Here is a 143593-nt window from a genome sequence, read left to right as displayed (position 1 = left end):
ATCAAGGGCAAAGAGGAGCGGAGAGATAAATGAACCCAAGGGTTTTCAGTATAAATGTGGTGGATATTTAACAGTGGTGTTTGCCCTGCAATCCCTGGGTGCATCAGTACAGTATGACCCAGGAATGGCCCAGTGTGGGATCTTTGTGAAGATCTACAGTGCAGACCCACCTGCTACAGCAGTTCTGAACCAGCAGGACTTGGTTAGGCAGCACACAAACACTTGTTTAACTGGCATTCTTACCTCTGCCGCCAAGTAGTTTCCAGTTGCCAAATGCTTAAATCTAAACAAGCTATTCCACTGTCCTGCCCCTCCCCGGCAAGGGTCATGGTGGACAACCTAAAAGAAGAATTTAGATTTTAATCATGCTCCTCAAGATCATACTTTAGATCACTGACATTTCCTGCAGCTCACTCCTAATAAAAATACACAAACTACATCATTACAGCCTACCAAAGAGAGGAATTCTGTTCTTACATGAAGCTCACCATAGATAACCACTACTTACATTTACTTTTTGCCAAGTGCCAGGAAATACTCTTTCTATTACTTTCCATGCTTTCATTAATCTATTTCCTGCAAACATGGTGAGTCATGTTTTTTTGCTTTTAAGTGACATGGTGTGAATCTGCAGCTCAAGAAAGTAAGGAGAGATGTTCTACACTACTAGGCACTACTTAAAAGCAAAATTCAAACCATCTTATTATTTTACCAATTATACCAGCTCTATGATATAGATTCTAGCCCAATTCTAAGGGCTTCTGAAAAATTTTCATTCAAGTGATATATCCTCTTATTATCTGAAATATCCCAGGTTATTTATTTTATTCCCTGACTGAGCTGTAGGTCATTTGCTTTCTTCAAATCTAGCAGTGTCTGTCTCCTTTAAGGAGAAATCTCCAGTAAGTACAAGTGCAATACACTCTACTCCAGACAATACTTACCCAGACAAAAATCAACCATTTTTCTGAAGACACTGTTTTAAATGCAGTTTGTTCATCACACAAGAACTTTTGGGTATAGGAATTACATTACTGAAGTAGCAAGGATTTGAGACCTACCAATTTGCAGTGTTTCTTAGTTGAACAAAAATGTTTGCTTGTTACCTTCTCAAAATCACCCCCATTCACAACACCACCTTTCTTCAGGTTAACTTTAAACAAGTGTTGATGTGTTGTGTAATGTTTGGAAAATTTCCTGTCAGCCATGGATTCCCATTTTTTTATACTGCACATGAAGTTAAACGTAAACACTCAAAACTCAGGAGAGGTGAGTGTGCTTTGATTGGCTTTGATAAAATCACACCATTTACGTCAAGTCTGAATTTGAAATTTGACTCTTCCTCATTTTAGTGCAGGTAAATATAGTAAGAAAGCCTCCTATCTCCACATACACAGAGCAATAAAGCAGCTCTCCAGGGTTCATCCTACACAAACTGCTTCATGAAATAATAATAGTTACAGGGAGGTGTGTGATGATATCAGGAGCCTATGAATGACTCATGTTGTGGTGAAGTTTTCTTACCGAACCCTGGCCTTCAGGTCCTAAAATATTTGTAAAAAGGAGAAAAAATACCTCTATTTCCCACAGTGCTTTAGAACTTGTTGCAGACGTGGCTGACTGACGTAATGTAGTGCGGAGGAAAATGTGTTGTTTCTTCTCATATTCATCACAGGTCAGAAACTTCTCTTGCTCTGCATGAAACAACCTCACAACATCTCCCTAAAGAAATATAAAAAGGAAGCACTGTTAGGTGGTAGGCAAAGCCACCAGACTAATTTTCTATTTGTAACAGCTCCAGTGAAGCCAGCAGAGCTGATAGGAAAAAAATACTTCTGAGTTTCCTATTGCTGGAGCAGGTACCAAGTGAAGAGCATTCAATCTTAGCACCAAGTCTGGAAATCAGATGGGATAATACAGTCCTGCAGGAGACCCATGGCCTTTTGGGAAAGCACCACAATGAATAGCAGGCAAAAATTTACCTAAAGGTGATTTTTAATTCTAGCTAACTTTACTAAACTGTTTTTTTCATTTCTAATCTCTCTTACTATTTAAGGGAAGTAAAGAGATTTTTCTAACATTGTATTATCTTATCTCTTCTACTCAGCAATCAACACCAATGTCCCCTCTCTACTTCTGCTAGAATCATTTCTGTCTCCTCCTGCATCTCCCCAAGACTTGAAACACTATCCTTAAATGGGTCAACACAAATATACAATGTTCCTTTTCAAATTCTTCCTCAAAAACTGCTTTGACACCGACTGAAAAATAGCCAGTTGATAATGATTTATTAAGGTAAAAATAAAATGTATAGAGGACAAATTAAACTTATTTTTTAAATGAAAATATAAATTATCTCAGAGATTTATCTACAGGCATGAAAATGTTCAATACCTCACCATGTAAAGCTACATTGTTTTATTACAGCTATTGTCAACTAAAAGCCTGTAACATCACTTTGAAAATCTCCATAAAGCCCTTATTTCTTCTTTTATTCACCAGATAATATTTGTCTACTGTCAAATACAGTAAGACTTTTTGAAGTCAAAAAGCAATTTAAAAATCATACTTACTCCTTTCAGTACATCATCTCGGTAACTACTGAATTTCATGAACAAAGTTATTTTCCAGCTTGTGTTACAGTTGACAGCATTTACCTTTAGGAAAAAATAAAAAAATAAAAAAAGAACTAAATTATAGTATTAGGGGATGCTCATTTCTTTTTTAGACATTCTATTCTTCTGAAAAACCACACCACATCTAGGATGGCAGGGGACATGGCTAAGCTACCTATCTGTACAGTTCCTAACACTGGTTCTGAAGTTCTCAAGTGTTACGGATTGTAATGTTGCAGAAGACTGGGTGGGCAAATGTTGCTCTGTTTGCTGACAGCCTACCAAGAACACCCCAAAGAAATGCTGAATGAGGATTTACTCTCACATCAGTCAGAGTTTGAGATACTCAAGGAAAACTCACAGAGTTTTCAGTGCCTGGGCATCACTTCAGCAAGGATATTTTGTCTTGGGTTTTTGAGGCTAAGCTGGCACCAGTTTTTAATGCTGGCTTTGAGCCCATGGTGGGTTCTGGTTACCTGTAAAGAACAACATATCATTCTTTACATACCTGTAAATCACAGAATAGCCTGGGTTGGAAGGGATGTAAAGATCGTCCAGTTCCAACCCCCTGCCATGGGCAAGGACACCTTCCACTATCCCAGCTTGCTCAGAGCCACATCCAACCACAGCTTCTCTGGGCAACCTGTGCCAGGGCCTCACCACCTTCACAGGGAACAATTTCTTCCTCATACCCAATCTAAACCTCCTCTCTGTCAGTGTGAAGCCATTGCCCCTTGTCCTGTCACTCCAGGCCCTTGTCAAGAGTCTCTCTCCATCTTTCCTGTGGGTTCCCTTCAGGTACTGCAAGGCCACAATGAGGTCACCCCAAAGCCTTCTCTTCCCCAGGCTGAACAATCCCAATTCTATCAGTCTTTCTAAAACCATCTCAGGGCAGCAGTTACCCCTCCTGCCCCCCGAACCCACCTCTTTGCATCCAGGATTATCTAGAAGCTCAATGCTGCTGGCGTGCAGAGGCTGTCCTGCATTGACTGGCATGAGAACAACTTTATCTCCCACCACAACCTGGAAGTCAGAAATAAAGCGCAGTTTAGATCTATGTAGTCATCCAATAAAATGAAGTAATGTAGCATATTTAGAAAATGATTCAAATGCATGCTCTAGGAATGGCACTCGGTGAATTTATTTGCAGACAACTCACATGGCAGGTCTGTTCATCCATGATCTGCAATCACTTGGGTTCGAGATTTCCCACTAAGGAACCCTCATGTTCCCAATAAGTATGTCCCTTGGCTCAGCAGAAACTCCAGACCGTGAAATAGATATGAATCTACGAATTCCAGGAGCAGCTCAGTTCAACCAAAAGTTACATTAAGTTCTCTTTATCCCAGAGAAAGCTTACAAAGTAATCATGAGCCCCCAGCTCTGTGGACCATCTGCTGGCAAATGTCCTGACAGACTCAGGAGTTCTGTGATTCAGACTGACTGACTGCAACCTAGAAAGGCACAGAAGTCACTGGAAATTTAGAAAGAGGTGAACACACTCCATCCCTTCTGCTGTGGCTCCCTAAATGGTGTTTCAGCTCAGCACAGGCAGCAGGTACAACAGCTGTGAGGCCTTCTCTCTACAAGAGAAATTCCTGGCTGGCTCCCTGCAAGCAAATTCCCATGCCCTTGCAATTCCTTTTGATACACAAAACGATATACAAAAATTTCTTTAACGTAAAAGCTGCTTGAGACATGCATATGGTGAATTCAATTCATGCCCGGAAGGGAAAAACAAATAATAATAAAAAAATATCAATCCACATAGATTGGTTGGCACTACGTCCTGTTTTGCTTATGTTGTTCACAGCAATTTTGAGCACACACAGACATGAAGACAAGTGGCTACAAGTGATTTTTTACTACATGAAATGCTGCACAAGCCATGCTTTATTTTGGAAGACAAATAAACAAAAACACTTTCTGGATTGATCAGCACTTCTCCTATGAAAAAGCTGAGCCCAGTTCAACCCTGTGCAACTTCAGTGCAGGTGAATTTGGCCCACCCATTGCAGAGGTGAAAAGGAAGGTTTGCCTGTCCTTTACCAACACAGCTAAAATAAACAGTAGCATAGGACAGTGCCACCATGATCAGATCACACACAGAAATCCTACTTGATCCAAGTCATGGGAACAAGTTCAGTAACAGAACCAAAATAATGACAAGATGCCTGTAACACACGTTTCTTATGCAATACATTCCTTCATGCCATGCGTCACAAAGACATTACTTACAGCCTGTTTTAAGAAGTTATGACCAGATAATTCATTAACCAAAATATCACCAGGTTTGCATCCTGCAAAGTGGAATCAGGACTTCAAAATGGTTGCATGTATACCAGGACTATCACAACTAAATCATTAAGAGAGCACATCATTAAGCATCTTATTAAAAAAAAAAAAAAAAAAAGAAAAAGAACAAGAACCACCACACCAAAAAGGCAGATAACTGCAGTGCAATCCACACAGCACCAATCCTGCTATCAGGGCACATTTTGCTATTCAGTCCATCTGGAACCAGCTCTACCCTTAATCGTTCCTATCTTCCATTGAAGAGCAGCTTCAAAAATGATGAAGACTTGATAAAAGTCTGCAGAAAATACTCTAGTTATGCCAATTACTGTAAACTTTCAGTCATATTCTTTCATTAACTTGCAAAATTAATCAGTTGCTAGTGAAACTAAGCTAACCCTCTCTCAGAAAACTAAGTTCTAAAATATGTCACAAGGCTAAAAAACTGTGATCGCTTACCAGAGGAGTCACACACCTGTATTAGATTCACAGATTCCTTTTCTTTTATGACATATGGCATATTTAGCCCTACCTTGCCTGCATTACCTGACACGGTAGCAGCCATCCAAGCACTAATTCAATACTCACTTCTATTGCTTAAAAGACTTTCTAAAACATGTTTTCTTAGGGAATTTCCTCATTATAGCACAGAAATATAGTTCAAAAAGAACCAGCAAAATTTCTAAGCAAAGTAAGATAATACCAAGATAACTCCATGAATTGAAAGGTTTCCATGTCCGGGAGTTGCTAAAAAGGAAGGAGTGGCTACAAGGCTGGAGCCTCCCTCCATCTGTGGGAGGAAAATGAGGATTTTCCCCATCACTTTCTACTCCTGTCCTCTGTGAAACAGCTGCCTGGTTTGTGTATCTGTTGAAGAGGCTGAAATGTACAAAAGCACTCAGGAGAGAGCTTCCAGAGGACTAATGTTTATCACTGGAAACTTGCAAAGAAAATAGTCAAATCCGTTTGGGCCTGGTAGAAACAAGAAACAACTTCCCTTTGTAAATTCCCTCTGTCAATTACAATGGCAAGTTGCCAGCTCTGAAAGGCAACCTGGAAACAGAAAATAAGCAGAAAATAGAACTGAGTGCATTGAGTTAGGAATAAACCTTGTCCAGTTTGCCACACGGCCCTCACAGCTCAGAGCCTACCAAGTAAATTCCCACAGGGAACAGACTAGGAAAGGGCTTTGTGGAATGGGATGCTCCTGCCATTGCTGCATTGATCTGCAATCTCTGTACATCAGGAAGTCCGCTTCCAAACCCTTGTGTGTACACAGCAATGGAGAATGGAATGAAAATCTCTGTAGTAGTGAGGATGACTTTGAAGGGTTAGGATGATCCTGCTGCTCTTGGCAGTAAGGGCTCACAGTGGCTTTTGCAGACGACAGGTGGGAATCCCAGGTCCTCCCTTGGGAGAGCATGACATACATATTTATTTTCCAGGCATGAGAAATTAAAAGATGCTGAACAGATGTTATTCTAAGGAATTAAGCCAAAACAATAAGCCACCCTTTTTTCCCTCTAGAGAAGGAAAATAAATACCAAGCTAATGTTTGAGCCACATTTGTTTTCCCCAGCTGAAAAGCCATTCAGAGGCCCACCTGAGAGCTATATTTGCTGTATTTCTCCACATTGGGCTTTGGGAAAAAGGAGGATTTTCACATACCCTTTGGATCACTATGTGGAGCAGGGAAAGACTCTGACTTTGGGGATATTTGACCAGGAGCTGGGAACACAACCCTTCTCCTCTCCACAACAGATTGCAAAAGGAGTTGCAAGCAACCACATTCATCATCCTGGAGAGCATCCCAAGGGCTGGGTAACCACAAAATTAATGAGAGAAAATATATGAACAAAGAGGCATTCCCTCCTACAATCCTAAGAAGGTTTTCACAGATTATGCATGAGGGAAAGCAGCCAAACATTCCCAGCCAGGTCTACAATATAAAACCCCACAAGTTCATCATTGTGTGGCCTTCCCAGAGGCAGATCTGAATTCCCCACATCAGGCATTTAACCAAGCCACAGAATGAAGAAGGGAGTTGTGATGTCATGGCACAGCTCTCAGGTTTGCAGCAAACAGCTCTCCTGTGCATTCTTCCTCTATCCAACTATCCAACCCAGTTCCAGAAGGGAATACAGATTTAAAGAAAGCTGATGTATTTCCTAGAGACATTCTCTATCGACCTTTTGAAAAAAATGTTGCCCAAAAAATTAAAAAAAACCAAAATCTTTAAAAAAATAGACTCTAGCATAAACTATGATTTCTTGTCTGCTTTGAAAATCTGCACACAGATTGTCTAAAGTAGAGTAAGTCTAAGGTAGACTTAGCTAAGATGCCCTAACAGAGAGGCTTGGTTGAATGTGGCAACACATTATATTCCAGACCATATAATTTAGTAACACTTTCCAGTTACACATGAAAGGTAACAGTGCCAATCACTCTTCTAATTTCATCTTTCCTGAACTGAATCCATTATGAAATAGGTCTGCATCAAAGAAATTGTATCTCCTGGAATTCTTCTCCCTTTTCCTTCTTAACACATTCAGTATTGCCACTTACATTGTCACCTTCACTCCTCAGTTTCCAGAATGGCTGGATATAAAACCAGGAGCCCTCATTCCCTGCAGCATCCAGGGACACCCGCATAGCATTCTTCTCTAGTAGAGCTGGCAATCTCTTGTTGACTGTGAGGTACTTGTTGCTTTTTATGTGCAGTAGCTGGGAATAAAGAATAATTAAAAAAAACAATTAGTGCAGCTTTTATTTGTTTTTTCTCCCTCCAGTCGAAAGAGGAGGCACAGGCTTTCACGCTACAGAGATTTTCTATAATAAATAGAAATACAAAATAAAACTAGAAGGCATTTATCAAAGTATACTACACTTCAGGAAAACAGATGATCTATTTCAGATTGAGAGAAATGTGTCAGGAATCAATTCTACAGCAGGGCAAGGGTCCATTGCAGTGTTCCCTTCAGGAATTACATCCATTACAGAAAAGTTGTACTGCACTTAAGAACTTAGCTCTTGTCTCATTTTTATGTCATGAAATACAGATTACTTCAATGATTTAAAAGGAGCTGCACAGCACCCCTATAGCATGACTTTGAAATAAGTCTTGAAAATAAAAGACACGTATTTACACTCAGATTCTAAACTGCAGCACCAAGAAATACACATAGAATTTTTATTATGACATATTATTTAAACAGGAATTTGCAGCACTCCTGGTAGGCTTTGAAACAGGCAGAAAAGCACAATATTGTAAACTTCACCAAGTTCTGTTTACCTGACCCTAGCCAACCCACGTTACAGCAGGTAGCTAGTTTCATTTTCATTGCAACCTTGAAATGAAACAACTGTTTCCTTTCCAACACTGAGAAGACAGAGGGATTTCAATAGGTTTACCTGGATGACGTTGCTGTATTTCACAATTTCACCCAACAGCTTCCTGTTCTCGCTTTCATTCTGCTTTTGTTCCAGTTCTGCTGCATGCTGCAAGAGAATGATTATTTCTTTAGACTCTACAAAGGAAGAACCTGAAACACACCGTGCAAAAAGGAAATGGCATCATATTTAAATCTTGCAACCTATTAGCATTACTGCACTGGAAATATTAGCACCCAAATCCTGACATTGATTCTGATATTTTCATTATCCAAAATAGGGTCTCTGTCACAATTTATGGGTCACACCTGAGATGCATGCTATTTTAAAAATTTTCAAGTCCAAAAAGTAATTCCAGGTGCTTTATTTAATCCTGTAGAGCATAAGAAAGGGCCAATGATTAGCTTCTGTCACCACTCCTTTTACTTGTTGAGGTTTAATTGTACATAAACACATGAACTCCAAAACAAAAACAATAGGTCACAATTGGCAATATTAAAATTAAACACAATAGACGGGGTCAAACACAGTCACAGAGCAAACTCTCAGCTCCCAGCACTAATTACTGTGTAACTCTGGCCACACACCACATGCCTTCCTTGCTGTTTTTAACTGGAAGCACTGGCAACCTCTCCACTGCCCACAAAACTGTCATCCAGGTTTGACAGGACCTTGTTTTCACTTAATCTTATGCATTCAGTTACAGCATCAGGCCAGCTGTTTTTCAGAGACAGAGGAGTTGCTCCATCCACGCCATATATGAGGCAAAATAGAATCTGCAAAAGGGTTCACAAAAGAATAGCCCAGACTGAAGGCAAGGACAAACACAATTCTGAGGATTTTCCTCACTAAAGCATTGAGGACATCTCTTTGTCCACTCTTCTGCCTAATTCCTGGTAAGGATTTCCAGCATTATTTAAACCAGGGCTCTGTCCTGATTTTAACTCCATTTTTACTTTATAAAACTTCTGAAAGCACTACCTTGCTTACAGAAAAGGGGCAAAACCCCCAGCCCAAAGTAAGATAAACACCACAACAGGAGCTACAAATGCCAGTCAGGAGGTAGGAGAGCTAATATAGAGTTGCTATGGTGGCATAATAATACCCATCACAGTGGTTCCCAAGGCACTTGGTTATTATTCTTTCTGGTGCTATTGTAATTCTACAGCCTGCAGATTGAGATAAGATTACAAATACAGATGTCTCTTACTTGAAGTTTCTTCAGCAGTGCTGCTTCTGTATGGTTTCCTTGTTTGGCTTGCTTGGCTTTCCAGTACTGCTTCTGGGCTGAGTATCTGTTCATAGGACACACCTTGAAAAGGCAGTCTGGGGAAAGATTGAAAGAAATACTCCCAAGTCAAGTTGAAAGACATTTCCTTCATTTGTAAGTATGCTTTGGTTAGGTTTTTTTGTCCAGAAATGTCCAGATACTGGTGTTTAAACACAGCCACCAAGTCAGCTTGGTGGCAATGATACCATAAACAGGCTGGCATAACATTAGAGTTGAACCTTAAGTCTTTTAAAGCCCCGCATGTTCTCACTTTGTGCAATTTCTGTAAGAGCCCTAGGTTGTGATCCTGCCATATCTGTCTGATGCTTTATTAGCATCACAGATGCACTGTTTGAAGGGACGTGAAACTTTGGAAGAATGGTCCTGCTGTGTGCATGTCACACACCTGGCTTTCCCAGCTCCTCCTGGCACTGCTGAATCCAAGGACGGCAGGGGAATTCTGCTACCAGCCACCAAGCAGGTTCACACAGAGTCTGGGTCTTCACATGCCTTCACTGAGTTGCTTTTACTGTTAGGCTTTTTTAATCAAAGTAACACAAGCTGAACATCACTACAGCCCAACAGACAGGGAAAAAAGCAGGTGAGGAGAGAGGAGCCACCTGAGCAGGGTGGCTGTGTAAACGAGAGAAGAGGATGAGGAGGAGAAGAAGGAGGAGATTGAAGCCAATGCTGAGATGCTGAGTAAGAAATGTGGAGCAGCAAAGGAAAGAGAATCTCAACATACCAACCCTCATCCCATCCCCACCAGCTCCCCACGTGGAGTGATGGGGCTGCAGATCAAGAAAGGGGAGAGACATCTAGAATTAAGCCAATTCTTCCCTAAATGCTTGTTAATCATTCATCTTTATTTCTCAACACTGTAATTAGTAACTGAAAGTTAATGTTAATCGGTAAGAAACTGAATTTTGTGAAATTCTCTGACTCAAGAGGTTTTGGGGTTTTTTTGTCCAGTGGCAGTCCTATAAACTGTAAATAGAGGCTCATGATTCATCCAAAGTAATTACTTTTAGAATGATAAACAATATCTAGTCTTGCACTGTCACAATTGTCAACTGCTCTAAAAGCGGCAAGAATTGACAGACATTTCACATAGCAAACGTTGGTAATTGTCCTTTCACATGCCACATGTATTAATAGGCAAGAAGAGGGAAGACTTCTGCTGTGGGAGTAGTAAGGACACCCAGGACTGCCTGAGTGTTGTAGGGTGAAGCTCTTCCCCAGCATGAGCTGCAGTCTGTGGATGTCAAAGAAAGGTCTGTCCCCAACTATGAGCCCTCCATATTTCACTGGCACAGGTGGCCAAACACTGAGGACTGACCCAGCCCCTATTCAAGCAGCAAAGCTTGTCCACACAAAATTACCCCCAGTGGCAGAACTTTCCTTGGCACTGACCCAAAGTGCTCATGGATTTCCTCCCCCCCCTGCCCCTTGCAGCCCTGAGTTTCTGTTCCAAAGCCCTTATCAAAGCAAATCCAGCCATTCTGCAAAGGTGTTTGCTTTCATTTCACATTTACATGGGAATTATATCACACAACCTACAGTACACAACTCCTAGGTAATTTTTACAATATTCTGGAAATCAAGAAGGTGAAAAAAAACCCAAAGTGCTATGTACCATTAAATTGTACTATATATTATAGGATATTTTACCTGAAGTATCAGGATTTCAGCTCATAAGACAAAAGCCTGCTATTATTTTCTGTCACAATCTATAATTAACATGCCTTCGCAGAAGGCTGTATGAAACATTTATTTCTCTGAAGTAACAATACCTTCTTTTTATAGGACCAGTCTTCATTTCTCAGTTACTCCCCACACATCCTGCTACTTAGAGTAAACACAGCCCTTCTCATCCTCCTGCAGAGTCTCAGAGCACAGTGCTATCACCCTGCAGGGGGCCTTTTTTAAATCAGTGTTACTTCAATTGTATTTCCCTCAATTTATAGATTAAAAAAAATCATATTATTTGTTCCCAAATAAGCTTTTTCCTATTTTATTTTACTTTTTAGGATTCTAGATGTCTTGAAACAAGGTCAGCTCATCGTTTTTCTCTGGGGGTTTATTTCCATTTTTTTTATTAGAGTAACAAAACTATGTAAATTCAAGCTTCATGATCCTAAACATTCTGAGGGGGTGGAACACTGCCTGCCCTAGAGATGCTACAGTTCAAAGAAACACGAAAAAAAGAGAAACTGAGGTGTAAGATTATAAAGCAACTTTCCACCACACAGCAGATCAAAAAGCCATTCCCTCCCGGAGGTCAGTCTAGCAACCCACTCATGAGACAAAATGTCTCTTCTGACTTCTCCAGACATTCCCAGATTGTCCTAGTTCCCAATCCACTACTTCATGGAGTTTGACATAAATGCTTCTCTTCCTGAGGACTAATTTAGGAGGTAATATCAAAGGTAAGCAAATAGCGCCTTCACTCAGGAAGTCTGAAAAGGAAAATAACTCCTATTATGCCCTTTAATTGTTTCTTGATATTGGATAAAGATGGTTTAGAACAGTATTTGTGAGATGCTTTCTCTCCCTGTCCTCTCTTGGGAATTTTTTTAAGTGTAAGAAATTCAACGCTTGCCCACCATGAAAGATTTCTTTGGTTTGCAGAGCTAGAGAAATTATCACATGACTTTACTAAAACCAGATAAATGGGTAAGAGGAACTGACAGGGCTATAAAATCACAGTGCATACAAATCTACTAGTTTTGGGGAAAAAAATAAACAGAAAGGTAAAAAGGATCTAATTTGAAAATGGAAAGGAAAAAATGTGGAGGAGAAAGGAGTGGGGCAATGAAGAGTCCTAGGCAGAACAACAAAAGAGCTATCAGGAGTCTGAGAAGGAAATTAAAGCAATTATGGAACTGGGAGAAATAAGAAGAAAATAAAAGAATAAATCAAAATTAAGTAGAGGGCAAATAAAAAGAAAAACGGCAGATGGAAGAGGAAAGGGCAGAAAGAAGAAAAGAGAGAGTGCAGAGAAAGGAAGGACGAGAAGACAAAATAATAATGTCTGAAAAACCTTAGATCAAACTAAAAACCTGAAAGGCAAAGGAGGGTATTTAGGAACCCAAGCATCACTTTCACTGCAGAAGCCTCAAGAAAAGAAAGGAATACAAGTTACAAGCAAGGAAGTTTAGACCAGTGTACAAACTTAGGTCATTTTACATTTAAAATAGGAGAGAGACTCATGCTTCTTTTCCAGAGCTGCTAAATCTGACCAACAAGCAGGTCTTAACTGTGCTATTTTACACCTTGGAAGCTGAAAGTGTTTCCCACTGGAGAAAGGAGCATCAAGCTGAAGTGTGTTTAGGGTCCCAGACTAAGGAAACCTGCAGTTGTGTGGCTCACAATATGAATTTTCTTCAGAGGTACACAACTCCTGGCACACACTGTTCCTCCCAATCTCTGTGAGCCCAGCCCTGCAGCACAGTAAGCATTTCCATCACCACACTCAGTGCCCTGGATCCCACCAGCTTCAGCTGGAATTAACACATGAAGCACCTGGTATGATCAGTCCCTTCAATTCCACTGCAATACAATAAATGTTTTGTGGGGTTTTTTCACCTGGCTTCAGGAAACACGTGTGGGACCAAATTTCACCCTCCTTTGAACTGATGCAAATCTGGATATGCACCCTGGTGCACACAGAGCCACTCCAGGTTCATCCCAGTGTGACTGGGGGGGAATGGGGAGCACAGCTTCTTCATGTGGACACAAAATGAGAAGCAATCACATCTTTCCTTAGCTTAACAACACTCCATGCTGCAGAATATTCTTAAACAACCAGAATAGCAACCACCCACTCAAAAAAAAAAAAAAAAAAAAAAAAGTAAACACATAAAAATGAAACTGCTATTTTGAGACACCTTTTTACATAGGCTTTCAGTTCAGGCCAACAGCACAGTACCTTGATTTGATCTCTGAGTGAATCCTTTAGGGGAGATACAAGCAGTTCAAAACCACAATCTATCTTTTTTGTCCCTCCCACTGGGGAAAGGGTTGATAAAATATTACCAAAAAAGAGAAAACACAGACTTCTCTGATATTAATTTTCAGAGTCAGTCCTTGAAATCTAAACATCTTGTTAGAAACATGTTTTTCTCATACTTCTTTGGCTCCCAGGTCGTGCTCTAACCTCAAATCAACGCCAGTTCAGCTATCAGTGATAAAAACATTGTAAACCATGTAGACAGCACTTCCTATTAGTGAAGAGGCCCTACTCATCCTGCTCTTAGATGCTATTTTCAGTTGCTTATGTCTAATCATTCAATTAATCATTCATGCCTAAGTCTTCCTTTCATGTCAAGAACCTACTTAAAGCAGTTTCTGTTTGGTTTGTTAACTTTGCTGCTGTAATTGAAAGCTATTTCCCAGAAGACTCTTGGGGAGAAAAATATGGATTTTGCTTAGATTCTTGGTTATAAGAACAATATTTAGCAACTCCTTTGCCTCAGGGCTCTGAGCACAGCAAAGAAATTTAGCAAAGCATGGCAGAGATGTGCTTTTGGTTGCTCTCATGGTAGAGACACCTTCATGGTTCAAGGCACAAAATCTCAATTAGACAGCAAGTTTTCTGGGCTCTCAGCAAAGCTCCTGCTATTCTCACACTTAGAATTTGACTTCAAGGATGAAGGAGAAAACATCCAAATGATAGATTCATCTTTCCTGCAGCCATCCTCCTGAACACACATTGATTATGTATACTTGAAGCAGCAGAAAAATGATATTCGATGTCCCTAACACAATAGCCCTGCTGTTATAGAAGGGTGGGTTGCATAAATTAATGTGACAAATACTTTTTCACTAATTAGTTTCTCCTACAGGTGTTAGAGACTTTATAGCACCTTTCACTACCTTTAGGAGACTTACAAGAAAGCTGGATGGAGAAGGACTTTTTAAAAGGGCATGGAGCGACACGAGAAGGGGGAACGGTTTCAGGCTGAAAAAGGATAGATTCAGATTGGATATGAGGAAGAAATTGTTCCCTGTGAGGGTGCTGAGGCCCTGGCACAGATTTCCCAGAGCAGCTGTGGCTGCCCCATCCCTGGCAGTGTCCAAGGCCAGGCTGGATGGGCTCTGAGCAAGCTGGGATAGTTGGAAGGTGCCCATGCCCATGGCACGGGTTGGAATGAGATGGGCTTTAAGGTCCCTTCCAACCCAAATCACTTTGTTACAGCTCATCCAAATTTGCATGCTACCACCATGCCAGCAGTCCCAAAATTAAGCTATGGTATGGTACTATAAAATAGAGAGAGATAAGGAGTGACTGGAAGCAAGAATTCAAAGGGAAAAAAAAGAATGCTTAGCAGCAGCAGGAAGGAGGAGAGTAGCTACTAAAAAGTTTTGGGGCAGGGAGGAAGATGGAGAAGAGGGAATCCCCAAAAAGAGGAAGATCTAAGTTAGAGGAAAGATTTGATGCTGTGGAGAAGAGGTAGCAGAGGCAACTGGAGACAAAGGGATGTGTTATGCAAGCAACAGACAGAGGCTACAATAAGGGACAGAGCCAAAACCGTCCACAACTAATGGAAACCACTCCCCTGCAGAAGCTGGGATGTAACTCAGGAGACAGTCCTTGGTTTCCTCAGCAGCAGAAAACAGCTGTGCATTTGTCAGTGTCCCATCTCCCTGTGACATCTGCTCCACATGTGCTACCACAACTGGTGGAAAATCATTAGTGCTGGGAGTTCAATCAGCTTCCACCCTGCATCAAAGTGCCCAAATCATTAACACAGAAACATATAAACTTTTTCTTTCTTTGCCTTTTGAAGTTAGAAATGAACAACACAGAGCTGCAAGAAAAGAACTCTTTATAACTGAAGTTATATTATCAAGCCCTCAAACACTAGACAGTGAAAAAGTTATGGCTGTCTTTTTAAGCTCTGTTGAGATCCTTAGTTGTAGGCATTTGGGTGTATTCAATCGTCCTATCACAAATCTTTCCCTGTGACCTTGGTCTCATCTGAATAAGTTCAACTTTAGAAACAGTCCAGTGAGAAAAATATCGTTCCAAGGATCCCCACATGATATTTTGCACAACCTGGAAAATGTGAGTTACATATGTACTTGCAGACAAGTGAGAGGGTAAAATCACAGTTAAGTAGCCTGAAAGCCACACTGGATGCTATCCCCCAGCTCTGCTTTAAAGTTATCCAGTCACACAAGTGACTGAAATTTATTACTGTTAGTTTCTAAGTATGTATCCTCACTTTCTCAGTTTCCAATATCTGCCAGTGCGCTGAATGCTCACAGCTGGAACTGCAACCAACTGCTGATGTTTCCTGAATATATAATGGGAAAAAAGTCTTGAACTCTCTGGGAAAGCAGAACTTCACTCTCCCAATGTTTAAAATGCTTTATTTTTTGCAGTAGAACTGCAAATAAAATACTAAGGTTAAGCATGTCAGTGCAACCCCTGAAAATCATAGAATGGTTGGTGTTGGAAGGGACCATAAAGATCATTGAAAATAAATACAGTCATGAAACATATTTCCCTTGCTCTAAATCAGGCAAGGGATTCTCTTTATCTCAGAACCAGTGTGAATCCAAGCTCTTTTAAGCCAACAAGAGGCCTGGATCCGGCTAGTAAGGCTCTGATTTGGCACAGTTAAGAGTACTTTTTTAGCAGTCAAGAAGTAAAAACTACATGTTGTCAGTGCACTGGTATTTTTTTCCAATAAGCAAAACAACAGAATTATCCAAATCTACAAAGTCAAGTTGAAAAAAAACAGATACAGTTTTAAACAAAGGCAAAACAAAAAGCTGACAAAATATTTGGGAGTACTCCTTAAAACGGTATCTTATCCTGAAAAAAAACAACAATCCATCAGCTCAAGTAGCTTTGGACCTCAAGTTTCTTTCTCATTTACAGTGAAACAGCAGGGCTTGAGCAAAGAGTTTGTCACAGAGCAGGGGATCAGTGTTCAATGTACAGAACAGAGCAAACAGCTCTTGGACTACAGGAAAATTCAGCCCCTTTCCCCATATTTTCCACCTGCCTCTCCTTCCTTTACAAATTTTGTATTTTGCTCTCAAAATCTGCCATTCATGTTGCAGTTTGAAACTTTGTCCCTGTGTCCACAAACCCTCTGGGAAGCTACATGACAGAAGTGCCCAAGGAGTCAGAACTGCATCAGTTGGTCATTAAAGAGAAATGATCCCTGGTTACTGACCTCGGAACTTCTTTGGAGGATTAGCAAGGTCACCTGCCTCTGGCTGGACCACACACCGGTCATCCACTAACCTAGAAAAACAAAAGTTATCACACTCACTAAAACATGCCATCAATGTTTATAAATGCACAGACACGCCTGCCACACCATAGATCCAAAAGCTACCACATTTCTCCAGTGTAATACAAAAAATACCTTAGAAACTCTGTTATTCAGTTACTAAGCATAACCAAGAAAGTCTACATTTTCCTTCCAGAGAGAGGATTTCTTCTAATGGTCTGTGTTTCAGATCATTTAAATCCAGTTAAAATCCCTTTTGTCACACCACATACATTGATGTTCCATGTAAAATTTATGTTTTCCTTCATCAGAGCCATTACCCCTCAATTAGAAACAGTTTGCTTCTCTGCAGCTGTCAGATTTTCTCCTTCACCATTTCCCATCTTTTTCCTCTGAGGAGGCATATGGAATTAAGGTTCAGCTCTGATCAAAACTCCCAAGACCACACTTTCCTGTGCTAAAATGAATAAGCATTTCTTTAATCCAAAACAGAAAACCTAGATGACAAATCTAATATATTTCTTGCAATATTTTAGAAGTTAAATAAACCATAAAATTTAAAATACGAATTGTTAAACTTATCTCAGAACTTCCTGGACATAAATTCAGCTTCCTTTCGGGAAGTATCCTGTAAACAATTTGCCCATTTCAAACAATTATTCAGGAAAATCGTGTTTAAGGACACACTACTGCCCTGCCACTTTACAGCAACTTTCTTAGCAGCATTTTTGTTGGAAATTGCCAGAAAAAGCACAAATTTGCTTCAGCCAAGTTACACAATAGCTGCATTCAGCTTTCACTCAAGTTGGCTTTGCCTCCAGCCACAAGCACAGCAAGGCCGATCCCCCAGCACGCCCAAGAATTTTCTACCTCTAGCAAGATGACAAACTGTAGCTGCAGCTCCCAGAAGCAAAAATTACAAAGAATTTTGGAAGTCAGCAGTTCCAATCTCAAAACAGACCTAGATGCAAACATGAGGTGTCAGTAAGGAAGGGGAATTGAAGAAACAGCTTCAGCAGCGAGCAGGGGGCCTTAGGGAGCTGTGCTCTTCACAGCCTAGGTTAGGGCAGGTTTAACAAGAACAGAGTGAGGTTCAGAAAGCAGGACTCAGGAAAAGTCTTGCAGGCATCCTGTGCTCTGTCCATGTTCCAATAGGCCAAAGCTTCCAATAAATAGCACCTAAATCCTGGAGTCACAGAGAGCTGACAGGAAAGAACTACCTTAACAGAAGCTTTGCCAAAGGATTTAAATGCCAAGTACTTCTCACTCTCAATAAAATCCCTCAAAGGTTTTTAAGGGGGAACCCATAAGGTTCGACCTTAAGCACATTCAGGATGGAGGCATATTGAAAAGCTAACCATAACACACAAGGAACCTCCTGTGTTCCTTGGTGACAACTTGTGACAACCACAGCTGTGGGTGAAATGCAAAACTTTCACCATGGCATGTCACTGTAGCAAAAGTCAGATAGAAAACAAGGTGGTGGTGCTGAGCAAAACAAATGAGATCCTGCACACTCTCTGAGCCAGCCAGCTGCAGTGCTCAAACACACTGGCCTTGCAGAGAGCAGACATTAACAACTAATATTAATCACTTGCCACTGAGCATTCTCTAAAGGCACAAGTGTAAGGACCATAAATGAGTTTGGCAGCATTCAGGAACCAAAGACATCAGAGAACACAAAGGAAAACGAACTGGTGCCACTTCCATCCTATGGACACAAAATCAGAGCAGAGAAAGGTTGACTGGCATGTGGCAGTGGCATGACAGAGCAGGAACATCATCTCCTGAGCCCTTGCTCAGCATCTCAGCTTCTCACACCTTTGTTTCTTATAGCACAGGACAAAAATCTGAGGAAAGTATTGCTTTGTTTATTTAGCAGTTATTATATTAACAATTTAATCCCCAGCATTTCCACATAATGCCATTCAGCCCATATTCCAGCTGCATGACCTTCAGGGAGTCTAACAGCTCCTTGTTTACTCTGGAGGTGCTCGTTACCGTACCATAAGGAGTGCTGAGCTGAACACTGCACATGATGCAAGACTTCAGCACGCTCTGTGGAGGGGAACAGAAGAGGCTCTTCAAACACAGACCACTTCCTCTGACACACAATTCAAAATATTCAAATCCCACTTTTATAGCGAGCCAAAAGCAGCTGCTGGTTTGTTACTGACACCTGTGAGGTGGCTGTGTTAAACAAGCAGCAATTCAAGACCTTTGTAACCTGCTAACAAATCCATTTGAGATGTGTGAAACCAAACAACAGGCTTGGCTGCAAAAGATCCTGGACTCCTGTATAACCTGCAGTTACTGTCACACCACACCACAGCAGGTTTTAAGATCACTTGCTTGTAGGTTTGAATAGGAGGCCAAAGTGCACCAGACCAGGCTTTTCAGATAAAGGCAGAATTTATTGTATTATATTTATTGCATTATACCATAAAATGTGCAAGCTATGTAAACACTGATCCAAATTATGGTGCCAATATTCAAGCCACTTAAGCATGGTACTATCAGAGAAGCTTTAACAAAGGGGTTTAATTCCTCAGCTGGACTGCAGACAATACTGCTTTGTGCTCTCTGCTGTCATTCAGCATCTGGCACATACGACACAATTGCATTTCAGCTTTCCATACATTGGCAGCACATAAATGACAAAGGAGATCCCTGCACATATATGAAATGATCTCTAGCTGAGCTAGTTCTTCCCTGAACACAATAAATACCTGGGGTTTGCACAATCCCTCCAAGTAACTGCTGTAATTAAGCTGTACAGTTCATTGGTAGTGCCTAAGATAAATCATCAGGAAAGTCAAAATAGTAATTACACCCCTGGACTTTACGTATGACCCTTTGTATTCAGTAATTGCAGAATTAGAGGCTGAAAGCAACAATGCTCATGGGATTGCTTGTCACAGATGCCCAGTCATTCTCCCACTGAAGCCACTGGAAGTTTTTCCACTCGCTGCAGGGCAAGCAAGGGCAGTTCCTCATCGTAGTGCCACAGGCAGCCAACCTCACAGACCAGCAGGTGTTTAAACCATTAAGGCCTCACAGTGTACAGAAGTGTACACAGCTACAGCCTACAAAGGCTCATTAAACAAGAATTTGAGCTACCTAAAGCATTGCCTAGGATATAAGGTGTGCTTCTCCACAGAGGCAGGGGGGGAAAGTAAAGGCAGTTTCAACTCTCCACTGTCGTCACAGAATCCCAGGATGGTTGAGGGTGGAAGGAGCCACAGTGGGGCAGCTGGCCCCACCTCCCTGCTCCAGCAGGGCCATCCCAGAGCACAGGACACAGGATTGTGCCCAGACAACTCTGGAGTATCTCCAATGAGGACACTCCACATTCTCTCTGGGCAATCTGTTCAGTGCTCAGTCACTACACAGGAAAAAAGTTCTGCCTCATGTCAAGTGGTCAAAGTATGAACCTGTAGAGTTCTGCACCTCTCTTCCTCTCATTCTCCCCCATCATCTGGTGGAGTTGAAGCCATCCCTTCTCTGGTGAAATGGGAGGAAGGACACAGGGGTGGGAGGAACAGGACTGAGAAGCAGCAGAGGTATAACTGATAAACAAGGTATGTTGGCAGAAAAGTCTAATGGTGCCTGGGTTCATAGATAGGAATCATATATGCTCCATAAGTCTTTATGTCCTGCAAGCTCCCCTGATTATGTAACACAGACTAAAGGTAAATACACCAAAGGTTTCTAGGAACTTTCAGAGGTAGTGCAAGAGTCAAGGAATAGTTGTACAGCTGTAATCCTAGAAGGACTGTTCCCAGTGATGAGTTATTTTAGATTTACTACTGAGATACAGGTGCGTTCTGAAAAAACAAAAACCAATGTAAGAAAATAATAGGAAGGTAATTACGGTTGGTTTCATGAATTTTAGGTCTCTTTCATAACATGAGATGCTTTTTAGATTGTTAAAGAAAGCAGCCACATAATATCATTTATCTTAGCTTTGTGCATTGAGTTTCAAAAATACCATCTGAAATATATTTTGCCTCTTCCTACCAACAGAGCTTTCCACCCAATAATCATAGACAATATTATTAAGTACAACAATACCTGAATAAACACATGAGCACACGGACTCTCCCATACATGGAACTGCACGTGTGTGTGTGTGTGTGTGTGACTTGTTAAAAAATACAAGACCCAACTGTTGATGTCTATCACACACTCGGTATTATTTATATATCTATGGAGTATTTTATTCCTCAAAAAGCTGAATAAACTAAGCTAGAGGCGATGTCTTCAATCTAAGACACTCAAGCTGCTCAGCTTTTACTCTCTTAATGGTATCATAATTTCACTGCCTTTTTGAGCAGCACACAGGGCCTGGGCAGCAGCAGGAAGAGAGGCAAAGTTGGGGACAGGCATCATCAAGAGAAGCTGGATACTTTAACTGCCAGTGGAGCCCAGCAATATATTTGTTTACAAAGAATGCTGAGGTTCCATTCCAAAACCACATAACCTTGACATCCCTTGTGAACAAAGGAGCTGCTCCCAATGCCTCCCTCACTTTGCTCCTCAGATGTCCCTTCACACAACCTCCTCCAAAGAAATGTTCCTCCAGAGCACCTGCCACCCAGGACACTTCTTTCCTCCCCAGCTGCAGCACAAAGCCTCTCCCGTGCTCCACACATCCCAGCAACCACTCGGAAAGAGAGGTGCAAGTCATACCACCAAGAAACCAACCAATAATGAACAATAGGTGATTAAAATTTTGCTGCCCTGGAAATCAAACATCAAATACCTAAGTGCCAAAACAATCAGATCCACCCAGTTCTTCTCCAAGTCCACCCACTTTTCATTTCATTGAGCCTCTTATCAGGCATCTAGGTCAGCCCACTTCTTGTGTGCTTCAAACGGTCTCCTGCCAAAAATCTACAGTCATCCTACCTCACCCTTCCCAAAATGTGAGTTCATACTCTTTTCTGACTACCAGTCCTGCTTCAAATGATTTACAACTCTATGATTTAGCTACTCTGTATGAAATGTGTCATTTTTCTTGTCTCTTTCCAAAGCCAAATTTTTCACCATCATCTTTTCACATCTTTTAGGGTCGCCTACATTAATCCCAGCCGGCACAGAAAATAAAAAGGCTCTTCCTTGCACTTATAGCAGGACTATTAAACCACTGTACCATTTAGGAAGATTCCATGCTAAAGAGCCCCTTTCATAAATGGGAGGACAGCAGAACACAATATTTAAAGAACTTCATATCAATGAGGTACAGCAGCTAGGAGACAAGAAAATCTGGCTCCTGCCTGCCTCAAACATTAGGAACTTTATAGTTTCCTTTCTGAACAAATTTTAATTGCCACAAACACGAAGCATAAAACAGGTTGAAATGAGCTATTTAATGGTTTAATAGGGTATTCCCTTACACTAGGAAAGCAAAATTCTATGCATGTAAAACATTCCAAACTCCTCAAGGTGTCTAAAACAGCAGACAAATTTCACCATGAACAACCTTCAGTGTGAAACAAGGATGTGGGTGCATTTTATCTCTACACAGAACAGGAACTCAGCCATTCCCACCATCCCAAAAAATGCTCACATGGGTCACTTTGAACTGTATTATCAAATGCTGTGGAGACACAAGGGCAGAAAGTACAACCCCAAGCACATACTGAGAAACAAAAACACCACCATACAAACAGGCAGCTCCACATTTGCACTAATACCTGCACAAATAATTAGCCCTAAAGTTTTTCCCTTATCTGATAGTACATTCATATATTCTTGTAACTGTACCTGCAGGCTTGCATGTCAAGGGGGAGAGGGGGGAGTAAAAGCAGAAGTTTTTCTGCTCAATTAAGCAATCCAGCTATAAATCCTGAATGTCATTTTGTTATTCTATTGTATTGTGTTATACTCAATCATGCTTTTAGCTTGCAAAAGGTCCTGTTCAGTAGAACTTGTTTATCCCTTTTTATAGCTATATTTACATTTTAAACATTATGCAATCTCAATTAAATTATAAGAACAGAGCTAAAATAAATTATTACAAAGGAAGAAAATGTTATTTGGAGGTTACAGAGGAAATGAGAACGCACGGTTCTTAGATTTTAGTCTCAGTTTTGCAATTTTCTTGGATGCATAATAGGTAAGCCATTAAGGCACCAAGAAAATGGTACCGAGCTTTGTTTGGACATAGTAATTTTTGCCAAGTAAATGAACACTTGCACAGTGTTTCAAAATACTCACATCAATATAACATACATCAAGGCATTTTCAGTGGTGCCAAGCCCACCAATTTTCTGCTGTGAAAAGGGGATTGGGAATTGGTCACAGTCCCAAGGCTGACAGAGCTCAAGGAGTGTTTGGATAATGCTCTCAGGCACAGGGTATGATTCTTGAGGTTGTGCTGTGCAAGGCCAGGAGTTGGACTCAGTGATCCTTGTGGGTCCTTCCAGCTCAGGCTACTCTGTGATTCCAGAGGAATTGGCAATGGGAGGAGGTGTGCCAGCCTATCCCACCCAGCTCCCTCCCCAGGCACACTCAGTCCTGCTGTACCTCTGTACAACACTGGTGCTCTGCTCCCAGGCAGGGTTTGGTTTCAGCCTGTCTCAGTGCCTTTAATAAACAAATTACATTCCCATAAACCCAAGAAAATGGTTGATTTCTTCCTTTGTTTCTTTTCTGTTTTTTTGTTGTGTTTTTTTTTTTTAATATAAAAAGTAAGAATCTATCATACAAGGATATTGCAACAGCCCAAAGGCATTTAATTGGACAACACTTCCACAGGCAAACCCTCTTTTACAATACATTTTTATTAAAGCTAAAAAAATTGAAAATTAGTATTAGGAAAGCTTTCTGAAGGCTTTCTTTAGTGGTTTGCAGAACATAGACCCACTAATAATGCATATCACCTGGAGGACTGGACAATTTTTCCATTACTAAAATTTTCCTTTTAGGTGAAATCTTAGCTGTCTTTGAATGGATAAAATTTCCACCGATGTCTCTGAGGCCAGGATTTCACCCCTATCATCCCAGCTTCCCAAAAGTGCCCTGAGGGATGAAGCTTAAAGAAGCAGCAGTGTCAGCACCTCACACTGAGGGTCATTCATCAAAGATTTAATTACAATCTAACCTCTGCAGCATTTCCACTTAATCCAGCTAACTACATATTGAATGTAAACAAGTCCAGGATTTGGCTCAAACTTAGAAGTAAATCAGAAAATCAAGATTACACACATGACTTTAACCCCACTGGCTCACACCTGACAACCACCTGTAACAGGTCTGCAACACAGCTCTCTCAATGCAAGAAAGCACAGATGAAGTAGAATTATTAGGTATATCAACCTAACACACGTTAGAAATGCTGACACTGGGACCACTGTAAACTAAAAATGAGGGTGTCGGAGGCAACCCTGCATCTTTATGTGAATTTTAGGCATGTAGCTCACTAACCAGGCCCTATCAGACTGAGCAGTTTAAATTTCCATGGTACACAGTGACTTCAGAAAAATTCTAGTAGCAGTGTCGCTGCTCCCAAAACTGAGAACTCTTTGCAGAGTTACCTATTCAGCCAGAGACAGCAAAAGTAAGCCAGCAGCATAGGGAAAATAATCCAAATCAAAAGAAATTCTATGTGTAGTTTACAACAGAAGAATTTGAGGGGTTTTTCTCAGCTTTGCACATATTTGTGAATGGCCACTTGAAAGGAGACTCTTATCAGTTCTTAAAGTTCTTTGAAGAACTATGTGCTAATAAAAGGAGTCAGAAAGGCTGGATCATTCACTGTGAACATCGTTTAATGAAAATGAAGAGATTTACCCAGAAAAATACTGTTGAGAAATGCCAATATCTGTCCAGGAATCAAAAGTGACCTCATCACCATAATGAAGGCAGTCACACCTACTCATCAAAATGGCAACACTTACTGTAGAAAGGAAGCATAAGCAAAGGAAGAAAATTAGGAAACTTTGCTGAAATAGCACAATGTAAAAATACTGTTGTTTAAGCAGACAAACTGTAAGGCCTATAATGAATCTCAGCATCTGGAATGACAACGTATATATAAGCAAACACATGCATACAAAAATATATACATACACAAATATACATGAAAAAATTACCAATCCTGCAAACATAGGTTTGAATGTAAATCCTGGAAAATGATCTAAGGGCTTTCTCCATTTTGTATCACAAACAGCAATAATCCATCAGACCAACCATGTCACACTATGTAAAAATGTGGGTGGGAAACACTGCTCAACCAAAATGCTGACACTTTACGCATTCTGCAGTGCGTTTCACGCAGGAGATGTAAATTTCACATGCCTAAGTTTTTGCTTAAACCCCAGTTTTTCAGACAATACAGATAACAAGACCTCGATGTTACAAACTCTGTTATATGTCAGGATACCAAATGAAGAAAAGAACTCACCTCATTTCAGAGGCAAACAACGGGGACAAGCCCAAGTTAGCGTGAACACAGGTAATTCCACTGAAATTAGTCAAGCAGCCCTTTCCTGCAGCAACTCAGCACCTGACCCAGCACTTTTCATATCCTTCCTTTAGGGCACCTTCCTTCAGCAGCCCCAGGAGCCGTCTACAAGGCCAAGCACACTCACACAACACATCCTGAGCTCCCCCAGCCACAGCCCCTTTCCATGAGATGTGCAAAATCCTGGCACTGGGTGCAAGCCTGGGCTTTACAGGAGAAACATGAACCTTCCTGACCACCTCCTTGCCAAGGAATTACAGGTGCTGCCTGGTTTTGCCTTCAGATAAATACAGCATAACCACCAACAAGCTTGTAGCCAGCATGCAGCCCAGATCCCAAAATTCTGCTGCTGGTTTCAGCCTTTACTTCTGGCCCTGGGGACAATGACTTGGGTTGGCAGGGATTCCCTGAATGAGGTCTGATCACCCTTTGATGTGTTCAGCTCTCACTGGTGGCAGTGAGAATTGTGCAGGGAGATACCTCCACATCAACACATGCTCCAATTCTCTCAACAAATGATTGTATTATTTTTATTTTCATTTTGCAACAATAAATGTTTACAAATCTTTGCAGCTGGGACAGGTATTTTTGCATATTCTCTTTGCTCTTCTCTTTCTTCAGCAGCAAGTTAAAAAAAAACCTTCCAGATAAAAACCAGCTGAGAAATCACAGTGACTTTATTTACTTGTTTTAAAACCTAGAAGAGCCAGTTTCCTGCAGGGAGAGATCATTTTGGGAGCTGCTCCAGATTGTCTCAGAGCTGCTTTCCCAGTTGCTGGGAGCAGCTCTAGGAGTCCTTTGCCACACCTACCCCCGACCTGTACACACTCGCTTGAGAGAGTCCCACGCAGCAGCACAGAGCAGAAACCTGAAGAGGAAATGCTTGGGAATGCTCCGGCCACAGCAGAAGGAGCTGGGAAGTACGAGAGTCACAAAACAGCAGCCACAAGCAGGGTGGCAAAACAGTCACTTCTGTGCAAGTGGACAGGTGCAAAGTCAAAGGTGGAAAAGGACCCTATTCTACTTTTGGGAACCTTCCATAATCATAAAGCAGGAAAATGACATAGCAGGTTCACACCCCAAAACTTTCTCAAACCAACCACCAGGCAGGCTGGCATCTCCCACAAGGAGGCTACACTCAACAACAGCCAATCTCACATGCCCAAGGACTCTCCCAGGCTCTGAGGCACAGAAAACCCCACATGTGCTCAGCAGAGCTCAGCATTCTAACCAGTGTGGCTGTGCACTCCAGGAGGAGCTTCCAGGACCCTTCCATCCCCATCCCTGCACAAGGTCTGAGAACAGTGCAAAAATCACTCCAGGAAACACAGCAGTACAGGCTATTGCATCCAGCACCCCAGAGCACACAAGAGCAGGTGTCTATTTGTTACCACAGATTTTTTTGGTCCACCTGAGCTCTCAGCAATGACTCTGCTGAGCACCAAGAAGCTCTGTCTCTCTGGCTGTGCTGTCAGCTGTCAGTCAGACCACCTTCTAAGGTGTGTCTTAACAACAAGCTCTGTTACAAAGAAATGAGTTTGGCCCTGTACCTTCAGGCCCTCCAGTTCGGCAGCATTCTTTTCAGCTGAAGGAAATGCTTCCAGGTCTCCTCGCACAGCTTATCCTGACACCTTAACGGAGGAAAAACACCTGCAAACAATCACTTTCTACTGGGAAAGCTGGAGTCTTTTATCACTTACATACATTTACTGGAAATTAACTGGCAGAGAAACAAGGAAATCAAGTTTTCTAGAAAAGCCTGAACTTGGTGATATGGTAAGTAGAACAATGATATCCACTTCATTTTTCCTTTGTAATTGCAATCCTACTGTACACACATACACTTATCAACACTCATGCTACAAATCCCACAGAATCCATGGGTTTTAAAGATGCATACTGTTTGACCTGGGAAAAAGGGAGCATGGTTCCTCCTTCTGTATCAGTATCAAACACAGTCTGGGCACACAGAGCGCACCTTCTCCCTCCTGTGCCAAAGTATATACCTCAGAAAGCAAAGGCAAGCCTGCTCCAGGGTTACACCTAACTCCTGTTGCAAAAGCTCTTCAAGCAATCCACTTGAGAAGAACTGTGATGCTATCACAAATTTTATTCCAAACCATGCAATCTTTGGTATCTTTTCAATTGGTCTCCTTCCTGATGCTGCATTGAGAGATACTAAAAACCCCTCTACTTTCACTTGGAAAGGAAAAGGGTGTATGTTCCTTGCTATCACCACTGCCGAGAAAAATGTGAAAAATGGCCTCTAGCTCTGAGATCTCAAAAACCAGGAGACCAAGAGAACAGATGCACACATGACTATTTTTTTTTTTAAATCTCACCATTTTTCAAACCCCTCTCTTTTGTTTCTGGGGGATCTGACTCATAATTTTCAGAAGCAAACAGGAAGCACTGCAGACATCTCCAAGTATTTCCTCTCTCCACCCTTCCACCCACCCCTCTTGTCTTTTACATAATTTCTGGAGACTTTATTATTCCTTTTGCTGTGTTAACAATGAAATAGCACTTTCCTACACCAGCTCCAGTGCACCAAGGTGCAAGAGACCCTCCTTTGCCCAGTTCAAAGGGAGAGACGTCCTTCATCCCCTTTGACAGGACAAAGCAGGGCTTTCTGTGCCTGAGGAAGGCAGGCCTTGGGAGCTGGCAGGAGCCAGCTGTTGGGAATTCAGTCCCGCTCCCCACAGCAGAACAGGACCTGGAGCAGAGAAACAGGATGAAGAAGTGTTAGAAGGTAATGTGCTGGGAAAGCCTTTTTACCTCACTCCATTTATTACAAGCGCTTCCTTTCATTGTATACATGGGAAAAAAATAACATTTCCCCTTCTGCACTCACCGGCAGGACCTGTCAGAGCGCTGGGCAAGCAGCTGCTTGGCGAGCTGGGCAGGAGGCGTAGCAGAGGGACAGCCTTGTGATCAGCTCCTCTGCACGCAGAGAAGAGCCCTGGCTGCAGCATACAGGGTTTTACTTTGTCCTACAAGAAGTTCTGGATGCCCTCACGCAACAGGGGAAGGGCAAAATCCAAGGTGTGGGAAATGGCGATGGGATGGCATAGGGTGCCAAGGCATGAGTGAGTGGGACAGAAACAACATGAGGGATGACAGGAGAAAAGAAATTACCTGGTTTGAAAAAGAGCATGCAGCTCCCACAAGGAGCTGGAGCAAGGTCAGAATGTGGTGGACTAAGTAGCCATCATTCCTTATTCCTGCATGACCAACTCTCAACCAGGATGATGGGGACAAGGCAGAAATGCAATGGAAAGCCACCTGTTTCCCTTTCTAGAGATACCAGCTCTCTATGGCCAGAGTAAACAAAGTAAATTGGATACATTTTAGCAGCTCTTCTCAGGAAGGAGGCATTCTGCTTTTCAGGGTGCTGTGTGTATTCCACCCCTTTGTGTCAGTGCAAGGTCTTAAATGCAACCACAGGCAAGCCTGAGATCCTGAGGTTTATTTTCAGGACACCCTTGTTCCCACTGAGACTTTGTAGCAGCAACCACTACTGCACACTCTCCCTGCAAAGGGAACCTGGACACAAAAACAAGTGTACCAAAGCTCACACCTACTTTCAAGTTAAACTAATTGGTACAAGCAGCCCCCATTTAAAAAGTTCTAATCTAACACGGTGCAACAATATTTAGCACAGTAAAACTATTCTAGCCTTTTTCTTATCACTCCACAAAGCTCTCGGACACATTATCACAAGAGCTTAACCCACTGCCTGGCACATGAAGATTAAAAACCTGCCCACTGCCTCAGCTACTATTCCCTATTCACTTGTGCATAGTAAATAATACTCCACAGCTATAAGCTGATCTGAAAAGATAGCAGAGCACCCCACCCAAAAATCAGCTCCATTTTTATCACCTCCCCAGATTTTATGACCTAATCAAAAAGCCAGTTGTCTATCGCTGTGGTGCAGCTTTGCATACGGTTACACAGTTCCTTCTCCAAGTCAAACAGCACCACATTGTCTGGGATAATCTCATCCACTCACATAAACAATTAGTCTGCTATATTTTGATTAACACTTCCGTTTAAGAGGACATTGAGATGCTTCAGCCTGAGTGGCAGAAGGTCTGGCCTCCTGTTAAAACAGACATGCTCTTCCCAAGCTTCCTCCCTGACTGGAAATCCCAGCTGCCAGCCTTGCCCCAAGCACCTCTCTGGAGCAGAACTCTCCACTATTTTCTGATTTGACAGATGGAAATAAAACAGCATACCTGACACTCCTTTGAGTTACAGGACCCACAGATCACAACATTCAATAAAAGAACTAAGTTGACCCAAACCCAGGCAAGGGCAAAAATAAACATTAATCTGGGTCATTCATTTCACATTACAGCCTTTCAGAGCCTGAGGGTCTCTAAGCAACAGTCAACCCCGTTAGCACAAATCATCTACTAAATTGCTTAAGTATATGAGCTCATATTGCTTAGAGAGGGCTGAGAGACACTCACATAAACTGTTTTGATGGGGAGTAGTAATGTGAAGCCACTGATGAAAAACAGCTTTCAGAGTAAGTGTACATCCACAGCCTCGGTGGTTTGAAAAACTATTCACCAAGGCAAAAGACACAACCAGCTCTGATACCACAGTTTACTCACATATAAATTCTTCCATCAGTACAGTGCCCTAAATAAGACATCAGAAGTTAACTGCTCTCTTTTCATCCATTAAGATAGAACCTAAATATTATCATATTTCTTAAAAAAACTGAAGCAGAGACAAGGATTTATTCCACTGCATGTATATGCTACTTGCTACTCTGGTTACTTAAAAGGACTACAAATTATTCCTGTACCTCACAATGTGCTGTTCATCTGGCTGGACTGCAACTTTGTGTCAGCAATTATGTGAGTTGGAAGTGATCTTGAGCCTTTGTTCTTTATTTTTTCTAACCTTTAATCTGAGAAGGTTTTAGAACATGTTTTTGTTTATTTTTACCTTTTAAGTTTAATTTTTGTCATAGGAAAAGAGCACCAAAAATAACTATTTGTTTGTGTTTAAAGCTCTGTGTTTACACAACAGAAAAGCTTGTCTCTAACTTGTCATCCTGAAATTAGAAAAAAGTATCACAGCACTTAACACACCAAAGTTCTGCTAAGTTCCTGCCAACTAACTTTGAAGAGATCCTGTCATAGCTGTAGAGCAGACTTTCAATGGCATTTAAATTAAATATTCTGCTGACTTACTCTGGCAACACAGTGCCCAGAAAACAGCTGACCAGCGAGTGCTTAGTTCTCTATCTGCAAGGGATGGCACAAATATCCAACTTCCCCTCCTCTCAGCACACTGTAGCTAAGGTGGAAGAAGTAAAATGAGACCTCACAGCACTCCCTGTAATCCCCTCTAGGCAAGACCCATTTGAAAGCAGCTGCTGCCACATTAGGGCTAATATGAATCAGAAATCCAGACACACAGAACTTCATCTGGATACCCAGGTGCCAGATTAAGGTGGGAACAGCAGCCTCCAAAGAGAAAATCCCTCAACCCCAGACTAGGACCAAGCCACATGGAAAGACCAATATTCACAATGCACAGGAAAATCCTCCTCCCTCTCCTCTTCAACTAGATTAAATAACCCACACCTCATTGCATTCACAATAATTCAGTCCCATTTTACATGGAGAAGGACTGAGAACTCACAGAAGGTGTTTAAGGTCCACCCTACAAAACAGATCTGTATTTCTTTTGGCTGCAAAAATCAGAAAAATCTTGCATCAATTTTTTAACAGAAACAATAGTACCTTCAACAATTCTTAGAAAACAAGTATTCAGATTTGATCCCTCAAGCTACCAGTACGTAAAAACAACCAAAACCCAGCCAAAACACAGAAATTCCAAAGCTCCTTCAATGGGCAACATCATCCACCAACACACATACCCACAGCCAAGATGTAGAGACCATTCTGTCAACATTCAGGTACTTAAAGGCATTTCATCACTCAGGCAAGCCTGTGAATACAATATCTTCCTTATCCTCAGAGGACTGAAGTGATTGAAAAGAAGAGCTGACAAGATATTTTCAGTTCTTTCAGGCTAAAGGGGTAAAATTCCTTTAGTTCTTCTATGACCTCTGCTAAACTGAGACAATAAATGAAAAGCAGCTACTGAAAAAAAAAGCTTTCTTTCACCTCAGCTTGTTGGAAATCTTTATTCTTGATCTGGACGTGAACTTGGTCTTCTTAGTCTATGCACTTGTCACATACTCTAACAGGGTAGACTATTTTAACACATATTTCAAGTACATAGTTAAAGGAAGCATAAAGGGCAATTGGGACTGAATTCTGCTTGATTCATTATGTCTCACTCAAATCCAGTCAATCCCTGGACTTCATAAGCTCTCCTGTAAAATTCCATCCAAGAGATGTTCATGTTACCCAACAGGCTGGAACAAGCTTTTCCAGCCTAGTGTTTGATCTTCTACACAGTCCACATCACCCCAAAAGTTCTTCATAATGTAGAGATTTGCTTTATATTGAAACAAAATAACTTCTGGAGTATAATTCATATTCTCATCCACTCCTGTTTTAAATTCCTCAAAAGCTGGGACACAGTGCCCTCATTTCCTTGAATCTATAAAATAAGAGAGTTGAAGATAGAAGTCCATAATGATCCTTTCTACCCACACCCATCAGCCTCTGGGTAGACTGGGTGTCTTTTCTGGAATCCTGCAGTCTCAAAGACTTAGCAAAATACTTGGAATTCCAAGTTCTCCTTTGATCCACAGATAGTTTACTCTTGTTTATACATCTACAAAAGTCATTCAGCCAAGTTTCTCCTGTTTGCAGTGCCCTTTGGTGCCTGACTTCACAAGCACCAGGTGATTTTGTTAAATAAATCATGACAGTGACAGTGGACAGTCATAACTACCAATTCTCTAGCAGAAAAAACCCTCAGCTCCTCAGCCATACAATCCAGAGATGCCTCCACAAGACACTGTTGAGCTGGACTCTCTTTTATCTGTCTTGCCAACATCACATTTCCTGCACCGTTTTCCACTTCCTGCTTACACCAAATCATACATTCTGCAAATCAGCCATGACTCTTCCAGCACCACCAGTTTCAGCAGTTTCAAAGCCATGATACAATTTCTGAATTAATATAGTCACCTGTGTGCTACCTCATTGCTAAATTCCAAACTTGTCTGATGAGATCAAGAAACCTTGATCTTGCCACTTTGAGAAGATGCTATGCTTTCAGATGATAGCAAGAGCCCAGATGGTCTCCTGTGAAAGTTTTTGGCTGATCAGATATCTGTTCCTGGAGCAATACATACGTCAGGTGAGTGATTCAGGAGGTTTTGCACCTTATTCAGAAAGTTTTGCAAGTTATGAGAAGGAAAGAAAAAGTGATGCTTTTTTTCATCAGTCGTTCCTTGAAACAGTCCATTGATCTTCTGCCTAAGGCAATATCTAAGGCAAAGAGTTAATTTGGGTGAGGCATCAATTACTCCCAGACCTGTGAGCACCCCTGAGAGCACAGCTCTATTAATTCCTACAGCAAAATGTGTCAGCTGCTCTCAAGATGCCCCAGCATAGTACTGACCACGTACTTCTTCCTCAGATAAATTACAATGAAAACATCTGAAATTTTAAGCACCAAGAGGAGTTCTCCCCAAAGAGTTTTAAAAATTCTGTCCAACTTTGTCACCTTCTAAGCTACCCCTTGCCTTCTCATACCTGTGCTTCCACAGCTGTGTAACTGATATGCAAGGCCATTCCTAAAGTCTCTGCTGAGGCTCAAACACAAAGCAATCCAAAGCTCCCTTCACCTATATTTTGTGGGAAAATAGATCAGAACCACTGCAAATATATTTCTGACCAACAGGGTGACCCCACCCTGCTCTTTGAAAGTGATTTTATTTGCCACTCATTTCCCTAACTTGCCTGGACAGGTTTTAATTGTTGCCCATAAAAAGTCTCACTTTCATCTGCAAATCATCACTCAAAGTGTCACTAGGAAACCTCTTTGCTTTGACTCCTACTGATGCACCCAGCTCTTTTTCCAGATGGCATTTTTATTATTGCTTTAATTCTACCCCCAAGGCTTCCTGTTCTTGTATTAGAAATAATATCAATTCTCTCTGGTCTCTTTTCTTTTCTGTGATTGATTCTTGCACTATGGATCTACATGAACAACAGTCAAAAATTTACACTTTGGAAGCTGGACCTATCCCATGATACCAGATTATTCTTAGTCAGAAGCAATTATGTCAATTCTGGAGACTTAAGGGCTGTTTCTGCCATAAAGAAAAGTTTGAGATGGTGATTTTTTTTATGCAGTCATTTGGAAATAGCTTTATAGAATCATTTAGGTTGAAAAATACCTCTAAGACTGTGTAGTCCAGTGAGTCCAAGAACTTGTGAATTCTTATTTTCCTGAAGCCAGGACATATCAAGCAGCAGGAGTTTTTTTGATGGCAGTTTTCAGAGAGAAGAGTGCTCAGTGGCACACTCATTTTATTGCTCTTGGGTCAGCAGATTTTCTTGTCTATGACTGATGTTTTTCTCTTGTGTTCATATTCAAGCCTGTACACCTTGCTCAGATGATGCTGAATATCTTTCTAAGAAGTTTCTTGGGTAACACAGTCCAGTTTTTATGCAGCTTTACCAAGTGTAAGGGCTTTGGGTGGTGACTTCTATTCCTCCAGTTATCAGGTTGCAGAAAGGAAGCAGGATTTTCTCCCTCACCTCCATTACAAATGAAGAACATTAATTATACTTATCAGTCAACAAGGTTCCCCCCAATGGGTGAGCATAACAATAATGCCAGCAAGTGTAAGACTCTCTTCAGCACAGTTTTCTCAAAGTGATAAATTCTATGTCTTTAGACACGTACTTAAAATAAAACAACACAACATTTGACACATAGGAACCTTAATGAACTAACTAGCTTTGTCACTACTGGTGTAAGCCCAGTTACTGGGAGATAAACAAATATAAAACAATTTATGCATTGAACAGCTCGCTAGATCAATGCTTATAAAAGAGTACTGGCCCAGAACCTGGAGTCTTGTATTCCACAATTTGTCAACAGCCTCACGCAAGTGGCTCCTCTGCTCGTGTCCCACCCCTTAATCCACTGTTTCCCTTCAAGCATACTTGAATCCATGCTTGAAAACTCAAACCAGCACCATCCCACTTACAGCTCTGCTCAAGGAAAACAGTTCCATTAAGAGCAGCCTAATCACAGGGACAGTTTAATCCTGCACAGAAAGGAAATGGATCAGATGAAATGGAGAGTTTGACTCCAGCAGCCCCATGCACAGCACGGCCTCAAATGAGCTGTTATAGCCATGGTTTTACTGTATCCTAGATATTACAGGGGGAGGGGGTGTGGGACATTCATTGGTCCTTGCCTTCAGTGACAGAAAAACCTGTTCAACTACAAAAGTTAATACAGACAAGACTTAATTGCCTGCCAGGTCCTGACCTTGTTTTGTTTCTGCAAGAGAAGCCACTGCTAACACAAACTGAGCAAGCCTGTGAGCCAGACCCTGCAGCTGCCCAGGGACCATAGCAGTGCCCTTTCTGAGCAGCCAGGTGTCTGCCTCTGAGGGCTTTCTTGATCAAATTCTAATTTACCTTTTAATACTCCTGAGGATCTAGCCAGGGAAGTAAAAAAAATCTGAATTTGTATCCTATTCAACAGGTTCTTTTAAAAAATTGTCTCATGACATCTTTGGAGTTTAAGTCCACAAATTTATGTGCATAGGACCTACATCTTAAAACATTTATACAAGAAATAATGTTATGAAGTTTTACAACGATTTTGTGAGGAAAAGAATATATAATATCATAGAATGGCCTGGACTGGAAAGGTCCTTAAAAATCATTTCATTCCAACCACCTACCATGGGCAGGGGCACCTTCCACTATCCCAGCTTGCTCAGAGCCACATCCAACCTGGCCTTGGACACTTCCAGGGATGGGGTATCCACAGCTCCCCTGGGCAACCTGTGCCAGGGCCTCACCACCCTCACAGGGAACAATTTCTTCCTGATATCCAATCTAAACCTCCTCTCTGTTGCTGTGAAACCATTCCCATTGTCCTGTCACTCCAGGCCCTTGTCAAGAGTCTCTCTCTATCCTTCCTGTGGGTTCCCTTCAGGCTGAACAATCCTAGTTCTCTCAGCCTTTCCTCACAGGGGAGGTGCTCCATTGCCTTAATCAGCTTGACCAGCCTGACACAAATAAATTGTTACCTCCTCACCACCAAAATTAAAAATTCATTAATTTTTCTGTATGCTATTTTGTACTTTTATTATTTAAAGGCAAGGTTATTCTTTATAAATAATATACTACAGTAATACATATGGATATCTACAAAGATACCTGAAAATCTTATTTGAAACTTGGACCTCCTATATATAGTGAAGTGATCAGCTTTACAGTTCTCATAGCAACACTAAAATCTAAAATACTTATACATTGGTTCAGGACTTAGAAAACTTGTTTGACAGTAAAGTTTGACTTGCTAAGTTCTGTCTTCAACCTGGGAAGCATTATAGATGTTGCCCTACCTGATCTTTATATTGGCAAGCCTGATGGAAGACCTCAGTTTACTCCACTGAAACTCCACAAAACTCTCCACTACACTCTGACTTTTCTGCTCTCTGTAAAAGCCAAGCTCATTGAGCCCTGTCAAATTTGGAACAGGAGCTTAGAGATTGGCACCCTCACAAGTGCCCGACAGCAAAGCAAGGACAGTGCATCCAGCTGAAACTGAGACCACCTTAGCAAAAACTGATAACCTAAAAAAATTGTCCAAAACATCACTAACAGGCAGCTAATCTTTTTCACTCCACAGTTTGTTATTTTTGGTTGTTTTTTTTTTTTTTTAATAAAGGATTTTTTAAAACCCCAACTTTCTAGGAAGGCTTTAAACTTTTATTCTTTGATCAGAGGAGTGAAACTTGCTTAGTAATGCATATGAACCTTTTTCAGCATTCACAACTGAACAAAGATATGCTCTTAGTGCTTTCAAAAGTGATGTCCAGTCTTTCCTAAGACACTGGTTTTGCTTCCTCTCTTTTTTTATTGTTTCTGAACAGTAAAAAAATATTAGCCAGACTGAATAGCAATATTCAGTATATATATTATATTATAAATATATATATACATATATATATACATATATATATATACACATATATATATATACATATATATATATATACATATATATATATAGATATATATATATAGATATATATATATATACATATATATATATATATATATATATATATATAGCAATGAATAGCAGTAAAAAAAATATTAGCCAGAATATTTTAGCAAAGCACATGAGGGAGAAGCTGGGGATATCCAAAAGCAAGAGAGCTTAGGAGCTGAGATTTTACAAATCAAGTCAGGTACTGCGAGATCCAGGACAAAACTATACTGCTCACATCCAACTTTGCTGCCCTCTAAAGCTGCCAAGTTAAATTTTCCACATCACAGTGCTCAACGTGACACAACTACCCAAAATTTACTCTTAAGAACTGGATTACTTTCTTCTAACCATGAGAAGCAGGTATAAGAAATCTGGGGCTTACTAAGGGTTTAAGCAGTTGTTTCCATATTTCTTTGTGCTTTCAACTGCCCCTGCAGCACTGATTAACTTGTGTGTGGCAAGTGCAGGGAATAAAAAAGCTGTTTGAAATTCAAACAAACCTCTAAGAAAATCAAGATAAGAAGCCCAAGCATTGAATCACAAGAAGTTTCTGTATTTTGAGTTTCATATAAAGAGCCTAATTTCAGGGTTTGTTTGTTGATTTTCCTTTTAAATGACATTGATTTTTATCTGTCAGAGGTCAAAGAACAAAAACTTGAATACTGTTTTAATATCATGCAGAAAAGAGCTGGAGAAAGCTTAACTTGGTGTCAAATCACAGAATCACAGAGCAAGCTGAGTTGGAAGGGACCCACAGTGATAACCACCACATTTGGATATGCTCTTCCAGCCTCCTGCCAAATATTTTCATATAAATTTCAACCCAGTACTTTCAGTCATGCAGTAACAATGACCTAAAGGGACATTTCAAATGAATTGCCCAAACTTTATTATATAAGAAGATTACCAAGTACCACAATTCGTTATATCTAACTTTTGTTGTTACAAAAAGTATCACAGGCAATCTTAAAACTGCAATTTTTTTCTGAGGAACTGGCATTTTACCACAGATATTCTCTTGGAGAAAATGATATAATTCATTTTCCTGGACAAAGTCAAAAACCTTTGGAACAACAAACAAATATTCAGGTATTTGAAACCTCAGCAGCCTTAGTAAAGGCCTCAAACATTTGAAATAGCAAAGTAAACAGTGGCAATGGCAAGCTGACTTCTTCCCTTTGAAAAGAATGAAGTTTGTCAGTAGCTTTCAGGGCTATTTTCTCTCAGCAGGGGCTGCAGATCTCTTGGTAACTGCAGCTCCTGATCCTCTTCAGCCCCACTTCCCTTCTAACGCTTGCTCTGCTCATTTCTCATCCTAAATCCATCAACACACCTCTCTTCCTTCTCTTCATCATCCAGTGAGGGAGCACTGGAAGGACAGGGGAGGCCACTTTCCTCACATTCTTTTCTGCAGCCTATAGCCCACTCTTCAGGGTCCTCTTTCCTTTGTTACTAAGCAATGATTAAGAACTGGTTTTAAATCACATGCTTTGGACAACAATTTGTTTCTACTCAACAGCAATCAAAACATGCAAACAAATGAGGATAAGAGGTAGACAGAAACTGAGGCATCCAGAGTCACAAAACCAGCAAAAAGAGCAACAAGACCATTCCTGACACAACCTTTTGGCTACCACAGCCCAAACAGTCCCTCAAAACTTGAAGCAGTACTTAACAGCAGACATGAACAAGTACGTTTTAACCCCTTGCTTTTCTTGTTTAACTCTGTTTCCAAAGCTTTACTTTGCAAGAATGCCATTTCTCAGTTTGTTTTGTATTTGAAGTGAACTGAGGCACTAAAACCAGAAATTATTTTTACTTCTCCCAGAGATAGGGAACACAAAGCAGTTGGACAACTGAAGCTCTCCTGTGACCCCCCCCAGGAAAGGAATCTGGAAATCCTGGGAACTGGGATTCACCTCCCATACAGGTGAAGGTCAAGTTGAGGGCTCTTGGTGCCCAGTGTCAGCAGACAGAAGTTGAAACCAGGTAAAACTGCTGCAGGTATCATGACAGCCCACAAAGTCTTAGGGTAAAATCCTTCTTCTACTTATATCTGCTAAACCCAGGCAAAACTTAACAGGGGCAGAGAAGCACAAGCCCTCCATGCTGGAGAGAGCCCTGCAGCTCAGGAAGGCTCTTGACACACATCTACAAGACTCTTGGATTTTTTTTAAATGGGGGTAACATGCTTTTTTGGTTTGGTTTGGTGGTTTTAGCTTTTTGGCTAATCCTGTTCTCCTGTTCAGAAAGGCTATTTTACTTGAAACTTTCCATAGCAAAACATTCAACTCCAGGCATCTACCCTGGGTCCCAAACATCAAGGTTTAGCACCATCAAACAGCTGAAATCAGGACCTGTGTCAAGAAGTGCCTACACATCTACATAGTGGTAGAATTGCTGGTTCAAGTAATTAGATGGAATCAGATTTACAAATAACAAATGAAGGCTTAAAGGAATCAGTCATAAGGGAGATTATGTCCTTAATGGAATTAAAATATGCATCTCTGGTCAAGTGACAAAACACAGCACAGACAAGGTGAAAACCTTCAACTACTGCTGATTTTATTTTCTCCATTTTGATATCAAGTGTATCAAAGTGATGGAGCTTCACCTGCATTCCTTTTCTGCTACAAGAAGTAGACCTTTCAAAGCAAGCAGAAACCAGACTTTCAAGTGCAGAGGACATGCCTTTGAGCTGTTTCCCAACAAACAGGCTCAGGCTCCAGACGAGCAGCACTGGCAGTGGAGGGTTCCAAAGACCTTGCCCTGCTGTGAAACACCTGGCTGAGCCAAGGTCCATGTGCCCCTTGGGAAACAATCTTCCAGGCTGGGCAAGTCAAAGATTGACTCACTTCTTTCTCTGCAGTATTTTTAAAATGCAGGGTAACTGTGGGTTCTAGTGACACCAAGAACCACGCAAAGGTGGTCTAGTTTAATCCCCTCACTATGTAAAAGCAAGCTAAAAAAGACTTCAGGTCACACAGGTCAAACAATCTCCCCTCTCTTTCCTGACTACTCCCCACATCGCACACAGCCCAGCTGAGAACTACAGAAGTTGTATGACCTGTCTCAGTCCAAAATACAAGTCCTCTCTTATTTCCAGTTACCAGCACACAGCTTACAGGTAAGCTCAGTTCCACATCAGTCAGTTCTTTCCCTAACCCCCATTTTCTCTCCAGTTCTCTCTGAGAATGAGCCCTTTGAACCAAGGATATTACATTTAAGCATACAGCCTCATAAATCATACTGCTGTAATTAAGTCGAATGTTATGTTCCCTTTCACTGAGGCTATGCTCGGTGAACAAGTAAAACTTCTGAAACAAACCTACTTCCCCTGGGGCTCAACTTCCCTGCTGCATTCCCCTGAGGCTGCTTTGTGGAAAGCTTTGTCTCATTGTTTATTTAAAGATGGCACTGCTGTTAGAGTATTTGAAACAAGCATCAAAATAAGGTTGTTATAAAAGCTGGAGCACTGCCTAATTGCTGGTGAGAGTGGATAATTACAGAGGATATGAGCTTTGATATATGGATTGAATAGCAAGGTATGCAAGATACAGAGGTGTATTTATATGCCTACATCTCCACTTACATGGCATTTATTGTAAGATCAATGAAAGTAGTTAATAATGCATCTAACAGAGCTTATTAGTTATCACAGAAAATAAATACATTGTGCAGCTGAAAAGGGTACATCACCATATATTTAAAGCAGCTGCAGAATTCAGACCAGGGCTGCTGCATTAGAAAGACAACCAAGAGAACATATTCCTGAAAATGCCAATCCCACAGAATATTTAAGAAAAAAATCAGAATCATACAATCAAAACTGTCAAATTTCAATGGTTCTAACAGTCTAAAGTACCTAGGAAACAAAACATGCAAGTGCTTTTTCCCACAGAAAACCTGAAATTCATACTTCCGTCTCTCTTTTAGATATTATTTGATTCTTTATGTGTCAGAATCAAATTATGATTAATTCTAGTTATGCCACTCTCACTTTCTTCGGGCTTTTTATTCTTTCCCAACTAATTACCTTTTTCCAGCTGGCACATGAAAGAAAAATTTGCTATTAATTAAGGGAGGGATACTCTGTTCCTAAACCATAGCTTACACATACAGGCAGCAGGAGAGAAAGGTTGAAAGAATGAGTGCACTGATGAAAACACTACATTGGTGTCCCAGAAGCATCATCAGTCACTACATCTTTTCCCTTAGCACCATTTCTGAAGCCACCAAGATGACATGTTTTAGCCTTTGCTACACTTGCAACATTTTCATTTATGCTGCTTCTAAAGCACTTTTTACTTAATCTTGTCTCTTCACAGAGTATGATTGACTCAACCCCTCTGTGAAGCCCAAGTTCAACAAAACAACTAATTCACAAAAACCCAGTGAAGGAGCCTAAATAAATCCAGGATGTTTCGAGTAAGAAAGTTCCAGCAAGCACTTCTACGACTTAAGAGAAGTTGTTCAAGAAAAATCAACATTACATGTAAGGAAATGAGTCCAAAATATTTTACAGCACAATTTTTGCTGCTAATTAGAAGTAAGTCTCAGCACCCCTCGTCATCCAGGGCCATCTATCACAGAGCAGGTGGGTCCTGCTGCATGCTCCATTAATTATGTTCCAGGAGATCTCTCACTGCACATTTATGGAGGTGAGACAGGAATGCAGCTCCCCATGGTGACTAACAGGCCCGTCGTCAAACTGATCCTCATCATTGTCATTACTTTTTTTTTCCCACCTCTCCAGGCAAGAATATTTTCTTCCCCTCATTGAACTGATAGGTGATTAATGCATTTTTAATTGCCTCCATGCATCATTGATAGCATTCACAGCCAAAATACTGGGAAAGGTGGTCTCAACATCAGCCTAGGATAATGTGAGATCACTGAACTCATTGCCTGGCCCTGCCACACATCTCCTGTGGGACATAAGGCCTCCAGAAGCCAAAACACACTAAAAGCTAAAGAAATAAGGGAAAACCCTACAGAGTAAGCACAGCTTAATGATCCACTATGAAACCAATGACAGAATGCTACCAATGGATGTAAATTGCTTTTCCCAAACATTGCCTCAACTATAAGCTCATACATCCAAAAGCATTTTCATTTCTTAAAAGGAAGGAGGGCAGGTGAGGAAACCCAGAGTGCCTTGAGGTTGGAAAAGGCAGACTACACATCATCAGCACCTCAAAGCAGCATCTAAACCCAGAGAAAGCCCAAAGCCAAGCAGAAAAAAAAAGAGCAGGAAATTTCTTGGGCTCTCAGTACCTCAAGAATCCAAAGGTCTGCAGTAGCCAACAGGGAATGCTGAGGCCTGAAACCCTCTCCTTTACCATGATCCAGAGATGCTCCTCTCCTTGCAGGATCCACAGCCTGGAACATCCTCCTGGAGACAGATGGTTACACCTCTTCTTCCAAAACTGAGCAAAACTGCTCTCTCTTAATGTATAGACCAAGGAGCAAAAATTGGAGCAGCAGTGCCCAACTTCCCTGCTCCCATTCCACCCTACGGCACTAAGCCCAGATGCAGAAGAGAGGTTCAGTTTCCTCTTCTGATTAAGAGGGTTCAAAGCTGAAAGCAGAGCCTTCATGCTCACATCCAATAGCTGTTTATAACACTGAAACCATTCAGAGACAAGGAGGGCGAGGGCAAGGACACAGGCTCCTTCCACCTCCAAGAAGTGTTCCAAGCCTTTGAGACCCACTTACAGAATGTAGTTCCAGCAATTCTCAAACCCTTTTTGTAGGGGCAGGTGTGGAAAGGCACTCCTGCTCTCATCTAGCACCACTCAGCATGCTCACATGGACACAGGGCCACAGATCTCTATCTCCTAAAAAGAGGTCATTTATACCTCCTAAACTACACCAGAGCAAGATTTCCACACTCAGGTTATAGTATATATTAACCTGGTCCAACACATGATCTGGACAGCTCAGCTACACCTTCCTCTTGGCTTTTAGTTTCCTGGGAACACTACGTAAAAATGTTGGCAAGTGAGGGAAAAATACTCCAAAATTCAAAAAACAGCCTATGCTTCAAAATCTCCTTCAAAACTCATGTGTTGAGCTGGATCAAGCTTTCAAGGAATGATGTCTGCTGACATGAAGGACTTGCTTTGCTTGGAGAAGTGCCTTTTTTACCTTCTTTATAGAATGGCCTTGCTCATGCTTTGTTTAAGAAAAAATTAGCCTTTGACAGCTTCAAATAAACAGGACTCACTCTCTGCTAAACAGTCACTAGCCCTGAGCTGGATTTCAAGTTTTTGAAACAGCATGAGACTCCCCAGTGGGCTCAGTAGTTTAAGAGGGGTGCTGGGTAAGCTTTCAGAACAGCACTGAGCAGTCCGAGCAAGAGTAATCAAACAAGGATTCACGTCAGTCAAATGAAGCAAGTAATCATTCCCAATCCTACCCCACTTCATCCTTACCAACTAGAGGCACCTTTGGAAGGTGAGGCCTCCTCTTTCCAGAGATTTGCAGAGAACCTGCAGGTATGCAGAAGATGCAGGTGTTCAGCAATGGTTGCACACCAAAAGTGCAGCTGGCCAAGCTTTTTCCCTGAACATAAGAGGTTTTTCTGCCTCCTGTGTTGCTGCAACCAGACAAAAGGCAGAAATTGCAATGGCTGGCACAGATAATGTCACTTGGCATCATCATTTTAAATTTCAGACCACCAGCATAGGGGTCAGCATTCCCATTGAGTAGCCATGGGAGTTTTCCACTAGAGACTTCAAGCTTCCCAGAGCTCCTCCACTTCAGCCTCTTGGTTCTGCAGCTGCCTTTACCGTGCCAGGGAACAGGGCACAAAAAAGCTGTACTGAAAAGCTGACTGAGGTACATCAGCATTCTTGAACTCCTGTCTCATCCCAGATAGTTTTCTTGAGCTGGGTATTCTGGCTAAAAGTGAACCTGGATAGAAAATGTTGGCACAAGCTCATTTGTTTCTTCTAGTAAAGAGCTCCCATGCGCCCTAGGCAAGCCTGGATCTTGGCTTCTCCTCTATAAAACTGGGAGTAAATGTCCTTCCTTAACTCTGAGGGATCAGAGGAGGATCAGCAGTCTGAATCCTGTGATGGGGCAAAGCCAACATGTATTCAAGTGACATTTGTACAAGCACCAGTCACAGCCGGGACATCCATGACATGAGCAGGTGTTCTCAGAAAGGAGGAACACAATGAAAAGCAAAAGCACAGCACACTCCACTTCCTCTGGATAGCAGAGCCCAGCAATGAGACACAACACCACCACCAACCAACAACAGACCATGCCAGCAAAAAAGGAAGTGCTGGGGAGAACAAGAATAAGAAACAATATCTAGCAATTAACAGCTGCAGAAAGCAAAATTTTCACATAGAATTTAAAGTTGTAAGAGTCAGCAAAACAAAAGATGTGAGACAGCATGGGGACTCACGGAGAGACAAGACGCCAAATTAACAAATAGAGGATCCACCACGGAAAAACACTTGTCAAGAGATCAAAAGAGTGAGCAGCAAGGATTGGATGCAATAATAAGATTTCAAAAAATATAAAAGGACCTTGAACACCAGCTCTTTTCCAGCAACAGCAGCACACCAAGTTAACCTAGACATTCATTGTTTGCATTTTCACACCAACAATCCTCCCATGGCAGGGATCTCAGAACACAGGGAGACTAACACAAACACAGGAGCGATACCCAGGCTGTGATTAACTTGCCTTAGCAAGTTTCACTGCTACTCCGAGGGTACCACTAATGTTTAAGAAGATATTTACTAGAGTTTGACCTGCCTTGCCAATCGCGTCACTTACAACCATGCAGCACAGGAGCTGTTTCCACTGGCAAAGGTTTCAGGACATGCCACAAAGTCACTGAAGCTTCTGCAGTTCTCCTACAAACATCAGAGGGAACAAATGCACCCTCGGGACAGGTCACCGCAACCGAACTACAGGATGGTTTTAAATAATGTATCAACGTAAAGAAATGTATCAATATATCTCCGTCATTCTGCGCTGAGGCTTTCCCTCCCAAAGGGAATTCCAAAGGGGTCATTTTAAGCCGTCGCGGTTAATAAAAACCTGAAACAAGCAGCAGTTCAGTGAAGTAGCCACGGCTAAAATACATCTTTTCACTTCGCAAAGAGAAAGAGCTCACGGGAAAAGAATCCCCATGAAGCTAAACATCTGATTATAAATATCTCATCACTGACAACCAGATTGTGCTGGACACAAACCTGAAATGAAGGGATGCACATTTAACGAGCTGGTAACGACGATGAGCAAGAAAGCAAATGTTTTGCCTTTTTATGTCTTTGTCAAAAATTCTCGGGTGGGCAATTAAACTTAATTAATTAATTACTTAAAAGGTCGGCTATACGTAAAGACCGCAGGAAGGCTTTTGGGCAGGGCAGAGAGCGAGCTCTGGTGCTGCGCTCGGGGGCGCAGCCCCGGCAGGAGCCGAGCGGGGATCCCGGCACCGCCGCCGGCACCGCGGCCGCCCGGGCCCCGCTCGGGAACTTCTCTCATCTCCTGCCGCTCCCCATCACTTCCTACTTTCCCCGCTCCGCCGAGCAGCGCTGCCGCCCCTTCCTGTGCCGCTGCCGCCGGCGCTGCCCGCGGGCCGGCTCCGCGCAGCGCGCACGGCTCCGCCGCCCGGCCCCACTCACCCCAGCGTGCTGATGAACCCATTGACGGAGCCCTCCGCGTACAGGGACACGATGTCCCCGATGTATAGAAAGCTGGACATTTTCTCAGACATTCTGGTTCATTTTTCAGCTGGGTTCCGCGCTCCTCCCCTTCGAGGTGAAAAAAATAAAATAAAATAAAATAAAATATTGAAATAAAATCAAAGCAAATGACAGCGATCCGTAGGAAGGCCGGGGGCTGGGGCGAGCGGGTGGAGGGGCTGAGCGCGGCCCCTGAGGTGCCGAGAGGGCTGACAGGAGCGCGGTGCGCCGCTCGGCACGGCCCGGCCCCTGCCCGCCCCCCGCGCCTCCGCCCACCCCCGCCCCGCCCCGCGGGCAGGGAACCGGGCCCCGGGCAGCCTGGGAGAAGGGCTGCCGAGACCCCCGGTCAGTGGTTTCCCGGGCGGCTCCCCGGGCTGGAACCCTCGGCTGGAACCCTCTCAGCAGAGGCTGAGGGGCGCAGAGCCGAAACCGGGGCCGTGAGGGGATTGCGACTCTTCCCCACAGCCGCCCTCTCTGCCGAGAGAGTGGGCTTGGTGTGGTCGCCAAAAGTGTCACCCTCTCTTTCATGGCTTGCAAACTTCAGGAACCACAGCTCCTTTAGTTAATGTTTTTAATGAGAAGCAGACCATGCTGCCGTGCTGTGCAGGAGTTCACAGAGTCACAGAATCACAGAATGGGTCAGGCTGGAAGGGGCCACAGTGGGTCAGCTGGTGCCATCTCCATCTCCTGCTCCAGCAGGGTACAAGATTGTGTCCAGACAATTCTGGAATATCCCCACTGAGGAGACTCCCCACCCTCTCTGGACAATCTGTTCAGGGCTCAGTCACTGCCCAGGACAGAAGTTCTGCCTCATCTCCAGGTGGAATTTCCTGGGATCAGTCCCTGCCCGTTCCTCTGGTGCCATTGCTGGGCCCCCCGGAGCAGAGCCTGGGCCCTGCTCTGAGCCCTCCCTGCTCACAGGGACACCCAGGGCTGAGGGCCCCTCTCAGCTGCGGCTCCTCTCACCCCCAACAGCATACATTCCCATAAGAAAATTACCACCAATTTAACAATACAAAACCCCACCCTCAATGTAGAGAGCACTCTGGAAGCCCTTTCTGCCCAGGCCACTGCAGCCTCCCCATGCTCACCAGAGTGGGGCTGCCAGGGCTGCCCAACACACCCAGCTGGAAGAGGGCACAGTTGCCAGAGAGGCTGCAGCCCACGCCTTGGTGGCCAAAGGGGGCTGCACAAACCCCCTCTGCTTCAGTTCACTCCAAAACCAAGCCCATCAAACCACCATTCCAGTACTGGATGGAAGTGAACTCTTATTCTTAAAAATATTGTGCATTCTCTAAAGAAAAATGTGATTTTCACTAACAGTTCTAAGAATCAAGCTATTTCTACTTGTTATGATTTTTCAGGTGTAATTTACCAAACTGAGACAGCTCTCCTAATTACAAGGAAACTCAGTATTGTTAACCACTGTATTTTAAAAAAATACTGTTTGGGATAAAAAGTGAAAAAAAAAAAATAGCTCAGGTCTAAGTGCCTGATCAAGTACTAATTCTGAAATTTTAAGAGTATTAATCTAGTTGCAGGAGTGTGCAGACTGCTGGTAGCGAGTAACAAGCTGAGGGTTTCACACTTAGATTTAATCTCTCAGATCTATAACTTCCAACTTTATTGCACTTCTGAGCATAAATTGTTGAGATCAGAAATGATGCATCTCCAAATTTAAAAAAAAAGGGTCTTACCATCTAGATGTATGTTATGCCATTCTAGAGGTTCCTCTTTTGCTCTTTTATGATGAATATATTGGGTTTGCCACTTTCTTTTGTACCTGCTGGGATACAAAACACCAGCAAAGACCCCTCCTATGGAGACATGCTGAGAGAGTGGGATTTGTTGAGCCAGTGAAGGCTCTGGAGAAACCTTACAGCACCTCCCAGTACCAAAAGGTGGCTTATAAGAAAGCTGGAGAGTGACTTTTTACAAGGGCATGGAGTTATAGGAGAAGGGAGAAAGGCTTTAAACTGAAAAAGCGTGGGTTTAGATTGGAGAAGAAATTGTTCCCTGTGAGGGTGGTGAGGCCCTAGCACAGGGTGCCCAGAGAAGCTGTGGCTGCCCCATCCCTGGCAGTGTCCCAGGCCAGGCTGGATGGGGCTCTGAGCAAGTGGGATAGCGGCAGGTGGCCCTGCCGATGTCAGGGAGTTGGAACTGGATGATCTTTAAGATCCCTTCCAGCCCAACCCATCCTGTGACTCTGTGTACACACATATACAGACCCGAGATCTGACACTGATCTATTTTGATTTGACTTCCCCAAATTCTTCCAGCTCAGTCTCCTGGAGTCACCACAGTTGTTAAATCCTTCTTGGAAAAGCCATATGAAGACAACAGGTGCCAGAGCCCTCATTCAGGAACCAGCCCTTGCACAGGAAAACAAAATATGAGGCCCTTCAAACTGCCCCAAACACACACAGCAAACCCCAAAGCTGGGCTAATTTAAAACACACCAGAATTAGAAACTGAAAGTCCAAGCAGCACAAGGCACCAGAAGGCAGAGAAGCTCTGGCTGCCTGCCCACGTGCTGACTACGTGAAATGCATTGACCCAGGGGCCCCCAGGAGCCACCACACAGAGGCCTCAGGTGTTTTATTTCATGGAAATGTGGTTCTGGACAGCTTGAGCTGAGCAGCAAAGGCTTTACAATGCATTGACAATATCCTTTGCCCTCCTGACCCTGTTTATCTCAGCCATTTTATACCAGGCTCTAATGGCCTAATTAAGATACTTTAGCCGGGGCAGTTTCACATTTCCCAGCAGTAAATGAAATCCTGGCATGCCTTAAATCAGTGGGAGTATTCCTGAGAATGAACTTCAGAACTTGGCCAAGCAGCAGGATTGTCTGTCCTTGGTGTGCCTGGGAGCAAAGCCCCACTTGGGACCATTCTTTCAGGAGGGGACAGCTCTGTTGCCTAAACACAGGTTACTGGGGCTGTTTGAAATGCCCTTTGGTACCTGAGACGTCCCTGTGCATTGCCAGGAGCGAGGCAGGACTGCTGTGTCCTTGACAGCTCTGCCTGCATGGGGAGAAAGGGGCCCACAGGTTTTGCCATTACAAGAAGGTTAATTCAGGTCACTTTAGAAAATATTTGGCATATGCTTGCCGTGGCAAAGCTGGAAACTGATAGGAGTCCTACACTTGCTTCTTCCCTCCCCCCCAACCCTGCCACCTCCCCCCAAGGAAATCAAGGCACAAGCTGCTCTCTCCCTCACTTCTAGGCTTGTTCATCTTGGCTCAGGCTGGATGGTGCCAGCAGCTGAACGCAGTTGCCACCTCGCACCTCTCAGTGATACACATGGAATGAACTGGAAATCTCAACCCAAGCAGAGAAAGCTGTTGACTAAAAATGAGTCCTGTGAAATCAGCAGTTTTGCAGAAAAGGTCACATCCCGAAGGCAGTTGAGTATTTAAGCATCATTTTAAACATGTGCCATTGAAACACTCTGATAATCTCATTGAAGTTACCAGGTGATTTGTATGCTCAAAATAAACCAGCACTTACCCACTTTTGTAGACCAGGTCTTAAACTGGTAGAAAGATTACCCTGGAAAAGCAGACCTGAGGAACCCTAGCTCTTCTTCTCATTGCATACAGGAAACATAAGTAGTGACAATCCTCCAGCATTTTTCACAAGCATTAACTCTCTTCTATTAAATATAATGATTATGCCTCTCTAGTTTTATGAAGATGGTATCTGGAAAAATTTAATTAAAATGAAAGAGATTTTGTCATAACAAGTCTACATAGGAAAAGATAAAACAGGGTCAGAGATTAAAATGGAACATTGCTTCATTTATCTAGAGCAGAAATACACCAAGTGGGTTATTTGGATAAATATGGATATTTTTACTACAGTTTTAACCTTGTAATTACCTGCAGGGTGAAGGTGAGGCTACTTAGTCAATAACTAACTGGGATATGTTTTCCATCAGTTACCTCTGGTAATCTTTTGTTCCAAAGCTGGGAATGCAAGTTTTGCTGTGGAACAGGACCCAGATGCAGGCATCATCAGCTAGTTGACATCTAGCTGACAGATGCCCTGGTGCACATATTCCTCTGTACATTGTAAAAGTGAGGAAGTCTTCTTTTCTCAGCTCTCATTTCTAGTATATTACTTATTTTCAGAGAAGAAAATATTCAACCAATTTCTGCAGTGGTACTTTGACATTAAGTCTCTTTATAGAAGCATTTGACTGTGTTTTAATGCAGGGAAATTTTACCTGATGTCTAGGTCCTAGATTTTGATGTTCATTCCAGTGCTGAGACACAGAGGAGAAGCAGCTTATCCACAGAGCGGTCAACACAAAAACCCCATTCCAGCACTGAGCACCCACCTTAGATGTGAAAATACACAATATTAGAAGGTCTTCAGACTCCAAAAACTCACTGAGTTAAACAGGCTGATGTCATCCTATTCCTGCTCTTTTTCCACCCCTCACATCTTAGGAAGATGTCTTAATTTCCTGCTCGCCTTGCCTAAACAGGGGAGGCTCCTGACAGAAACTGAGCTTTTTATGCATTTGAAAATTGTCTGATTGGAGAGGTTTTAATCTCACACCTACACAGCCTCCCTGTTGGATGAAGTTACAGATACATGGGCCACTCCAGGGAAGCAAACTGAACCAACCAGAGGCTTATACAACAGGCAGCATTGATGTTTGTTTTCTCAAGAGCAGAGGATAGTTCTTTCCAGCTGCAGGGGTAAAGGGGGAAGAGAAGAATGCCTCTAACTGTTTTAATACAATAGATGGAGATGGGAGCAAGCCAAAATCCAAGCAGGCACCTCAGAGCATTAGCATGAAGCTATATGAAAGTTTGGACTCAAAGCCTTGGGTTTGTTTCTTATCTTTCTTATACACAAGTAAAAAAATAACAATAGAAAAAGAAAAAAGAAAGAAAATAAATTCCCTACATTTCAGTATTTAAAATCCAACTCTGATTTTAAGGCACATCTGTAGCTGGAGTATTTTTAATAAACTTGTCACAAGCAATGCACAATTAACAGCTTACTTGAGGAAGGCCTGTTTTTTCAAGGCACCCAATGAAGTTTCCCACAGCAGCTGAAGACACCCAGTACTTTGCAGATGTTCATATATGAGCCAGCCAAGCTCTTTCCTGAGCACAGTGGCATTTGAAAACTCTGGGATGTATAAAATCAGTGTGACTTGGCCCACAGGTTGGATCACAGAGCTCCAGAACAGCTCATTTTGACAGTACCCGCACACAGGAATTGATTTACTGCTGGTAGAGCTTTGCTTTACTTTACCTATAGCAAATGTCAGAGCAGGAGCTGATTTCTTGAGAGATAGCCAGCTGTGGGGACTCATTTTGCCCTTTTTCTCCTTGTGAGACTGCTCTTTCTGATGCTGTTTCAAACAATATGTTGGTATTGGAGCCATACAAAATACCAAATATCTGGTTAAAAAAAAATTACACCAACAGAATACCCCTGGGGAAAAAGAGGCCTGATGGAGATAAATTTGATTTAGTAACATAATAAAGCAGTGAATCATGCAAAATAAGCATCATTACTTTGTTGAGAATAATGAGAAAACCAGAATATGGAGCTTTCAGTGCTGGTTTACCTACTTCATTCAACCTGGCTTAGGCAGGAACAGGAAATTCCAGCTCAATTCCTAACACCTTGTCTTGTAAAGGATTTTCCCTTGGAGGGAAACACTTTTTTTTTAATGTTAGAAAATGAACACCTCTTGCAGGCGACCTCTTGGGGGTTTCACTAGGAAATGGGTGTGAGATTTGTATCCTCACTGCCCAGGCACACTGGGTCACATCTTGGTGTGAATGAACAGACAGGAGCTGTCTGATTTGCTCTTTGCTACACCTGAATTTACAAGAGCTAATGTACATATTAATTCAAGTATTTAAATAATCACTGCCAAAGAAACAAACCTAGAAATGAAGAAAAATACCTTAAGTAAAAGAGTATAGATTAAAGAGGAAGCTTGGCCACCCTTGTAGTTGTGGCACAACACAGCAGCTATGTAAATAAACTCCTGAGAGCAGCTCCAAGCCATTCCAGTGAAGATATTTCCCCTTGCCATACATTTGAGCCTCTCTGAAATCAGTTTCCAACTGTTCCACCACCAAAGCTGTCCATTCAAAGAGCCAAACATGAAAATCCAACCAAAGCAGAAAGCACAATGTGCCTTTCTCTGAAAAAAGAAAAAAAAACCAGCCCAAACCAACCCCTGCAGAAAGGATGCTTTATTTAGAGGGTTCAGGAAGTTGAAGCGTTGCCTTCTATCAGCTCCCGACCGCAGAGCGAGCATCAGGAAGCACACGAAAATGAACTCACTATTCCTGCAGGGAGCAAGAGCCAGCGGCTACACCGGGTTTGCTTCCAGCCTTGCAGCCCTCACTGCCAGCCCCCACAGGCTTGTTAATCAGCCACTGTCTCCTGGGGCTGCTGTGCTGCTTGGCTGCTTCAAAATGAAGCCTTTCCCTAACAAATAGAGGAAGGGGCACATCCCTTGTTTGAATTTTCTCTTTTGCCAGCTGTCCTGAGACTTCAGAAATCTGAAAATGCAAGGGGAAAAGTGAATCATCATCAGAAAAGGGGGGAAAAAAGCCTTCTATAGAGGACAGTGACTGTAAAAAGCAATTGTGTTTTGAGTGCTGTCAATAATACTGGCTGGCCCAATGGCAGCAGTTACAGTGTGAATACAGCATCAGCAATATACAGCACTTATTTAAAATAAATATATTTTAAACCATGCAAGCAATATTCCACGTGAAGTCAATGTTGCCATTTTTTTTCAACTACAAAAATGAGAAAATTTTGCAAAAACTTCCACAGTAGAGTCTAAGAAAAGCAACAGTTCTAGTAAGAGGTCGAAAAAAATGCAGCTGTATTTCCAAGCTGGATAAAGTAGCAATTGTTTAGCAGCTAACTAAAAAAGTGAAAAATATCTGTAATTGCTGTATGATTGCAGTTTAATTGCAGCCATGGAGCTTGGAAAGCATACCTGAGGAAAACCGCCCTACCTTTCCTAATTTTATCATGCAGAGACACAGGAAAGATGCTTCAAACCTGTGGAAGCTTTTTACTTCAGGACTGCTTAAAAAGCCTTGTGCTTTTGATGTTTTTTTCTGATCAGCAATTTTCTATTTCCTTTCTGAAAAACTTTTGCAAAATAAACAGAGCTCTATTTTTTTGCCAGAGTTGTCTCCTTTCACCAGCATGCTGGCCATGTTTGGAGTGATTAAAGAGGGCTGTGGACAGCTTTTTTCTTTTTTGGGGCACATTAAAAATTACTGGGGGGGGCGGAAATTGTGATCAGTTTTGGTCAAGCAGCTGCCACCAGGCCCATCCTTCATGGGCCACACTGGTATTTCTACTTTCTGGTCCAGGTTCAGGCAAGGAAACATCAGGAAAAACAGCTTTTTTTCAGGAGAACCAGTCTTCCCTTATAAGAGCAGGGGCCACATATCTTCACCTTAAGCCCATTTTAGCTTTCAGATGGGTAAAATAAACACAATTTTAGGGAGTCAAACACAAGTCAACAGGCTTTGGGTAATTGGCACTGCATTTCCAGAGAAGTTGTTTAGGGAGTTGTGGAGTCATTAAAACCCATTTAAAGCCATTGCTCCTCTCCCTCTCCCCAAAAATTAGTGTTTCTCAGAAATGTGTTGGGAAGGGAAAATTAGAGATCAGGAATTCTATTGGTCACTGTGTCTTGAGATTTTTTTGGATGGGGAGGTCTAAGAAATCCTCTCTGACAGTCTCAAGCCTCCCATGCCCTCACCTCTGATCGGTGTTGGCTCTTTCCAAGGTCATTTCTACTTTTACCTCTCCCAAATGCAGATTACTTTCCAGGACACTGGAATTATTTAATTAGCACAGCCAAATGACTGGGCTGTGATTCCAAGTAGACAGAAAATATATTTTATGGGAAATATGGACCAAGATTTGTGGTTCACACCACCATTATTTCAAACTGATTTTATGCTGAGATGAAGGAAGTACCCTATATGGGAGATGTTCTCAAAGGATTTCTGTCATCTCAGCCCATCTGTGCCCAGGAAATGAGAGCCTGACTAAGAATAAGAAAGAAGAAACAATTTTGTTGGCTTTTTTATAAATTAACATTATATATTACAAATAATTAATTATGGACATCATCAAAACATTACAGCACATTTGGATTCCCCAGACTGGAGTGTCTCTCTTCCTACCAGTCCAGAATGCAGTGGGCTGAAACAAAAATCTTATCTAAAAGTATGTTGAATGCTGAACTGCTAAATTTATCTGGAATTTAAAAAAAATCAAAACAAACAACAAAAAAACCCCTGCATACTAATTCCATGGAAATACTTGATTTGCTTTTTCATTTAGGAATGCCTTGTGCATTTTCCTCTGTCTCCTACCAGTATTTAACATTGTATTAAAGGTGTAAGACATGAGTCAGAAAAAAACTGCTTTATGTTCATGTCTTGTCCCTGAGAACTGGCGGGGTTTTGTTTGCATTTATTTTGTGAGTAGTTTTTAAATATGTTCCTCGTTTGGGTGTCTTCCTTAGCCACAACAAAAGTTAGCAGAACAGCTGAATTCTGAAAAGCTGAGACATGCAATTTCATATCCTCTGGCATCATAAGATTTAAATAGATCCATGATGTGGATACTTGATGAAATAAATCCCTGTTTCAGTGGATTTCACCTAAATCGGTGAAATAACCTCCTGTTTGATGTTTTGCATCTCTGCAGCAGTGGAAGTTAGAAATATAAAATGTGTTTAGGAGATTGGATTTTAACTAATCCATAGGCAACCACAAACGAAGTTCACTAAAAAAGCAGAACCATCACCCACCAATTCTATTTTGTCAACCCAAAAAAGGAAAAGTTAGCAGTAGATTAATTATTTTACCAGTGAAACTTGTTTTTGCTTAAAAAATACAGGAGAAATGCATATTGTTACCATGTCACAGGCAAAGAAACTGCTGGAGATGGCTAATAAACCCCAACATTTAAAACGCACATGGATACATTTCACATTGCACTTGATATTATCTCCTCAGTGATCTGCAGAGATATTAAAGTGCTGGTTGAAAACAGATGCATGACATAAAAGTGAAGCCTGCCCTCTGACATCAGCACAATTAGCACCTCTGTTTCACAACCAGGCTGGGAACTGTCACTTCTTCAGTGGCAGGGACATAAAAACAGCGACAGGAGACGTCCCACCTGGTGCACACACATTATTCAACAGCTGCAAGCACCAAGAATGGGCTCACGATGTGTTGGACTGGATCACATCAGGGCACACTGGATGGGCATTCACCCACAAGTTTATTAGAGAGATTATTAATGTGAAAATGAGGGTGTAAAGGCAAAAGGGGGAAAACATGCCAATTTCTATTAATTTTCTCTTAAGGTACAGTTTGCTATCTGACATCTAGGAGAAAAACATACTTCCCGTGGCAACTAGAGGCTGTAGAAATCCCCTGGCAGCTGGCTGGTAGAGCAAAAGAGGAACAGGCAAATGCTTCCACGAGGACACTGCTGAACCGCTCTCCAGGACAGGGAAGGGAGCAGAGGGTGTGGTTGGTCCTTGGTGCCATTTCGGCGACAGTGAAAAGCCCCAGGAAGGCACCATTCCTGCAGCATTCCCACGCTGGGATGTGCCCACTCCTGTTCCCAGAACATGCTGCCAAGCTGTCATTTAATCATGCTCAGCTCTTCCTCCCCATCACTCCTGTATCTCCTGTTTTCAGTCTCTGCAACAGCCACAAGGCCACCCCATCCTTCCCTGGCAGGGACAGGTCATGTCTGGCTGCTGCTGCTTCCTGATGTCTTCATTCCTCCTTTCCAGCCCCTGGATCATGCACATGAGCTATGAATAGTGAGAACAGGGGATTTTGGAGGCCATGGAGAAAAGCAGCCTTCCCCCAGCACCAAGAATCTTTCAGTGTATTTTGAGAGATAAAAGTTCCCTCTTGGCCAACTCAAACTGGTTTATCCCCCATTCCCACCATAGGCAATTAATAAAACCACATTAATGAACATATCTTGACAACCCCCATGTGAGAAAGCAAACTATTGATCTGAGTAGAGTACAGCGCAGGTGAGGAATGGAAGAACAGAGTGACCTTGGAAGATATTTATGAATGAAGCCACTGAGAAGCAGGCATATAGGAAGATCTATTTATTTTGTGACCCAGCTGAAGCAATTGCAGAGATCAATGAGATACTGGCTCTTAAATTGCCTTTCTGCCTTTGAAAAATCTGAGAGGCTCCTCTCTGAATCTTAAATCTGAGAAGCTCCTCTCTGAATCTCAACTATTTGTGTAAAGAGACTTACATGATGAATCCAAAGGCACAGTGGTGCTATCTTCAAGTCCCAAGCTAGTGCTTGAACCACGAGGCAATCCTGGCACTAGGAAATCTGATGGATTCCATACTTTAAATCCCAAGGATACAACAGGACAGGGACAGGATGTTTGTTTTAAACCCATCCCATAGAAAATGAGGATGCAGGCTTGACTGACAGGTGTAGTCCTCTACAGACAAATTTGAATAAACAGAGTTCTTACCACAGATGTTCCCCATCCAGCTGCCATTATCTGCTCATCAAAACAACTGCTCAGAAACTCCACAGAACTGGAGGCAGAGAGCCCAGAGGGAGCAAACTGGGACAGGTCAGACACAGAATATTCCTCCATGGTGAATACTCCTCCAGCAAGTTCTGCACATGGTGCAGAACCCCAGGAGGGACTGCTATGGTTTATTTTGTGTTACAAGTTTTCATTTCTATTTTCACAGCTAGCATGGAAGCATGATTCCTTTATTGATGCTTAAGTTGAGAGGGTTTATATTGCAAGGTGACAACCCCTACTGAAAGGTGTCATACACATGGCAGAGAGGGAACTCCTTCACATGGGAGGTGCAGAACTTTGGGAAGGGCAGTGTTTGCTGCTTATTGGCAGGTATCCATCCCTCATCTCCCTCTAAAAGGTAACCACACATTACTCTGCAGAGAAAGGAGGCTTGATGCTTTCCTTCAGATGCCAAACTAGTAATTGGCATTTGTTCTTCATAGTGAATATTAATTCTTCTGCCACAGAGCCCTTGCCAGTCATTAGGACCTCAGCATGATGCATATCATGCACACCTCAGGCAGTAATTTCATCTTTACATGTGACCTCAGCTGAGGGCTGTGACAGAATAAGGAAAAATCAGCACACATATTGTTCAGCCCCTGAGGTGCAGAAAAATGTTTACCATTTTCAGTGGGCTTTTATTTAAGTTTCTCACCTGGATGTGGTGTCCACTGTTCTATCCCAGACTCCCACGTCTGCACACACAGCCTCAGCTGCTGACAAACTCCACATCATCACACAACAGTTCACTGCTGCAACAAGGATGATCTGTATTCCCTGAACAAAATCTATGAACTTACTGCAAAATTCTTACAACCCGTTTCCTGAAAAGTACCCATGTACCACACAACACACAACAATGTTAACAGCAAAGAGATATCCACAAAAAATGAAAAGCAGGATTCAAATTAAAGGGAACACCCAGCAAACAAAAGAGGCAGCTTATGTGTTTCTAAGAAAGTTTAAGATAAATAGGCATAAACAGAGAACACAGGGAGCCATGCATGGCTTGTTTGTGTGTGGAATTAACTGACTGTGTATTGCATAAATCTCAGAGTAAATGAGATACACCAGGGAGATCTTTCACGCTCTTTACTAGTAGTAAATCAGCCACTTTTCATTATTTCCATATATGCTGTTACTGGAAGTGTATTCAGCTAATTTTTAAACAAAGTACTTTCTGTACCCAAATGGCAAACAAATACCTGATTAAATGGAGAGATAGCATACCCAGAAGATTTGCATCTATCTAACATCACCTCAAGTCATATAATTATGCTTTGTAACACCACTGTGAAGGGCTTGAACTAAAATTTCCTAAAGACAGAGATAGTAATTGCCCCAACATGAGGTTCCTAATCTATTTTTAAGTATCACACACAATCCTCCCCTAGGGGTGTTGTGATGCCTGAAGGTCCCCCCAGTCTCCAAAACAGGAGTAAGTCTAACTTTAGCCTTTTGCACAGTATTTTGTGTTTACTGATATGAAAGTGTTTTGTTCAGGGTTTTTTTGCTCTTCCCTCCCAAATCTGTGTGCATGAAGCCAAGGGCAGAACCAGAGGCCACAAGTCATCATTGCTTCACCTTCACAGTGAGATGCAGCAAACCCACAGAAAAACTGACAATCACACGCCTGGCACCCACTTTCCAATCACAGCCACCAGCTCCACAGCACAGCTTCTGGACCTTCAGAACCATGAAAATTCCACATCCACAAAGGACCCACTTCTGTGCTTCCTCTCAGGAGCACTGGGGGTAAGACAACAGCTCCAAACCTGCAGGAAGATGATACCAGGCAGGATAGGTAAGCTGTTCTGCAACTAGCTTAAACATTACACTTATGTGACAGCTGTTTGGGAGAGGGAAGCATTACTAATCATGTCTTGGATTAGAGGAAGGAAAAAATGGAAGTAAATATGATGTGGAGTGGAAAATAATTTGGTTTGTGGCACTTATTTTACAACATTTATTGATGATGGTTTAAAAAACATTTGCTTCTAACACCTGCACATCCTCTAAGATATGGCCTGTTAAGATGACAAATAAGCCCTGTGGTAATTAAGTCTCCCCTGCTCCACCAAACACCTTGGGCACTATGTTTGAGGAGTTAGCTTCCAGCCTCTGCCTCAAATCTGCTGCCTCATCCATCCAAAACCACCTGGCCTCAAGCATGGGAGAAGAAGAGAACGAAATCTTGAACTCCCAGCTGGAGAATATTCCTAATGTAGACAAAGTCCAAATAATTGCATTCCTCATGCTCAACTACATTTATTTGCTACCTGCTCAACAGATGAGAATCCTACATACATAGACATACATAGTTTCCTATGATCCAAGGACTGTCTCAAAATAAAGCTCCCTCCTCCTTCCCAGCTCCCATTAACTGCTCTGTCTCTGACCAACCCAAAATTACATTGGCTGAGGTGTCTAGAAAGAGGAACCCTCTCCAAATCATGTTTGTCTTGGGGGGATGAGACAGATGATGTTTCTTCCAGCCTTTCCTCAAATCGCTCCTGCCAGGGACCTCTCCGGGGCTGCAGCCAGCTAAATCCTTGGAAGAGGGAGAATGTCCTTTCCAGACTCCCTAACAGGATAGTCCCAGCGCTCAGCAACAAAGTGGTGCAGGGGCTGTTAAGGGTTAGCACTTTTCTCCTATCAGAAGGAAAATAAGGAGCGAATCAGACGAAGGCTCTATTCCACCACATGAAACTGAAGTTGGTCCAGAGCTCATGATAAAACCAACTTCCATCAAAAAACAAAACAAGCAAGCAAACAAAAATACCTACACAACAATAAAATCTACAATATTAATTGCACAAACGTTCTCCAGCAGTCTGCCATGCCAGGATTGGCATGTGGATGCTGATGCTTGTACATCTCTGATAATGCAGCTCAGAGGTGCAGAGTGAAGGCACAGAGAGGAACCACTCAGAGAAAAAACCAAAGGCATGACAGGCAGCAAATCCACATGGCTCCTTCCCCCAAGAAACGGCCAAAGCTTATAAAACATCATGGGGAGAGCAGAGACGCCTTATCCAGCTCATGGATTCCCTAGATTGTCTGGAGGATTTGTCACTGCACACGTACCTGGTTCTCGTCTCTCCTCAAACACCCATCCCTCGCCACTGCTGGGGGAGAGGATTCTGAGCCAGGTGAATCACCAGGTGTCCTCATTCTTGCATTCCTGTCACTACGGAAGAAAATGGCTCAACTTTAGCTGGTTTTAATAATTCTGATCTTAGTTCCACTTAACTTGTTTAGAAAGTCTAAGTTTATAAGGCAAGCTACAACAGCTTCAGCATGCAACATGCAAAGTGAGGATCACCACTACCATCACCTTACCTAAGGAAAAGCCAATCGAATTGAAACACACACACATTAGATAGATAGATAGATAGATAGATAGATAGATAGATAGATAGATAGATAGATAGATAGATAGATAGATGTACACATGCATGGAGGGAGAGTCTTGCTGCTACTAATGGACAGAATTCTCTTTAGGATTTGTCCTCAGTTGCAGCTGAAGCCTAGGACGAAGCAGAGAAGCTCTGCAGTACTGTTGAACACTTTCACACAGCGGAATTCGGACTGGTTTGTAACCTGCATACCAAATTCCATTCTCCTTAATATCATGTCATCCTCTTGGTTTTCAGCTGGGTTATCTCTTTGCTTAAAACTAAAATTGAGAAAATAAAAGAGCAGAGTCTTCTCTGGGGCTTATTAAAGGTGGTGTCTTATTCCAAGGGTTGGACCTGAGCAAACACTGGAGCATCTCATAATTTTCTGTTACACCACAAGGGAGAACTGAAGTGATGCCAAGGGCTGTGGTCTGCCAGCTCCTGAAGCAAAGCTGCAGCCTGGGGGGAACCACCTGATGAATTTAGGCCATGTGTACTAAATGAATCTCTGAAAGCACAGCAATCCCCATCACCACTCCCAGCAAATGTGTCAGACAAAACTTCCCTTCATGTTTGAGCTGGAATTTAGCTGGAGCAAAGAATGAATGAATATCATTTCTTGTTGTTTGAGTAGAGAAAGATGTCGCCCTGAAAACTCAGCTTCTGAGCTTGCTGACATAGTTTTCTAAGACTTTCCCAGGACAGTAACTGTAAACATAGAGATAGGTATACATTCCTTCTGTTACATGTCTTGTGATGGACATCTCTCATGGCCAGTGGAGTGGGAAAGTGTTATCCTGACCATCCAATCCCTGGACATGGTCAGAAACCTATAAATCCTGGGAGGAAAAATAAACTTTCTCTTCCTTTCATCACACCTTGAGCTGTGTCCATGTGATCTATTCGTATCCAGCAGCAACAGAAAGACACTGGTGATACCTGGCAGGTCAAGTATGCCTGTCCTGCCTGCTCCTGTGTCCCTGGTACAGGAACCAGCTGTAGAGACAAGATGTTTTGCTCAGATCATTCTCAGTAATTACCAAGACTCTCCTGTTTACCCTGTTGGAAACACCGGTATGTGGAGCGTGCACCTCTGTTTTACCCGCACTGGCAAAAACACACAGCGGAGATCAAGAGATAAAAGAGAAAGCTTTTTCAGCATTCTGGCTAGCTGCTCTGGAAACCCTAGGAATTCGGGAGCAAGGATGTGCATAGACAGGCCTGGAGCACTTCAAGCAGCTGTTGGCTTTGCCAGATCACCTCCTTCTTTCAGCTTCCTACTTCCACCAAGCCAAGAGTGAGGACAAGACATCATCAGACTCCTTTAAAAAAGAAGAGATGAAATTAAAAACAGTGTGGTTATCCCACCACAGAGCAGCCCCTCAACAAGTACAGCTCTTGAAAGCCAGTGCTGCAAATGGGAGATTGAGGGAATGGGGGTTTCTGACTTGAGTTAGGAGAGGCCTTTCCCTCACCCACCAGCAGGTTCTCTTCAAAGCTGTGAGCTGACACATCATTTTCAGCATAATTTCGTCCTGTGAGCTGTGCCTGGGTCAGCCTTACCAGACTTCCCACATAGTCGTTTGCAGACCTGCTCTACCTCCAGTTATCCACAGGGGATCACAGAGCCCCTGGTTTTGGGGTAGCACAGGTTTACAGTCCCCAGTACCCACCCAGCAGCAGTGGGTCTAGTGGAATTATTTAGGATTTATATAGAATCATAGAATAATTTACATTGGAAGGGATTTTAAAGATCATCCAGTTCCAACCCCCTTCCATGGGCAGGGACACCTTCCACTATCCCAGCTTGTTCAGAGCCACATCCAACCTTGAACACTGCCAGGGATCCAGGGACAGCCAGAGCTTCTCTGGGCAACCTGTGCCAGGGCCTCACCATCCTCACAGGGAACAATTTCTTTTATGCCTGGATTCAAGGTGGAGATTCCTCTTGATTTTTCACATGCCTGTTGTGTGCTGGTGAGGCAGAGCTGCTGTGCTCACCCAGACTGTTGTGGGGCCAACAGTAATGCATATCAAGGAGACACAGATAGATTTATATAGACTCTTTCATTCAAAAATGCAGTCAACCAAACAAGCAAGACTCCAGCCCTTCTTCACCTGCCTGTACACAGGTGGGGGAAGGAAAGGGGATCACAGGAACTCTTGTAAAAGCACAAAGGGAATTCTTACAAGATGATTTCTGAACCTCAAAAACTAGCTTGATCTTACAAGGTGTTTTCCTCCCCGGTATTATGGAAATCTCTGTATAGTTACAAAGAAAACACTCTTTTCTAGCTGAAGCCCAAGCTGCCTCTGGATAGAAGTCACAGAAGTACAGATGAGGACATGGCCTCTCCTGGACCACTGCAATGTTTAATTCTTCCAAACTGTCCATTTCTCATGCACTTTCTGACTGTGTTTTCCATGGTCTCATCATTTGCCTGTTTTTCATCCTCTGTGACCACTGCAGTTTTCTTTCTCCACTCTCTGCTCCTGGGCTTGTTTCTGCACAGGCAAAACCAGCAGCCAGGCTGTGGCAGATCAAAAGGTCTGAGCTGTCAGTATTTAAACCAGCTGCACAGCAGATAAAAGCAGTTTGCCCATGCTCTGCTGACTGCTCAGGCAAGGAAAGGCCATTTTCCCATGTAGCACTTCATTGCAAGAGCCCCTGACAACATGAACACCCCAGAAGAAAAATCTGACCCCTCTTACTATGCCAGCTTCACTCTCTTTCGCCCTTCTCTAGTAAACCCCAGTTTGAAGACTCCAGTGCAATAAAAATTGCTGGAGAAAAGAAGTCTTCAAGCATAAATCCAGCACAAAGCCTACAGCAGCATCTTAAGCTCTCAAAACAAAGGGTTTTTAGCTTACAAGTGTCAAATTCCCAAGGACAAATATTCATCTCACTTTAATTTTCTGAGATGTAATTTATCTACTGAAAACAGAGCTGGTTAATCCCTGTGTGTATCAGCTCTTAAAAAAAATTTAAAAAATTGTTTTCCTCCTCCTTTTTATGAGAACAACCAAGGATTTCAGGTTCTGTTTTTTCACCCATGGTAAAAAACAAAACCTCAGATCTAAAGACCGTGAAGCTTTAAGGAAAGGTATTTGGTTTCAAACATTGCATCTAAGGCAACTCTTAAAATCTTTCTGAGGGAAAACACCCAACACCAGTATTTTCCTTTCTTTGACACAGATAATCCCATGGAACCAGAAATAAATACTTATTTTTCCCCTCTTTTCAAGAGAGATGCCTCACACAGGAATTTTTTACTCAAACTGAGGGGAGAAGGGGGTTTAAGCATATTCTCCTGAGTTGATACTACCTTGGTGACCCCAGGACTCGAGCCCCTTGCTGCTCCTGGCAAAACGAGCAGTTTGCAATAACTCTTCCTTGCTTGAGGCCAAACTGGGCTGGGTTTTAGGGCTTGACCATCTCAGAAGAAAAATAAATTTTTATGTTGCTCTGGTCATCAAGTAAAATACTAAGGAGGTGTAGATTGAAAAAATAATCATACTTTCAACAGAAATAAACCTTATCCACATGACACACTCATGAAATATTCGTAACCACCCACCTCCAAGGCCTCTCCACGGCCACTTAGGGCTTGCTGTGAAAATGTTCTGAGGGAGAGGACAAAAAAAAAGAAGTTATCGGCAGGAATTCTGTTAATTGTCACCAAAAGGCTTTCGCTAGATCATTTCCTGTGCCCTGGATCCAGCTGGAAGCGCTCTCCTTTGGGAAGGCCGGCACACAATCGCCCGGCCCTGCTGCTCACTGCCAGACAAATGGAGGAAACTGCAGCCTATCATAAATCTGTCAGTCATGAACCAAATGGGCATCATGAGGGCTGGGCTCCTCTTCCCCCCAATTATCACTTGGCAGGCACACAGAAACAGAGCTGGGAGATAAATGGCTTTTTTCAGGGGCCTGGTCCCACAGACTCGGCCTGGAACCACAGAACAGCCTAGGTTGGGAGGGACCTTAAAATCATCCAGTTCCACCCCCCTGCAATGGTCAGTGACACCTTTCACTATCCCAGCTTGCTCAGAACCCCATCCAGCCTGGCCTTGGACACTGCAGGGATCCAGGGGAAGCCACAGCTTCTCTGGGCAACCTGTGCCAGGGCCTCAGCATCCTCACAGGGAACAATTTCTTTCTTCCATCTGGCCCAACTTTCACCTCTTGCATTTGTACCCATTACTCCTTGTCCTGTCATTCCAGCTCTTGATGCAGAGTCCCTCTCCATCCTCCTTGTGGGCCACTTCAGGTCCTGGAAGGTGCTGTGAGGTCTCCACACAACCTGAACAGCCCCAACTTCTCTCAGACCCAGAGCTGGAGCAGTGAAAGAAGCTGATCCATCGAGGTGTGGGATCAGAGGAACCTCAGGAGACCTGCCCACAGTCCTGCTCTGCCACTGGTCTACAGGTGAGCTTAAAACATTTCTCCTTTAAAAAACAGCAATCAATCAACCAACCACCAAAAAAACCACCCCAACCAAAACCCAAAAAACAAACAAAAGAAAATGCAAATCTTAGCAAAACCAAGACCAACCCTTCTCTTTAGGTGTTTTCAGTGGATGAGCTAAAGATAATGATGTCAAGTACTATTATTAAGCTAATTTATTTAATGCAAGTTGATCATCACTGTTTTGACATGTCCAGGCAGATTTAAAAAATAGGAAAGTAGGTAGAAACAAAGAAAACATTTGTGACTTTCAGTAACAGAAGAACCGTTCTGAGATTCCTTTCTCCAAGCAGCTGGTCCTACAAAATATCAACATTTTCCCAACGGCTTGGTGGCAATTACAGATCAACAGAGGTAAAGCCACAGTGACAGCCAGTCCTGAAGTCAGCAGGGCAAACCTGGGGTCAGAAGGGAAATGGAGACACCAAGAGGCAAATGGCAGGAGCTACAGAGGAATCTGGGAGAAGCAGGGAGGCCTGAAGCCCCTCTGGGATGTGGGCAAGGGGAGTCGGGGTCAGGGGTGAGCAGCGAGACGTGAGGAAAGCCCTTGGATGTGGGAAGAGTCCTTTAAGTAAATGTTGTGGATGCCAGAGGTTGCTAGGCAGGGACTCAGTGGCTGCCCAACAGCAGGCACACAAACAAATTAATAAAGAAATAAAAGCACTGAAGTGCTTTGCTGGTTCCTGACAAGGGCACCTTGGACAAAGGCAGATACCAGCATCCAGAGTGGAGCTCAGTTCTGCTGGCTCCCGGTCCAGCACCCAGCCAGGAGGTCGAGGTGCCACTCACCCTGCTTTCAAAAGGAAACAACAGACAAAGCTGTTACCCTGGAAACTTCCAGAGCAGGGGCTGTTGCAAGAACAGACATTACATATGCAAATAAAAGCATCCAGGCACAACAGCCTAGGGAAGGAAAAAATAAAGTGCAAATAGCCAGACTAACATTTGCAGAAATAAGTGTCTGAAGTAAGGCTTCTCAATCCAGAGCTAGGACTTCAAATAGATAATTTAGTTTGCAGAAGCTCTGAAAGACTGGAAGCAAAGAGCTTGAACTTTTCATAAAAACTTAGCTAGTTTACAAAATGCCTTATTATGGCATCAAAACCTGCTGTTGAGACCTGGCGTAAAAACACAGCCCCACAAAAACCTCTGCTGTCTTTTATAAGAGCGGCTCCAAAGCTCAGCTTAAGACTTTTTGCATTATTTCATGCATAAATTCATTTCAGGCACATGGCATCTATACAAACTAAATGGGTTTGGTTTTCTCTGTCCCCCGAACTCAACACAGTTTATAGCTCCCTCACTTTCCCTCTGTTAAATTTAGTCAAAATCTCAAGAGCTGCCTTTCCACCCCTCTTTTTTTCTCTCTATTATACTGATAAGCCTCCATAAGAACCCTGGAGCGCCTCAACATGAGTCATTCACATACTTACCAGAGCCTTGGAGCAAGTCTCAACCCACTCTAAAATGTGACAAATTGGCTGTCTTTAATGCTCACATATTAAATATTTAGGGATTACTTTCAATCCCCTATCAAAGATCTGGCCTCATCTCTGATAAGTCATATAATTCCTGAAAGAGATGGAAGCAGTCACAGCTGCCTCTCTGTAGAGGCCTCAATCATTACTTTCACAACACTTTCCCTGAGCTGTGGTTTTCTAGGCAACACTTCACCTACAAAAGGACAACTGGCATAAACTGAAAAATAATAGAGGCAGAAACTGAATCCCACCCATAACTCTGGGAAACCAAAAGAAGCTGTAAACATTGTCAAGAGTGAACATAAACACTACTTTCTGTAACTATCATAGAAACCCCTTTGTTTTAAATTGATACCATGCTTTCTTCCCTTCTTTTTTGTTACTCCTTTGCAACTGAGGCAGCCCAGCCTCAAGTGCTTTGCTGAGGATATGGATTTTTATTCTGCTCAAGTGCTTTTAGCAACAGCAGGAGCAGCTTGCCCAGACAGCTCCAAGGGATGCAGAAAACAAATGGCCTTTTTCAAAACAGGCTTCCACTGACTGACTTCCACCTCGGTGTCATGAGGAAACAAAGCTTGTGCAATTGCAGAATTGCAGCCTGTCCCCTCCAAGAACGCAGTCCTCTCCCCAGCCAGAAAAGCCTGATCCCATTATTAGCCAGTTTAGAGCATTGGGAGCAGGAGGCATCTTATTGATGCCTTGGAAATTATGTTATTTCAAGATTTATTTGAGAACTAGAAGCTGGCTAAAGGACAGAAATTCAAAACCATGTCCCCACTGAGGGAGGGAAAAGCCAAAAGCAGCCCGGCTCAGCTCCTGGCTGCCCTTCCCCGTGGAAAATAGAGCAGAGGACAAAGCTGAGATCATTAAATCAGAAGGAAGGGAACTGCAGAAAAACCTGAAGGAAACCAGACTCCATCAGCTGCACCACTCAGACAGCAATTTGTTTAGTCAATTGCCAAAGTAAAACAAACATCGAAAGAAAAACATCTGGGAGGAGAAATTGGTGAGAGGGTTCTGGCTGTAAATTTCCTTCCTTTCCCCCATCAGTTAACAGCCTCTCAGCTCCTGCCACCCAGAAAGGCACGGGGGCTCAGCTGTTATTTACTTTTTGGAGAGAGCTTTAGGACTGGCTTTACAAAATAAGCAGAGGTGAAGGAGGGATAACAGCTCAGCTGCCCGGTTTTCAGCACTTCTGGAAGCGCCTAAGGGGTTAAGAGGTGCTCTGCACACCCGGAGCCAGCCAGCTTCTCACCCACTGGGCACCACTGCCATCCCTCTGCAGCTTCCCCATCACTTCCAGGCACGACTGACTTTGCTCTCCTTATGACAAGATCCACATCTGATCACATGGAAATGTGACCTTTTTTCCCTTCTTTCCAGCAGAGAAGAGAGAAAATGGTCTCATACAAAGACCGAGCAATGTCAGCAGCACCTGTGCTGGTGGAGTCCTGCACTGGGTTTAGCAGAGAGCTGTGAGCCACACTTGGGACTGGTGCCAGGGGCAGGGAGATCTGTCCCAAACTGTCACATCAGCTGAGAGCCAGGTAAAACCGAGCCCATTGAGTGAAGCACAAACCATTTCAGGGTTCTTGTAGCAGCTGGTCTGAGAGCCTGCTCTGGGAAGGCAGCAATGCCGGCTGAATGCAAAGGCTGGGCCCAGGAGCAGCAGCAGGCACCATAAATAAGGCCCTGTCAGCCTGGCCATTATAAGCCCTGTACTCCCTGTATCCCATCCCCTTTTGAAAAACCGCACATGGTTGGAACACCAGCCTCTGTCCTTCCCTGGGGTTTGTGGAAACCTCAGCTCTGTTCAGACTCCTCTATTTGACCAAAAAAAAGGCAAAAAAACCAAAACAACAGCAAAGACTTTGCCAGAAGCAAATATTCAGCCAATAGCTCTTTTTGCCATGCAGCACAGCTCAGAGTAGTCTCAGTTGACAGGATTTCTAAAATCCCTTTTGAAGTGACAGCCTGTGTTGGTATTAACAGCTGGAGAGAGATGCAGTTTTAATGGGGTTTTAAAGGTTTGAAGGTCTCACAATGAATTTAACAGGTGTAAAGGCAAAAGCCTCCTTTATGAGCAGCTCTAGCACCTTCTCCCATCTCCCTTCCCACAGAGCAGTGCTACAGACAAAACCTTCCTACAACAGAGCATCTTTATTCAGGCCAACCTAGTGATCTTTCCCTTAAAGGAATTATTAAATAACTAATAACTTTGAAAAGGCCAAAATTTAATATTACTTCAAAGTTTATGAAAATATGGTCTTTCATGTAAAAATAAATTTGAATTTAACTCATTTCCCTCATTTTCAAAGAAGCTGAAATGGAAGACAAAAAGATGGCACTTTAGAAAGTGAAATCATTGAAGTAAATTCTTTCTCCTCATTTTTTAGTTCTCCCAAGGGAAAAAAATCCAACAAACAGCTAAGATGAAATAGTGAGGGCTTGTCTGAGCAGGAAAGCTTTATCTGCTAGATATGTAGCTGTAACTCTGTAAGTGCTTGAGTCCTTTTAGTACAATCTTTTCCAGTTCAGTTTAATCAATTTGCAGTGTCATAAACTGAGCTTTAAAGAGAAAAAGAAAACCATAGTTTGGGAGGGGAAAAAAAGCTTATAGCAAAACAACAGTGTTCACATGGGTAGGTAAAACAAAATTTAACCTTGGTATAAAATCATCCCTTGACTTTCATGTTTAAACTTTCCCACATACACAATTTCTCAGAGGAAACATAAAGGTTTGGGAGGGAAGTGGGGTGGGAAGTGAAAATACTTTCCCACTGCTAAGCAGAATGAGAAACAGCAGCAAGTAAAGACAAGGTTTAAGAAGCAGCTTTCCCTCAGATGTTGTTCATTCTTCCTTTCCACTCTTTCTCCCATTTGTTTTAAAATAAGAGCAAAAGAAATAAAACCCAAGGCAGACACTTAAAACACCAGCATGATTAAAATTAATAAAATTGGGGATGGGGAGGGGCTGCATTATTATTTTGAAGAAAAGGCATGAAAAGAAACCAAACACTTATTCTGACACTTATCCCAGATACCAAACCTTAACTTTCTAATTAATTCATATTCGGCAACACAGGAGTGCCATGGTTGTGACACACAGGTAGTAACATACAGGCTCCTTTCTCCCACCAGATTAATTTCCGTCTTTCCCAACACCCAGTTTCCAGGATTCTGCCTTCCAGAAACAGGCAATGTGTTAATTGCCACATTCCAAGCAAAAACATCTCCCACATCTTGCACGAGACTCAGTGCACCAACAGCCAATTTTCAGGCATATCTCCACAGGTTTCTAGGCAACCCCAACACAGGAGGCTCTTCCTGGAATTTTATGGAAGTCAAAGGTGGACAACACATACTGGACAATTCAGCAGAACATGTGCTACTAGCAGGCTTCCCATTATGTCCACACAAACGATTCTGGCACTGCACTGTCTGGCAAGTTATCAACATATGGATTCCAGGACTGCCAGCACTGCCAGCTTCAGACATTGCAAAAATAATGAATCAGGCCACCAAAGCACTGTTCTGAAGTCACCTCCTGCTTGCTGAGTTGGCTGGAGCTACTGGGAAAAGATCTAGGTTTCCTTTGCAGCAGAGAAGGGGGCTGGAATATCAAAGACACTTGAAAGGAAGTTAAAATTGCCAAGCAATTACTTGATTCCAGGTGCTGGGAATTTAACAGATACAAAAAACAACCTAATCAAAAAAACATTACCTTTGTGTTGCAGGCTGTAAAGCCATTCTAGGCTATTTGGAATGTTGCAGGAGACCCTAAACCCTGCCAAGCAGGTTTGCTAAACATGGACAGAGAAGTACTGGACATTTGTTCCCCATTTCCTCTAAGAAGGAGTGACAAGAGAGTGCCTTAGGCAGGAGCAGCACAGGGAAACAAGACAGTCACAATTTCCATTTTACAAGATCATCTGAAAAGAAAACAGAAGATAGTGTATCCTTCAGCTGTTTCCTTTGGTGTTTTAGATAAGGATTAAGGGGTATTTCTTCCCCCAGTTTCAGAATCACATTTGTATAAATGCTGCACACATCTGTAGGAAAAAGTGTCTAAAGCTAGAAGTGAAGCAAAATAAGTAAGTTATTCTTGTCTTTACAAGTACTTACAGGTACCCCAAAAGATCCTGTTTGATTCGGTTGCCCACCTTTATCTCTGCACCCTGGTCATGAAATCACATGAGAATGAAGTTATTCCATAAAACTTTTGATATTTCTTGGTTCAGTGTGGGAAAGATTAGCTACATTTGTTCCCAAGTTTGCCTGCATTTAGACAGAGAGTAACATTTGAGTTTCAGAGAATCATAAAGGGACCTTAAAGATCATCCAGTTCCAACCCCCACCATGGGCAGGAACACCTTCCACTATCCCAGCTTGCTCAGAGCCACATCCAGCCTGGCTCTGGACACTGACAGGGATCCGGGGGCAGCCACAGCTTCTCTGGGCAACCTGGGCCAGGGCCTCAGCACCCTCACAGGGAACAATTTCTTCCTCATATCCAATCTAAACCCACCCTCTTGCAGTTTGAAGCCGTTCCCCCGGTCCTGTTACTACGTGCTCTTGTATGAAGTCTCTCTCCCACTCTCATTTTTGTTTTCATCAAAAGCCATTTACCCAACAGACTGCCACGTGCCTCTGTTGCAATTTAGCAAGAACAATTCATTATGAGCTCAGTAATTATACAACTGTGAAGATTACAGGGAGGCTCCAGGGAAATTTTAAGAATCTGATTATTTTAAGCCATTGCACATTTATGTGAGGTTTCAGTAAGTTTGTACCCATAACATCACAACAGTAAGCAGTGTGAAAATATTCTGCCTCACCTGACACTACAGAGTAAATACATGACATCTGCTGCTGTCAAAGCCAGGAGGACAAATGTTACTAAGGAGAGACAGGACCCAAACAGGTGGAACAGTCACTGACATTCCTTCACCTGAAGCAAAGGTGTGTCCATAGGCTTTGGATCCCTGAACTGGACAGATGTTGCCCTTCCAGGGGTGGTTTGGAGTACTGTCAGCTCACAGCAACCAACTATTCCCATCATTTCAGAGCATGCTGATGATTCATGCATGGTTACATGGCAATATTTACTCAGCTCTCAGGAGGCAAATTCATTAAGAGGGATTAGTCAGCTGTCAAGCACCCATTCCCTTGCATAAGAATGGCATTCCCTAAATAAAAGTCCTCATCTCCAACCTGAACTTTTGCCTCACCACCTATTCCCTCTTTTCATAAGGGGTGAATGAGGACTTGTCATTGTTTTCAGGGATTGCAGGAGAAAGAAACATGGGAGATGCTGACCATGAAAAATGGAAAGGTGAATGTAATAACTTGTTTCTCAGAGCAGCTGAGCATAATCAAAGAAACACAAACCTTTGATTTATTCAGAGCTAATCACGGTTGCAAGGGAAACAGACTTTGCTGGATAAAGATTCATCTTTGGCCAGATGCAGACAATGACATCAAGCACTGCACACCTATCAGTAGGGCAAGTGGGTTTCTGTTTTTTCTAGAGTATAGGAACACACTGCAGGCTCTAGCAAATCATTGTCTTTTGGCAGATACCACACTATTTTTGTCTTTATGTAAAATTTGCATCAGCACTTCTTGCTCTATCCAAAGCATGCTCCACGTGTGGCTAAAATGGAAAGGATCTGTGCAACAGAGCACAACAGAAAGCTTGGTGACTACTACAAACATATCCACAAACAGAAGGAAGAAAATACATGTTAAAAACCAGCAGAGCAGAACTTGATTCCTTGATAAACAGCCACTGAGTTTGTAGGGCCAAAGCAAAGCAGGCTGTGGTTTTCAAGCCATCCTGCTGTCAGACCTGTACCAAGAAAGGAGCACTCCCTGCCCTGCTGCCGCAGTCGTCTGGCTCCAAAATATCATCCATGCTTTCTCAGTTGTATCATTTGGGCTAGTAAATGTTATTTTCTTCTTGTATGCTTTTAAATAAAGCTGTCCTAAGCAGGACAGACCAAGCATTTTGTATGCACTGCCCATCTAAAAGCTGGAAGCCACTCAGCTTTGTGAGAGCCTTTATTTCTGCTTTTATCCTCTCTTGAAGAAGCAGCATCAAACGTAGCAAATCGAATTCCAGCCCTTGATGCTTCAGAGCAAAGGATAATGAGTCTCAGCCTGCCTTTGTCCCCGTGATCAATGCCATTTGCCATGCTCACCTTTCCCTTGGTTATCACTACACCACAAAATCCTGGTGGGTCAGGTTACTGCGCTGCTCACCTGGCTCTGCCCTATGCCATATGTTAGAGGCCCCCCTGATGAGGCCCTGGTGTAGCATTTCTCCTCTGAGTGGGCATTTATCACAACAGAGACAGAGATGGGAGCAGCATCGAGACTGAAGGCAGCTGGGTTAAAAAGCATCATGAAGCAGCTTTGTGCTATGTTTTGTTTGCCCATGGAAATCCTTCAGCCAAACAGAGCAGCGATGGTGAGTACTGGGACCTCTTAAAGCCCAGAGCCCGCCCCAAATGTCACTGTGACCCAAAGAGACCAGCTTTAACCCATGCAATGAGAAGCCTCAGACATTTGGCAGTGTTCTGCTTGCTGGTCTGAGGAGCACATGCCCATGGGTTTGGGTTTTCTCTTTACCCTGCAGCTCCAGTAGCAGCACCCGGCTGCCGGCAGTGCTGCAGGAGGATGGAAGATGCTTGCAGGGACCCAGGGCATGCTCAGCACAGCTCTCCTGCCTCAGGGTCCCCTGTGCTCCCAGGGCTGGGGATCTTGACCCTGCTCCCTCTTCTCTTTGCGCCGCTGTCTGTCTGTGTGAGCTCCCCTGCTGAGGTTGCCAAGGCATTGAATAACAGATGGGAAGAAACAAAGAGCCCGCAAGGAATAATTCCAGATGCAACTGTCCTCATGGGAAAAATATTCTATTATCCAGTGCCAGCATTTGCCTTTCAGGGAAGGATAACTCAGTACAAGGTAATGCTATTCAATACATTTCCTGGTACAATCCTGCAGCAAAGACATTCACTTTAGGTTTAAAGGGAACTCACTAAAAATCTCTTTCTAGAAAGTGCCTCAGACGTATTAGAAACAGGTAGAACTGATAGCAAAAAACTCACCATCATTCACTGCCAATGAAGCAGTTCCCTAGAAATAAACAACCTACATACATGTTTTATCTACCAGCTGTGTAAAGAATGCAGGGTCTTGAAAATGGACAGGAAGTGTTGCCACTATGCTAAAAAACACACAAAACAAGTACTACATGAAAAGCCAAGGCTCTGTGGTTTCTAGGATTTTCAAAAGGAGCAGTTGTGGCCATTTCTGAACTTTTGTCCAGCTAGAGCTTACAGTATGTAAAACTGCAGTAGTAACACCATTTCTTATCACAAATTCTGTTTCTCTGCCATCCTCTATCGGAGCAGGTCACTTTAGCCAGTGGTGCAGATTTGCCAAAATGGTTGGAATTCAACCCCAAAACAAACATGCTGCAAGGGCTGCCAATGGCAGGGGAGGGAGGAGCGTACCTGCTCAACCTTGCTGCCTCTGGAGGGGACCCTGACCAGGAAACACTGAGGGCTGCTGGAAATTTCACCATCCACGTGAAGGACAGCAGTTTATCCTTGGAAATGCAGAACTTGAAACACATGCCGAACAGCTACAGGTGAGTACTGCTGGCCTCCATGGCTTCTGCTTTAATCAGTGAGGGGAGAAAAAAATGGTATTTTTCAGAAAAAAAGATGGGGTGCTCCCTAATTGCCACAGGGCGGGTTTCTTCCTGCTGTGGAAATGTGACATCAGGGGAACAAAACCAAAACAAAACCCCACAGAATACTGAACAAATGCATGTTGAATATAAAAGCAGGGGGCTTGGTTGTCCCAGAGCAACAGTGCACAGCAAACGTGGGCATTAAGACTGCAAGTCCTGCAGCATAGGGACAGTGATTCTCCATTGTACAGGTGGCATCCAGCCTCCCTGCTCCAGTTCCTAACTCTTCTGTGAGCAGGGAGAGAGGCAGGTGCCCAGTGAGGCTCCAATGCCTCCACAAGACACTGTAACCCCTGATGGTGCTTTCTTAGTGTAAGTACCTACATTTGATGTCTAACAGACTGGGAATATCTCTGAAGTGAATTACTTCCACAATGAGGACAGCATTTGGAAAATTCAGCCCATGCTGCTGCGTTCTGCACAAGCAGTGGGACCAAACTTAGCAATCAGTGAAGTTAGTGGAATTGGGAACATTCATATATTCAAGGAGAAGGAAGTTTTGGATTAAGAGGTAAAATTTTGAGCAATGATTGACTAAATTCAAACAAGGATCTTCACAAAAAACAGGGAGGGGTAAAAAGAATTACTCTTAACCACTCTAATTCTGGACTTTCAATGTCAGATGTGGGAAGGAAGCTCCCATCACTTGTGCTGAAATCATTCTCTCTGCTGGTGCAGCAGCCCTAGAAGTTCGGGAGCGCCTGTCTGTGGTGTGCAGGATGGCAGAGTACCTGCACCTGGACAGTTCCCTGCTGACCCTGCTGCAGCACCCAGGCCCAGCAGCCAGGGGCTCACATATCCTGGCTGAGGACACCGGGCACATCAACCTCACCACCAACCACTACATGGGGCTCTCCTGGCCCGTCACGTGTGGGGGCTTTGCCCTGCTCCATGAATTCATCCAGGTCTTGCAGCACAACATGAACTCACATCACCTCTCACGGCTGCTAGGGTATGAAATTGCAGGCTGGAGAATACTCAGAAGAGGGGAGTATGAAAGAAAGTCTCCAAGACTACACCGCAGGCAATTAATGATCACACCAACACCTGCATTAAAACCAACTAGAATTACCCAGAGACCAGCTGCAGGAGAGGCTTCCAGACCTTTGTTCTTTCCTGTACCAAGCCAATTACTCACATCACTTGTGCTGTCACCTACTCAGAGCTTATCAACTTTCTGTGCAGAAAGTATAACCATGGCAAGTTACAAGATGCAGAATGATATCCACCTTGTAAGTCTGGAAAGCTTGGTCACCTTAGAAAAGGACTCAGCATGGGACATGCCAACTAACCCCACAGTATCCATTATGTTTGCAGACTCTCATTTCCCAGATCTTTCACCTTCACTGATGACTGAAACGAGGCTTCTCTTCTCTGAACTGGAAGTGATGCCTGCTAGAGCTTCTGGTACATCCTTGATGTTAGAGCAGCCAGAGTCTCACATGCCTGAGGTAGACTCCTATTTCCTTTCCAGTGAATCAGAGATATCCACATACCGTCTTGTAGAGGACATCACTTCAGGCACAGAGCAGCTTTCCAGGCCATGGGTGATAAATACTATTCAGGAGTGGCCTCACAGCTCAGCAGTGGAATTTTCTCCCAAGACAGAATTACACCCATTTTTGCCAGGATCAGTGTCAGTATCAGAAGTGCCAGATTACAGCAATGAGGCAGAAAGCCACTTTTCAGAACTTGAAAAGTTTTCTGATGCAACCCTCTGTCCAGAAGCACTCCCTTCACTATTCCAAGAAACTTCAGGAAGGGCCACAATTTTGTCTGGCTTCACATCTCCCATCAAGGACACATTCCCAGCTGTCCCAGCAAGCAGCAGTCTGAGCCAAGAGTTCACTAATGGCTGTGAACCTCAACCTAAACCTTCTATGACTATCCCACAGCCCAGTGGCTTTTCATTTGATGGAGGGAAAAACACAGCTTCTTCTGTGGCCCAGAGAGAAGCACAGACCCTCTATTCCAAATCAATTTTCAGTGCTGAAGCCTCAGCTAGCTTTCCTCACACATTAACCAGCACTGTCCCTGGTAAAACTCAAGCACCTCATGAACCAAGTCTGATCACTCTGTCCCACGCTGACACCACTCCAGTCCTTACTGTGCCAGAAGACTTTTCTGCCTTTCACATGTCCAGGCTATCCAGACCAGCAAATACGTTTCCTCCTTACAGCAGCAGCAGGCTCAGAACAGAGGCACAACCCACAAGGATTCTACCCAGTGGCACAGAGGAATTGCTTTCAGACAAAGATTTGGACACAAGTGGGCTTTTGCCAAATGTCACTGAACCTACCTTGGAGTCACACAGCATTTCAGGCATCAAGTCAGATGCTGTAGAAGCACCTCTGGTGACTTTATTTAATGCCACCTCTCACCTGCCCAGCAGCATACCAAGTATGTTTAAGATTTGACTTTATTTCTATCTCTTTCCTGCCCCAAGTCCTGTCAGAATAGTTCAATACAGTTTCTAGTGCAAAAGCACAACTTCCCTGCACTAGGCATGTGCCAGCAGCAGTCTTCCCAATGAGGAAATGCAATTTTTTTTGCTTAGCTAGGACCAGATAACAGCTCAGCTGAATGATCAGGCCCAGCTTTGACCATACTATCTAAGGAAAGGTATGACTCCTTAAAAAAGCTCCAAAGGAACAGAAGGATGGTCAGAGGTCTAGAAAACATGTCAAACTGAAATAATTTATCTAGAAGACAGAAAATACATGGGTTTGTAAAATATTTTGATTAAAAGATGAGAGCTGCTTTCTCAGAATCCCCTGGGAGCTAACACAGCACTAATGATGTCCAAGTGCAGTTAAGATGATTTAAGTTAGACATTAGATAAACTTTCTCGCAGCAAGGAAGATAAAACATTAGAAAAGATGCTTGAAGAACATTGAGGAGGGTTTTTAAGGACTGAACAATAAATATTTATTAAAAATGACACTGAAATAGTAGAGTATCCTTTGGAGTAACACATTAGGCCAGATGCACTTTTTAGTGTGCCTTCTCCAACTGCATGAATCTGTGACTCTGGCTCAAGTGTGTAGTAGACAAATAGAGATGGTTTGTTTGTAGTGCCAGTTGGGTACATTTGTGGGATTATGCCTAAATCACCTTACCTTAAATCTGTAAAAATGTACACATGGTAGATTTTAAACAGTTATGAAGTGCAGAATTCAGAGCCCTTCAGAGCCATCTTATTTGTAAACCTTTTTTAGGCCTGCTATAAGTCTGTACCCAAAGCCTAAGTCTGCAGACAGGTATTTAAGTTTGCAATCAGGTATCCCAGCAAGCATCATGTGGAGAGAGACTATTTTACAAGAGCATATGGGGTGTAACAGGACAAGGGAATGGCTTCAAACTGACGGAGAGAAGTTTTAGATTGGCTATGAGGAAGAAATGTTTTCCTGTGAGAGTGGTGAGGCCCTGGCACAGGTTGCCCAGGGAAGCTGTGGCTACCCCTGGGTCTCTGGCAGTGTCCAAGGCCAGGCTGGATGAGGCTCTGAGCAAGCTGGGATAGTGGAAGGTGTCCCTGCCCATGGCAGGGGGTTGGAACTGGATGGTCTTTAGGTCCTTTCCAACCCAGGCCATTCTGGGCCTCTGTCAAAGCTCACAGATGGACAATACAGCCCTAACACATAATTGTTATTAGCACTCTTGCAAGTACAGGCCATGTAGAAACATTAAAAAGAAATAATAATAATCTTTCCTGTCCAGAGATAAAAGCCACTTGCATTCCCTCGTTTTTTAAAGGGGAGGCTGAACTCCCGCCTGCTTCCCATGGTCCTTCCTGTGTTGGCAGAAACTGACATAGGTCTTCAATCTCATACCATAAAAGCTTTCAAACTGCATTCCCAACCCTGTAACACATTATTGACATAAGATTCCTTTTACATAGATCTAAATGATCTTTCATCTTAAACTGTATTGATCTCACTTTCACAGAGGTGGGTGAGACACTGCTGCCATCACACCTGGATCCAAGCACCTGGCTGTTTCCCTCATCTGAAAGACTACACTTTGTGGAGAGTGCGTGGATTCTTCCTCCATTTTCTGCTTCACAAGAGCTGCAGACAGTAACCCAAGGTAAAAACAAGTTTACTTTTCTGTAACACAACTTCTGAACACAGCTGCCATCAACCTTTTCATCCACCCTGCAAGGTGTCTCTGTTTCTTAGGTTTCCTACACCAGAACCCATGCAGTCCTCAGATTATCATGACCAAAATATTTGTGTCCTGAATTCATCCCTCCCTAATATTTATATTAGGTAATATACAAGGAGAGGAAAATACAGGATGATTTTACTAGTCCTTACCATAAAGCATAGAAAGCACAAGTACACAAGATCCAGAATCGGCAGGAAGAGAGCTTGTGATCACTTTTGTCACAAGCTGCAGGAACTCCATGTTCTGATCCTTCGCTCCTTGAGCCTGGCAGCAAACTTCACCTGACAGTCACAGGGAGATTTCCTTCCAAAGTTGTCCCCACACTTTATCATCCTCCAGCTTACCTGGTGTCTGCTCCCAAATTCTCTGGAACTCTTCAAACCAGGCAGATGTGAAGCACTCACGGGAATCCTATCCCAAGCATCCATACTCATAAAAATCCCCCCAAAAAAAATCCATGGTTAATGTTGGAAATAGAAGATGAAACAATACATGTTGTGGTATTTTTGTGTAAACATTGCTAGAATTAGATGTTACTGTTTGGGAAGGAACTATACAAGACCTGACTGATATTTTGAACTAGACAAAACAGCATTGAGCATATTTATAACTCTTTAAATAAACAGGTATTAAATATGTTTAACAAATGAGGTTAAGATGTGATCAAGGATAAGACTTTACTGATAAAAGTTTAAGTTTCAGTTTCAGTACACTCCACAACCCTGAGGCTGACAAGATTTCTCTGCCATCACTCAGCAAGAGATAGCAGTATTTTCCTCCTAATTCTTTCCCTCCCTTTTCTCCCTCCTCTCTAAAGGGCAAGCAAACACTTCCCCAAAGGTTGCTCATTCCATTAAATTCCTAACAGCAACCATCGGATGCCTGTTCTTTTTCCCTATACCTGCCAACACATTTTATGACAAGGAAGATGGCAACTCCACTCAGTTATCCCTACAAATCCTCCCAGCTGATGGCTCTCTGTCGGGATCCATGATCTGGCTGCAGTTTAACGCCTCCCAGCAGGCCATGCACGGCTATCCCCTAGAGATGGACTTCCAGTATTCCCCTCAGGAGTTTGTGCTGTCTGCCACAGATTCCGGAGGTCTGACAGCCTGGCAATCCTTCACCATCGAGCTCCTGAAGCCTTCAGAGCTACCGTGCCACCTCTTCACTGTGCGGACCAAGAACAGCTACTCCTCTTTCCTGAGGGAGAGGAAAAGGGTGGGATTGTTCCTGGAGAAGCTCTCTCTCTTCCTGAACTCCAGGAGCCCCAAGGACATCGTGCTGACAGCTCTCCAGCCTGGCTCCACGCTCATCTCCTGGTTCAACAGCTCGCTGTGTGCAAGTGCCAACAGATCTTCCAGCTGGTGTGGGAAAGATGAAATCCAGCAGGCACTGGAGAAACTGAGAGTGCCAGCTGGGTCTGTGAGCCCACAGTTTGTCCAAGCAATGCTGCCAGAGTACAGAATGGATGTGACTTTTGGCATTTCCTACACTGAGGACTGCCCAGCCAGCACAAAGCCATTCCCCAGGCCTTGCAGCAGCACTGGGCCGACACTCCAAGACAAGAACGACTCCAAGATGCGGAGCCCCCGTGCCTTACTGAGCAGTGTTTTTGCCACTGCTGGCGTGGTGCTGGCAATAGTGGTCTGCTGGCTTTACAGGTGCCCCAGGAGGATTCCTGGAGCACAGCCTGTGATGCCTCAGACAAATTCCCAGCTAAGCCACACTAATGTGGAACTGGATGCCCTAAGACCTCGCAAAGTCCCTGTCCACGAGTGCAGGGCTTCACTTTCACCTCCGTTATGGATCCCACCTTCAGAGATCCCACTTCCCTCCCACGAGCAGCGTCCCAGGACAATCTCTCACATCACACCACCTTTCCAGCCACCAAAATACCGACTCCCTCCCCACTACCCAGAAGCTCTGACCACCCACCACAACCAGGGCAACATCCAGAGGCTAAAGTCTTAAATTAAATGGTATTAAGAGCAAATCTACAAAAAGACAAATTGCATTACAAGGTGCTATCCTTAACACTCAAAAAAACAACATAAACAGGCAGTTAGTGATTTTTCCTATGTTTTGATTTACAATAGGATTTATTTGACCCACCCCTGACAAAGAGGCAGTGGCAAACGCAGTACCCAAGTGAAGCAGGTAAAAGCACCTCCCACTGAAAGGGTAGAATTACAACCCTGTGAAAGTCAGAAAAAGAAAATACACATCAAGCTGATGCTGGTGGGAACAAGGGGCCACAGTCAGTGCTGAGCAAATCTCACTGCATTATGTCTCCATGACTCAAACATACATTTTACACAGAAGAGGCAGAACTGTCACAGAAGGATCACCACAAAACATGATGGTTCCATCGAAATTCAGAGGTGCCACAACCTCAGTGTCTCTAGGGCATCTTGGACTTTTAGAATTTTTTAAAAATGCCTGACATTGTCTGTCCTTTCAGTCTTTCAAAACTTATAAAGTGTTTCTATAAATACATCATACCTAGCATTTCTAGAGGCAATAGTAGCTACTGAACTCTTCCTGCTAGGTAATTTGGCACAATGTACCTTTAAAGATACATTTTAAAGCTCCAGGCTTGCCTTCTTTCCAGTAAAACTGTCTCTTGTCTCCTTCCACCTGGGACAGTTCTAGGACAGCAGAGAATTCCTGAAGTTATGTGAAAGAATTTCTGAGGACTTTTTAAACACTTTGAAATCCTTCCAGTTTAATAGATTATCATATACAAAATGCAATCCATAATTTAATTATGAACTGCATTTTGCAATCACGTATACTTAAGCGCTTTTTAGAACTGACAAAACCTTCCCTAAACTTGAAAGTTGAGTGTGAAACAGGAGCCAAGCAGCACCAGTGCCACTATGCAGGACAGCAGAGTATGGAATACTGTTTCCAGAACTGCAAAGATCAACCCTTGCAGTCTCTTGTGTCCCTGTGAGACTCTTAAAGCACGTGAAATACAGACCCACAGTCACCAGACCCTACTCATCACCAACCAGTCTGACCTGGCAGATGTTCCAAATGTGGAGAACGGAGTTAGTAAACAAACTAAACAAACACATTTTAATAGCAGGTGCTATTAAATTTCTCTTCTGCTAATGAAGTATTTAATTCCTGTGCAGATTTTCAAGGAGTGCAGCTGAATATTAATGGCACATGAGGAGATGTAACACACAATCCAAGGCACAGGATGAGCTTTTCAGCTCTAACTCTCCAGCCTAGCAAACTGCAGAGCTGACATTTACGTGCTCCCCAGCTTCTAGACTTAAAAGTTCCTCTAGTAAACAAAAGAAACATCCAGAGTGCTGTGCAGTAAAATCTCATTAAAACAACCTAGAAAGTTATGAGAAGCAGTAATTTTGTGGCCTTTTTCTCCATCAAAACATTTCAGCTAGGATATCCAGAGATGTGGTGATGCAGGACATTCTTTTTTCAATGAAGTAGTAAAAATATAAGCAATAAAAGTCTTCAGACTAGGATCTGCAAGCTACACATTGCTTCTGTGAAAGCTAAAAATATTTTACAATATGATAGAAAATACTACCATGCAAGTACTATTTAATCACTCAGTAAAAATGGTTCTAAAATCATTTTACAGAAAACACACCTGCATCAGAGTGGCTCAATAATCACCTTGAAATCATTCCTGGTACTTTAGCAGAGCTGAATAAAGGACTCAGTCACAAATGTTAAGTGAAGAATATTTGTGTTCAGATCTATACATCATGAACTATGGTATTGAAAGTTGCAGGTGAATATATTGATTTAGTTTTAGAAAATTTCAAAGATGTGTCTCAAATCAACTTTAAGATATCCAATCTGTGAGCCCTTCAGTTGCTTACAGAAGCCAGATGCAGATCAGAGGAAGGCTGACACACTTGGGAGAGCTCAGGAATTCATCTTTCCTTAGCTCATGTGGAAGACAACTCAAAATCTGACAAGGGCTCAGATCACAGACATTGGACGAGTTTTCCCAGCTGAGAATTCTACTCCCCAGTGAAAGAGGCTCTACTCAAAGAAACTGAAGACAGATTACCTACTTTTTCATTCACAGTCATTCATACTCAGTCTCTCAGACGTGTAACCACAAGTATTTTACAGAACACACTTCATCAAAAAATAATTATTAGCAAAAAACTTTATTGTACTTTTGCTTACAAAGCTCAACTCCAACACAACAACCTGAAAGGTTTTGCTTTCTAAAGACCATTTCCGTTCCATTTTTTGAAAGTCCTTAAACCAACAATTTTTATCTGTAAAACCCCTCACCCTCCCACCCCTCAGATGAAAACCAAGACTGGCACTCTCTCTCAGCTCAGTGTCTGGGTACTCAGTGTGCGGTCTTTTCCATAATTCTGAGCTCCTGAGGAATCCTCATATAAATAAAAGGTACCCATGAAACAATTAATGATGTTATCAGCTTATTATAAATCACTTGAATTTAAAATTATTTTTTTTTAGACAGTCATCATTGATTTTGAAACAGTATCCAATACTTCTGGGCAAGGACTTGAAGCTGACTAACATTTTTGATTACTTGATTTACTCCATGACAGCAGAGGTTGTCTTCATCTGAAAGCATGACTGGAAAACGCTTCAGGACAGCTCCTATTTGCACACAGCTGGTTTAACGTGATATACAGATTTCATACTTCATAGCAAAAATAGGACTAGAAAAATGTAAAAACCAATCAAACCAGAGCTATACAGTTGTATTGAAACAGTACCAAACGCAATTCCAGCATTAAATATTTTTGCAGTTTGGCCAAGTTTTGTCCCAAGAAACAGAATTAATCCTCACTGTCGGCCTGCTTTTCCATTTTCTGTTGCTTCCATTCTGAAAGGCAAGACAACAATTAGTAAGGCTATTACTGTAAGAACAATCAACAGTTTAAAAAAAATCAGATTTAAATGACTTAATATTTTTTACTTCACTAACTGTCTTGTCTCTCCCTACCCTAATGTAAGCAATCTCCTCTTAATACTTCTTTAAGCAGCAGTCCGTATGTGAAGGAAATGTTTCTGCAGAGATGCTGTGAAAAACCATCTATTATCAATTTCACCAAAATACAAAATGTTCATGTGACTGGAGAATCCATTTTGAAAACTTAAGCTTTGGCCATTTGTTCCAAGGGCTTCATTTGCACCCCTCTTACACTGATCATTGTTTACCACCATCTGATTTCCTTCAGAGGAGGCTGGTTTAGTTTTCCAGTACTTTTTGTAGAACACAGACTACTGTCAATTTCCATTACAGCACAGCCTAAGACTCAATCATTTATTACCAACAATATTTCTGTATCAGCCATTCCTTTGGAAGCTACAGCAAGCAGAAAATGTCAGCTACTGTTTAACTCCCTGAGATTTAATAAGAGTTTTGCTGTAGGGGCAATCCCTGAAGCCCAGGGAAGCCCAGCTGTCAGCAGTCAGGCTCGCTCAGCACAGATGAAAAACAGAAAATCAAACACTGCTGTGGTTCTCTATCAATGTTGAAAAGCAAAGGAATGTATTTAGGTATTTTAATCATCAAAAGAACAGTATCTAATGCTGTAAGCTCCACACTGACTACTGCCAAGATATGGGTAGTGATGCATTTCCTGATACACACCCATTTTCTTCTTTCAGATGTTGATACAGCTCTGCTTTGTTGTTGACAGAGTTCAACCGACCAATAAATTCCTGGTGTTTCCTAGAGTTGGCAGTATTAATTCTGTTGCTCCATAAAGACAGCAAGGACATTGGCCCTGAAATTGTAAGTAAAAAGAGTCTAAGTGATGAAATTTTTGAATTAACATTACACCATTTTAATATCTTAAAGGAATTACAGATTATGGTAATACAACACATTAAAACCACTAACATTAAACAAACTTAAATTAGGGGCAAAATAAATAGAAAATATGCAAAGTGATAATGGCTAAGGAGTTGCTGCACATGATATGGACTCTGCTTTAAATGCAGAATCTCAGCATCAGTTCGGCCACTGTGACAGAAAATTACTCACACCAAGGAAGAGAGGTCAGTGAGAACTGCCCATTCTGACACCTGCACTGCTTAGGCAAGTTGATTAACTATTAGCAGGAGACAGTGATTTCTGATACCTGCCCTCAAACAGCATTTCTCACATAGACCAGCTCAAAAAGCACCAGCAGGAACTTGGCCTACCCCCTGTCAACCCAAGAGCTGATCAGCAGACCCACACAGTGTCTTGGTATCTCCCTTTCTTCATAGACCTGGTGAGGTTAACATGTTTTCCAAGAATTTCTAAACAGCTAAACATGATCTTCACTGACTTAGCTTTAATTCTAAAATGATTCACATCATTACTTTAGAAAACACAGACTGATACAACAGCATCTGCCTTTAAAGGAAATAATCTGTTGCAATTGTTCTAGTTTACCTTTTGCCTTTTCAACTGTGGGCATTTCATCCATTGTAATGAGAGGCTTTTTGTTGGGGGGCTCAGGAGAATCAGGGGAGTCTTTGATAACTTCAGCTTCTGCCAGTTCTTCTTTCTCCCGATCCAAAAGACCTTTTAACCTTTGTCAGAGGGAAGGAAAAGGATGAGGGAAAATATGCTTGAGTGGAACATAATTCTTGATAGCTTTATGTACTCCTCAAAACTATACAGGACCATACCACAAGAAAATTTCTTCTGGCTCCTTGGAGTGGGTGACAAACAATAGGGCATTCTAGCCAAATAATACTCTGTATAAAGCATTACATAAAGGAAAGGCTCTTAATACAGTTTAACTTCAGTTGTTGAGACAATTGATGTCTGAATTTTGAAGGAAAGACTAAATAAAAAAAAAATATAAAAATATCATACAATTTCCTATTCTATTTTCTAGATGAATTCAGCTCCATTCACACCAAATCCCTTTTATCTGAGCCCCCATTTCTGTTCCACATGGGAAAGCAAAGCTGTAGGAATGACCTTTCACAGGAAGGCATGGAATGTCATCAGCATGGTGACAGCAGCATATATGAAAAGGCCCTCCTATCCTAAATGAGCCCAGCATGCACAAAACACATGCAAATTAAGCTTATTACCATGAGTTTTTTGGATCTCCGTAAAAAGCAGTTTGAAAGAAGGAATACAGAACAGACTGACAGGGGCTTGCCACTTAAGGCAAGCTACAATAACAACATGAGTTACAGACAGGAGGTAAATGGACATTAATCCTGATGTTCAGTTGAAGAGAAGAGCCAAATCAAGCTGGGTTGTCTAATTAATCTGACCACTGAACTATCTTACAGCCCAAAAGAAAACAACTGCTTGTCCCCCATTTTCAGCCAAGCTTTGGATTTCCATAAAGCAGTTTAATATCTAATAGGTGGTATGGTTATAATAGAATCCAACAGCAGGAACTCCTCAAGCTAAAACACCTGGCTAACTGGTCAATGGCTAAGAACTAAAGTTATGCTATAGTTTGATTTCACTTAAGAAAATGTACCTCTCTGATTCCTGCCACGGCTTATCTGATTCATAGTCTTTGCCCAACTTCTCCGACTTGTCCTCTTTGTCTTCTCTCTTTCTGCCTCGTTTCTTGCGCTCCTCCTCCTCTGGGGGTTTGCTCCTGCACGCCATGAGACACTCAAGGACTCGCTGGTGTTTGTCAGAGTTGTTTATGTGTGCTCGGACAAGGGTCTCCAGCTCATTCCACATAATGCGGTACTGCTCATCTCTGAAAAGGCCAGGAAAAACAAATCACACAAAGGATTGCCAAAATCATTAAACTACTGACTGAATGAATGCAGACCTCAAGAAACAAAACAGAACCCCCAAACCAAAAATAACTCCAAAGAGATTATCTGTCCTCCTGTAATGGAGGTTTCTCCACCTGGGATTACTCCATGCTTGAAACCATATTAACATTTCCCAGTTAACACCCAGAATAAAGTTTAAATTGAAATGGATTATATCCATTGAAATCATAGTTCCATGAGATCTCCCTGCCAAAAGGCACTTGTGAAATCTCTCAGGTGCTTGCAAACAATGAAATGTCAGAGCTATTAATGTACTGAGACACAAATTAATTATGACATTATTTGGGTTAATATAAGAAAGAATCGCACCACACTTCTGTCAATAACTCCCAGTGATGCAGGCAAATCAGGAGTTGAATTTATTTTCAATCAATTATTGGAAATACAAGGAACACATCCCAATGATTGAGGGATCAGAATATTCTATGCTTATTTTAAAGAAATATTACATATTCTAAATAAGCATTTCAGAAGGATTCTAATGTAGCCCAATTTTAATGCATCATTCATTTATAATATACTTAAGTCTTCCTTTTTATTCATTTGAAATTATTCCACTTTATCTGTCTAATTCATATTAATTTCTTACCTTTGCTGATAACTGTCTTTGATTTCATATTTTTAAACACATTTAAATTCTTAGGTAATATAGAGGGTTTTTTCCCAACCATACAGCAGTATCAGTACTGTTACAGCCCCTAAATGATACAGATGAAGCACTCACAGCATTTAGGCTGTGCACATACAGCATTTAATTTACTATGTATTACTTTTAGCTGTACTTTAAAAACTCGGTATGAAAACATTGTCAACAGAGTGTTTCTGAAAGTAGTCCAGCATCAACAAAGAGTGATATGTATTTAACCTTTTTGGCCCCTTTCCTCTGGTACCAACTGTTGAAATTGGCAGTGGATCGTTCTTCCTCTCCATGTCTACCAAATTGTATATTGTTTTTTGACAATTCAGCACATCCTCATCAGTCATTGCTTCCTTTACAATCACACTGGCTAGTGGCACTACCTGCAAGACAAAACAGAAATGAACAAGAAAATGTGTATGTGTCTCACAGGAGAGCAACAGGGACAAAAAAATTAAAGGCAATGGAACAACACACAACAAAACCCCACCCTCTTATCCTCAGTTAGTACTAGACTCTAAGCATATGTGCTCTTTAACCAGCAGAATGGGAGCTGTCAGGTTCAACTCATTACATTTAAACAGCATTCCATCTGCATTAATCTACTGCATTAAATACAGAAATACTTCAGGAAAAATAAAGCTGGAATAAACTGATTTTACAGCAAGGGATTTATCTCCCCACAGAGTTGGTATTTCATCAAGTGACAGGGGGAAACTTAATCTAGGAACAGAACAAAAATTTACACAGCCCAGGTTACTTACAGCTTGCATATTGAAGATGGTGGTCTGAGAAATAATCATAGGCCAGTAACGAGTATGTTTCTCTAACTGATCTTTTGCACGTTCCAATGGAATTTCAAGACTTCCATCGATCTTATATCTGGGCTCTAGAAAAGGAGTTAATCGGTTTTCCCTCATAAATTCACCAAAATCCTAATGATAACCAAACAAGATACAATTAGGCATTTCTCTAACAAATTAACTTTCAGTGAAGGGGCTAAACAGCTTAGCCTTGCTTATCACTTTGTACCATCCCACTGCCACATCTGACCCTACCAACCACAGCCCTGTCTCTAGCTCTCATACATTAACCAGGGGAACACAAGAACAGGGGCACAGAAATACAGGGTAAAAAAATCAATGCATGGGTTTTGACAAGGATGACGCTTGCAGCTCTGAAAGGTATTTCATGTATGGAAAAAGTTATATTTTTCCAGAAGGAACTTTTGCTTGTTGACAAAAGATATAAAGGATGTGTTGAAAGAAGTAAAGGATAAACAAAATGCATGTCAGCTGATTGTCTGATATCAGGGTTCAAAGCTGTCAACTTCATCTTTTCTTTCTACTGTAAAAACCAGTCATGTGCAATCTGTCCTTTGACAACAAGCATGATATAGTCCTATGTGCAGCCAACCCACAGAAGAAACTTGCCAAGAAAAATTTTTTTCTAGAACCAGAACAAACTTTAAACGCTCCTAGTGCATCAAGGAGGCATTCCTTGACACATGAAGTATTACATGAAGCAGGCATAACAATCAGCAAATGTAGTATTTCCTACTGAATATATATCAAGGTTTATTACAAAGGAAGTTGGACCATGCAATCCACTCCAGCATTTCCTTCCCACATCTACTGCCCTGCATCTATTGTCATGTGAGAGAAGCAGCAGTGTAGGACAGAAAGACCCTTACTGTGATCCTGTAGTCAGTGACCCTCCCACCGCAGCCTTCACTAATTGAGGGGGGATCTTCCAGAATTGAGCGGGAGCTGCTCAACACATGCAAGAAAATCTCTCCCCCGTGGCTGCTGAGCATGTGGCTGATGACCTTTGAGCCCGACTTGCGCGGCTGTTCCAACAACACCGAACGACCTGGTGGAAGGGAGATCAGTTTCATTCATTCATTCATTCCTGTGCGCTGCAATTTTAAATTTTGAGCTGCATAAATACAGGTTTGTGTTCAGCCAAGAAGAATCTGAACCCACCAATGTGTTTTCACCCAGCTGAACAAGAAACTGCCTTCTCCTCATTTCTTGACACAGAACAGGGTATATACTCCTTAAAATTTTACAAAGTAACACCAAAAGGCCTCTCCCAGACCAACCTTTTTTTCTATAGGATATTATTCTTAGGAAGAAATACATATTCATAAGGCATTCAAATGGCCCTGCTGCAGAAACACTCTCATTAAAAGCAACTTTCAAAAAGTAGTAAAATAACCTCTTGAGTAAAGGTATCAACTGATACCACTTGCTAATGCTTAAAATGGGTACTGTTCCTCAGAGAGAGGAATAAAACTGCCTTTGTCTTATTTTCAGTAAAATACACTAAGCATAAAAGGGTGCATTGTCCAAATAAGTTTCTTTTTATCAGGAAGCAAAAATAGCAAAAATCAGAAGAGTGAGCATATCTGAAATATGCTATTAATTTTGGTTCTAACCATTTTTATTAATCAAAGGACACAATCACAATCTCTAGAGAAAAATAAGAAAAATAAGATAGAGTGTTGAATAAAACCACTGCATGTTTAGACAAATAACTTGATTGAAGTAAACATTCCATTAAAAAGATGTTTGTAATGCCATTTTGTTTGCCAACATACTAACCTCCATTTCAATACTTGTTCCTTCTTTACATCTTTTCTCCCATCTTTAGTAAGTTTCAAAACACATTTGCCCTTGAGGACATTTAACAACTTTCTTCTCTTATTTATAGGACATGTTAAAATAAAATTACTATTTTTACAATATATAGACATTACTGCTATACACAAACTGCAATGTGCTAAGTGTTCGATTTACAGAATTAAAAAATGTAAATTGAATAAATTAGCCAAGGACACAAATTTACCATTAAGGAGAAAGTTTGTAAGGCATGAAGAAGGTCTGCTATTTACATCTACGGGTGAAATTCTGTATGCTCCAGTGCAATAGTGCAGTTCTGAAAAATAAAGGAGTAGAAAAGTTGAGTATAATTACAGAGACAGGAAAAAAAAAATAATCCAAAAGAAAAGAATAGAAGAGGAGGAGGCTAATCCACAATGAGCAGAACTAAAAAGTCTAGATGCCTCTCAATCTGAAAGTCCTTCCACCATCTCCTCACTGGGAGGATTCCCAAGAATCCACAGCTCTGAGAATGCCATCCATTCCCAAGCCCTTTTTCCAGCAGAAACCACAATTCTTTATCTCCTGAATTACTTCACTAACCAGTCAGTCTGCTCTTATTTTTCTCATCTGTATTTCTGGCCCTCTGGCTCAATAAGTCAACAAAAATTGCTGATAGTTAACAGGATGCATGAGCTGAACAGCCACACCATTCCTATGTTACCTTAGAGCTTCCCTGTCCTTCTCTCCTGTACTCAGATTTGTACAAGTTACCTACCAGTTCTGGAAGATTCCATGTCACCTACCCACACTGTTGGTTCGAGGAGTGCACCACTTCAGTGTCACAGTTTCCTTAAATGTGCCTTCTCTGCTATTACCACCCATGTGGTTATCACCTGCAGAGAAAGGCAGGAAAAGGGGGTGATCAACCAGAGTTTTTTATTACAGCAACTCTTTTTAAACCTAAACTTTTAAGGTACAAAATGCATGTAACATGAACATATACACAATGTAATCTAAATTTAAAACTCAGATATTTTGATTTGACAATTACAAAGTTCCACATACATTAGTTCTATCAGTAACAAGCAATTTTTTCCGCTAAAATGCTCAGGACTTTAATAGGCTATGCGTTTTAAAATTTTCCACACAGAAATCAGAACTCTTAAATGCTAGAACTGACTGTTTCTTGTACATATTCCCAAAGTCAATTAAACCAATCTAAAGGCACATTTGGCAAGTTTAGTTTTTTGGAAAAAGAAGAATTTGGTCTCATCATCCAGTCTCTTTGCTATGTCAGATTCAGCCTGAATTCTCTCAATGTGTTCTACTGACCACAGATGCTTTTTTATTAAAGTATTATTTTAAATATTAAAATATTGGAATTATCTTACTATTAAAATTAACTGCAACAATTTTAGAAATTATCTCAGAATATCTAAAGGCCCAATTTACTTAACCTGACAATTCCTTGACAACATTTCAGAGAATACTTCTGGCCAATATAACTGAACTGCTGCTCTCCTAGCACCAGAGCTATTACAGCTGAAATACGTATTTAGAAACAAATGGAAGAATCCAAAATTTACAGGATTTAAGAGACTTTTTCCTCTCAAAATTCTGATGGGAAAAATGTGAAAAGGAAATGCAGTTTCCAAATGCTTCTGTGTTTTATTAGCAGACCTAATTCCTTGAGCAAGCGGGTTTTGCAAAACTGCTTCTGAGCCCTGGCAATAAAGCTTTAAGATTTCAACATCTTAACAGCAGTTCAGGTGAGGCTGTGGTCATTACTAACACACCCTATGCTTTTCATCCATCTTTAGTCATCCACTCCCCTATAATGGGAAAAAAAGCACAGACTCCTCAAAATGGGGCTATTTATGACATTTAATTCTACCAATAGAGAAGTTATAAGCTCATTTTTAACAAACTTTTACATCAGGCAGTTTCCTCAACAAAACAGTTCTGCAAAAGGCAGGACTTGGTGGAGCAATTTAAAGTTCATCTCACAGGAATCCTAAGTAAAAATTCCAAACTTACGACAAAAAGATTGTAGATATTTCAAATACAATAAAAAGGCTCAACAGCGAAACAAGTCTCGTTTTTTCCAAAGCAATCATTGTCATAAACAGGTCTGTGGGATGTAAGTGATGCCAATTATTATTACTTAACAAAGTTCAATTGTGCAAGGCATAATTTTGCACAAATACCCAAAAGAGGGACTTCTGATCTCTCACCTACTTTTTATACCTCAGTAAGAAGTTGGCATGCCCTTCAAATATCACAGCAATATCCTGAACATTTATGAATTTGATTTGTTTACTGATTGCTGTATTAAAAAATGTCAATAATGAGTAAAACTCCAATGCCAACATTACAAATAAAGTTTCTTGAGTTGCAAGGAATAACTGAAATATTTGCTACTTGAGTCTGAAATTTACATGGATTTGAAGCTCACAATTTTTCTTTGTGAACACTCCCAAAGAGGCTGGTCAAAAGCCACCTTCAGAGGGCCATTTCTACTTACCACTCTTTAAAAAATCCACATGTGCCTCTTTGTGATGAAGCAGCTCCACATCATAGTTGGCTGATGTGTTGGCATGTTGTTCTTCCTTCAAAAGAGAAAGGCAGACAGAAACAGAATTACTTTAGCTAGAGGTCACCATTTTCATAAATGAATGATTCTACATTTGCCTTTCAGTCCAGAGGAAAACAGTAAGTCTCCAAGTCAACGGGATTGCAATGTTGAGGAAACTTTGCTTTCTGAGCAGTTTAAAGATGCAGCCAACTACTTTTCCTCTTATTTTCTGACACCCTATTCAGAAGCATCATGACAGGGGGCACCAAATACCAGTAAAAACCAAGCTTAACTACTTTGCTTAAATTAGTGAAGTTAAGGAGACCTACAAAATGTTACATAAACACCAGCAGTTACAACTTACTGAGCAGAAACAAAGGCTCACTGCAGGGTAGAGTGACAGTTTTCATAACCAAAAATCAAGAATCCAAACCAAAACCCACACTCTGAACTTACTATTTTTTAAGATTATGATAAGAAGTGCAGTTGCAGCTGCAAATTTGTAACTAAAAACATGGATTTCTGTAAAGAGGACACTGCATCTTTAAACAGCTGCAGAGGATCAGCAAAAACAGAACAGTAACTCTGATAATTTACTCCAAGTTTTAGAAGAAAAACAATTAAACAAAACAAAACAAAAAAAAAAAAAAAAAAAAGAAAAAACCACAGAGAACCCAACATAGTCTATTACTATAAGGACAGAGGCAAAAGGGAGAGGACCACCAGCAGCACACAGGTCAGAAAGTTACAGACAAGGTATTTGCAAACTGAAGTCACATTTACGCCATGACCCATGTCAAACTCTCAAAAGCTGTGAAAATTATTTTGATATTATGTTTTAACTTAAAAAATCCACACAATATTGCCAGTTTTCAAAGATGCAATTAATGACTGACTGTTACAACTTAATGAATTTTTAAATCATGAAGGCGACCTGCCCATGGGTCTTTTTTTTTGTTTGAATACTGACTTCTGTCTCAATTGTCTCTTGCTGCCTGATCAGAAAATTACTGTAAACTCAACACCTGACATTCTAAACTGCACTAGTTTCCCTCCAAGTAGCAAAAAAATTAAAAATATAGACATAACTTCTACCACAAGATGTTTAATTGAGTATCTTTCTTAACTAGGTATGGCGTGTCCCCTATTTCATGTTCATGGATCTTCAGAGTAGAAAACCCACTGGAAAACCCTAGGTAAGAAAGCAGCTTTTAGTTACAAACACCTTTATGTTGGGTGGGCATGATAATGAAACAGAGGAAAAAGAGATTCACTATGCCACTATTACGCACAAGGGTCAAGAATATCTAAATACAACTAGAAAAAGGCAAAAGAATCACAGACAAATTGATCTGAGGTAAACAAGACTGTATTTATATAAAGTAACACAAACAGAACTGAAATAACACTTGTATTGCTACATCAATAATTGAGATTCAGCAATACAACATTTTGTTCTGTGATCCTTCTTTATTTTTTTTTTCCCCTTCTTTATTTTTACTAACCTGATCACAGACATTGAATGTGGGCTAATAAAAGAAAAAAAAAAAAAAAACAGAAAATATGATATGGAGAGAAAAACAATGTAAAAATTCAATTAAAATAAACATCAGAAGTTTTCAAACTAATTTAGAAGTGATGCAGCTGGTTAACAGAGCTATAGACACAATATTACCTTCATAGGGATGTTAGTTATTGTGGTTGAAGCCAGATCAAAGTGTTGCTGTACTAAAAGATTCAGTTTTGTAGCCAGGTGCCTCCCTGCACGGACACTGTGCACTTCACTGGTTAGAACAGGAGAGAGCTGAAATAAATTGATATATGGAATTCATGGTTTAGGTTGTGGTAGCATTCAACAATATAGTTTGTTCAACTCTAAAATAAGCATTTATACTCCTAAAACTACCACTCAAAAACCCACACCAGGGGAAACTACCAAGCAAGAAACAAAAACTATTTTCATTCTGAATTTTGAGCTTATGCCAAGTGCTACAGATGCAGTTCATACACACAATAAAAAAAGTAAAATTAGAAGTGTGCTAAAACATTTGAGTCACTAATTGTTAATAGGAAAAATCAGTATCACAACATGGGGAATAAACCTTAACAGCAGCTCTGGGCCTAGTTTTTACTTCTTTTAATGCTACTACTAAAAAGTTTTTAATTCTACTTTAATGCTAAATAACAGTAGGAAAGTAATTTTTAGATGTCTACCTGTATGTGCATCATTCATACACAAGGCAAATAAACACAACCCAGAAGATGCATTTGATTTTTCCCTAGCCAACAAGAACATTGGACTGGGGCTCAAAAACCGAACAAAAGCAAAAAGGAAAAAAAAAAAGTAATAATAAGAAACTACAACAATCCCCAAAAACTCCAAAACAAGAACCCAAACAAAAAAAAAAATACCAAAATCCCAAGACCCAAACCCAGTGACTCTTAGAGAGGGAAGCAGTCAATTTGTTATCTTCCATTCATTACTTACAGTACAACCACAGAAGAGTTCTGTAGAAATGAATCACAGGAAGGCAGCCCTTTATAGACCCTTCCACATATTAAATGATATGCAGCACTATGCTTTTCATGTTAAGACATTTTTCTGGTGTCTTTTCTTACAGACAGCAGATTAAAATGCAGAGCAGACTGTTGTATAGCAGAATATATTACAGATATTTTGTAAGTACTTGGCTTCGAACAACCACCACATGTGCTTTTGCTACTGAACAACTGTGAATAATTTGCACTATTTTCAGTCTGATGTGGTTCCTAATCCTGGGACAAGTTTTCTCATTTTAAGCTACTCACCTCTTTTTTAGGACGATCTGAAACAAGGCTGTCTTCACCAACTGGGTATGTGTGGATTAACACCAGCTCACATTTCTGAATCTGCATTAGACTTAAAAATAAAAACATTTTGCTCAGCCTACAATATGGCAAATTAATGTCCTAAAAATAAATTAATTCTGATATCTACAACACAGAACCATAACATATGTTAACAAGTTATTTCTGGAAGTGTGCTGCAGAAACTGGATTACAGATATGATTTTCAAAAGCACAGACTTCAGCTCTTACCAGAATAAAAATAAAAGCCTAACATTTCTTGTTCTTCAGATGCTAGAGCGCTGTACTTCTTTTTGGACACATAAATGGAGTAAGTCCTTAACTGGTGCAATCTGTTCAGCTTTATTCAGCTGAAAATTGACACTACAGAGGATTTGTGTCTCCAAGTGTAAGTATGAATGAGGGGATTCCAGGGAACACTGAGAACAGCTACCCAAACACATAGAGAGAAGGGACATGAATGGGATATATGCTGGTATCCTGATGTGGCTGTGTCCTGGGGTGACTTTATGATGCTTGTATCCCCAGTCACCTGGTTTATGTTACATATTAAGTTCTGCACCTTTAAGACTGGCTCTGAGAGTGAAGGGAAGAAAGAAGAAGCTGCAGTTTGTGTCCAGAAACAGCACTCACTCCCCCGCATCCTGCTCCTGGACTGTGTTGTCTACAGCACAGGCAGACAGCAGGACAGAGCCCTCCTCGGCTGTTAGTATTTTGGCTAGCTGAAGCAGGGAAGTTCCCCAGACTACTTTTTCCCTTGGATCTGTTCAAGCCTGCTCTGGACTGAAAACCCAGAAAAACACCAGGAGCCTGTGGTCCATTGGGGCCTGGGCCTCGGCACTTTCCAGCGCCAGAGGGACTGACAAGAACCTGAGTGAGCTGAGCTACACCACATGAAAAGGACTTCTCTGGATGTGCCATCTCTTTGAACAGCAAGAGGTTTTATTGTTTAATATTATCCAATTTCTGTTAAATTAACAGGGTTTTTCCCACTTTTCTCCAAGGAAATCTTTTCTGGAAACAGTTGGGGGAGGGGCCGCTTGAATTTGCTTTCTGGAGGGACCCCATTTGGAGGTTTTCTCCCAAATTTGCCCTAAACCAGGACAGGCTGGAAGTCTGGAGTGATACAGACATTGTACCACATCTCTACCTACAGGAATGAGACATCCCTGTCTTTACAATGGATCTTACACATAGTTCCTTGTGCAGGAACCTTTATACATGTATGAAATTGCAACTGCAACAGGAAAAAATAGGAGACTGCTGCTTCTGCTATTGAAGTGCCTGAGGAGTGACCAGGAATAGGATCTCAACCCACTACAACTTTACAAGGGAACACAATGCTGTGGCCAAACACTTCAGAGTTTAATTAGACAAAACATAGGGTGGAGAAAGACTTCTCAGAGGAGATGCACTCTGTATTTCAGGATTCCTTTATCTCAAGGGAAGTTCCAGGCAATACAGTCATTTAGAAACTAAAACTAGTTTCAAAGAAGTTAGCTGTTTTAGTCAAAGAAAGATGAACAAAGCAGTAATACAGTATTATCAAGAAAAACTGCTTCAGATGAATTAGTCATTAAAAACACGATGTGTAACAAGGCAGTTACATGTCTAATTTTGAAGCAGATGTAGAAATTAACAAGCTAAAGAAATCCTGTCCTATGATGGATGAAGAATGATAATGAAAAGATAATGATCACACATCAGCTCTCAGCCAACAACACCATGATTTACCACATTCTACTTCATACAGACATTCATTCAAATAGTTCATTAGAGTTTTGTTACAGAAATACATCTGTATTTCCTAGAGAATATAAGAAACTCTGTAAAATGCATACTCACTGGTCAGAGTTAGCGGCAAGCTTGTTGTGCTCATGAATGGTCTCCTGAACATAATCCTCCAGCATCCGAACATGGCTGTCACTACAAAAAAATGGTGGATTTCTTTTAAGGCTACAATATCAATCCTCCTGTTCAAAGCCACTGAATATTCTTCTTAAAATGGGAAATCTTAAACTTTTGGCTTTTTGCTGTCAGAACCTCCTAAATAAAACCTTTGATGAGAAGAAGCACTAAGAAAGACCTGTGCAAAGAAGCTCAGCACAGCCCTCGTGGGGATGTGTGGAATTGCTGTGTAGGGGCAGGAGCCCCAGCACACCCACAGACCCCATCTCCCCCACCTCTTGGCGTTGGTGATGCAGATGATCCTGCCCCTGTTGCCCACGCGCTCGGCGTTCTCCATGAGCGTGGTGCGGGCCTCGTGCTGGTACTCGGTGATCTTGCAGAGCGCCTCGACGGCCGCCACCAGCCCGTGCAGGATGCTGCAGCACTCGGGGTCTGCCCGCGGGTTCGGCGGCCCCACCGCTGCCAGCGCTGCCATCAGCTGGGCGGAACAAAGATCTGTCAGCCAAAGGTACCTCCCACGGCTTCCAAAACATCCCAGAGAAGCCAGCGTTTTCACACATTTGACATGCAAATTAACGTTGCCGGCAGAAGAACAAATGGAACAATTAACGAGCATTATTGGCAGCCTTCTGGAAAACATTTGGCCCTAAATTATCCTTTGCAATTCAATTTATTCACGAGGAAAAAATATTCTCATTACACAAATACCTGACCATAATAACAGCTTATAACCAACACCCGAAAGACATCCTAACATTGTTAGTTGCCTGCTGCTTTTATTTTCTGAGAATTTGGAAATGCACTTCTTCTTCAAAGTAAATTTTTCAGAGGATGAGCCTTTTCAGTATGAAATATGACCATAAAGAGGATATTAACAATTAATGCATTTAACACAGGTTATTTGCCTCATGCAAATGGCTCCTCTTTAAAAAAGAACTTAAGTTCAAGAAGTAGCACCAAATTACAGAAGAAATACATAACCAATTTCTTCATGTTTATTTTAAATATTTAAGTCTCTACTTAAAGATACTGGATTTTTTAAAATTTTGTCTGTAGAATAATCCAGGTTCAGAGGCATCTATTTGAAATTCTGTTATACAACAGTTTCAGACTAGATCCACCACCAGTAATTAACCAGAGTTATTTCATATTGAACACAATGTTTATTTCACAATAAAGTCTGAACTAAAAAACAAAAGAACAGTTACAAATTATACCTCCTGCAAGTTCTGATCTTCTTGAGTCCAAGAATTCAACACATGAGCCCCAGAATCACTCACAATGAAATTCACCTACAACGATCAAAAAAGCACATTAAGATAACAGCCATTATATTGTTACTTCCCCAAATTTAAACAAACATGAATTGCACTACTTGTTTCTGATAGTCTGGAGACTTGTGCAATGACAAGACAAACCCAAAATAACAAACCCACAAAAATCACACACTCCTGCTATATTCAGTTTTCCCCTTAGTAATAAGTTTAACAACTTCTACTTATATTTGTGCACTATAAAATTCTCTACATCAAATAAGATTTTCAAAATATTAGTATTTTAAGAACTAATCATATTTTCAGTAGAACAGCTACAAAATAAAGTAAATTCTAATACTGTAAACAGCACATCATTCTCCAAAGTCTCTCACAGTACATCATGGGGTAAATATCTACCAAGATTTAACAAACATCACTAAGAAAATATGGCTTTGTAAACAAGGAGCTGTGTGTGCCAGCAAGCTCCCCACTTTTCCCAACTTGGAGCTCCATGGCAATCCTACCTCTTCCTAAAGCCCAGAATTCCTCCATAGGTGACACCAAAACCCTTACGAGCAGGTACCATATGTGTTTAGCAAAATTAAACTTGAAACAATACCTCACTCAAGCTTTTGTAAAATCACAGCTCAGGAGAGCACAATAATAAATCTCTAAGGTGCCCAAAAGCACCTCTTCATGTTTTGCACCAACTTGCAAAGTGACATTAAGACAATGAAAGATTCCAAAATTAAATATGTCATGAAAATGATATACTCGTAAAACCAGTAAAAAGACTATACATATAAACGGCAAAACCAGAAGATTTTTAAGTGATAAATTATATTTAGTGCTTTACTCTAAACAACACGAAGATATTAAAAGACTTAAACAAATCATGAAAACATTCCTTATTGTATCAAGCACAACATGCAGCACAGCAGGCAGAACTTACCAGTTTTTTGAAAGGGAAAATATCATACATTATCCTACAGTACTCCATAGATGACTCCACTGAGCAGGTCCACAGGGACTTGGAGATGGGTGCCAAAGGAATGATGCCCTGGGTGCGGTTCTTCACTAACATATCGAATTCCACGTGCTGCCTGCATGATTCTGCCATGTAGGGGCAGTGATCCACAACAAAAACAGTTTTGTGGGACTCAGAAAATATTTTCATTTTCTTCCTGAAAGAAACAGACATGGAAAGCAGAAAGAAATTGCACACGGTGAAAAAAAAAAATCAAACAAAAAACACCATGACTCTGCAATTTACACATACATCCTAGAAATATGCAAGTTGTAAAGCCCATATTTAGTAGACTACATTTTTTATCAGAAGAAACCATTTTTTCTCAGGAGGAAAAATACAGAGAAAAGTGGAATTATAGTGCTGAAAAAGCAACAAAAATGCACAGTATTGCTCTCCCCACTTCTCTATTTAAAATCAACTTCGAAGAAGTACACAAACTGCTTCCTATATAAAGCTTATTTCCTAAAATAAGTAACATGCAAAAAAATAATTTATGATAAAGACCTTTTAAGTAGTATAGTCAGAATTTTAAGCCGATTTTCAGTCTTTGCTAAATACATCTTATTTTTAAACGAATAGTTGCATCTGTACTGCAACATCTCACTGACAAATACACCAAGTGTAAAATTACAAAAAAACAGAGCAGTTAAGGCTGGAAGGAATCTCCGGAGATCATCCGGTCCAACGCCGCCAAGCCAGGGTGACCTAGAGCGGGTAATGCCTTCATGTGTGTTTGGAAAGACTCCAGAGGGGGGACTCCACTCCCTCCCCAGGCAGCTGCTCCAGGGCTCTGCCACCTTTTACGTACAGAAGTTCTTTCTCATGTTGAGGTGGAACTTCCTGTGTTTTAGTTTATGACCACTACTCCTCGTCCTGTCGCTGGGCACAACCGAAAACGTCAATTTCTAGCGTAAGAATTTATTTTTCTACGTACTTCTGCTGAATTACAGAATACACGAAACAAAAAATACATACAAGCTCATTAAAAAAAAACCTAAAATATTAAAGCAACGAGAGGATCACGGAAGTCAGACGGCGGCTTCCTCAGGGGGAAGGGCGAGGGGCAGGCTTGGGCCCCGTGCTCGGCTGCAGCTGCCGGGGCTCACCGCGGCCCCTTGGCGAGAGCCCCCCGCCGCTGCCTGCGCGGCCCGAGCACTCGCAGCCTGCCCTCGGCGTGGCGGGGAGCCCGAGGGGCCGGGCCAGCGCCGCTGGAAAGCGTTAAGGGGACGGCAAATACTTCTCACCTGGGCCGGCTCCTCCTGTGGTGCAGCAGCCCCGGTCCTGCTCCTCGTCGCGCCCGGGCGCGGCCGCGGCCCCGCTCCGAGGAGGAGGAGGGACGAGGCCCGCGGGGCGCCCTAGATGGGGCCAGGCGCGGGCGCCTCCGGCCGGGCGCCCTCCATGTCCCTGCGGCGCTCTGCTCCCCCTCCTCGGGCGGCTCGGCGGGGAGCGCGGGGCCCGGGTCCGGCCTGCGCGCCCGGCGCCCGCGGGGGTGGGAGAGGCGGCCGGAGCCCCCCCCGCTCCGCCCACCCCTGAGCCCGCGGGGGCCCCGCGCGGCCACGGGCGCCGCCGGCACCGCGGCTCCCCCGGGGGGAGCGCCCGGCCCCTGTCCGCACCTCCCCGGGCCACAGCGCCCGGCCGGGATCACTCGCCCGACATGCCGAGGCCGGCGCCGGCCCCGCTCCTGCTTCTGTTCCCAACCCCGATCCCGCCCGGGCGCGGACGCCCCGCCCGTCACTGAGCTCCCCTCACAGCTCGGGGGAGTAGCCCGCGATCTCGCGAGAGCACGGGGACGCCCTGTGGGCGGTGCCAGCGAGGCTGCCGTGTTCTCGCGAGATCGCTAGGCCCCGTGCACACACGAGGGGCGGGATCTCCGTGTGTTACTCCAGTTTGCATGGGAGGTTTGTGTTGCAGTGTGCAGGGAGCAGAAGCATTCCCGCAAAACGCTTCCCGATCACTGAACCTTCACACTATTTACACGTTTTAAGAAACAGAAGCATCAGCGTTCACGGGCTGCAAGTTACGTAATTTGTTAAGTAGTACTCAACCCCGTGTGCTGGATGTGTCTCTGGCTTTCCGCGCTCATTAGCGCGCTGCCAGAGTTCTCTCCATTTGAGTCTGGGGTCTGTTTTTAGGAGGGTTCGGTGGTTGAGATCGCCGGCATTAACTTTCCCCCAGTTACTGCTGACTTCACTCTTGATGGTTCTCAACCGCACAGCCCAGTCATTTTGGAATGATCGTCTCCCTTTTTTCTTGAAAGATGAGAGGAACAGTCATATAATCACACAATGCCCTGGCCTCGGAGGAGCCCTATTAGCCCATCCAGTTCCAGCCCCCTGCCATGGGCAGGGACACCTTCCACTATCCCAGGCTGCTCCAAGCCCTGTCCAGCCTGGCCTTGGACACTGCCAGGGATCCAGGGGAAGCCACAGCTTCCCTGAGCAACCTGTGCCAGGGCCTCACCACCTTCACAAGGTCCTAATACCCGATCTAAACCTATTCACATTGCAACTGCTTAATCTTAAGTGTCCCGCTAGAGCCGCTGATGTACAATTTAACACAAATCCCGAGATCTGGCTCAAAGCCCTGCACAGACCTGCAGTACTTGGGACCTGTAGGAGGGCGAGGCACCCTATCGCGAGATCTGGGGCCCGCGACTGCGGAGCGGCGTCCTCTCGCGAGAGCGGTGTGAGGCCGGTACCGCCCCCGCTCTACGGCGCCCCCTGGTGGGGTCGGGACGGGACGCGCCGCCCGCCGCCATTTGATATCGGTCGGGGCCGGTCAGCGCTCAACCCCGGCGCGGCCGGAGCCCCGGGCATGAGTAAGTTCCGTGGAGGGATTCGGGGACACAGCGGGGGGTTGCCGCTGTGACCGCCGCCGGGCGATCGGGAGCGCGGACAGACTTGCGTTGGGACGCCCCAGGGCCGGGGCGCCCTGAGGGGCGTGAAGGAGGAGGACACCCCTTGCCCTCGCCTCAGCCTCCTCTTGTGTCTCGGCTCGCGCCGGTATTGCGACAGGCGCCGGTGTCGCCCCTCAGCCTCGCCGTGGCGCCGCGGTTTGGGGGCAGGAGGCGACGCTCCCCGCGGTGACAGCCCCGGGACGCCCCTGTCACACCGGGAGTGTGGAGGGGACAGCCGGGATCTGTCACACCGGGAGCGTGGAGGGGACAGCCGGGATCTGTCACACCGGGAGCGCGGAGGGGACAGCCGGGATCTGTCACACCGGGAGCGCGGAGGGGACAGCCAGGATCTGTCACACCGGGAGTGCGGCGGTGACACCCCCGGGATGCTCCTGTCACGCCGGGACCTTTGCGCCAGCCTAAATTCCTTAGAAGTGCTTGGAAATTGCATTCTGGCTCAGCGCTGCCAAACTGGTCTCCGTGGTAACAAAACCCACGAGCCGTGGGAAAAGGTGGCTTCCAGTAAGGATAAAAAAAAAGAAAGGCAGAAAGTTAGGAGAAGGCGGTGGTCGCACAGAGATATTTCTTCTTTGGCGTTGTTTTTTTTGGTGTTTAATTTGGTGATGAAAGCCATTAGCAAACAGCAGGAAGTGACAGTGGGTAGTAGGAGTGTTGCTGTTGGTGCTCTGCTACCTGTTGACAAGGTTGCACTAACGAGCATCTGTGCAGCTGGGCACCTCTGGGAGGGCTGGGCTCAGGACTCATTAACTTCAGCTCTCATAATCATGCTCATAAAAAATAATACATGATAAGAATTCGCTCAAATCAATTATGTTTGACTGGGTTTTTTTTCCCACTCTGTGAATGTCCAGGCTAACTCACAGGTTTAGCTCAGTTTCAGGATCAGGTAAAGGTTTTGTTTTTCACAGGCAGCCAGAGAGCATTTTAATTTTCTAGGATTAGGACCAGTGTCTTGCCCAAAAGGTAGTGTAGTCAGGATTTGGGGCCACTGTGAATTACTATGATACAGTGATTCTGCTTTTTGAGGTACAAATGGTGTCTGAAAACTGGAGCTGGGCCCTGACCTGACAGGGGACAGTGACTGCAGAATTTGTGGGCTGCATTCCACACGTCTTTCTGGGCACATTTCCTGTGGAAAGAAACATCAGTGGCTTTGCCACAAACAAACTTCCTTTTCCCTGGCATGTTTGGGCTGAAGCAAAAATGAGAAGGTGCATATATTACACACACACTGTTTAAAACTTTATATGGATGCAGACAAATTATCAGAGGTGTTAAGTGCATTGTAGTCTGAATGCCAAATGTATTCCCAGCTCACAGAGAGGCCTCAGAGGCTTTGTTTATACTGGCCAGAGAATTCCTGGACTGCGAGCTGAGTTAAAGGCTGCGCTTCAGCAGCAACATGGATCTCACTAAATCAATTTCTGCAGCACTACAGCCAGTTAGTGTGGAAGGTCATCTTTAGTCTGGGACATTTCTGTAGGAGATCTGACTGGAGGGAGGAGCAAGAAAAGCAGATCCCTAAAAAACAGTGCAGTCTGATTCCTCTCTATGTCATATTTGAAAGAGCTCCAACTGCTAAGTCAGGGTGAATAAATTAACTGCCTGTGATAGCACAGCAGTCTGCTGGAGACCTGGATATTGCAAATATATCATGTGGAAAGTTAAATGCAAACACTATCTGATAAATAGGAAACCTGCACATGCCAAAATGCTGATGCTTTTGATAGCACATTAGTCCCAGAAAACACAGGTAAAATGTCTAAATGTCTAAAATGTTTGAAATATCCTTCCTTTTACTGCTTACCTGGGACAGAGGCAAAAGGTCAGTTGAGGCAAATTTGAGGATTTCTTTAAACTTCACTTAAAGGTCCTGGGCCATGATTTGTAAAGGTGCCTGAGAAAGTTAGAAAATGAACCTGATTTTTTTTTTTTTTCATGTAGCTGAGGAAAGTCTCAATCTTTAATGCTTAAAAAAAATCTTTACTTTTGCAAAAGTCTGGCTAAGAAATTGATTTAGTTGATTCTTTCTGTACGTTAGAACATTTCCTAAACCAAATATTAACCCTGATATCAAAAAGGCCCATAAATCTTATAAACCTTTGTCCCTGCTGTTTGATTGCTGAAGACTGTTCAAGGAGTTTAAATAGATTTCCTTTTCAGTAGACTAAGTCCAAGATTCCTAAAAAGAAAATAAAAACATAGGCTGAAAATCTTGGTCTTGAAATTTAACCAACCAAGCATGAATATGAAAAAATGTAGTGTAAAGGTCAGTATTGTTGGCAATAGGCATGAGTATTTTGCAAGTTTGGCAGTTCTGGCAATCCGTAATTCCTGCAAACAAGTGCTGCAGGTAGAAGGCCAATGTTTTAAGGGTGCTGTTGGTTCTTTTCATTAGCTGAGTTGCTGTCTTTCTCCGTGCTATTGAAAATGTCACAATTCCATTCCATGCAGTGATGTTTGTGTTCATTTATAGACATGAACAAAACACGAGCCTTTTGTCTTCTGAACTTTCCCTGAGCAATCTTCTCTACTCCATCAGTTTGAGCTGCTCCTCCTCTGCTGATTTAAGTCATCAGAATCTTCCAGACCACTGTAATAATCCTTCAGCATTCTCTTTTGTGCTGGATTTATACCTGTTCTCCTGAAGTATATCTGTTAGGAGGGCATATTAAAAAAAAAGTAGCATTAAAGATGAATGAGTTCACGTAACATTCTTTTCCTTTCTGTATCACTCTGCCAGAAGCACGTGCACTGCCCAGTTTTCCTGTGCTCAGTACCCTGCCTCTGGCAGCTGATCTATCCCCTAGGTAGCCGTGCTGTGGCAGAGGTGCTGCGGTGCCAACGCCGCCTTTGTCGTGTTCAGAAATGAGCTGCACGATCGAGAAGGCACTGGCGGACGCCAAGGCGCTGGTGGAGCGGCTGAGGGAGCACGACAGCGCGGCCGAGGCGCTCATCGAACAGACCACGGCGCTCAACAAGCGGGTGGAAGCCATGAAACAGGTCTGCCCTCCAGCCCTGCTTGCTCCTGGGAGTGACAGCATTTACATCTCTGGGTGCTCCTGTGCAGAATGAGCATGCTGTTGGGTTAAGCCTGTAATGTAGACATTACATTTTACATTTACATTACATTTTTAGTAAAGGTGTGGCTCTCATCTAAAAATAGCTTGTTTATATAGTTTGAGACTGTGGAAACATTTTCACAGTTACTTCAGTTTAAATATTGAAAACGGGCATTTATGTGGAGAACACTGGTAGAAATGGGCTTGGCATCTTACAAACCACTCAGTAGTGTCTCTTGGTTTGCTCTCCAATGCAATACTACGTGCTTTCATTAATTTTAGCATGCCCACTTAATCATACAGAGGCTCTGACGTGTTTTCTTCTGTACAGACTACTTTGTCTTTGCACTGTCTCCTTTTGTTTCCAAATAGCCTCTTGGGCTTTTTTTTTGCTCATTTCTATTCTGATGTTAAGCTGCTCAAGCATGTTGTTAGATTGAGTGTGACTTTCACAAGACAGCTCCTGGGAAAACGTAAAGATGTCATGTGATTTTCCATATGGGAGTTCATTCTGTCACTTTAATGAACCCAAGATATGTTAATGGGCCTGTAAAATAATAAAACCCTGCATGCAATTCAACCCTGTAAAACTAGTCATGCAGAGGCTTCATAGCTTCAGATTGAGAGTATTACATTTCCCCATCTGTGGAGAGTCAGGATCCATTGACTCGGTCCCAAGTGACTTGTACCCACACAGGCTTATGGTTTAAGGTTTTGGGAAGCCACAGTAAATGTTGAGAGGTTAATACCTCACTGTTTGTCTTTACCACATCTCTATGAGTTTTAAATTACCTGATGGTGAACTTGGCCTGCATTAACTGAAGGTTAAATAGCATCCTCTACACACATCTAAGGTGTGAAACTTGTTTAAAAGCAAAGGTATGCTTTTGTGCCTCTAAAGGACAGGATACCTGCAACACCTTCTGGTGTGTGTGTTTGATATTATTATTATTTAAAAGCAAGCATTGTCTTCCTCATTACAGACTGTGAGCGACAGTAGGAACAGGTGCTTTGTGACCTGCTGAGTAATACCTGCCTTTGGTTAATCAAATATGCTGTGCCTTGTTGGTTTGTTTTTGTAATAACCAGTACCAGGAAGAAATCCAAGAGCTCAATGAAGTAGCAAGACATCGCCCTCGGTCCACTCTAGTGATGGGTATCCAGCAGGAAAACAGACAGATTAGGGAATTGCAACAGGAAAACAAAGGTAAAATATGAATATTCTATCCTTTTCAAGCTCCAGCCTGTACCACTGGAATTAGTGAGACTTTTACCACTGATCTTTTTTCAAAACATAGCTGCAAACAGCTATGAAAAAACATAGAAGAAATTTTTTCTTCTAATTTCAATTTGTCAGTTTAACTGATCATAATACAATTCATGAGTCCTAAAGTCCAACCTCTGGGACTGATGACTGAAGAGAGAGATTTAGTCTCTCCAGATTTAGAAAATTTACTTTTTTCGGTCCTTATGTAAGCACAAGTGAGAAGATAAATAGAACTTAATTCTGCAATATAGCAATCTTTTTGGAGAAGTGTCTCACCACTGCTGAAAATACTAGGAGCAGCCAGGATAAGTTATGGTGTAAGTGGAGAAGTATAATTCCTTCTGGAATTCTGTACACTAGGAATGCAGTGTTCCTCCTTGAAAGCCTAGATATTCTAACAGTTCCATTCAGCAAAGGATTCAGTGATCTCAGTTCAGATGAGTCTTGACTTATCTCAGGGGTTATTTATCCTTTGACTCAGTGTATTTTGAACAGAAGCATTTCCAAACTCTGGTTGCTACTAAGCTGCAGATTAAAACAGATTTGTGAACGCCTTCCTGCCTTTTGTACAGTGTGGCTTTTAGTGGCTGGGGTAAAGCTGCTCAGCCACACTCCAGATGGCTTTTGTCAGCCACAGGAACTGAACACGAAGTTACACTAACAAAAGACTGTTACTGATCAGGAATTGTCCCAGGCTGATCACCATCAAAGCCATTTGCAGAGCCTGTGTAGATTTCATGGTGCAAGGAGTGGGGACACAATTACAGGCTCATTTTGGTTTTTTCAAGCTGAAATACTTGAGCATTTTCATTTGGTTCTCTGTGTTAAACTCTTAAGTGCATTTTGAATTCTGTTGGCAGAACTGCGCACATCTCTCGAAGAGCACCAGTCTGCTCTGGAACTCATCATGAGCAAGTACAGAGAACAGATGTTCAGGTTGCTTATGGCGAGCAAAAAGGATGATCCAAGTATAATAATGAAGTTAAAAGAGCAACATTCCAAGGTAATAACTTCATTGAGTTTTTTTGCTTTGTTTTTTAGTTAACACCTTAGTTTGTAGTGGATCAATTCAAAGCTCACTTCATGTCAATTTTTGTGCTATTGTAGTACTAATGAGTCCTAATTTTTATAATCCATGCCGTTCAACTCAAACAGGAAACTACCAGTTGAGTAAGTCAACTTTACCAGCTTCTCATTTATTAAAACTTTCAACAGGTAGCATTTCATTACTGCATTTGCTTAATTTACTTTTGTTTCACATCAGTCTTTAAGGCAACTGCCCTGTTACACTTCCAGAGGATAGTAATAGTCAGACTTTTAGACTAGCTTTAACTTATGCTGTGATACCAATAAATAATTAATAAACCTGTGCTTAGGGAGAATAGGAGGAACAAGCTTTTTAGATTCAACATTCAAATATTTTTCCCCTAAATACTGTAAATAAATTTAAAAAATTAAGAGTACTTTTGACTGTTGAATAACTGAACATATACTTGTGTTTCCTGCTTCATCCAGTTATTCAATAGTCAAATATTGAATATATTTTAAATTTTGGGAGAATTCATTATTCTGGGTCACTAACAGGTCTAAATAGGAGCTTTTTAGCAAAGTATTACATTTCATTGAAAATGTAACAATCATTAGAGCAACACAGCTGTGTAGATAAACAGAAGTTCTAAGTGTTTTATAATCTTTATATATAATTTTTGACCTCAGGTAACTTAAGTTTTCAAAGCAAAGTTAGGGTCTGTTTACTGGGAAAACAGAATTTAAGAATTAGATTCTTTCTTGCCTGCTTACAACATCCTATGTGTGTAATTAGTGCCATTGGTATGAAAAACATTATTGGGTTAGAACTGAATTTTTAACATAAAATTTTGAAAAATGACAGATATAATTTTCAACAGAAGTTACGTCAGAATATGGTATAGCATGTCCTCCAGTTTCAGGAAAACCAAGAAAAGAGGGTGAAGTGAAATCCATCCTGAAATGGACTGTGGTAGTTCATTTAGGTGCACTACAATCGAAAAACAGGAAAAAGAAACAAAAAAAAGAAAAAATAACATCTCACAATGTAATTGGAGCAGGAGATTCAGGCTTCAACATTTTCATTAAACCTCTTCCTTCATGAATGCCTGATGAAAAAGATTCATCACCCTTACCCTGACACACGGGATTTCTGGAATTTCATTATTTATTCTCTACCTCAAGCTTCATATTCAGGAAGATTGAACAACGTTGAAGCACTTTTTAAGTACTTCTCTCCTGTTATTAAAAAATCCATTATGCCCGAGGAGTTAAGCTCCCTGTTCCCAGTAATGCTGTTTTCCTCGAGTGCCAGCTGTTATTTTAGTGCCTGTTTACAGATTATTACAAGAGCACTGATTGATGCAGATGAAGAAGCACTTCCTTTAAATAGAACAGTGGTTTTTGATAGTGTTGTATGCGAGAGAAAAGGGTGTGTTGCTAGTAGTGACCCTGATCTAAGCATGCTGTTTGAATTTGCTCAGCTGAAACAAGGCCCTAAAATGGGTGTGGCCGCTTTTTTGTTCTTTATCTCTTTGGAGAGAAAAGAAACAATGTGTAGGAAAGAGAGAGACACAGAGGCTTTCACTGTCATTGCACTTTTTGGTTTTACCCCGTCTGAGTTTTCCACATGTGTCTTCCAGAGCAGAGCCTTCCAGTTTTGTGTTAGGATCTGACCTAACATCAGTGACCTTGGAAGAGGTTCAAAGTTTTATTGATCCAGAGCCCACACGAGCTGTGAAAGCAGGAAGCAGGGAGGACAGCAGTATATCTGAAACCCACAGCTCCTACCCAGGCCTTCTCAAGGGTGCATCCTTGCCTTACCACAGCTTCCTGTCAAGCTAAATTTGGGAGCTCTTTTAAAAAAAATGTTTCATGTCATCACCTGCACTGGAAACTGAGAATAAAGATTTACAACAAGTTTTTCTTTGCCCCCTCACATTGAGAGTGGGCATTTTATAACTGCTTAATTATAACTTGGGCAGTTGGAATGACAAAGAGGAAAGGGCTGATGTTTACTTCAGTAAAGGGTATTTGTTTTGGTCAGATAAATTTATGATTCCAACTGAGGCAGTTCTTTGTGGTAGTTTGAAGGCAAGGTGATCATCTGCCAGCTATATGGATCTCCCATCAAATTCATCTTTTAAAGGTGGGATTTAGTTTTAGTCTCTGCTGTCCTTCACTTCAGCCCTCCTGTTCTGCTTTTCCTGATACTAGCCAATTAATATTGTGGATTTTGTCCAAAGGCCAAATCAGGCACAACTAAACTGGCATCATGGCAGAGTTGGAATAAAGGACAACTTGAAAAACAAAAGCTGTTGGAAATACCTTTAAGCTGCCTGGCTTAACTGAGCAGCAGTGAATACCAAGAGGGGCACAGGCTTCTCATGTAACATTGCAGGGAAAGGGGGCAGAGACCCTTCTTCCTGAACCTCTGAAGTCCAGAGCCCAGATAAGCTGGAATTGGAGGTGGATTCAAGCAAAAGTATCTAAAATAGAGAGTGCAGGGCAGATTTGAGTTTTGTAATATATGACATAGTGAGGATTGACCACTGCACCTGCTCTTTTTTTTAGAGAGAAATACCTGTCCATGGGCTGGTACTGGAGATCAGGTTTCAAACACCTGGAAAGAATGTGGCTTTCCCTGCTATTCTGACAGGAGTGGTTTTGCATATCCAAAACACACATCAGTTCCTGCTGCACAGGAGGGCCTGGTCAGGGCAGGCACAGCACCAACTTGTGGTTGTCCTTGGCCATTTGGAGGCCAGGGAGCACAGTTGGTTAAGCTTCCATCAATTTCCAATGAGAGGCATCCTGTGGGGCAAACCAGGTTTATTTAAATAAACAGGACTTCTGTGGCTGCCCACACTGTAAAGTTAGAGATAATTTGTTTTCCAGAATTGATGTCTGTGATAAAAAACATCACAGCACCTAAACCACGTTTAATGCTTTGCTTTTTTTAATAATGCAGAAAATATATCAGTAAGGTATTACTAAATATTGTATCTCAGGAGCTGCAAGTGCACGTGGACCAAATTACAGAGATGGCAGCGGTAATGAGAAAAGCCATTGAGGTGGATGAAAGGCACGGCTGCAAAGAGCAGGAGCGGATCACCCAGCTCGAGGTGAGGAGAAAGCTGCAGAGGCACAGATATTAAAGGGAGTAAAGATCCTCCCAGGTGTTGTATGGAGTTACTGTCCCAGTCACTCACTGCTGTTGTGTTGCCCTTGCCCTGCTGGAGCAGGGGAAGCACCACTACAGCTCAGTTTCAATGAGGGGATGCTTAAAGGCCATCTAAGAGAGCAGGAGGGTCAGAAACCTCATGTACTCCCTTGGAGAAGATGACAGACACAGCACCAATTTCAGTTCAGTATTTTACTCCTTATGCATTAGTTTGGAGTAGAGGGGAGGTTTTAACAGAAACCCTGATTTCTTTCTGGAGCCTTTTAACATGTTTTTCTCTCTCTGGTTTTAGCAAGAAAACAAAGGCTTGAGAGAAATTCTTCAAATCACTAAAGAATCTTTTTTGAACCTCAAGAAAGAGGATGCATCAGAGAGCACATCCCTGTCAGGATTAGTGACAAGCAGTGATCTGAGCCTGAGGAAAAGCTAAGGACTCTGGGAATCGTCAAGCTTCAGTTGCACACTTAAACCAATGGAGCATCAGGGGGCACTGGTCAAGCACTTGTTACTGAATAGGGCATCAGCAAGAGAATGCATCCAACTCCAGCTCAGTGGCTTTTATACTGTGTAACATAAATTCAGCTGGTATTCTGCAATACCCTCAGTGACAGATTGATTGCTATAGATCTGACCTCAGTAGGAAATGGATTAATGCACTTGCTGAATTGCAGATTCTTTTTATATGAACTCGTTTTACAGATAAAAGGTGAGATTTCAAGTAATTTATATAAATTATTGGTTATACAAAGTTCAGTGCAACTCTTAGATAATAAAGGTAAAATTTCAAGTCTGATCTCTGCCTTAGAAAATAGTAACTTATGAATATGCTTTGTGCATGATCCACATAGCATTTTTTCATTTTGTTTTGGTTTTAATTCTCATTTTGCAACAAACATCTTTGATAGGCAAGGCACACAGGCAGCATAAAATTTAAGGATTTCTGTCATTTAGCCTTAGGGTATCACTTTCAAGGCCAATTTTTAAACATAAGGAATGCTGTCAATCAATAGTTTGGAGTTTTTAAATGAAACAAGATTCTTTCAAATATGTGCACTGAATTGTATTGTGAGAACATGGAAAGAGCTGTTCCCACTTTGTTGTTCTCAGGAACACAGGTAGCAATACAATTCTGCCTCAGCTTTTACCTTTAGGAGAGGAAATCCAGCTCAGTTCTCTGTCAGTAAGAAGCCATGAGTCCCATGTCTTCTCCAGTTACCTGCCCAAACTTCCTAAGTGAGGAATGGCAACTGGAAAGCACAAAAGCAGTGGAAGCAGAAAAGGGGGATGGAGGAAGGAGGAAGCAGCTTCATGGCAGAGTTGGCAGCAATTAATACTTTTAATTTTATTTTCTCTGGTACTAACTAGTCATCAGGAAGGTTTTAAAGTGAGTTAAGCAGAGTGAAAGCTGTCAGCTACAGAAAACTGTGGAACTACAGCTGCCACCCACAGTTTCACATTCTGGCTGTTCAATAACCCACCAAGCAGCACGAGCTGAGCTGTCCTGAAATCAGCCACCACTTAGTCAAGTTTAATTTTCAGTGACGACAACACAGAAGGAACTAAGCATCCAACACTTCAAAGCGTGCCAGCTTCAATACAGCTTCCTGTGCCCCAGCACAGCTTCCCTGAGCTCTAGGTAAATGTTCCACAGGCCTAAGGGGAAGCTTTCAGTGGCACTGAACAGACTAGGAACAGCATAATACCTTTGTTCCGTTCTCTCTGAACAGAGAACTACTCCTTCCTGTGGTGCTTTTAAGAGGAAACAAGTGAGAAAGGAGCATTAGCAGGCAGTAAATGCTTTTTCAGTGAACTAATAACACTTGCTGAAAGGACAGGTAAATCGGGTCTCCACATTCTTGCTGCCTGCTTTAGAAGTGGAGAAGCTGCTGCTTCTCTGCTGAGCACCTTGGCTTCTTGCTAGGCTTAAGAACACACTGAGGACATTCACATACCTGGAAAAAAGTTATAGCCATTTCCAGACCTGTGAAACAGCTGAGGGGAAATTCTGGGGGAACATTTTAACTCAAGCTCAAAACATTCTTGTCTGCTTTTATATTATCTGTAAAACCTTGCCAATGCTTCTCTGATTCAGATTTTGCATTTTTGCTGTGGCTTGCAAGCTGCTGACTTACCAGAAGCAACACCTTTTATCATCGGAGTGTTCTATTGTTGCAAATTTACAAGGAATTTTGGCCTCAGTTGTTGTTTCTAGAAGTTCTTGTTTCTAGAAGCATCTTTTCAGCCATGCACTGGTGTCAAGAGGCATTTCTGTCCATTTGATGCTGAATTCAGTTTTGTGGCTGACTTCTGGTTTGGTTTCTGAATACAGGAGAGGGTTGTTGTTCTGTGGCAGTACTTTGAGGTTGCTCTATTATGAAATAATGCTTGATTAGTGTTTATTTTTGTAAATTTAAAAAAAAAATGTGACTTAATTTATCTACTCCTAGTCTTCACATTTGATACGTCTCCCCTTCCATTCCCCTGCCCTGATCACTTTAGGATTTTAAAGAGCCTTCACAGTGTGTGGAGTGACTATTTTTCATTGCATACCTGTTATTTTTGTAATGCAGATGGCTTGAGAAGGATTTATGGCTAGAATTGTGTACTGTACAGTAAACTTATTTTATCAATAAAGTTGACTGAAAAGATGGATGTCTCCATGACTAAAGCAAGGTACTCTCTCTGAGACTTGCCTTGTTGGCAACACAAGATAAAAAAGAATAACCAAAACTGTTTTATGTGGCAGCTGTTCAGCTGAGGGCAGACTGAAACTAAATAAAAGCTTTGAACAGCCTTGACTTTTTAAGAAGCACATGGGATTAGAAGATTGTTAAAATACAGAACTATTGGCACTGTTTTCATGCAGAATTACATGTACTGGAATCCCTGTGTAAATGCCCAAATGAAATTTATATTGGCTTAGGGAGTTTCCTTAAGTACTTTGCTTAAAAGAGGAATTTCCAGTCTACTGTTTGAGTGTGAAACTTGATCTTTTTGGAGAGCCTGGAGTCTGAGTGCCCAGGGCACTGAGGCAGAGGGAAGGTGAGACCTTAAAGCTCATCCAGTGCCACCTCGTGCCATGGGAAGGGACACCTTCCAGTGCCCCAGGCTGCTCCAAGCCCCGTCCAACCTGGCCTTGGACACTGCCAGGGATAGGACAGCCACAGCTTCTCCAGGCAAGTATTTTTTATCAGTTCTTCTGTGATAAATCAACTGCACACATCTGTTACCCAGCCAAGCTGATAAGACAGCACAAGTCAGTTAAATCCAGGTTTTAGTGGATGCTGTGGGCAAAACTACGCCCAAGTCATTCCTTAGTTTATGGACCATTCAGCACAAGAGGGGCTGGACAGGAACTGTATAGGAGGAGGGAGTGAGTTCCTGCTGCCTGTAACCACCTTCCTGTCCCCAGACACTGGGAGCCCTTGTATCAGGGAACTTCCTCATTTCCCATCTTCAGAAAAAACTCACCTGACAACTGCCTTAACCAACTGCCCAGCAAGGAGGGAAACACTTCATCATTGCAGTCCTGGAAAACAGCACTTGCTGGCAGCACTCCTCAGGCACCAGCCAGAGCACAGGCACAGGGGAAACCCACCAACTCCAGCTGCAGTTTCTTCCAGTTTCCCAGGTGAAGGATTACTTTTTTGAAGAATGGAGATGATTTCTCCGCAGTGTTCTCAGCACCAGAAATCCCCCAATCCATATTTGAGAAGTCAGTTCTTGGACACAAATACACCTTCCCTCTTCCAATACTACATTCAGGAGCACCGTAAACAAATTTTTAAATGACTCATCATCTGCAACTCATTAAACTCCTGGCTAAGCAAACAGCAGCTGCCTCCTACAATTCTCTATCTGTGCTGCTTTTCTCCCCACATATGGCTTTCCCCCTCACCCTCAGCATTCAGGATAAAAAAAAATGGAATCCAGCTCATTTTGAGCATATTAGATAACCTGTTGTTACACCAGGTAAAATGGAAAAGTTGGAATTGGTGCTTTTTCTGATGACACAGCCCTGTGAAGATCTAGTTCCAAAGCAGGTCAGTCTTACACAACCCTCTTCAGCCACTCCCTCATGCCCCCAAACTGAGCTTGCTTATTGCTCTGGTTTGGAGTTGACTTCTCCCAGCGTGCAAGGAAGCACAAAGCTCTTCATGCTTAGCAGGAGTCAGCTGGCTGCCTGGAGCTGGGGGCTAGAGAAGACAGGCTCTGAGAGCAATAAAATAAATATTATAAACAACAAGCATCTGTTGAACACACAGAAGTGTTATGGGAGCTGCTGTTTCCAGAGAAAACTCAGACACCAGAGGCTACTAATCCATGGTGTGGGAGGGGACAACAACCTGATGGACATCAGCAAAATCCAAATAAATCTGGGTATATCAATATATCAATGCATTCCAGTCCGGGTCAGGGCACAGTAACCTAACACAATACTCACCTTGCACACCCAAAGGCTCAGTGTTTCTTATGCTGACTATTCACTGCATAAACCAACCAGAAACCAAAGTTCCACTACAGCTCACCCCAAAAAACACTACCAAGATCACTGCAGACCTACAGCTGCTGACAGGTTGAAAGGCAGAAAGATGAACAGCTCAAAGGCTCAGTGAAAAGTGCACATTTTGAGATGGAGCCCACTGATTTCTCTGGAGGAATTCCCTCTTTTTTGGAAGACTTTCCAGATCAAGGCCAGCTTTAGGCAAGGACAGAAGGGAATCACAGAATCATAGAAGGGTTTGTGCTGGAAGGGACCTTAAAGAGACCTTAAGCAGAGCTCACCCTGAATCTCAAGGGGTGCACAAAAAAAGCCTTGAAAATACCCCTTTAACACTGCAGTGGATCAGTTCATGTGTTCTGATCATCACCACTGTTACTCACTGTGTCGTAGGGATTATGGAAGAAAATTCCTGAACCATCTCTTGGCAGAACTAAAAAAAAAAAGGAAAGAATCTCCAAGTCAGGATCTCAGAAAAAGAGTTCAAAGTCCACTTCTTCTAGAAGATTCTTATGTGATCTTGCAGACCTGTTTTCAGGCAAGTAGGGTATGACAACCATTCCTTTGTTCTCTAGAGCCTCATCTGACAAAGCTCTCAAAAAAAAAAGCCTCTCTGGACCACACACTTCACTTCTCTCAGTGGCTTCACAGAGCACTCGCCACACTCTCAGCCTCTGGGTGTCACTGCAACGCCAGCCAAGCTCCCCCACCTCAGCCCTCGCCAGAAGAAATTTTTCAAAGTAAACTCTCCCAGCAAGATCAAAGGCAGAGGCTAAACTGTAGAAGCATCATTGAAAAGACATCTTTATTATAAAAGATATAGAAAATTAGAGTTAAACTTGTTTCTTGCACAATGTAAATCGCAGCAGTTATAAAAACCCACCACGGTAAACATGTTTAAGAGCATTTCTACACCACAGAAGTGTTTGCTGCTTGCCATTACACGCGGCAGAGACATGCTCAGGAACAGTGTGGGGAGGACGGGCAGAGACCCAGGGAAGAGCTCCTTGCTTACCCCATGTGCCACACAACAGCACAAGGAAATAAGACCCAAACTGAAGGATTTCAGCCTTGCTTTGCTGTTTGAGGCAGATGGTCCAGGTCCAAGCAATGACGGGATTTGTCTTTAAACATCAGAAAGGTTCAGTCACCTCAGACACTGTCTCTGAGTTCTCACTCCTTAAAGAAAAGCCATTTAAAAGTCATTAATTCCTGTCTATGCCAGGGTGTTTTAACTTCCAAAGAAGTTCCCAGATAAAGTTCTTTTGCCAGTTTCCTCAGCAAGAGCTGTTTCTTACAGATTTCATACCAAGAATTTAAAGTGGTGGTTGAGAGCTTAGGCTTCCACCCCTGGGGAATTCTCTCATGGAAGCTCCATGCAGGCACCTAAGTGACCACTTGCTTCACCCAGGCAGGACTGTGCACTTGGCTGCCCTCAGTGAAGGTTCACACACAGGGAGGAGGAAGAGTCAGCATACCCTGTGTCAAGGTACAGGACGTGGGACTTGAGCCATCCTTCAGTGCATGACAGAACCCCACTGGAGACCAGGATGGGGCACAAGGGACAAGCACGGTAAAACACCCTCAGGTCTCCTTGGGATGAGCCAAAAACGCATTGTTCCAGTTGACATTTTGATAGTGGCTCTTGGGGTTTTTTTTAAGGAAGAGCATAAAGCCACCACATGAGATTGGTCCCTCATCTCTTTTTATACTACGTTCTGCTTTGGGCAGATGCAATTCAAAATAGGTAATGAACACATTCAGTCAGCAAGGTTCCTGATCAGTACCTTGCTAGCTGAATGATGTTTTCATCCCTTAAAGGCAAAATTAAAAGATGATTAAAAATAAATTATTAGTGTTCCAGGCAACTCCAGGGGGAAAAAATTGCCATTGGCTACAAAGAGCTTACTTAGTCTTTTCTTTTATGACAGCACCATCAAAAAAGATACTATACCAGAACAGAAACAAGACACAGGCTGTTCAGAAAGCAAACAGGGAGACAAAACTCTTGTGTGCTCTTAGCAGCCATCTCTGCACAGAGACCAGATGACCAGCTTGCTACAGAACCACCCAAAGTCGAAGGAAAAAGTCTTAGATCAGATCAGTCCCCATTCCCCATAGTGCACACGTACAACAGTTAACTCAGTGCAGTTTCAATTCAAGTCACTCAGTTCAGCTTGCAAGGTTCAGTAACACTTCTTGGAAACCAGTGTGTCTGCAGCCACATGTTTTGTACCTTTATTAGAAGGAGATGCTCAGTTCCTGCTGGAAGAACTCCCTGTACAGCCAGTCCTTGTCCCCTCCCCTCACAGCTAGACAGGCTGACCACTCTTGGGAGTGAGTTGGGAGCTGCCTCAGCAGACATTTCCACATGCAAGGGGACAATCAGCAGGTTGCTTTCCAAGGCCTGTTTGATATTTCACATACCCAAAAAGCAAAGTAGACCCCACAGGATCAATGCCTGTCCTTGGCCACGAGTACAGGATTCTGCAGGTGGACACAAGCAGGTTGAAGCAGGCAGAGTGTGCCACAGAGGAGTCACAAACAGCCTGTAGTGTACTGGGCAGGTAACTGCTCTGCCAAGCTGGGCACGCAGCAATCTCTTATTCAGCAGGACAAATTAGCAGTGGTAAATCCTGCACCACTGGCTGGTTGCTGGTAATCATCTCACCATTCCCAGATCCTCCCTCTCCATTCCCACCAGTTATTTGGCAGGTTACAGAAGCAGTGGAGTTCTCTCCCCAGCTGGCTGATCTTTCTGGAAGAACTCTTTGATATGCAGCAGCTTGTTGTGGATCCTCTCTCTCAGGGGAGGGATGTGATGGCTGGGGTCTAAGACATTGGTGCTTCTACGCTCCCTTTCCCTCTTCCAGGTGAGATAGGGATGTGGTGGGAAGGGCATTTCACTCCTCTCCCGGCGTAGCTGCACAGTGACCCCGCTGAGGGCCAGCATCACCCACACTGACAGGATGATGAAGTCTGGAGAAAGACAAACAGATTCCTGTAGCAAAGCAGAACATTCCTTGCTTTCCCAAGCACAAACACTGAACTAGTTTAGTGACAGAAAGGAATGAAGTATCATCCCCACATCCTCGGATGCCCAGAGGCTCCATACAGAGGCCAGGATACACACGGAGTTGGGAAGAGTCTCTTCCTTGTATTAGGCCTTTGACTGCCCACTCTGCACACTCCTCAGCAAGCTGTCAGCCCAAGTCTGAGCAGCACCTTTCACAAGGGCCTTTGTCACAACACCAGCAGGAAGGTTCCTGCCTTTGAGTCCACTCAGTATTGCTTTTGAAAGACTAGAATTTCTCATGTGGATGTTAAATCTCACACTGTGCTGTGTTCTTCTTCCATCCCCTTCCTGCCCTCACTCACTGTTTACCAGAGCCAGAGAGGCAGTGCTTCCTCCTAAAAAAGAGAATAAAGTCTCAGGAGGACTCACCATTCCTTTGAAAAGGCACATTGGTATAAGCTCTGCTGAAGTAATTGTTGAGGACCCTTCTGAGCAGGTCTAAGGTGATGTAAGCAAGGCTTGTGTAGACGTAACAAGCAATGGCCAGGACTACTGTGTAAGATCCCACTATTCCAGAAGCCAGGATGTTCAGCTAGACAAGGAGAAAAAACACAGCCTTAGGAGACTGATGAACACTCTTTATTCCCTACCTCACTAGGACAGTAGAATCATGGAGTGGCCTGGATTAAAATGGACCTAAAAGCTCATCCAGTTCCAACCCCCTGCCATGGGCAGGGACACCTTCCAATGCCCCAGCTTAGTCAGAGCCCCATCCAACCTGGCCTGAACACTGCTGGGGATGAGACAGCCACAGCTTCCCTGGGCAAGTATTTTGCAATTTTTATCAGTTCTTTTGTGATAAATCAGCTGCACACATCTGTTACCCAGCCATAGACAGCTGATAAGACAGCACAAGTCAACTAAATGCAGACTTTAGTGGATGCTGTGGGCAAAACTACACCCAAGTCATTCCTTAGCTTATGGACCATTCAGCACAAGTGGGGCTGGACAGGAACTGCCTGCAACTGGCCCTGTGCCGAGCTTCACAAAGCTGTGCTAAGTTTTCTGTACATATTCCATGGGGCAACGTTTTGCATTAAGAAGTCTGACCCCCCCTTCTCCCTCTCTCCTTCTGAGGTGAAAGCACAATTACTTACAATTCTTGGGCAGCCAACAAAAAGCACTGGAATCATCAAGGCTACACAAGTAAAGGTCACCCAGAACACCACATCGTCACGGAAGACCCTGTAGTCTCCTGCCAAGACACCACATTTACCAGTGAGAGAAACATTTCCTTTCTCACAAGTGTTTGGGGGGCAGCTTTTTCCCCAAAAAATTCTGTACATTCAGAAATACCTGGAGTACATTGTTGAAAAGCCCAGCTTTTGAGCTCAAATCCTGACTGTTTAAGATGTATTGGAACAGTCATTCAAGAACAGAAATACTGTCCCAGTTGAGCACAGGTCCTGTAACCCTGTGCTGGAACAGCAGATCTTGTCCACGGAACAAAGATTTCTGACAAGGTACACGTTCCTCACCTAGTAAGAATGAAAAGTACCAGAGTACTGCTGCCCAATAAGAAGCTGTTTTGTTGCCTTTATGGGTTTCTAAGCTAAAACTCTGCATCTGACTCCAGAGCATGATGCAAATGTAGCCATCACAACACCACTGGGCAACAAATTCTTCTGAGCTTTAGGAAAATTAAACCCTTCTTTGCTCTCCCTGCCTTCTAAGGCCTATGGATTCACCAGAGGGGACAAGATGACCTGCAGCTGAATCACTGCTCCACTTTAATGAAGAGCAACTAGGGACTGCATGGATTATCACAGAATTATGGTGAGTCAAACACAGATGACTGGAGAATGAAAAACTGTCCCACCAGGGGACCTTAAAAAGAGTTTGGAAACTGAGTATTACAATAAAGTATAGCTGATGCTCTGATGTCCCAGAGGGACTCCAGCTCAGCAGGCTTACTGGCTTTTAAGCAATTTGTCTAAGGCCTTTATGCCTGAAGCCTTCAAATTAGACTTTAGATTTTCTACTGGGATTTCTTCTGGACAGAGAACAAGAGAGCAAGCACATGCCTAGAGCAGAGCTGGTGTTACAGAGATGGCACACAGTTTAAGTAGGAAGAGTCACCAAGTTCTCTGCAAAACAATCAAGTTTCCCCTTTGCCAAGTAGTTTTAATTACAGCACAACTGAAAGAAGGTACATCTCTATTCCTCTCTGCAGTGCAAAGGGAAAGTTAAACATCCCACTAAGATAAACCAGAGCGTGCCATTCACTCCTGATCCTTGCAGCGTGCCTGCAGCACAGCAGGAACACAGCACTCACCATTTCAGTGCTTACCTAGGGGAGTGAAGAAGAGTGTTGATGAGAAGAGAAATCCCAACACAAGTCCAATAACAAACATGCTAAGCAGGACAGAGCCAAATCTCCACCAGCTCACAACCAAGAGCAGGCCTCCAATAATTCCAGCCACTGCTGTCAAAATAAGACGCACTGAAAGAGAGAAGAGAAAATTCCAGCATTCTGGAAACTTCCATTCCTGCAGTAACATGTTCAGCAGCTTTATTTACATGCTTGTTTGGCTTTTTTCAGTGAGTTTGCAAGAGGTAACAAATAAAAGTGTCAGCACATGCTTCATGTACTTCACTTAGATGCCAGCCTGCAGCTGGGGATGTGCTGTTGAATGAGTGGCAGGAGGGCTGGAATGGAGGCTTCGGTACCGTGTACATCCATACTCCAAGTTCCCAGGGAGTTCAGGTAGCTACATCTACTGCATATGTATCAAAAAAAGGAATTCTATGAGGTGGGACAGATGGAAAGAACTAATTCTGTCTAGTCTAACAAGCTGGGTACCAATCACCTACTTCCATGTTACAGGTGCAACCTGCATTTGATCTGAAACAGAGGCCCATGCATTGTGAAAGTAGGAAGAAAGTACGTCGCAAATTTCCAGTTTCCAACACCTCTTCTCTTCCTTGGATAGGTACAGAAATTAAATCCAGCTGTTAATTCTGCATCACTGTGATGCTGGAGGGAACATTTACTCTGTTATATTTTCAGCTATTACAGCTCAAGCATCCAGGCATCCTTCCTGTGGCTGGCCAACAGCACAATTGAGATTGTACCTGAAGGGTCCCTAACAAGAGTTTGGGAAGAGCACAGGATATCCTGACACATCTACTCACCATCATAACTAAGGCCAGTTACCCTTGTAATGAATACAAAGAAAACAAATGCTGCGACAATGAAGCCCATGAAGAATAAATCTAGAAAAGAAGGAAAAAGTATTTAGCAAGCTTCATACTGAGCCCACTTCAGTGGATCCTCAGACATCTCCATATTACAATGGGGAAGGAACATAGCAGCTCACAAAAGGAGGGAAGACAACATTTTGTTCTTGACAGGGGTGTCATCAAACACTACAGATAGTCCAAAATGATACCTTTATAGCTATATTGCCCAACACACTTCCTAGTTCTAGGTTTCTCATCTCTGCATCCCAGAAACTTCCAGTCTGATCTTAAAGGCTCCGAGCCTATAAAAGCAAAGCAGTGGACCTAACGGGTACAGTATCACTATCAAGTGAATCTTGGTAATAACCTCACCATTGTAAGTTACACAGAGCAACATTTATGAAGTTCCAACCAGACTTAAGAGATTAAATATTCAGTACCTGTTTTCCAGAATCTGTGTCCAAAAAAGCAGGTGAAAAGACCAAGAATACCAAAAGCAGTGAAGAATACTTTGGTAGAGAGTTTACCTACAATAAAAAGGTAGATTTAGTAGAGCATTCCACCCAGTAGTCTCAACAAAGAGATTAAGGTAAGGTCAGGTTGCTGTCACAAGCTTTACTGACAACTTGAGCGCTGCCACTCTGTCAGATTTGCAGTGCCTGAGCTAACAGATGGCTTGGTAGGATCTTCAACAGAACATTGGAATAGTCCCAGACTGATTAAGAAATCAAGAGCTTCCTCCTTATTCAAGAGAAGATTCTGTAAGTAGATGCAATTTGTTGATAATACAGATACAAATTTACCTGAAAATTCTCTGCTCAGGCTTAAAAAATGGGACATCCAGTCATCTATAAAAGGCAGTGCTATGGGATTAGTGACCCAGGCAGCAACTATAGGCTTAATCACTGCAGCCTTCACCTTTTGTCTCCCTCTCATACATTTGCCATACAACAAAAATGATCATCAGCATCCCATTATGGCCCACCTCTGTCTTCTACGCAAATTTCTTACTTATATTTAAGCTATTTGTAGAAGTAAATAATATTTTCCATGTGCTCTGAATTAGAGAGGTTTAGCCTAGATAATTTTTCTCACCTTTTCATAGGACAACACTGAGTTTGACAAGTCACTTGTGTTACAGTATATAAGAAAATAATGAGAACAAATCTTACTTTATGAACCAAATTCTACTAATTACATGAGTAATTACACATGTCCCTTCTGCATTCATAATGGGAGTGGCAGCTCTGCTCCGTTTCTGCTCAAATTCCACCATTATATAGCTTTGTACAAAGCAGCATGACTTGGCAGTCACTCTGCTACTGCTGACATTATCTTCGTTCTTATTTTAGATGACTGCCTTCTTTCAAAATACCTGCAGGTTACTGATTCCTGTTAGCACCAGCACAGTTACAAAAATCGGGCTGGAGCCTAACCCGGTCTGTTTTATTAGCTCAGCTTCACATCCAGCATCCTCAGACCTACAAATTATTTGAAATTATGTATCCAGTTGAAATGGACAAAGCTGGGATGGCACTACGGAGTTCAGAGTTACATTTGCAAGTCACATATTAAAAATCCAATAACTTAAACATTTAATTGCTAATGATTCTTCTTAGTCTTACTTCATCATTCTAGACTTTCTCCTCAATCAAGAAGCAGACTTCATCATAAAGTAACAAAATAGATACAGTGTAAAGCAAAGATCTACACACATTGGAAAAATAATCTTAAAGCACATCCAGCATGTTGGAGCACAACAAGCTGCAGAGGAGTTGGCAAGGAGATACAATTCCCGACTTACTGAGGGAAGAGCAGTTATCTACCAGGTCAGCAAAGCTGCAGGCATATGTATGCACAGGTATGTACGCAGCAGAACTGTTCCAAAGAGGATCCCACACCACAACATTGTAGATCACACCTTGTCCAGGAAGTGATGAGAAGTAGACATTGGTCTTGTCATCAGCTGTCAGCGTAAGCATCTGGAAAAATAAATATCTGTGTTAGAGGCTCACAGGATGGAACCCTTCCCTCCAACTCTAGTGTGTTTTCTGACAGGGGAGAAGATTCCCCCACTCCCCATTCTGCTCCTTGCTGCCTGAGGGCACAGTTCAGGTTCCCTACCAGCCTCCTGACCCAGGTCTAGCAACACTGTCATTCCACTCCCCAGCGGGCCAGGGAGCCCACTAATGTCTCCCCTCCAGGAAGATAGCACAGGGGAGGAGACAACTTGAGAGCACCACTTCCACATGGCTGGTACCCAGTGCTTCAGGCTCACCTTAATGCCATTGGCTCTGATACTCTGTACCCCAGACATTTTCCGAATGTGGCTCATGAGCACCATCTCAGACAGGTCATTCTCGGGCAGGAAGTACTGGTACACATCATAGCGCAGCCGCCACCGGGAGCTCTGGCCAGTCTCTGAATCACAGGAGGGGGGGTTTGCTCCTCTGCAATGAAAAACACATCAGCCACGTGCCCAGCACAAGGCCCCAAACCTTAACATTCATTTTCAGCAGTTACCTGTCCACAGTGTTTGCCTCTGCTCTTTAGAGGTACGCACCAGCAGCTAACTCAACACTGGACTGTATTTGTGAGCACAGGACATAATCACACAGAGTCACCCTGGCACAGGTGGTGGCTGTGCTGATACCTGCCTTTACACTTACAGAGGCTTCCTATGAATTGCCATAACAAGAATTCAAAGAGGCCACAACAGCCACAACATTACTCTTTGTCTTTCCATGCAGTTCTGAACACAGTCTTCCCCATGTCCTGCTTATCACTTGCGACACCAAGTTTTTAACTTGAAGTCTCAAGTTAAAAAAATTCTGGGTCCTTATCATGCTTTAGTACTAATAAAGAAATAAAACTGGCTGTAACATACAATTGAGCCTCAAACAAATTAAGCTGTTACAAGGAATGGAAAGTCCAGTATTTATTGACTGCTTACATTTCTGAAATTGCATAACCTCCCCCACAAGATGTAACTCTCAATTTTTATCTCTCTCATGCAGTACCTCCTTCCCCTCCTCCTTTTCTCCATTTACATTTGTTGCAGCAAGCAAGATTCCTGCCAGCAGCTGTATGGTTCAGCTGTTACAGCAGGGTCTTACTTTAGCCTTTTGGCCAAACACAGGACAAAAGGTCTTGCTTAGTGCACTGAAGTTTTCCACACACCTGGTATATCCCAAGTTTGCAGGGGCAAACTTGATGTGTATATCAACCAACGTGTAGTCCAGATAAAGATTTGGATCCACTTCCAAGTCAAATTCTAGATTGCAGCCCCCAGGAATAGGATCTAGAACACAGAAGATACCTGCAGTTATGCACTTGCAGGCACAATCCGCTTGCTGAGCACAGAAAGGTGCTGGTCCTGCAGGCAGCAAAAGGGTCTCACTGCAGCCTGTGACAGGTCCCCAATACATGGGAGACTCCAGTGACTGAAGTGTTGGAATGGAAGCTCCTGTAAGGGACTGCATATGGGTCAGGGCAATCCCAAGCACAAACACAAGCTGGGTGGAGAATGGATTTAGGGCAGACCTGAATAAAAGCACTTGGAGGTGCTGGCTGACGAGAAGCTTGAAATGACCCAGCTACATGTGCTCACAGCCCAGACAGCCACCAGCATCCTGCATGCAAAGACAAGTGGGCAGCAGGGCCAGAGAGGGGGGCTCTGCCCCTCTAGTCTGCTCTGGCAAGACCCCACCCCAACACAAGAAGGATGTGGACCTACTGGAGTTAGTCCAAAGGAGGACCATGAAGATGAGGGATGGAGTATCTCTCCTATGAGCAGAGGCCCAGAGTAGGGGTTGTTCAGCCTGGAGAAGGCTCTGGTGAGACCTTTCCAGCAGCACCCCCATACCTGAAGGGAGCCTACAAGAAAGCTGGAGAAGGAATTTTTACAAGGGCCTAGGGGTGATAGGACAGGAGGGAATGGCTTTAAGCTCAAGGAGGGTAGATTTAGATTGGATATGAAGAAGTAGTTCCTTCCTGTGAGGGTGGTGAGGCCTGGCACAGGTTGCCCAGAGAAGCTCTGGCTGCCCCTGGATCCCTGAAAGTGTCCAAGGCCATGCTGGAGGGGGCTCTGAGCAACCTGAGGTAGTGGAAGTTGTCCCTGCCCATGGCAGGGGGTGGACCTGGATGATCTTTATGGTCCCTTTCCAATCAAAACAGATTTGTGATTCCATGATCACCTGCACCACAGTTTTCTATTCTAAGGCTTAAATCATGGCAAGACCAAGGAGTACATCCTAGACACAACTCACAATTCAGCAGTGTCAATATAAACCTTTTCAGCCCATTTCAAAATAATTTCTGGTATCCCCATCAGATTTCCACTTCTATATGTAAGACTGAAAGGTCAACACTTCATTCCACAATGACTTGACTGAGCAGAGCTGGCATGTCCTGAGCACGTACCTTTCTCCATGTAGGGAATAGAGATGGCAGTGCTGAGCACCTGGCCAGCATCCAGGGCACGCACGTACCACGTACACACGGTCTGCTCAGGCCGAAGGATGGACACCAGCCCTTTGTCTACCCCAATTCCTGAGCTGTTCACCGATGGAGTCTGCATAGAAACAAATGATAGAAACAAGTAGTTCTTTTTGAGAAGTTTCCTATCACAGTTTGATAATATTTATGTATTTTGATAATATCACAAGTGCTGTTTCCTGCCACAAACCTGCCAGGCACACACATCAGTGCCAGTTAAAACAGATCAGGCTTTGTCCAAAATGTACTTTGCCCAAACTGTGCTTGGAATTGTCCAGCTCCACTGTATGAGGTCTGCATAGGCCCACTTCTCAACCCTGTCAAGGCCCCTCTGGATGGCACCCCTAGCTGGTGAAAAAAGGGAGCTCTGACATCATGCACTGACTGGCTCAGGCTCAAAAACCCAAGTGACAAGTGTGGGATTACTAAAAAGCTGATAATCATAAGCAAGTTGCAGAGAAATCTAGCTAGTAGATCTGGCAATGGCTTGACTAGAAAAAATGTAGAAGGACTGGAATATGCCTCACAAAATGTTGTAGATGGCAGCAAGGAAGTGTTCTGGGAACCAGCATATAGAAGCACCTTCCTATCTCAACCAGAACAGAGATGATTGTATGACAGCTTCCTTAACACTAGCAATGCCAGATGTTTTTGAGGCCAGACCAGTTACTGACCAGAACCACCATCCCTTCCAGAAGTAGGGCTCTTGAGGAAAGATTAGGCAGCAATGACAGTATCACAGTCTCACAGCTGGAACAACCAGTTGACCTGCAGCCACATTTTCAGCATGGAAAGTGCCTTTGGCCAAGGCAGTCAGTCACTCAAGGCAATGCTGTAAGGAAATGCACTGGACCTGGCAGATTTCAAGGTCTGGCTCAGCTTCATATTTCTAGAAGCAGGCCAGCCCTAAAAGCAGAACAGCTGCATTTATGCATCACTACCCTTGGCCTGGTAAGGCCCACGAATGCAAAGAGGATCTGAACTGGCAGCAAAGGATTCTTCAATGGCAAGTAAAGACTGAACAAGTGTAACAGTAATGCCTCAGCCCTGTAATCCTGGCTGTTGGATCAGTACAAGGATGGCGGAGCTGGATGACTTGTGTTACAGGTCATTCATCTTCTAAGATTCCCAGGATACATCTTGGCACTCAGTATATTCTGATTTCAAAGACGCTGGTAGAGAGAGAGGAACTCAATTGCAACTGTCAGACCTCCATTTACCACCTTCAGCTTAGTCAGTGTTCTGTTCAAATACCAGTGAGAGCCTCCCAGCACCACCACAACAAAAATCAGTACTTTAGATTAGGCTCATTTTGTCCCATCATTACTGGGATCCAGGGTATAGCAGAGGGAATGCTTTTATTGCTGTCTAGAAGTAGCAGCTTTCACTGGAGTACGTGGAAGAACTTCTCCATGTGTTACCAAAGGAGAATTAGATTCAGGACAAGGAGCTGGGATAACACATCATCTGCAGTGGTTAGATTCAAGCCATGGGAACAGCAGAACTAAACATCCCCAAGTGAACATGTATGGGGCATCTGGCAAACATACAGATCTGGTTTTAATATGACAAGTTGATGGACAACAGTCAGTAGAGCCACATGACAAAAGCATCACTTCTACCAAATAAAGAGCCTTGAAACATTTTCAAACCAGCTCTGACATTCCTTTAGCATTCAGTCTTTCAAAACAGCAGCTATGACATATAAGTACAAGAAAGCATTTCTGAAGCTACAGTAACACTGTCTAAAAGCCAAGTAGGTAAAAGACACTCATTATTTATACAGCTTCAGTTCAATACTCCTACATGTACCATAGCCAAGTCCTTTGTTGAAAGAGAGACAGCGCTTAACAGAAGTGACACTCTTACCTTATCAAAGGATATCACCACATCACTCTGTTGGACATGCACTTGAAAAATAACCACAGTCACGTTGCTGGCAATGTTCCTGATTACAGCCTCAACTGGATTGGTCTGGTTAAGTAGCACATTTCTGAATTTTCCCAAGGAGAGTTCAAGAAGACCTGCATTACAAAAAAAAATGAAGATACAGGGTTTCTTTTGGTCCAGAGGGAAGCAATTACCAGGGAAGCCTGGAAGTTTCCAGTAGCCCAGTATTAGTCAGCTGGGAGCAGAGCAGGATTTTGCTTTGTGCTGCTTTCATCCTGTGAGCTGTACCAAGCTTTCAGAGACTGCTGCACACAGAGTTGTACCTGCAGATATAGGCACAGCCAGGGTACCTGTCCTGCAGCCTGGCACTCACCCGAGGACAGGGACAGAGCTTCTCACCAGGAATCAGGATTTGATACAGCTGAGCTCACCAGCTCAGGCAACCAGACTCCAAAATATCAGTAAGAGAAGACACTAAAGACTGCCTGATCTTTAGCAGATACAGGTGGGTATGTTTGTATCAGCCAGCCAACTTGCACAATATCCATCAGACTTTCCAGGTGAATTCCTACAGACCATGGAAATTGGAGTAAAGTTCCAGAAGACAGAGTCAAATCTGCAGTTTACGTACATACATTTACCCAATTTCAGCTATTCCAAAATTTTTGATGACAAACGGTTTTTAATCATTAGGACTGCTTCATCCCCATCTCTAGACCCAAAAATCTGACTAATTTTTCCTAGACACAACCTACACCATCTCTTCTTACAATGAGCATAACCCCATGATCCACTGTCATTTTAGTCTAAAGAGAACCACATGACCTAGGATGTAAGATCTTTGAGAATCAGCTTTGGCTTGCCATTCAAGTTCTGCAAGCAAGCCTGGCCTCTCCCTGTGCTGGGTTCTGCAGGGGCAGGGAATGCCAAGGGAGGAAAGCGAAGCAGCCACACAGAAGCCACAAGATGCTTTTTGGTCAGTGGTTGCAACCACACTTCACAATGCCTTCCAGGCTTTTCCCTGAATTCTTCTGCCCGCCTCTGTACTGAAACAGACCTAAAACTTATCAAGCCTGAACACACACACACTTCCTCAATGAAGTTGCCTCTGGTAGAAAGGGTTTGGACTGCCAAGTTCCCTAACACAGAGTCAGCAGCAGCACCATCCAAGAAGTCTTGTTGGTGACAGAGGGGGGCTCCCATTCATAAGGGAGGGAACAGTTTTCTTTCCTGAAACTATACCCAGTACTCTCTAGCTGCTTTCCTGTTACTTTTCTCTCTCTCCTGCCAAGAACTGGCATCATTGGCCAGTTTCTTTGCCTCTTGATGTGTAAACAGAGGGGTGCTCCCATCCTCATGCCCCCTCCACTCACAACACAGTGAGGGAACTTCAGCCCTTACATGCTCACTCCCAAAATTCAATTAATACCAGTATTGCATCACCAATGAAATCTCAGCTAAAATATGGGGGGTCATAAACCATTTGTGAGGAAAGAAATAGTCTCAATTTTTCTGCTCCATCATTTGCAGTTTGTGTTAAGGTAGAAATTTCTACACCAAATTTTCATACAGTAATTAATGTAAAATTAAAGCTGCAAAAAAACCCAGCTTTGTGTACCCTTCAGTTTCTGATTCTTCAGAATCCCTTGAGCAGCATTCAGATATCCTCAGATCTTTCCTCATTAGCTGAAGTTCTACCAGAAATGCAAGTAGTGGTATGAATGCTAAAGAAAAGCATTCAGAAGGCACAGACTATACATCTATACACCCAGAAATTTACAGTGAAAGCTTACAATGAAGGAAAAATATTTTTCTTTGATCTTTAAAACCTTCAGCAGAGCTTTCTGAACCACAAGACATTCACTGTTCAATGTTCTTTTAAGAAAAGCAGCTGAAACTATACATTCTCCGTGTGATCTACATCAAGGGGAAAAAACCGCATTGCTCCTCCTTGTTTCTCACCTCCACTCCGTGCCCATACCCAGGGGCCTATGCATAAATAAGGACAGATTCACACACAGCCACTACTTCAGCGTGATCATGAGACTCTAAATGTCAGAGGCACTCTCTCAAGTTTAATTAGTGTGGTGAATTAAGGTATGGTGTTCTATATTGCTTTCCTGTTTGCATAACTGCTCCAAGAACAGTGCATGTGACACACATTACCCCAAAGTCTGGGCACAAGAGCAGAGGCTCAGGGTGAAGAACAGGAACATCTACACCCATCACACAAGTAGCATTCAGCTTGCTGTTCACAGGCTCCTTGAACCACACCTCCGGCCAGGCCTAAAAGATGCACTGCAGAGCAGCAACACCTTCTTAGAAGTTTTTGGAAGAGCAATTCCTGCACAGCCACAGAACCCTTCCAGCCTTCTCCATCTCTGTCATTTGAACAAGTTATTCCCGGTGTAGTGAAACAGAAAGGGAAGATGGTGAGCAAGACTAATTGATTAAATTAGCCAACTCACAATTCACCAGGCCTATTGCTACCATCAGTTCTCTGGTTCTAATACCAGACAGGTATTAGACTCCCTGAACCACGGAGTCTTGTCACACAGTCTTGTCAAACATCCTTTGAAGGACAGAAACAGAGACCTCAATGACCACACATAGTGCTGGCCACAGCATACAACCTTCTCCTTTGGGCAAGCTTGATCTGCCTGGAGGTGGCCCACCAAACACGTCTGCAGGACCACCAGCACAGTTAACACCACCTCACAAAGTGAGAGAGTTGATCCAGGAAGTCAGCAACAGACAGACGCAAAATCCAGGCATCCCAACTTGTTTTATTCTTTCAACAGTGAAGGTCTGGAAACACTCTAAGGTGTCAGGCTTTGCTCTCTTCCTTGCCCTGTAGAAAGAGTTGTAACAGTCACTGCACATCAGCACAGTTTTGGGTTAGATACATGAGAGGAACCCCCACTATTACAGAGCTTATCAACTGCACAGACGCTCAAAGGAAGCCGGTATTGCTGAAACCAAGCGGCTACAGAGCAGAGATGGAGCACTGAGCATGGTTATACATACTCCACATACATCACCAGAACTGGAGCACAGATAGTCCTGCATACAGAACTGGCGAACAGAGCAAACAGCCCACTCTGTCACCCCACACTATCTTCTCTCTCCCATGAAGGGCAGAACCAGTAAAGACATTAAAAGAAATAGAACCTTCTGGAGCCTGAGATCAAAAGTCCTTATTCCTAACTCTAAACAAGACAACTCCGCAGCCTCTGCACTTGTTATCCCTTCCCTGTGACACACAGTTTCCCAAACAGGCTACACCCAAGCTTGAATCTTTTCCATTGTGCTGATTCAGTGCCAGGCTCTTGGCTCCTCTGATGCTTTGAGTAAACCACATTTCCAGCTCAAATAGCCAAGTGTCTCTCCCCATCACCACGGAGCAGTTAACCACACAGGGTTCTTGAAAACACCTAGCAGTCCGATCTCCAGTAAGAAACACAACTGAAAAAATTCTACCACTGCCCATACAGAGCAGTCTTCACTTAGAGAGCCTTGCTCAAACCTTATGCTTCCCTCAGAGAGGTTCTGTGCAGCCAGAGAAAACACATTTCTACTGGGTGCCAAGCACCTTTCAGTAGTGGATGTGCAGAACAACCTGATGTAAGCGAGCTCCAGGAGCTAAGGAGAACTTTCCAGTGCAGGGAGTATAACAGCAAGTAGTCACATGAAGACATTTAATGAAGATGAAGTGCAAGCTCAGACTGACTCAGTTTGAGTAAGAAAAACATTAGCATACAGTTACTTAACAGAATAAAGCCTGGAGCCATATCCTATCAGACCTGCAGGCCATGTAGACACGGATGATGGGAGAGTCCAGCTACAAGATCTGTCTTCCCACACTACTGAACACCCCAAAAAATACAGCACCTACCCCACTCCCAAAAGAAGCAGGAACATTTCTGAAAGCTTCTGAACTTTGTCTGTGTGTGTACTGAGACTCATGCTTAGAACAGCTTAAAGGAGAATGTGGCTTGTCACCACCTGCACCATTCCCATCCTAGAGGACTATTCTGTTCTCTAGGCTAGAGGTCTTTACAGCCTGAAAAGTGAGGGAAGAGTTACGTGTGAACCTCTCATTATAAAGTATCATCTCTGTGTAGACTAAACAATTGGCACAAACACGTTTTACCCAGATAAACTCCTTTTACAAAAGCACTGCTACGTCCTGATTCCACTATAAATTCACTTCAGTTTTTCCAACACTAAACAGCCTGGTTTGGCTCAACGGCCAGTTGAACTCCTCAGGAAGATAGAGCTCCCTGGAAGGCAACAAACACAATGTACAAAACACTTCTGCACAAAGACCAAATTTGAGGAGCCTATCAGAAGCCCAGTGAGGCAACACAGGCCACACAAAGATTTTACTAGTCAGCACCTTTAGAATGAAGCAGGATCTTCAAGGATTAGGAGTTAGCAGAGCCCATCCCTGCAAAGTGGGTGTCCACAACTGAATAACACAACACAATTTCAAATCAGTGAACCATTAAGCAAATGGACTTGTTTAAAGGCCCTAATGATCAGCTAGACTCTGGTACACAAATTACACAGCTTATTAGCTTTTCACAATGAAAATACTTTCCCCCTCCACCCTCAATCATGCAAGGAAAAACAGCAACAGGTTCCTTTAAGGCAAAGCAGTTTGCTTAGGCTCATAGTTGCTTTGCCTTTTTAAATATTCTAAAAAAATTACTCAACGCATGACCCATTTTCATCAAGTCCAGGAGACAAACTGCTTGTCAGCATCCTTTAAGATAACCATTAAGGTCCAAGAACCCTGAGCCTTCATTCTCACACCTGCTTGCCACCATCAGGTGCCCAGCCAAACCAAGAAACAGCGAATACTTGGCTCTCCATTAGGATCTTGGGCATGAAACTTGGGCAGAGAGGAGCCTTCCACACCTGAGGCTGGTTCCAAACGCTGTCCTGCAGCCCAGCAAAGAATCCCAAGAGTCTCCTTCGGGACAATTAAGCTCAATTTATTCAATGCCAGGTTGGGTGGGGCATCAAGCAGCCTGGTCTAGTGGATGGTGCCCATGGCAGAGGGGGTGAAATAACATGATCTTCAAGGTCCCAAACCATTCTATGATTCCATGGTTAGAAGCAAGAGTATAAATAAAGCAAAACCAAGAGGAGGAGGCTTATATCAGCCCTAATACAAAGGACTGTTTGCTTATCTCTGAATTATCTCTGAGAGGAAGCTTTATTTTTTCCTTTATTTGAACAGATAAGAGTTTAACAAAAAAAAAAAAAAAAGGACTGTAAATCTTCCCAAACTATATTTATAACAGCACACTCAACTCTGGACTCCTATTTTAGTCACATGCAGAACACAGGGAAATTACAAAAAAAGCCCATGCCAAATAAAGTCAGATTTCATCAGTACAAACAAGTAACTTTATGAATCAAGCTGCAAACGGTAGGGTTTGCTCCTTTCTCTAATTTTATAGCAGTAGTTGTTTTCAACCCACCATCCACTAGGGTGGTGGGAACCCGTGACCACCTGTACATGGTCGGGCGGAAAAAAACCCCAAGCAAACCAAAACAAACCTACTTTTAACCATGTTCCTTCCCTTTGTCAGGTAAGCTCATGTTCATAGGTAGGGAATGCCACCTTGTTGCTGTATGGGGGACACAGCCCTATAGGCAGCAGCCGCATCAGCGTAGCGCATCCCCGCAACGGCGCGGTTCAAATCATTCCGAATTATCCATGAAACAGTTAAAAGTATGGCGTTCACAGAAATTAAGGTGCAAAATATATATATATTATATATATATATATATATATATATATATATATATATATATATATAAAAATAAATAAAATAGGCGGATAGGGAGGGAAAGGGAAAGAAAAAAAAAATAAATAAAGAGGGTGGTTCTCCTTGCTTGCATATAAGATAACCATGAATACACACAGCGTTTCTGCAGCGCCGCAGGCAGCCTAGCTCCGCACCCCTGCTCATCCCTCCGGCCAGCGGCCAGCACCGGGGACACCCCAAAAGGCTCTGCAGTCGCAGCAAGCCGCTGCCGCTGGACATTACCCCGGGCACAGCCCCGCGGCTCCCGCTACGAGCCGGGCTCCTCCGGCCTCCTAATGGCGGCCACAGCCCCGCGCGCCCCCCCGCTCTGGCTCACACCGCCCTCACCTGAGGCTCCGCCATGGCGCAGGACCCCCACGAGCAGCAGGAGCAGCGCGGGGAGAGGCGAGACCCGCATGGCGCTGCGGAGGGAACGGGGAAAGGGGGCTGAGGCCGGGAAAGGGCCGGGCAGCCGGGGCGGGACAGGCGCTGGGGGCGGGACCCGCCCGGCAGGGGTCGCTCCCGCCCCCCTCAGGCACCTGCGGGAGGGCCCTGCCGGGAAGGGCGGGGGGAGCGCGGAGAGGGAGCGCTTGGCCGCGGTAGCAGCTGCGAGCTCTTAAAAATGCACGGTGGGGCATGGACTGGCACCTTGGAACATGGGTTTAGCTATGGACAGAGAAAAGACCCCGCCTCCCAGCTTACGTAGGCAGGCAAACAAAATCCTCACCCAACCGCGCTGTCGGGAAAACGCTTTGAGGGGATTAGCTAGTATTATTGCTGCACCCTCAGCATCTGTGGCAAGGCTACAGAGTGGTTATTTACAAAGGCTTGTAGTGACAGGATAAGAGAAATGGCTTCACACTGGTGGAGATGAGGTTTAGATTGGATATTAGCAGAAATTGGTGCCTGTGAGGGTGCTGAGACTCTGGTACAGGTTGCCCAGAGAAGCTGTGGCTGCCCCTGGATCCCTGGCAGTGTCCAAGGCCGGGTTGGATGGGGCTTGGAGCCGGGATAGGGGAAAGTGTCCCTGCCCATGGCAGAATGTTGGAAAGAGATGATTTCTAAGGTCCCCCGGGAGATGGCCGGCATTGTACCCAGCTGTCAGAGATAAGAAAGATGGGCACAAACCGACTGACACGAATGGCATTTTTCCTCCAACCCCTGGGCTCGGAGGTTGGATGCTGGCTCTGATTTGGCTTGCTGGGGACATTACGCTCTGGCTTTTCCCTGCTCGGATCGCGGCTGGAGTGGAGCACCCGAGCGCTGCTGCGGCCTTCAGCTGGGATCAGAGCGACTGCTGCACAGGAAAAGCTGCCCAGGCCGTGCCAGGGTACAGAATCACTTAGGTTGGAAAAGACCTCTGAGATCATCAAGTTCAGCCTGTGACTGCACACCACCGTGTGGAGCAGACCGTGGCACTGAGTGCCGAGTCCAGTCTCTCCTTAAACCCGCGCAGGGGCGGTGACTCAGCCCGTCCCAAGGCCTGCCCACCCTCGCTCGGACCGTTCCTCCCGGCCGGCAGGGGGCGCGCGTGCCCCGGGGAGCGGCGCCTCAGGGGCGGCGGCGCGGCCATGGCGGACCGGCTGACCCAGCTGCAGGACGCCGTCAATTCGGTGAGGCGGCCGCCGCCCCCGCTCCCCCGGGGCCGCGGGGCACGGCACGGACTGCGCGGCCTATGCGGGGATGCGGTGATGCGGTCCCCCGCCCGCAGCGCCCCAGCCGGGGGAACGGCCGCGGGGGTGGGATGTGCACCCTCCTCGTGGCGGGGATGCTGGGCGGGCGGGGGTCCGCCGTGAGCTGGAGGCGGCTGTAGCGATGGGGCAGGGTGATTAACGCGGTGTTAATTGGTGCCCGCAGCTCGCGGACCAGTTCTGTAACGCCATCGGAGTGCTGCAGCAGTGCGGCCCCCCGGCCTCCTTCAGCAACATCCAGACGGCCATAAACAAGGATCAGCCCGTGAACCCCACGGAAGGTGAGTCCGGTTTCCTGCGTCTCCTACGGCGAGACAACGTGCTTCGGTGTAGTGCGCTCGGGAATGCAAAATCCGGCCTCGGCAAAGAATTCCCCTCGTAGCTGGTGGAGTGATGGAGTAGAATGGATGTCGGCTGCACTTTCTGCATAACATTGTGACAGCAGAGTTGTGCTTGTTTCTAATAATTCTCTGAGTGATGGCCTGAGTTGTGCTGTGTTTTGTGCAGAGTATGCCCAGCTGTTCGCAGCTCTGATCGCTCGCACTGCCAAGGATATCGATGTTCTCATAGATTCCCTGCCCAGTGAAGAATCCACAGCAGCTTTGCAGGTAGGAGTTTTCCTAATTTCAAGCATCAGAACACTCAGAAACTTCCTCCTTTTCTCTTAAACACATTTTTTCATCTCTAAGCCAAATCATCACTGAAAAATTATTTTGGTACAAACCTGAATTTTTCATGAGGGTAGCCTTGTGAATATTTTGTAGGCTTAGTGGAAATTTTGAACTTGCATCTAGTTCTAAGTAAGATTATAATCAGTGACAATAATTTAGATTCCGTTTTCTGATAAAAAGTAAAAAAAACTAGGTGGTTTTGTCACACCACCACTATACTGGAAACTACTCACCCTTTTTTTCAGATATAAACAGAACAGATGGAACAGTACTGATGCTTTGTGTGTTGTTTTATTCTTTTTTTTTCCCTTAGGTAATATTTCATACTTTTTCACATTTCATTTTGTAGCCGCAAAACCAGCACTACAGAACTCTTTTGTTCTTTCATATTGTTTCTGGTTAGAATTTGCAGTCCTTGAAGTTCTTCAGCTCTGTCACAAAATAATTCAATCACTTTTCAATAACGAGTCTTCCTTCAAACCAGTCAAATTTGGATTTTATTTGGTTTCTTTTTTTTCTGTTATTTCACAGATTTTACCCATTAAAACCATATTTTATTTTTTTCTTTTTTGACTCTTAATGGCTGGATTTACATAAAGTGTTTTCTTTTTGGAATGCATAAAGGATGCAGAGTGCTGTTTTCCTGACAAAGTTGATGATCACCTTTAAGATCACCTGCAAGTTTTAAGCCTGCATTGATGGTCTGTAACCATCAAAAATGAATGTGCCAAAGAGAAATGACTTCGCAATGGCACCGTGTCTGGATTTAAACAAAGGAGGTTAAATTTGGGAACTTTGCTAGTCATGGTAATTGTTGTGCCCATCCTAATTGGGCTCATTAACACTAGCATAATTTCCTGTCAGTGCATTTTAAATAGCTGAAGACAGATTTCCTGTTACAGACAAATTCCAGTTTCTTCCATGACTGAACAGTGTCTGATCAAAGTGTCAGCTGGTGTGGGCAAAGAAGCTCCTTCCAGAAGGAGGAGCTGGTTATCCAGTAGGGATATGCTTTTCTTAGAGGTGATACTTCAATAGTTTCTTTCTGTCTTCATTAAGAACCTCATGTCACAAAATTTTCCGATACTTCCTGTCTAGTGTGGTTTTAAGATAAATTCGTTTGGATTCCAGTTTTTATTTTTATTTTCTGTTGCTTAGTTTGGTGCAGTATTAAATATTCTGATAGTCTTCAAAGAAATGGTGTTGAAGATGCTTGAAACAGTCTCAAATATGTACTATAGGCTTTGCTGAGAAGTGGTAGATACTACTTGATTAATAGAAATGTACTTAGGCTGATCTACTTTTTTTATACTCTAGTTGTCTTGGTGTATATTTCAGATCCAGAGTCTTGTTTTAAATGATAAAAGGAGCTGCTACATTAATGCTCAGCACAATTTACCTCCCCCTTTTGGTGAAGTTGACAGCACAAATTCTGCTGTAAGCTGTGAAGTAGTTGCAGTCAACTATTAAACAAGAGAACCTTTCTTTTTTCAGGGAGCACCAACCAGTCCCTCAGTATCCTTGAGTAGCAAAGTTGCTTTAGGGTTCTGTTGAGGATCGTTGCTTTTCCCTGTTGCCTAATATCAAAAGAGGAAACTCCTGCAACACTGTTAAAGTAGTAAAATAAAAAGCAGGCCTTTATTGGAAGGTTTCAAGTGTCCCAATGATCATGGACACACCCAGCATCGGAGTTCTACGATTTTATGAGTTTTGCAAATTAGCATATAAATATTGTACAATTAAAAGAGTTGTTGGTTACATAGTTTTCCTTGGGTTCTACCCCACCGGAGTTGTTCCATGTTGCCTTCAGCAGCTGCAGGATCAGGTCCAGAGAAGCTACAGTTACCAGTGAGTGGCATGGGACACCAAGGAGACGGGCTTCTGCTCAGGAAACCATTTATTCAGCTCAGGGACAAGCTCAGAGGCGGAGAGACCCGAACAGAGGCAGCGTGATGGGTTTTGAGGGACAGAACCAGGGTGGAGTTCAAGGTCAGGGACCACCAGGAACACAGCAAGGGAGAAACCCCAGGGACTCAAACCCAGTGAGAACCTCTGGGCTGCCATCCCACGAGGGGTCTGGGGTGGAGTTTCTTCCTGGGCTCGCAGGGCCTCTGAGGCAGAGGATGGAATTCCCTCTTGCCCACGCCTCTCACTTTAACAATGCTTATCTGAAATTAAATCTTTGCCTCCCTGGGTGGGGGCACCTCAGTTCCAGGGGCTTATTTGACCCCTGTCTTGTGTGTTCTCAGATTCTGGTTGGAAAACAAAACGTCCTGGCCGGGCTTCTTCTTCGTAAGAATAAGACCAAACAGAGGTCCAAGTATGCGTTAGAAGGGTTAACTTATTCTTCTAAGGGGAAACGGTAGGAAAAATACTAGGACTGGGTGATAGTAGCATCCAGAGCTGCGAATGTTTGAAAAATACATAAAAACACAAAAATATTTCGGTATCATCTCGGTTTTGCTTTGAAGGCTGCGAGCCTGTACCGGCTGGAAGAGGAGAACCACGAGGCGGCGGCGCGGTTGGAGGAGGTTGTTTACCGCGGGGATGTGCTGCTCGAGAAGATCCAGAGCGCCCTGGCCGACATCGCCCAGTCGCAGCTCAAGACGCGGAGCGGCACCCACAGCCAGCCCCTGCCCGACTCGTAGCGCCAGGGGGCAGCGCGGCCCTGCCCAAGAGCCTCAGGAACGCCTCTGGATACACCGGGAATAGATGGGCTGGCCCGGCCCTCCCGCGCCGCTGCCCCGCGTCGGGAGCGGCGGCTTTGGCACGGTTCGGCTGCGGGTTTTGTGTGAGAAACGCTTCTGCAGGGCTCTGTTCTGGATCTGTGTGGATGTGTGATGTGTGTTTCCTTGACTTAAAAAGAGCTTTCTGTTCACCAATATGACTTCAGTCGAATTTCTTACATATTAGAAGCATTTGTATAAATTAATCCCACTATGGTCGTGGTCTGTTTTTTTGTAAGCCTCAGACACATGAGTTGGCCAGAGTTCCCTGGAGACAGTACGGTGAATGCAGTGATGGTCACCTGTTTTAATTAACAGCACTAGTAATGTTGATTGACTGGTTTACCACCCTTTACAGAGCATATGAAAGGATGAGTAAACTCTGATGTTTACAGAGTGATTGTTCTTGTCATTGGCATTGTATTTACAAAGAAATAAACCTGCAGGTGTCTGATACTGACAGATACTGATACTGATTACTGTTTGTAATTCATGAATGAGCCTTTGAGTCCCTTGTTGCCACTGACACACCTGCTCTTACTTGCTTGTGCTATTTCTCTGCTTTTGCTGATATTCCGTATTCTCTTGGCAACTGGTGAGTGCCTCTAAAGCTGGCACTGATGAGGAAGCATTGGATGACTGGATAAAAATCAGCAGTGAGAAAACTGAAAATAGCTTATTACATAAAGTTGCTTTTCAGTGTAAGCACTGGCTGCCATATGAATGTTGTGATCATATGCAGCAAGATTCCTGTTGTCCCCAAGGCACTCTACAGAGGTGTTTTTATCTTCACACACTCGATCACAGAATGAATTTTTGCTCTTTGTTGTAGGACTACAGAAATACTAGTATCTCTTGATATTTAAAAAAAAACTCCAACACCAAACCAGTGGCTAATGTAGGGCTCAAAGCATGAGCTTGGGGTTAAACTTGGTCATTTTCTGTTGTTTTGAGTTACCAGCCTTGTTATTGCAAGATGTTGTTTGTTGGCAGGTAGCATCTGCTCATTTCCCAATCAAAGCCACCTGTTTCTTCATATTGGCTATACTGTCATTGACTTGAAAGTTACACATGTTGGTAATGCACCCAGACACTTCAGAGCAATTCAAAAATGCCTTTAGTGTACTGATCCTTAAGGAATTAGATGCAGCCTCACACTAGACTGCCCCAGTGAAAGAACAAGTGTAGCACAGCACCGTGTTTTGAGGATTAAAAAAGATAAAGGTGTTCCTGCCTCTAATACTAAAACTGGAAGTACTTAATGAAACTGGTCTTTCATTGCTTAATGATATTTTATGAAATGTGCATATCTGCAGTCATAAATTTAGTTTGCTGTTGTGAAACTCTTTCACTATCAGATTCTGCAGAAGGAAAAAAAGAAATAAAGAATATGTTGCTGGAAAAGGGATTTGATTTTCATAGAAGATTCCTTGTTACAGCTTAACATGTCCATCATCTCACACTTGTTAACTTGGAAACTGTGGAAGACTGTGTACATCTTCATTAACCACAGTTCATTTCATAGCCTTCTATTTTTTTATACTTGAAAACTGCTCTATTTCTGCAGCATGAGACTGCCTAACTGGGGAAGCTCTTTCTTCTAGTTGCTGTTTAAGCTTAACCAGAAGTATAAATAAGTTTATGTTTGATATTTTGACACTTCAGCTGGTGTAGATTTCCACCTGCTCTTTCAGAGTCTGCAGCTTGGTCAGCAAAGTGTGTATCTTCTCTTGGTCTGACACAACAAAGGCGGGAAAACATTGATTTGCTGCAGCTGTTTAATGGACAAAGCATTAGATTGGGGCCTGGAGATGTGGATTCCTTTGCCCTTTATCATGTGCTGATTTGTCCAGCTGCTGCTATTGGGGTTTGAGCATCTCTGTTCAGAACCCACTGTGTGATGGTAGTGATCTCCTTGTACTCTGGCAAGAATTGTAGGGCATGCAGGATTATGGGGTCTGGCTCAGTTATGACACTTCTACTTTTCAGTGCATTAGAAAAAATGGAGGAGTCACAGCATCATAGAATGGAATGGGACCTTAAATCTCATCTCATTCCAACCCCCCTGCCATGGGCAGGGACACCTTCCACTATCCCAGCTTGCTTAGAGCCACATCCAACCTGGCCTTGGACAATGCCAGGGATCCAGGGAAAGCCACAGCTTTTCTGGACAACCTGTGCCAGGGCCTCACCACTCTCACAGAGAACAATTTCTTCCCAATATCCAATCTAAACCTGCTCTCTGTCATTGTGAAGTCATTCCCTTGTCCTGTCACTCCAGGCCCCTGTCAAGAGTCTCCATCTTTCCTGTGGGTTCCCTTCAAGCACTGCAAGGCCACAGTGAGGTCACCCCAAAGCCTTCTCTTCCCCAGGCTGAACAATCCCAATTGTTCCCTCAGCCTTTCCTCCCAGCAGAGCTGCTCCATCCCTCTGATTGCCTTGGTGTCCCTGCTCTGGCCTGGCTGCAGCAGCTCCCTGTCCTTCCTGTGCTGGGCCCAGGGCTGGATGCAGCCCTGCAGGGGGGGCTCAGCAGAGCCGGGCAGAGGGGCAGAATCCCCCCAGCCCAGCACAGGGGGGTTCTGGGTCCCAGCACACATGGTTGGGGCATGTCCAGCTCTCCCCCACAGTACCCCCAGGTCCTTCTGCCGGGGCTGCTCCCTCTGCTAATTCCCCGCCTGCAGGCATTGTGTCTTCCCTGAGAAGCCTTGCCTGCTTCCCAAATTTTAATACCGGAAAGAGGGAGGCGGGGTGGGGGGAACAAAGTGAACACAGCAGCTGGTAACAAACATATCAGATAACCTGTGAGAGAGTTGCGAAAGGAAATTCAGGTTGAGACGAGAATTGATGGAGGTAGAGTACATGGGAAGAAAACAGAAGTGTTGAGCTATGGTTCTGCATGTTATATTGTACAAGGAGTACTGCCCAGTGAACAAATTGTGCTTTGAAAAAAGATAGTAGAGAGCATAATGGAAAATTCCTTTGAAAAACAATCTCAGCCACTTTAAATGAGCAGGAGCATCTCACGCTGAGAATCCATACAGCCCACTGGCAAAAATGTTGGAATCAATTTAGTAAATATAAGCAACTAATCAAAGCCTAGTCTTTACTATAAGCATCCATGCTTGGAGGAAAGGAACACCTCACAGCAGCTGTTCTCTTTTTGAGAGACAAGAATACAGAGAAATTAGTACACTTGTTTTTAAAGGTACTGGGAAAAGTTCATTAACATTACTTTAGCTTAACATCTATATGAAGTTATCTTGGCCTTTATTGCAGATAATCTTGCAAGATCTGGGAGCTTCTGCTGTAAGTGGCATAGAGAAAGTGTTTTGGTCATCCCCACAGACCTGATACCAAAAGATTTTGGGAGTTTTCAACAATACAGGCCAGAGACTGGCAGGCCTGAGAGCAGCTCTGCTCAGATGGAGCTTGGGCCTTGGCACACAGCAGGCTGAGCATGAGCCAGCAGCTGGCCCTGGGAATACAACAGGCCAGCAGCATCCCGGGCCGTGTTAGCAGGAGCACAGCCAGGAGATCAAGGAAAGCAATCACTTCCCTGTGTTCAGCACATGTTGGAGTGCACCTGGAATGCTCCCAACACCTGTGGGCCCCCAGGATAAGCATGGGCTGGAGCACATCCCCATGAGGAGAGGCTGAGGGACCTAGGCTGGGAACAGGAATGGCTTTGGGACACCTAACAGCAGCCTGCTCATGGGATGGCTTTGGGGACACCTAACAGCAGCCTGCCCACACCTATGGGAGCTTACGAAAAGACAGGGCCAGGCTGTTCATAGTGGTGCTTGGCAGAAGGAGGATGATGGTGGACAGAGATTGGAGCAACAGAGGTTCAGACTGGTCACAAGGAAAAGCTTTTTCAGCACTGGGACAAGTAAATTTTGCAACACAGTCCCCAGAGAAGCTGAGAATCCTGGGATGTTTTTCAAGACTTGGATGCTTAAAGCTCTGGCCAACCTCATTGACCTCACAGCTGACTGACCGCTGGTCAGGAGGTGGAATTAGACTCCTCCTGAGCTCTGTCTTCATCCTGTGGATACGAGACATATGCACAGCTTCATAAAGAACCAACAAACTGTTAAGGAATGTTGTGTCCCCATTATAGAAAGGCAGATCCGGAGGTCAGAAAACTTGAGGTATCTCATATCAGCCTCATTCCTATTGATGAGACTTTGTGATGTGCTGGGAGGCCACTGAGTTGACCTTATGTGTGGTGTGAAATTCCACGCTGTAGTGACCCAAGTTTCCAACAGGTGCCTTTGGAGAGTGTGATATGCAAAATCCACATCCTACACTTAGAGAAAATTGATCTGTCAGATGATGCTGACTCACTGTTAGACAAAGGCAGACTCCTCTACAGAAAGAAATTGTATTTGTGTTTTACATAGCTTGTTATGTCGTCTTACATAAGAAATAACAAAAGGCCAATTTTCAGACATCAAATCTGAGGCTAGAGAAAAAGTTTTATTTTAGCTTTTGATTTAAGATCTATGGAAGAAAGTTTGAATTACTTTGACTTAAAAACAAATTATTGATTGACTGGCAGTAACTTTTTACCTGAAACCCATGTTCTAGCAACAAAGAGCACAGAAAACAAAGTTTGCCAGCTTTTTTTTCACATTTTAGGTATGTCATACACTGTTTTAGGTGCTTGCAGTAAGTGGCATCCACAGTGGAAATGATCTTCAGGAAGTTTCTGTCTGTTTCAATATTTTTAGTGTAACATGCTTTGAAGAAGTGCAGCTTGACAATGACTTCACGGTGTTTGTGTACACTTAGATGAAGGGCTAAGGTTTATTTTTGTTTATTGGAAAGCCTTGTAGGCTTGTTCACTGTAGCTAGACCAGGAATTTTATTTTATTTTATTTTATTTTTTTGCTGCTGCTGCTGCACTCAACTGGCACGGACAAGTAGCTGAACACATTCACCTCATGTTCTGAGCACAGAGGATTGTCTATTTTACAGCTGTTTGCACCAGAACCATGTTTCTTCTGAATTTATGTTTGTACCTAACACTCAAAAAACGTAACACAACAGTGGAAACAGTTTTCCACTGACCATTTTAACTTGATTTTTGCTTACTGTAAATATTACTTGGGTCCTGGCTTTAGCCTCTTACACACTTCACTGAAAGACTAAATGAATTAATGTTCTGAAGTGGAAATCTGTAGCTGAGTAGGGACTGTGTAATTTGGCTCTGAGACATCTTTCCTCCACCCTGCCCACTTAAAAAGAGGAGACTGGAATAAAAGCACTCTTTCAGGAAAAAAACATACTCCATTCTATGTCTGTGTGGGAAAGCAATTAAATGTACATTAACTTTCCACAAGTGCTAGAGAAAAATCCCAATTGTTTTCTCAAGCCATGATCCAAGAGAGAGAAGCCACATTCTTTAAAAGAAAGCACACCTTTGAAGCTGAGAGCTCAAAAGAAGAGGGTTCTTACACTTGAGATTGTGGAGGCGGGGCTTCTGCAGGAGTTTCTCCAGTGCTTTTTTCAGGTACTGCAGAATGGCGAATAGGAAAAAGTTTATGTGCTTGGTGCCTTCCACTGGAAAAAACAGGGGATGGCAGATTTGATTTCAGCGCTGAAAAAGGTGGAAGTAGAAGGAAAAATGCCTGGGCAGTCTGGATACAATTGTTCCCAACCTAATGAACCTTGCTGAAAAGAAAAAAATCTGGTTCCCTTTCTCTGTTTTCTTTCCGGAGGTATCAGAAAAAGCATGGGTTCTCCTAACAGTCAGCCTGGCATTTTATTTTGAATGTTCATGTCAACAAACAATATAAGCAAGGATTAATTCTAAAAACTGGGAAGTATTCAGATAAACCTCACTGGATGTGTCAGTGGGCACCCTGGGTATTTACGGGACTTGGGATTGAAGGCACAGCTTTGGCAATGGAGGCTTTCTCTTGGTGGTGTTTTAAAAACTGCAGTAGGCTGCTGCTAGGAAGCTTTCCCTGAGTGGCAGTGCAGTGAGGGTGCAGTAATTTGTCCAACTTCTGCTACAGAAAAGCCACCAGAATCATCCAGCTATTGTCAAATGGTGATTGATGGAGTGGAAGCAGATCCTGTATTTCACTGGTACCAGGTACGTGTGTGTAAAGCTAAGGAGGCATCCTGACAGTCCTTGGCACCATAAAGTGGGACATGTGCCTCTCTGTGCATCTTCTCTGTGATTTACAGAGGCACAGTGTAAAATGATGGAAGGGAAACCCTGCAGAGAAGAAGAAAAAATATCTTGGGTTAATTCAAAGGCAGTGAGTGAGTGTCTAATGCTCACTTCACAGCAGATCTTCTGGTATCCCTCTT

The 143593-nt window shown here is 43.0% G+C and overlaps 5 protein-coding genes across 9 annotated transcripts in view; 2 read left to right on the top strand and 3 right to left on the bottom strand.

Moving 5' to 3' along the window:
* LOC131591576 (inositol 1,4,5-trisphosphate receptor type 2) overlaps nucleotides 1–45378 on the bottom strand; it is a 244024-nt gene extending 198646 nt beyond the window's left edge. The window contains exons 1-9 of the mRNA XM_058862400.1: nucleotides 45144–45378; nucleotides 16764–16834; nucleotides 9511–9626; nucleotides 8322–8408; nucleotides 7476–7634; nucleotides 3540–3638; nucleotides 2574–2657; nucleotides 1576–1722; nucleotides 244–339 (exon numbers count right to left, since the gene is read on the bottom strand). Of these exons, the coding sequence (XP_058718383.1) occupies nucleotides 244–339; nucleotides 1576–1722; nucleotides 2574–2657; nucleotides 3540–3638; nucleotides 7476–7634; nucleotides 8322–8408; nucleotides 9511–9626; nucleotides 16764–16834; nucleotides 45144–45235 (951 nt within the window). The 5' untranslated portion in view covers nucleotides 45236–45378. The remainder of the gene's footprint in view (nucleotides 1–243; nucleotides 340–1575; nucleotides 1723–2573; nucleotides 2658–3539; nucleotides 3639–7475; nucleotides 7635–8321; nucleotides 8409–9510; nucleotides 9627–16763; nucleotides 16835–45143) is intronic.
* A 35869-nt stretch (nucleotides 45379–81247) lies between these two features.
* On the bottom strand, nucleotides 81248–99481 carry LOC131591902 (integrator complex subunit 13). 2 transcript variants are annotated; one of them, XM_058863015.1, is made up of 17 exons: nucleotides 99001–99481; nucleotides 97679–97910; nucleotides 96688–96762; nucleotides 95746–95948; nucleotides 95408–95488; nucleotides 93524–93614; nucleotides 92391–92519; nucleotides 90665–90749; nucleotides 88944–89033; nucleotides 88385–88474; nucleotides 87228–87406; nucleotides 86299–86469; nucleotides 85763–85917; nucleotides 84585–84815; nucleotides 83528–83667; nucleotides 82736–82871; nucleotides 81248–81964 (listed from the first exon to the last, which is right to left on the bottom strand). In XM_058863015.1, the coding sequence occupies exons 2-17, from the start codon at nucleotides 97901–97903 to the stop codon at nucleotides 81925–81927; spliced, it is 2121 nt and encodes a 706-aa protein (XP_058718998.1). In that variant the 5' UTR covers nucleotides 97904–97910; nucleotides 99001–99481; the 3' UTR covers nucleotides 81248–81924. The 2 variants fall into 2 exon arrangements, with proteins under 2 accessions (XP_058718998.1, XP_058718999.1); XM_058863016.1 differs by lacking the exon at nucleotides 87228–87406 and having other exon boundaries at nucleotides 86299–86423.
* A 979-nt stretch (nucleotides 99482–100460) lies between these two features.
* Nucleotides 100461–111988, top strand: LOC131591854 (FGFR1 oncogene partner 2 homolog). 4 transcript variants are annotated; one of them, XM_058862953.1, is made up of 6 exons: nucleotides 100461–100574; nucleotides 103484–103676; nucleotides 104825–104942; nucleotides 105863–106005; nucleotides 109040–109153; nucleotides 109505–111988. In XM_058862953.1, the coding sequence occupies exons 2-6, from the start codon at nucleotides 103542–103544 to the stop codon at nucleotides 109640–109642; spliced, it is 648 nt and encodes a 215-aa protein (XP_058718936.1). In that variant the 5' UTR covers nucleotides 100461–100574; nucleotides 103484–103541; the 3' UTR covers nucleotides 109643–111988. The 4 variants fall into 4 exon arrangements, with proteins under 4 accessions (XP_058718936.1, XP_058718934.1, XP_058718935.1 ...); XM_058862951.1 differs by having other exon boundaries at nucleotides 100464–100574; nucleotides 103540–103676; XM_058862952.1 differs by having other exon boundaries at nucleotides 100468–100574; nucleotides 103468–103676.
* A 2503-nt stretch (nucleotides 111989–114491) lies between these two features.
* Nucleotides 114492–132672, bottom strand: LOC131592195 (transmembrane 7 superfamily member 3-like). The gene is made up of 12 exons (XM_058863537.1): nucleotides 132530–132672; nucleotides 126339–126493; nucleotides 124395–124545; nucleotides 123153–123273; nucleotides 122251–122422; nucleotides 121777–121954; nucleotides 120413–120499; nucleotides 119925–120005; nucleotides 119080–119232; nucleotides 117887–117984; nucleotides 117159–117321; nucleotides 114492–116692 (listed from the first exon to the last, which is right to left on the bottom strand). Exons 1-12 carry the CDS (start codon nucleotides 132597–132599, stop codon nucleotides 116430–116432), a joined length of 1692 nt encoding a protein of 563 aa, XP_058719520.1. The 5' UTR covers nucleotides 132600–132672; the 3' UTR covers nucleotides 114492–116429.
* A 1011-nt stretch (nucleotides 132673–133683) lies between these two features.
* LOC131592263 (mediator of RNA polymerase II transcription subunit 21) lies at nucleotides 133684–137475 on the top strand. Its single transcript, XM_058863663.1, has 4 exons — nucleotides 133684–133794; nucleotides 134039–134153; nucleotides 134380–134480; nucleotides 137015–137475. The coding sequence occupies exons 1-4, from the start codon at nucleotides 133753–133755 to the stop codon at nucleotides 137189–137191; spliced, it is 435 nt and encodes a 144-aa protein (XP_058719646.1). The 5' UTR covers nucleotides 133684–133752; the 3' UTR covers nucleotides 137192–137475.
* The last annotated feature ends 6118 nt before the right edge of the window (nucleotides 137476–143593 follow it).

Source organism: Poecile atricapillus, chromosome W (genome assembly GCF_030490865.1).
Source record: "Poecile atricapillus isolate bPoeAtr1 chromosome W, bPoeAtr1.hap1, whole genome shotgun sequence".
NCBI classification, from domain to species: domain Eukaryota; kingdom Metazoa; phylum Chordata; class Aves; order Passeriformes; family Paridae; genus Poecile; species Poecile atricapillus.
The sequence above is the reverse complement of the archived record's forward strand: the minus strand, read 5'-3'. Positions and strand labels throughout refer to the sequence as shown.

What these genes read in the sequence shown, in the direction of transcription:
- LOC131592195 (XM_058863537.1), bottom strand. Translation starts at nt 132,599, where the DNA reads ATGCGGGTCTCGCCTCTCCCCGCGCTGCTCCTGCTGCTCGTGGGGGTC. An exon ending in TGGTGATATCCTTTGATAAG is followed by an intron (nt 124,546 to 126,338) that starts GTAAGAGTGTCA and finishes GTTTCTATGCAG; the next exon opens with ACTCCATCGGTGAACAGCTC. An exon ending in GCAAACTTGGGATATACCAG is followed by an intron (nt 122,423 to 123,152) that starts GTGTGTGGAAAA and finishes TTTTCATTGCAG; the next exon opens with AGGAGCAAACCCCCCCTCCT.
- LOC131591854 (XM_058862951.1), top strand. An exon ending in GGGTGGAAGCCATGAAACAG is followed by an intron (nt 103,677 to 104,824) that starts GTCTGCCCTCCA and finishes TGTAATAACCAG; the next exon opens with TACCAGGAAGAAATCCAAGA. An exon ending in AGCGGATCACCCAGCTCGAG is followed by an intron (nt 109,154 to 109,504) that starts GTGAGGAGAAAG and finishes CTCTGGTTTTAG; the next exon opens with CAAGAAAACAAAGGCTTGAG.
- LOC131592263 (XM_058863663.1), top strand. Translation starts at nt 133,753, where the DNA reads ATGGCGGACCGGCTGACCCAGCTGCAGGACGCCGTCAATTCG. An exon ending in TGCAGGACGCCGTCAATTCG is followed by an intron (nt 133,795 to 134,038) that starts GTGAGGCGGCCG and finishes TGGTGCCCGCAG; the next exon opens with CTCGCGGACCAGTTCTGTAA. An exon ending in AATCCACAGCAGCTTTGCAG is followed by an intron (nt 134,481 to 137,014) that starts GTAGGAGTTTTC and finishes TTTGCTTTGAAG; the next exon opens with GCTGCGAGCCTGTACCGGCT.
- LOC131591902 (XM_058863015.1), bottom strand. Translation starts at nt 97,903, where the DNA reads ATGAAAATATTTTCTGAGTCCCACAAAACTGTTTTTGTTGTGGATCAC. An exon ending in TCCTCGAACCAACAGTGTGG is followed by an intron (nt 88,475 to 88,943) that starts GTAGGTGACATG and finishes TTTATTTTTCAG; the next exon opens with AACTGCACTATTGCACTGGA. An exon ending in AGAGGAAAGGGGCCAAAAAG is followed by an intron (nt 84,816 to 85,762) that starts GTTAAATACATA and finishes TGGCCTTTTCAG; the next exon opens with AGATGAGCAGTACCGCATTA.